The 144179-nt window shown below is 40.6% G+C and overlaps 1 protein-coding gene across 4 annotated transcripts; it reads left to right on the forward strand.

Moving 5' to 3' along the window:
• The first annotated feature begins 38109 nt into the window (after positions 1-38109).
• LOC308240400 (integrator complex subunit 6-like) lies at positions 38110-109590 on the forward strand. 4 transcript variants are annotated; one of them, XM_080653339.1, is made up of 18 exons: positions 38110-38600; positions 38742-38819; positions 65822-65971; positions 66778-66867; positions 67100-67283; positions 67541-67669; positions 69841-70004; positions 72566-72718; positions 77169-77301; positions 95225-95319; positions 96301-96411; positions 98623-98841; positions 99727-99850; positions 101671-101813; positions 102966-103200; positions 106689-107060; positions 108154-108247; positions 108613-109590. In XM_080653339.1, exons 1-18 carry the CDS (start codon positions 38490-38492, stop codon positions 108719-108721), a joined length of 2694 nt encoding a protein of 897 aa, XP_080509465.1. In that variant the 5' UTR covers positions 38110-38489; the 3' UTR covers positions 108722-109590. The 4 variants fall into 4 exon arrangements, with proteins under 4 accessions (XP_080509465.1, XP_080509466.1, XP_080509467.1 ...); XM_080653340.1 differs by lacking the exon at positions 96301-96411 and having other exon boundaries at positions 38113-38600; XM_080653341.1 differs by lacking the exon at positions 96301-96411 and having other exon boundaries at positions 38113-38600; positions 102966-103068.
• The last annotated feature ends 34589 nt before the right edge of the window (positions 109591-144179 follow it).

The following is a 144179-nucleotide window of genomic DNA, read 5'->3' on the forward strand; positions in this document are numbered from 1 at the left end:
GCAATGGATACAACAGGGAATGAGATAAACAGTTCTGCCCTCACAGAATTCACATTCTTGTAGAGCAAATGACTGTGAAGTATAATTTCAAGGCTGTGGTGATGCTCTAGAACTTGAGCTGTAGCAGTGGCTCTATCTACTCTATCTCCACCCCTACAATTAGAAGCCTAGCAAGTACCAAGATGTACCACCATGACCTGATCACATTGCTTCTCTCTGCCTTCTCACTATTTTGAACTAAATCCTGATCAGGCACTGCCCTTTTTATTTTTATTGTGTTTCCCAACCATGGCTTCACAATGGAACTACTTGGGGAGTTTTAAAAACTACTAATACACTAGACATCTGGGCACATGGATTTTTTTTTTAAGTTCCCAAGGTGATTCTATTTGTGTGACCAAGATTGAGATGCTGCATTAAAAAGAATACTTCCAGAGTCCAGCTGGCATGGAGCAATGGTTGAGCATTAACTTATGAACCAGGAGGTCACGGTTCAATTCCCAGTCAAGGGCACATGCCTGAGTTGTGGGCTCGATCCCCAATGTGGGGCATGCAGGAGCCAGCTGGTCAATGATTCTCTCTCATCACTGATATTTCTGTCTCTTTCTCTGTCTCCCTTCCTCGCTGAAATCAATAAAAAATATTTTTTTAAAAAACAGAAAGAATACTGCCAGACACACTAAAACTTGGACACCTGTGATTATTTACAAGTCCTTACCCTTTGCTGAATGTTTCAACCCCAAGCAGAGGTTCTCAATGTGTAGTCCTCTGAGTGCCTAAATCTGCTGAGGAGCTTGTTTAATGCAGACTTCTGGATTCCAAACCCAGAGTTTTTATATGAAGCCCATGGATCTGCACTGAAACAAGCATCCTCCATGGCTCTTAGAAATACTACATTCTGAGATCCATGGGTCCTAGAGATGGACCAATACCAACAAGTGAGGGTGCAAAGCCCTGTTCTAGGTGGATGCAGTGGGTTACAAAAAGAAAGAATAAATCAAGGAGCTCACAACCTAATTAGAGTGTTTGAATATCAGCAATTTCCTATTTTCCACCTAAATATATCTGCTGTGTCATCCCCCGTATTACATACATTAATGCTCAGCTATTCATGTTCAGCTTTCCTCTCTCCTACAAAACTGTAATGCAAAAAGAATAAAAAAAATGTAACCAAATAGAATCCAACAATATATAACAACTAGAGGCCCAGTGCATGAAATTTGTGTATGGGGTGGGGGGGAGGTGTCCCTCAGCCCGGCCTGCACCCTCTCCAATCTGGGACCCGTCAGGGGATGTCCGACTGCTGGTTTAGGCCTGATCCCGCAGACAGGAATCAGGCCTAAACCGGCAGTCAGACATCCCTCTCAGGATCTGGGACCGCTGGCTTCTAACCGCTCACATGCCTGTCTGCCTGATTGCCCCTAACCGCCTCTGCCTGCCTGCCTGATTGCCCCCTAACTGCTCCCCTGCTGGCCTGATGGCCCCCAACTATCCTCCCCTGCTGGCCAGATCACCCCTAACTGCCCTTCCCTGCCGGCCTGATCACCCCCTAACTGCTTCCCCATACAGGCCTGATCTCATCCCTAACTGCTTGCTCCCCCACTGGCCTGATCACCCCTAACTGCTTGCTCCCCTACCAGCCTGATCACCCCTAACTGCCTCTGCCTCAGCCCTTGCCACTGTGGCTTTGTCCGGAAGGAAGTTGGACATCTGAAAGATGCCCAGTCGATCCGGTCTAATTAGCATATTACCCTTTTATTAGTATAGATTCTAATATGTTTTAAGGAGTTTTATTCCAGAGATGCAAGGCTGAGCCAGTAGTTTTCAAAAAATGAATCAATAGAATCCACTATAATAATCTAAACTTATTTATAATTACTTCCTTGAGTATTTTTGCATCTAAGTTCATGAGAGATATTAGTCTATAGTTTTTGTTTTTGTAATGTCTTTGTCTCATTTTTGATATTAGAGTAAATCTGGCCTCATAAAATCAGTTGAAAAGTGTTCCCTTCAGCCGGCCTGTGTTGCTCAGTAGTTGAGCATCAACCCATGAAGTAGGAGGTCATGGTTTGATTCCCAGTCAGGGCACATGTCCAGATTTTGGGCTTGATCTGCAATGGCGGGGGGGGGGGTGGGTTGCAGGAGGCAGCTGATCAATGATTCTCTCTCATCATTGATGTTTCTCTCTCTCCCTTCCTCTCTCTGAAATCAATAAAAAATATGTTTTTTAAAAAGTGTTCCTCTCTTCTATTTTCTGGAAAATATGGTAGATTATTACTGTTAATTGTTCATTAAATGGTTGGTAAAATTCTTTAGTGGAATCATTGGGCCAAGGGATGTCTTTTTAGGGAGTTTTAAAGTTAAAATTTCAATTTCCCTAATTGTTCTAGTGCTAATCAAATTATTTATTTCATATTGGGTGAGTTTTGATAGTTTGTGCTTTTGAAAGAATTGGTTCATTTTATCTAGGTTCTCAAATTTATGGGTGTAGAGTTGTTTGTAATATTTTCTTATTATCCTTTTAATGGCTTCAGTCTGTAGTGACATCCTGTTTCATTCCTGATATTAGTCATTTGTCATTTCTCTTTTTACAGTCTGGCTAGAGGTTTCTTAATTTTATATACTTTTTCAAAGAACCAGGTTCTTGTTTCAATGATTTTCTGTAATTTTTTTCTCTTTTCAATTTAATTGATTTATCCTCTTTATCATTGCCATCCTTCTCCTTGCTTTGGGTTTATTTTGATCTTTTTTTTTTGGGGGGGGGAGGGTGGTTCTTAAAGTGAAAGTTTAGATTATTGATTTGATATTTTTATCCAAAAGAAACAAAAAGACTATTTTGAAAAGATTTATCACCTCTACCAATATGTACATTGCAACATTATTTACAATACTTTTCTTCTTTTCTAATGTAAGCATTTAGTGCCATAAATTTCCTCTTTAACGCTACTTTAGATGGGTCTCAAAAACATGATATATTGTATTTTCATATACATTCAGTTCAATGTATTTTTAATTTCCCTTGAGACTTCTTTTACGACCTATGGATTATTTAGAAGTGTGCTCTGTGGTTTCCAAGTGTTTAGAAAATTTCCTGTTATCTTTCTCTTATTAATTTCAAGTTTGATCCCATTGTGATCAGAGAACAAACTCTGTATGCTTTCAATTCTTTTAAATTAATTAAGGTTTACTTTCTGGCCCAAGGTATGGTCTATCTTGGGGTTATGTTCCATGACTGCTTGAAAATAATGTTCATTCTGCTGTCATTGGATGGAATATTCCATAAATGTTGATTAGATACTTTGGTTGACGGTATGCTTTGCTGATTTTCTGCCTGGTTGTTTTATAAATTGTTGGAAAAGGAGTATTGACATCTATAATAATAGAAGTGTAATATGCTAATTAGACCAGACAGCTGAATGACCTTCCAGACGTCCTTCCAGATGTCTTTCCAGACAACCTTCCAGATGAAGCTGCGCGGGCCAAGGCAGAGGTGGTTAGGGGTGATCAGGCAGGCAGACAGAGTGGTTAGGGGTGATCAGGCAGGCAGGTGAGTGGTTAGGGGTGATCAGGCAGGCAAGCGAGTAATAGGGGCATCAGGCAGGCAGGCAGCGTGGTTGGGGTGATCAGGCAGGCAAGCAAGCAGTTAGAGGTGATGATGCAGGCAGGCAGAGTGGTTAGGAGTGATCAGGCAGGCAGGCAGGTGAGCAGTTAGGAGCCAGCAGTCCTGGATTGTGAGAGGGATGACTGACTGCCCTCCCCTGCAGGCAGTCAGGCATCCCCTGAGGGGCCCCGGATTGTGAGAGGGTGCAGGCCAGGCTGAGGGCCCCCCCCCCACATGCACAAATTTCATGCACCAGGCCTCTAGTTTCAACTAGAAATGTGGATCTATTTTTCCTTTCAGTTCTGTCAGATTTTGCTTTACAAATTTCTCAGCTTTGCCATTTGGTGCATATACATTTCAGATTCTTAGCAAGTTAGCTCTTTTATCATTATGTAATGATCCTCTGACCCTGAAACTTTTCTCTGGTTTATTGTTTCTGTCTTCCTATAGATTTGAACATTTTTTTACAATTCTATTTTGAGTTATAGATAACTTACCTTTTGAGACAGCATGGATGGACCCAGAGAGTATGATGCTAAGTGAAATAAGCCAGTCAGAGAAAGACAAATGCCATATGATTTTACTTATATGTGAAATCTGAAGAACAAAATAAACCAACAAACAAAATAGAAACGAACTCATAGATACAAAGAACAAACTGACAGCTGTCAGAGGGGAGGGGGTAGAGGGGGTGGGTGAAAAAGGTGAAGGGATTAATTTTAACAAACCCTCATAAACAGAAAGACAACAGTATGGTGATTACCAGAGGAAAGAGGTATGAGGGGAGAGGTAGGAGAGGGTTAAGGAGGAATAAATGGTGATGGAAGAGACTTGACTTGGGGTAGTGAACACATAGTACAAAATAAAGATGATGTATTAGAGAATTGTACACCTTAAACCTATATAATTTTATTAACAAACTAGTTGCCAGTGCACGAAATTTTTGCACAGGGTGGGGGGTTCCCTCAGCCCAGCTTGCACCCTCTCCAATTGGGGATCCCTTAGGGGATGTCCGACTGCCAGTTTATCTGGGACCGCTGGCTCCTAACTGCTCACCTGCCTGCCTTCCTGATCACCCCTAATTGCCTCTGCCTGCCTGCTTGATTGCCCCTAACTGCCCTCCCCTACTGGCCTGATCTCACCCCCAACTGCCCTCCCCTGCAGGCCTGATCTCACCCCCAATGGCCCTCCCCTGCTGGCCTGTTCTTGCCCCCAACTGTCCTCTCTGCCTTGGCCCCCACCACGATGGCTTTGTCCGGAAGAAAGTCAGACGTCCCAAAGATGGTCAGTCGACCCAGTCTAATTAGCATATTACCTTTTTATTAGTATAGATAGATTATATAGGATAGGATTGCTTACATGGGGGGAGCCATTTTCAGCAGGAGGAGATGCTGTTGGTAGACAAAAATACATAATCCATATATCTGGACTGATAGCCAGCCATATGCACTATAGTGCCAAACTGGTCTTTAAAAAATTGAACTGCTTTCTTACACCTTACACCAAACAGCTGTTGCCCTTAAAATCCCTCCTCAGCCCCCATATTAGGTTCTGCCTTCGCAGTTCACCCAGATTAAGTTCTGATTGGTTGGTTTCTATGCCAGTCAGCATCTCCGGGCCTATCTTCAGGCCTGATCAGAGAGGCGGGGCTGATCAGCAGCCCCACAGAGGCCCAGAGAGAAAGAGAGGCACAGCTGCTGGCCAGGCCTGGAGAGAAAGAGAGAGGCAAGGGCTGATCAACAGCTGCCATGGAGGCTGCAGATCAGACCCTGCTTCTCTCTCCAGGTCTCTCTCCAGGCCTGATCCTCAGCCCTTTCGGCAGTCAGTACTCGGTCAGCCCGCCCGCAGCAGAGGCAGTCAGTGCTGGGTCGCCACAGCAACGCAGGACTGACTTTCGGTCGGTCGAGCCTTTGGTCATTACGGGCCCTGGGTTTTTATATATTAGGATGTTACCCCAACAAATTAAAATTTTAAAAGTGGGTTTTTAATAGTGTCTCTTCATACAACTTTTTAGTAGCTGCTCTAGTGTTACATTATGTATTTATACATAACTTATCATGGTCTACTAGTATCATCATTTTACCAGTTCAGGTGAGTTTAGAAACTTTATGTCCTTTTTGCATTCCACTACTTACCATATAATTGTCTTAAATAATTGACAACCAGGTAAAGGTACTGTTATAGTTTTTGCTTCAACCATCAAACAATTTAGAAAACACAAAAAGAGATTTAAAGTTTTATGTATATACCCATATTTTTGTTCATTCTCTTATTGCTCCTTCCAGATAACCTGATATAGTACTCCTTTTATTATTTCCTGCCTATTTACAGAAGTTCCTATAAACATTCTTTGCTGCTGGCATCTCTTTCACTTAATTTATCATCATCTGAGAATGTCTTTTTTTTTCCTTTTTTAACTTAAATCATCTTTTATTTTTCAATTACATTTGACATATAATATTATATTAGTTTCAGGTGTACACTCCAGGTATATAACTTACTAAGTGACCATCCTGACAAATCTCATACATAGTTATTAGAATATTATCTATAAGTAAAAGCCTGGGGCATAAAAATTCGTGCACTTGGGGGAGGGGGGCCCTCAACCAGGCCTGCACCCTCTTACAGTTCAGGACACCTCAGAGGATGTCCACCTGCCAGCTTAGGCCTGCTCCCCAGAGATCAGGCCTTAGCTGGCAGTCAGACATCCCTCTGGCAGCCCGGGAGCCCTCAGGGGATGTCAGATTGATGGCTTAGTGCTGCTGAGGAGGTGGGAGAGGTTCCTGCCACCACCGCTGCGCTCACAGCCGTCAGCCCAGCTTGTGGCTGAGCAGAGCTCTCCCTGGGGGAGCTCACTGACCACCAGGGGGCAGCTCCTGTGTTGAGCATCTGCCCCCTGGTTGTCAGTGCACATCATAGCTACCGGGTGTTCTCAGTCATTCAGCTGTTAGGGTCAATTTGCATATTACCCTTTTATTATATAAGATAATAAAAGCATAATATGCTAATTAGACGAGACAGCCAAATGATCTTCTGGACGACCTTCTGGATGAAGCTGGGGCTGTTAGGGCTGAGGCAAGCTGCCCTGGCTGCGAGGGCCGAACCCCTTGCATGAATTTTATGCATCGGCCTCTAGTTGACTATAAACCCTATGCTGTACATTACACCCCCATGACTATTCTATAACAACCAATTTGTATTTTTTAATACCTTCTCCTTTTTCACCCATCCTTCAACACCCCTCCCCTCTGGCAACTGTCAAAATGTTTTCTGTATTTATGAGCCTGTTTCTGTTCTGCTTGTTCCTTTATTTTGTTTTTAAGATTCTATTGTTGATAGATATGTATTTATTGCCATTTTATTGTTTATATTTTTTATCTTTTTTCTTCTTCCTAAAGAAGACCCTTTAACATTTCATGTAATAAGGTTCTGGAGTGATGAACTGCTTTAGCTGTTTTTTTCCTAAAAAGCTCTTTTTTAAAAAAAATTATCTTTATTGTTGAAAGTATTACAGAGATGTCCCTGTTTTTCCCCCATTGACCCTCTCCACCCCGCCCTTGCTGTCCCCCCCCCAAGTCCCAGGCCTTCACCAGACTATTGTCTGTGTCCATGGTTTATGCATATCCTATATAATAAAAGGGTAATATGCAAATCGACCAAATGGCAGAACAATCGGTCGCTAAGATGCATACTGAACAGGGGGCAGACGTTCAACGCAGGAGCTGCCCCCTGGTGGTCAGTGCACTCCCACAGGGGGAGCACCGCTCAGCCACAAGTCAGGCTCATGGTTGGCGAGCGCAGTGGCAGTGGCGGGAGCCTCTCCTGCCTCCGTGACAGTGCTAAGGATGTCCAACTGACGGCTTAGGCCCACAGGGAGCAGGCCTAAGCCATCAGTTGGACATCCCCTGAGGGCTTCCAGACTGTGAGAGGGCATAGGCCAGGCAGAGGGACCCCCCTCCCCAAGTGCACAAATTTTGTACACTGGGCCTCTAGTATGCATATAAGTTCTTTGGTTAATCTTCCCCCCCTCTCCCCCACTACCACCTACCCGCTGAGATTTGTCAGTGGCAAGCTTTTTACATGTCCTTTGATCCTAAATGATAGCTTTGCTGGGTATATTAATCTTGGCTGTAGATCATTGCTTTTCATCACTTTGAATATTTCTTGCTAATCCCTTCTGGCCTTCAAAGTTTCAGTTGATAAATCAGCTAACAGTCTTATGGGAGCTGCCTGGTAGGTAAGCAACTGCTTTTCTCTTGCTGCTTTTAAGATTCTCTTTTTATCTTTAAATTTTGGCATTATAATTATGATGTGTCTTGGTGTGGGCCTCTTTGGGTTCCTCTTGTTTGGGGCTCTCTCCACTTCTGGACTTGTATGTCTATTTCCTTCACCAGATAGGGGAAGTTGTCTGTCATTATCTCTTCAAAAAGGTTTTCAATTTCTTGCTCTCTCTCTTCTCCTTCCTTCACACCCATAATGCAAATGTTGGTATACTTGAAGTTGTCCTAGAGGCTCTTTACACTATCTTTATTTTTATTTTGGGGTTCCTTTTTTTTTTTTTTTTTGCTGTTCTGATTGGGTGTTCTTTGCTTCCTTATATTCCAAAACAAGGACTTGATTCTTAGCTTCATTTACTCTACTATTGATTACCTGTAAACTATTCTTCATTTCAGTTAATGCATCCTTCATTTTTGACTGGTTCTTTTTTTTATAAATATTTTATTTTATTTTAAAATTCTTTATTGATTAAGGTATTACATATGTGTCCTCATCCCTCCATTAACCCCCCTACCCACCCCCAACTCATGCCCTCACCCCCCTGGTGTTCGTGTCCATTGGTTAGGCTTATATTCATGCATACAAGTTTTTTGGTTGCTCTCTCCTCCTTTACCCCACCTGCCCCAATCTTCCCTCTGAAGTTTGATAGTCTGATCGATCCTTCTCTGTCTCTAGATATGTCCCTGTTCATCAGATTATGTTGTTCATTATATTCCACAAATGAGTGAGATCATGTGGTATTTATCATTCTCTGACTGGCTTATTTCACTTAGCATAATGCTCTCCAGTTCTATCCATGCTGTTGCAAATGGTAAAATTTCCTTCTTTTTTATACTAGCATAGTATTCCATTGTGTAGATGTACCACAGTTTTTTAATACACTCATCTGCTGATGGGCACTTAGGCTGTTTCCAAATCTTAGCTATGGTAAATTGTGCTGCTATGAACATAGGGGTGCATATATCCTTTCTGATTGGTGTTTCTGTTTTCTTGGGATATTCATTTATTAAGTCCTAGAAGTGGGATCACTGGGTCAAATGGAGTTCCATTTTTAGTTTTTTGAGGAAACTCCATACTGTTCTCCACAGTGGCTGCACCAGTCTGCATTCCCACCAGCAGTGCACCAGGGTTCCTTTTTCTCCGCATCCTCACCAGCACTTGTCCTTTGTTGATTTGTTGATGATAGCCATTCTGACAGGTGTGAGATGATACCACATTGTTGTTTTGATTTGCATATCTCAGGTAATTAGTGACTTTGAGCATGTTTTCATGTTTCTTGGCATTCCTTCTGTCCTCCTTCGAAAAGTGTCTATTTAGGTCCTTTTCCCATTTTTTGATCGGATTGATTATCTTCCATTTATTAAGTTGTATGAGTTCCCTGTAAATGTTGGAGATTAAACCCTTATCGGTGATGACATTGGCAAATATGTTCTCCCATGTAGTGTGCTTTCTTGTTGTTTTGTTGATGGTTTCTTTTGCTGTGCAAAAGCTTTTTATTTTGATGTAGTCCCATTTGTTTATTTTCTCTTTAGTTTCCATTGCCCTAGGAGCAGTATCAGTGAAGAAGTTCCTTCATCATATGTCTGAGATTTTGCTGCCTGTGGATTCCTCCAGTATTTTTATGGTTTCCCGTCTTATGTTTAAGTCCTTTATCCATTGTGAGTTTATTTTTGTGTATGGTGTAAGTTGGTGGTCTAGTTTCAATTTTTTGCATGTATCTGTCCAATTTTCCCAACACCATTTGTTGAAGAGACTTTCTTGACTCCATTTTATGTTCATGCTTCCTTTGTCAAATATTAATTGGGCATAGTGGTTTGGGTCGATTTCTAGGTTCTCTATTCTATTCCATTGGTCTATATGTCTGTTCTTGTGCCAGTACCAGGCTATTTTAAGAACAGTGGCTTTGTAATACAGCTTGATATCTGGTATTGAGATCCCACCTACTTCGTTCTTCTTTCTCAGGATTGCTGCAGCTATTCAGGGTCTTTTCTTTATTCCAGATGAATTTTTGGAAAGTTCGTTGTAGGTCTGTGAAATATGCCATTGGTATTTTAATGGGGAGTGCATTGAATCTGTAGATTGCTTTGGGTAGTATGGACATTTTAATGATGTTGATTCTACCAAACCATGAACACAGTATGTTTTTCCATCTGTTTATGTCTTCCTCTATCTCTTTTTTCAGTGTCCTATAGTTTTTCACATATAGGTCTTTTACCTCCTTAGTTAAATTTATTCCTAGGTATCTTAATTTTTTGGTGCAATGGTAAATGGGATTGCATTTTTAGTCTCTTTTTCTATAAGTTCACTATTGGTGTAAAGAAATTCCATAGATATCTTGGCATTAATTTTGTATCCTGCTACACTGCCAAATTCATTTATTAAGTCTAATAATTTTTTGATGGAGTCTTTAGGGTTATCTAGTACAGTATCATGTGATCTGCGAATAAGGACAGTTTTACGTCTTCTTTTCCAATTTGGATGCCTTTTATTTCTTCTTCTTGTCTAATCGCAATGGCTAGTACTTCCAGTACCATGTTGAACAGGAGTGGTGAGAGTAGGCATCCCTGTCTTGTTCCTGTTTTTAGGGGAAATGATTTTAGTTTTTGTCCATTGAGTATGATGTTGGCTGTGGGTTTGTCATATATGGCTTTTATTATGTTGAGGTATGATCCTTCTATTCCCACCTTGTTGAGAGATTTTATCAAGAAAGGGTGTTGGATTTTGTCAAATGCTTTTTCTGCATCAATTGATATGACTATGTGATTTTATCTCTCAATTTGTTTATGTGATGTATCACGTTTATTGATTGGCAGATATTGTATCATCCTTGCATTCCTGGGATAAACCCTACTTAGTCATGGTATATGATCTTTCTGATATACTGCTGGATCTGATTTGCTAGAATTTTGTGGAGGATTTTGGCATCTATGTTCATGAGGGATATTGGCCTGTAATTCTCTTTCATTGTGCTGTCTTCATCTGGTTTTGGTATTAGGGTGATCCTGGCTTCATAGAAGGAACTTGGAAGTGTTCCTTCCTCTTGAATTTTTTGGAATAGTCTGAGGAGGATAGGTTTTAGTTCTTCCTTGAATGTTGGGTAAAACTCCTCTGTGAAGCCTTTTGGCCCCAGGCTTTTGTTTGCCGGAAGCTTTTGGATGACTGCTTCAATTTCTTCCATAGTTATTGGCTAAACTGAGATGTTAGATTCTTCTTGATTGAGTTTTGGAAGGTTCTATTTTTCTAGCAATATGTCCATTTCCTTCAGGTCATCCAGTTTGTTGGAATAGAGTTGTTTGTAGTATTTTTTAACCATCCTTTGTATTTTGGTGGGGTCTGTTGTTATTTCAACTCTGTCATTTCTGATCTTGTTTATTTGGGTCCTCTCTCTTTGCTTCTTGGTGAGCCTGGCCAGGGGTTCATCAATCTAGTTTATCCTTTCAAAGAACCAGCTCTTGGTTTTGTTGATCTTTTGTATTGTGTTTTTGGTCTCTATGTTTTTTATCTCCGCTCTGATCTTTATTATTTCCTTCCTTCTGCTTACACTGGGCTTTTCTTGTTGCTCTTTTTCTAACTCTTTGAGTTGTAGGGTTAGGTAATTTATTACCATTGTTTCTTGTTTTTTGCAGTAGGCTTGTAGAGCTATGAACTTCCCACTCAAGACTGCTTTCACTGTGTCCCATGGATTTTGGATTGTAGTCTTTTCATTGTCATTTGTTGCCATGATGTATTTTATTACTTCCTTGATCTCTCTGGTGACCCAGTCATTGTTTAATAGCATGCTGTTTAGTCTCCATGTGTTTGATTTCTTTTGGTTGTTTTTATTGTAGTTGATTTCCAGTTTTATGCCACTGTGGTCTGAGAAGATGCTTGATATGATTTCTATCTTCTTGAATTTGAAGACACTTTGCCTATGTCCCAACATATGGTCTATCTTTGAAAATGACCCATGTGCACTTAAGAAGAATATATATTCTATGGCTTTGGGGTAAAATGTTCTGAAGCTGTCAATTAATTTCATCTGGTCTAGTGAGTCATTTAGGATTGATGTTTCTTTGCTGATTTTTTGTTTAGAGGATTTGTCCTATGGTTATAGTGGGGTATTAAAGTCTCCTACTATGATTGTATTGCTGTCAATCTCTCCCTTGATATCCTCCAGGAGTTTTTTTATGTATTTGGGTGCTCCTGTATTGGGTGCATATATGTTTAGCAGAGTTATTTCTTCTTGTTGGATAGGTCCCTTTAGTATTATGAAGTGGCCTTCCTTATCTCTTGTTATGTCCTTCACTTTGAGATCTAATTTGTCAGATATAAGTATTGCTACCCCAGCTTTTTTTTCAGTTCCATTTGCCTGGAAAACCTTTTTCCATCCCTTCACCCTCAGTCTGTGTGCATCTTTTTTTCTGAGGTGGATTTCTTGTAGACCGCAGATACATGGGTCTTGTTTTCGTATCCAATCCGTTACCCTATCTCTTTTGATTTGGGCATTTAATCCATTTACATTTAAAGTTATTATTGATAGGTACTTATTTGTCGCCATTTTTATTCTTTACCACTGTGTTCCTTCTTCACTTCCTATTTCTTTTTTTTTTTTTTTTTATTTACAGCAGACCCTTTAGCATTTCTTGCGTTGCTGGTTTGGTGGTAATAAATTCCCTTAGTCCTTTTTGTCTGTGAAGCTCCCGATTTCACCTTCAATTTTGATTGATAGCCTTGCTGGGTACAGTATTCTTGGATTCAGACCCTTCCTTTGCATGACTTTGTTTATTTCATTCCATTCCCTTCTGGCTTGATGAGTTTCTGTTGAGAAATCAGTTGCTAGTCTGATGGGGGTTCCTTTGTATGTAACTTTCTGTCTCTCTCTTGCCACTTTTAAGATTCTTACTTTGTCGTTGGTGTTTGCCAATTTAATTATAATGTGCCTTGGCGTCGGTCTTTTGGGGTTCATTTTGCTTGGGCCTCTGTGAGCTTCTTAGATTTGTGTGGGTTTTTTCTTCCCTATATCAGGGAAATTTTCTGTCATTATTTCCTCAAACAGGTTTTCTATTCCTTGCTCAGCTTCCTTTCCTTCTGGAACCCCTATTATGCGGATGTTGTTTTGTTTCGTGTTGTCCCAAAATTCCCTTAGGCTCTCCTCCTGCCTTTTAACTTTTTTTTCTAGAAGTTGCTCTACTTGGGTATTTTTCCCATCTTGTCTTCTAGCTCACTGATGCGGTCCTCTGCTTCTTCTAGTCTACTCTTGATGCTTTCTATTGAGTTCTTTACAGCAGCAATGTCATTTTTCATTTCTTCTTGGTTCTTCTTCATTTCCTCTTGGTTCTTGCTCATATTGTCGAATTTGTCTTCCATTCTTTTCAGCCACCTTATGACCGTTTCTCTGAATTCTTTCTCTGGAAGGTTGCTTGCCTCCATTTCATTTACTTCCTTTTCTGGTGATGCCTGCTTTTCTTTCATATGCGGGCTGTTTCTTTGTCTCCCCATGGTCTCTCTTCTCTGGATGTCTGGTTATGTAGTTCTCTCTCTCCTGCGTTGATTTAAAGGCACAAAATACAGCACTACCAGGTACAACACACAAGGCACTGAACAGAAATGTATTCACAATATTAATAACCTCCAATAAAGGTGACCACCAGAGAAAGGCAAATTAGGGGATAGGAGAGAAAGAAGAAGAGGAAAAAGAAAGAAAGGGGAAAAAAGGAGTGTCAAAATGAAATTGGGAAAAGGTAAAAAAAAGTAAGAGGCACAAGAAAGAGACTAAGAGAGAAAGGGGAACAAACTATATATATGGGGATAAAGCTCCAATAGAACAATCACTAATCCCAGCAAATGCCAGCAACAAGTACCTGGGGATTAATACAAACTACAACACCAACTGATATTGAGTGAGGCAAGGGAAAACAGAAGCACAAAACAAACAAAAAAATAAACAAACAAACAAAGAATAAGCAAAACAATCTCACAAAAAAGCATAAAAATTCGATATAATTAACATTCAAGCAAACAACAACAAAAGGACAGAGAGAAAAACAATTTTTTGGATAGTTAAGACAGCGAAGAGAGAGGTGTGTATGGACTTGGAGCAGGGGATTGGAGATTAGATATGTAAGTAGGGTGAAATTTTAACAGGGGGTAAACAGAAAGAATAGGGAAAATCTAAAGCAGGAAAGGGGTAAGATAAACAGGACACCGAAAAGGGGAAGGTTAGGAAGAGTGTGATGGCATAAAGGCAGAGTTGAGATATAGTAAAATGATGCTAAAGGAAAGATGAATATAGAATGTAGAACACTAATCCCAAAGTAAAATGAAGAGAAAATAAAATGACACTTAAAAAAAAAGATAAAATAGCAGTAGTAATAATACAGATTGAAAATAAAAATGTAATAACTAAAAAGGTAAAATCAAGTGAGGAAAAAAGAAAAAAATTAGTTTCTTGAGTAAAAGATGCAAAAAATGAAAGTAAAAAAATAAAAATAAAATGTGGAGTAGTGAAGGTCATTCACTTCCTCTGTTGTTCTGTTTAGTACGCCTGTTTCTCAGTCCGGACAGTATTGCAGTTCCCTGCGTTCCAGTACTCTTCAGTGTTGTAAGCCAGTCCTGATTTTAAGTAGGCAGTGTGTTTTAATTTGTCATATTCCTTTATTTTTGATTACACAAGAGTCAATTTGTGATTCAGCCCCTGGGTGGCAGTTTTTCTGGATTGATTTCCGGGTCTATATATGGCCTCTCTAGGCAGTGTTAGAGCCTTCTTTTCCTGTGGCACTCACTACCGGTTCGTGGGAGTGGGCTGCCTCAGGGCTGGCTCTCCGATGGTCACTCACTGCTCCGATCCCCAGGTTCCAGAAAAACAACTTTCCCCTGCAGTCTCCCAGGGTGTCCCCACCTGGGTGTGCCTATGTATTGGGCTTAGTAATCAGAAGCAAGGATTTGAAGAGGAAAAAGCCCAAGTGTGCGAACAACGGGTCTGTGCACAAATCTAAGCAGCCGGCACACCTTTGAAATTCTTAGGGTGTCCCTGCATGTCAGATCAAAATGGGTTGCTTTTTAGAGATCCCTTCTGTTAGCAGCTCTGAGGACTCCCTTCCACATTCACAGATCACGCCAGCCCCAACAACCACGGATTTTTCTAGGCACAGACTTCCCTGGTCCTCCAGCTCCAGCAAAACGCGCATTCCTCTCTCGCGCTGGGACCAGAGACCTCACCTTATCCCAGGCGAAATCTGACCTTTCCATGGTGGAGTGTAGAGCTCCTCTGAACCCGTGTGTTTGCGCCAATTGGGGAGCGTTGTTCTGGGGCTCGCAGCTGTTCCGTGGGTGTCGCAGTTGTGGATTTTCAGGCTTCCGATAAGCTCCACTTTCCGGTTCCAGATGGTGCAGACTCCGCGTCCAAGCCCGCAGCTCCGGGAGGGGACCCAGCCGCAGTGGGGGTTGCCCGGTCAGGGGAACCCAGTCTAGCAGTCCCCTACCTTCTTCTGGAGTTTTGCTGTCCCTTAACTTGCCAACAAACACTCCTCGTGCGACCCTCAGCTGTTCTTTTTTTCTGCTCCGGGACAAGGCTCGGAACACGTCTGTCTATTCCACCGCCATATTTCCTCCTCCTAGTCTGTATACTTTTAAAGTTATTACTGAAAGGTATGTGTTTGTAGTCATATCTATTTTTGTGTCTGTGTTCCTTATTACCTTTTTATTTCTTCTTTTTACAGTATTCCTTTTAGCATTTTTTGCATTGCTGCTTTGGTGGTGATAAACTCCCTTATCTTTTTTTTGTCTGCAAAGCTCCTCATTTCCCCTTGAATTTTGATTGATAGTCTTGCTGGATAGAGTATTCTTTGATTCAGTCCCTTGCTTTGCAACACTTTGTATTCCTCCTTCCGTTCCCTTCTAGCTTGGTGTTTTCCTGTTGAGAAATCATTTGATAATCTGATCGGGGATCCTTTGTAGGTAACCCTCTGTCTCTCTCTTGCTGCCTTTAAGATTCTCTCTCTTTGTTGTTAATATTTGCCATTAAAATTATGATGTGTCTTGGTGTGGGTCTTTTGGGATTGATCCTGCTTAGGACTCTCTGTACTTGTGTAACTTTTTTCTTGCCCATATCTGGGAAGTTTTCTGTCATTATTTCTTCACATAGATTTTCTAATCCTTGCTGCTCTTCTTGTCCTTCTGGCAGCCCTATTATACGTATGTTACTTCGTTTCATGTTGTGCCAAAGCTCCCTTAGGCTTTCCTCCTGCTTTTTAATTTTTTTCTCCAGTTGTTGTTCAGATTGGGCTTGTTTCTGTACCTGATCTTCTAACTCACTAATTCGGTCCTCTGCTTCTTCTAGTCTACTGTTGAAACTTTCCATGGTGTTTTTTATTGTAGCTATATCACTTTTCATTTCTTCCTGATTCTTGCATAGGTTGTTGATTTTCTCATCCATCCAATGTAGGAATTCCACGACCATTACTCTGAATTCTTTTTTAGTCATGCTGCATGCTTCAATTTCTCTAATTTCCTTTCTTGGCAACTCCTCATTTTCTTTCCTCTGGGATTGTGTCGTCTCCCCATTCCGACTATCACCAGAAGGTTCAAACTTTGAGTTGTGTGGACCTGGGCCGTGTGCCATGGGAGCTTCACACCACCCAAGTGTCACTGAAGTGCTCCAACATTAGGATGTGTGGCTGCCATGGGTTGGTGGGAACCAGGCTCGCCCAGGGTCAGTGTTACTAGTGTTCAGTGTGATCTCGTGTGCGCACCTAGAATCATGGACCCCGCCTGCACTGCGCTGTTGGCATGTGCCAAAAATGAGTGTCCTAGCATGTGCCAGGAGTCAGAGTTTCCCTGTGTCTTCACCAAGAATCGAGTATCAGAGTCTCTGTTGCCTCGTGCGGCTTCTTGCTGAGAATCAGGGTCCCCATGTGCACATAACACCAAGAATTGGAGTCATTGGCTTTTAGTGTGAATGCGCTGTGAGTCAGGGATCCCAGGCACACACGGTAAGAAACAGAGTCAAGTCCATGGTGCTCAGTGCTGCCTCTTGCTGGGAGAATCTGGGTCCCAGTCACCATGTGGGACTGGGTTGCACAGTAGCACTGTGGCATGCCTGCGCTGTGGAAAACAGACTTCTGTGTGTGCTGCAGAAAACAGACTTCCATGTGTGCTTGCCCAGAATCGAAGTCAAGTGGCACTGCTGCTCCGCGTGGGCTTCGGGTTTGGTCACCCGATTGCGTTGCAGATTCCAGTCTCTGTGCGTGCGCAGGCTCAAATTCCCATAGCAGCACTGCGGTCCATGCGCGCGCTCCTAAACTCAAATTCCTGTAGAGGCACTGTGGTCCCTGCGTGCGCTCCCAAACTCAAATTCCCATAGGGGCGCTGTGGCCCAAGCGAGGAGCAGGCATATCAGTTACTATGGCGCTATCCGTGATCCTGCAGGGAGGGGGATAGGCTCTTTGACTCACAGAAATCTGCGGCCAGGAAGTCTGGATTCTTGTTGTCTGTTGGTCTGAAGCTGTGGTCACAGTTCTCTGTCCCCACTGGCTGCAGGGTCCTGGTTTGCGTCTGAGACACGACTGGGTGGTGCTGAGGCCAGGATCCTTGTCTCAAGCATCTCTGTTTCTCAAGATGTCGTGGTCTCTGTGCCCACACTGGCCGCTCAGAAGTGTCCTCTTTGTGCGCGGGGCTCCACCATCTAAGACTGCCCAGTTTGGCAGCCCCTTGGGGGACCTGCAGAATCTAACGGTCCCTAGCTCATACACACACACACCACACACATCTACACTCTCCTCTATGGTTCTCTCACTCTCTCACACTCTCTCCCTCCCTACCTTCCAGCCAGTCATCATCTTCCCCCTATCTGTTGACTGGTTATTTTTAGTGGTGTTGAAGTTCTAAGTTCATTGACCACTCCTTTTTTAAAAATCTTTTCCTGAGAATATGTTTTATTGATTTGAGAGAGAAAAAAAAATTGATGTGACAGAGAAACATTGGAAACATTGATCAGTTGTCTTCAGTTAGCACCCCAACCATGGATTGAAACTAAAACCTAGGTATGCTCCCTGACCAGGAATCAAACCTGTAACCTTTTGGTGTATGGGATGATGCTCCAACCAACTAAGCCTTCTGGCGAGGGTTACTTGAGCATCCTTATATCCAGTGTTTTGACCTCTGCATCTAATAGTTTGTCTGTTTCCCGTTTCATTTATTTTTTTTTCCTTTTTTTTTATTGATTTCAGAGAGGAAAGTAGAGGGAGGGAGGGAGAGAGAGAAACATCAATGATGAGAGAGAATAATCGATCGACTGTCTCCTGCATGCCCCCCACTGGGGACTGAGCCTGCAACCCAGAAATGTGTTCTGACCAGGAATTGAACCATGACTTTCTGGTTCATAGATTAATGCTCAACCACTGAGCACAATAGCTGGGCTCATTTAGTTTGGGGTTTTTTTCCTGGAATTTTGTTCTGTTCTTTCATTCTGTTTCTTTGTCTCCTCATTATGGCAGCCTCCTTTTGTTTGTTTCTATGTATTAGGTAGAGTTGCTGCATCTCCCGGGCTTGGTAGAGTGATCTAATGTAGTATTTTGTAGTGTCCAGTGGCACAACCCCCTTGTTCACCTGATCAGGCCACTCTATGTGTGTCCTACCCCATGTAGACTGTGTACAATCTCCTGTTGTAGTTTAGCCTTGATTGATGTTGGCACATCAGTGAGAGGGATTTACCCCCAGGCCAATTGACTTTGAGGATTGGCTGCAACCACCAACCACCATGGAGAATCAACTTTGCAGTATCCCACCCCACAGACCAGGACTTAATGTCAGCAAGACTCAACATGAACAATTCCAAACCCAGCAGATACAGCAGCCATCTGCAGATTGCTTTGTAGCTCATGACAAGCGGCCCTGGGCAGAACATATGTGGTGGCTGACTTTGGTCTACACTTTCCAGGAAGTCCCAGAGCCAGTAAACCTGGTGCCTGCTGAGTCTGCTCCTTGAATGTATTGCTTGTGGAGGTGGTTTGGTTGTGCTTCCACATGGTCTGAAGCTGTCTACCAGATTTATATTTATTTATATAGATCACAAATTTAGTTTTCTAAATTTGTCTGAGTAGGAGAATTATCTGAGAACTTGTTAAAAATATGGAGTTCCAGACCCCTTTAGTGAGGATTTAGACTCTGGGTTATAATAAGATTCAGGTTTGGGGTGGTTTCTGAAAAATCTGTTCTTTTAAAAATACCTGGATTGATTTTGATGTTCAAGCAATTTTGGGAAACAGGTTTAAGTGATTGGGCGGGGTGGGGGGGTAGGGGTGGGACTCACTGAAGGTTATTTTCTCTCTTAATTGAAAATTATGTTATTTTCTAAAATGTCGCATTGTTTCAGTACTTATTAGAATAGAGTTAATCAGAATTTTAATTTGCCATACATGTTTGCCAAAGACAAATTAAGTGTTCTTATATTTGAGCTCCATTAAACAAAGAGAAATGGTTTATGTATTTGTAGTCCATATGATGTTAAGTCTAATTATGTCTCTTTAATCAATTTGCAGTTCACAGATGTGAATGGATGTCGACACTAGATTTCTAACTGCTTTCTCACTGTTTCCCCCATCTTGTTTCTCTTTTACTTTTATCCATGTGTAGCACATTTCTAACATTTACATCATTTATGCAATGTTTTCCAAAATGGAAAACCTCTTTTTTACTGATAGTATTTAAACATTTTTAACTATAAAGAAAAAAATTAGGAGGTCTCGGAAGATGGCTGCTGATGGGAAGGCAGACTGCAAGATAGTGTGTGAGTGAGAGAATGAAAGCAGAGTGTGTGGACGTATGGGGAGTGTATATTTGTGGGTGAGGGACAGCTATATTCCAAGGGACTGTTGGGGACTGCCAGACCGGGCTCCCCTGACCAGAAAGCCTCCACTGCTGCTGAAATCTCTCCCAGAGCCACCAGCTCTGCTGCAGAGACCATGCCATCTTGAAGGGGAGAGTGGCTGTTATCAACATCCAGGGACCAGCTGCGAACCCAGGAACAACAGATCTCAAGCAGCACAAATAGGTGGACTCGGATAAGCTCTGCACGTTCTCATGGAAAGGTCAGATTTCACCTAGAGGTCTGTAATACAGGCAGCAGAGAGAAACACGCACGAACGGGGTCTAGATATCCGGGGGAAGTCTGCACCCCACAAAATCCATTGGGTCTAGCGTGATCCACGAATGTGGAAGGGGATCTGCAGGGCTCCTGGCAGAAGGGAACTCTAAAAATCAACCCATAGCTGGACTGGGTACAAAAAGGCACCCTGAAATTTTACCAGTGTGCTGGCTGCTTAGTGCCAGGGGAAAAAAGACTGCACAAAGACGTTCAGAGAGTTGTGTGCAGTGCCCGAGGGTAAAAGTTGAGAGTTCGAGCACTTACTCTGGCTCTTTTTTTCTCTTTAAATCCTTGCTTTTGATTACTAAGCCCAGTACATAGGATCACCCAATTGGGGACACTCTAAGAGACTGCAGGGGAAAGTTGTTTCTGTGGAACCTGGGGATCAGAGCGGGGAGTAATGATCAGAGAACCAGCTCTGGGGCAGTCCATTCTCCCAAACCAGTATTAAGTGCGACAGGGAAAACAAAATCTAAATACTGGCTAGAGAGGACTTATAGCCCCAGAGGTCGATCCAGAAACACTGCCACCCAGGGGTTGAATCACAAATTGACTCTTGTGTAAACACAAATAAAGGAGTCTAAGAAACAAAGAAATACTGCCTGCTTGAAAATCAGCACTGTGGCTTACAACACAGAGGAGCAGTGGAAAGCAGGGAACTTCAATAATGTCCTGACTATCTGACAGGAAACAGGCATGCCAAACAGAACAGTAGAGGAAGTGAATGACCTTCACTACTGCACATTTTTATTTTTTCATCTTTTACTTAAGAAACTAAATTTTTTTCTTTTTTCCTCCCTTGATTTTACCTTTTTAATTATTATATTTTTATTTTTAATTAATATTATTACTACTACTATTTTACCTTTTTTAAGTGTCATTTTATTTTCTCTTTATTTTATTTTATTTTGTTTTGGGATTAGTGTTCTACATTCTATTTTCATTTTTCCTTTAGCATCGTTTTACTCTATCTCAACTTTATCTTTATGCCAACACTCTCTTCCTCACTTTCCCATTTTGTTGTCCTGTTTCTCTTACCCTATTCCTGCTTTAGATTTTCCCTATTTCTTCTTTTTGCCCCCTGTTAAAAATTCATCCTACTTATATATCTAATTTCTGATACCCTGATCTAAGTCCATACACACCTCTCTATACTCTTTCTTCACTATCCAATTTTTAATCTCTCTTCCCTTTTTTTGTTTGTTTTTGTTGTTGTTTTCTTGTTTTGTTCTAGGTTTTTTTATTTTGTTTTGTTTGTTTTGCTTTGATTTCTCTTTCTCCTATAGTTGTTGTTTGATTGATTGCTGATTAGATTGGTTTTTTTGTGCTTGGTTGTGAGATTCTCTTTTTTTGTGGGTTTTTTTTTGGGGGGGGGTTGTTTTTTTTATTCTGTTTTTCCTCTCCTCGCTTGTTATTAGTTGTTGTTTGTAGCTTGCATTCATCTCTGGGTGTTTGTTGTTTGCATTTTTTGGGATTAGTGGTTGTTCTATTGGAGTTTTCTCCTCATATAAATAGTTTTGTCCCCCCTTCTTTTTTACTCTCTTTCTTTTCTCTCTTACTTTTTTCCTTTTCTCAATATCATCTTTGCACTATTTTTTTTTTCCTCTTATCCCCTAATTCTCTTTTCTCTGGTGGTTACCTTTATTTGGGGTTATTAGTAATGTGAATACATTTGTGTTCAGTGCCTTGTGCGTTGTGCCTTGTTGTGTTGTATTTTGTGCCTTTAAATCAACGCAGGAAATAGAGAGCTACATAACCAGACACCCGGAGAAGAGAGATCATCTGGAGACAAGAAACAGCCCACATATGAAAAAATGAAGCATCGCCAGAAAAGGAAGTAAACGAAATTGATGCAAGCAATATGTCAGAGAAAAAATTCAGAGCAATGTTCATCAGGTTGCTGAAAAGAATGGAAGAAGAATTCAACAATATGTGTAAAAACCAAGAGGAAATGAGGAAGAACCAAGAAGAAATGAAAAATGACATTGCTGCAATAAAGAACTCAATAGAAAGCATCAACAGTAGACAAGAAGAAGCAGAGGGCTGCATCAGTGAGCTAGAAGACAAGGTAGGAAAAAAATACTCAAGCAGAGCAGCATCTAAAAAAAAACTTAAAAAACAGGAGGAGAGCATAAGTGAACTTTGGGACAACATGAAACAAAACAACATCTGCATAATAGGGGTGCCAGAAGGAGAGGAACTGACCAAGGATTAGAAAACCTGTTTGAAGAAATAATGACAGAAAACTTCCCTGATATAGGGGAGAAAAAACTCACACAAATCCAAGAAGCTCACAGAGTCCCAAACAAAATGAACCCCCAAAGACCAATGCCAAGACACATTATAAATAAATTGGCAAACACCAATGACAAAGTAAGAATGTTAAAAATGGCCAGAGAGAGACAGAAAGTCACCTACAAAGGATCCCCCATCAGGCTAGTGACTGACTTCTCAACAGAAACACATCAGGCCAGAAGGGAATGGAATGAAATATACAAAATCATGCAAAGCAAGGGTCTGAATCCTAGAATACTGTACCCAGCAAGGCTATCAATAAAAATTGAGGGTGAAATCAGGAGCTTCACAGACAAAAAAGGATTAAGGGAATTTATTACCACCAAACCAGCAATGCAAGAAATACTAAAGGGTCTGTTATAAAAAGAAGACATAGGAAGGGAAGAAGGAACACAGGCATAAAGAATAAAAATGGTGACAAACAAGTACCTATCAATAATAACTTTAAATGTAAATGGATTAAAAGCCCCAATCAAAAGACATAGGGTAGCTGAGTGGATAAGAAAACATGACCCATATATATGCTGTCTACAGGAATCCCACCTCAGAAAAAAAGGACTCACACACTGCTGGTGAAGGGATGGAAAAAGGTTTTTCAGGCAAATGGAAAAGAAAAAAAAAACTGGGGTAGAAATACTTATATCTGACAAATTAGATCTCAAAGTGAAGGACATAACAAGAGATAAGGAAGGCCACTTCATAATACTAAAGGGAGCAATCCAACAAGAACATGTAACTCTGGTAAACATATATGCACCCAATACAGGAGCACCCAAATACATAACAAAGCTTCTGGGGGATATCAAGGGAGAGATTGACAGCAATACAATCATAGTAGGAGACTTTAATACCCCACTATCACCATTGGACAAATCCTCTAAACAAAAAATCAGCAAAGAAACATCAAGCCTAAATGACCCACTAGATCAGATGGAATTAATTGACATTTTCAGAACACTTCAACCCAAAGCCACAGAATATATATTCTTCTCAAGTGCACAAGGGTCATTTTCAAAGATAAATGATACATTGGGTCACAGGCAAAGTTTCTTCAAATTCAAGAAGATAGAAATCATATCAAGCATCTTCTCAGATCACAATGGCATAAAACTAGAAATCAACTACAATAAAAACAATAAAAAATCAAATACCTGGAGGTTAAATAGCATGCTATTAAACAATGACTGGGTTACCAGAGAGATCAAAGAAGAAATAAAAAACATCATGGCAACAAATGACAATGAAAACACAACAATCCAAAATCTATGGGACACAGTGAAAGCAGTCTTGAGTGGGAAGTTCATAGCTCTACAAGCCTACCGCAAAAAACAAGAAACAATGGTAATAAATTACCTAACCCTACAACTCAAAGAGTTAGAAAAAGAGCAACAAGAAAAGCCCAGTGTAAGCAGAAGGAAGGAAATAATAAAGATCAAAGCGGAGGTAAACGACATAGAGACCAAAGAAACAATACAAAAGATCAACAAAACCAAGAGCTGGTTCTTTGAAAGGATAAACAAGATTGATGAACCTCTAGCCAGGCTCACCAAGAAGCAAAGAGAGAGGACCCAAATAAACAAAATCACAAATGAAAGAGGTGAAATAACAACCGATCCCATAGAAATACAAATGATTATGAAAAAATACTATAAACAACTCCATTCCAACAAAAAGAACAACCTAGATGAAATGGATGTATTCTTAGAAAAATACAAGCTCCCAAAACTCAACCAAGAAGAATCAAAAAACCTGAAAAAACTTATAACTACCAAAGAAATTGAAACAGCTATCAAAAATCTTCCAGCAAACAAAAGCCCTGGTACAGACAGCTTTCCAGGGTAGTTCTACCAAGCATTCAAAGAAGAACTAAAACCTATCCTCCTCAGACTATTCCAAAAAATGCAAGAGGAAGGCACACTTCCAAGCTTTTTTTATGAAGCCAGCATTACCCTAATCCCAAAACCGAATAAAGACAACACAAAGAAAGAGAACCACAGGTCAATATCCCTGATGAACATAGATGCTAAAATCCTCATCAAAATTCTAGCAAATCAAATTCAGCATTACATTTGAAAGATCATACACCATGACCAAGTGGGATTTATTCCAGGAATGCAAGGATGGTACAATATCTGCAAATCAATAAATGCGATACATCACATAAACAAGCTAAGAGATAAAAATCACATAATCATATCAATAGATGCAGAAAAAGCATTTGACAAAATCCAACACCCTTTCTTGATAAAAACTCTCAGCAAAGTAGGAATAGAGGGATCATACCTCAACATAATAAAAGCCCTATATTACAAACCTACAGCCAACATCATACTCAATGGGCAAAGACTAAACCCATTTCCTCTAAGAACAAGAGAAGAATGCCCACTTTCACCACTCCTGTTCAACATAGTACTAGAAGTATTGGCCATAGTGATCAGACAAGAAGAAGAAATAAAAGGCACCCAAATTGCAAAAGAAGAAGTAAAACTATTCTTATTTGTAGATGACAAGATACTATACATAGAAAATCCCAAAGACTCCATCAAAAAACTACTAGACCTAATAAATGAATTTGGCAATGTAGCAGGATACAAAATTAACACACAAAAATCTATGGCCTTTTTATAGACCAATAATGAACTCACAGAAAGAGAAATGGAAAAAAACAATCCCATTTACCATTGCACCAAAAAAAAAAAAAAAAAGATACCTAAGAATAAACTTAACCAAGGATGTAAAAGACCTGTACTTGGAAAACTACAGGACATTGAAAAAGAGATAGAGGAAGACATAAACAAATGGAAGAACATACCATGTTCATGGATTGGTAGAATCAACATCATTAAAATGTCTATACTACCTAATGCAATCTATAGATTCAATGCAATACCTATTAAAATACCAATGGCATATTTCAAAGATTTAGAACAAACTCTCCAAAAATTCATCTGGAATAAAAAAAAAAGACCCAGAATAGCCACAGCTATCCTGAGAAAGAAGAACAAAGTTGGAGGGATCACAATACCAGACATCAAACTATATTACCAAGCCACAGTTCTCAAAACTGCCTGGTACTGGCACAAGAACAGACATATAGACCAATGGAACAGAATAGAGAATCCAGAAATTGACCCAAGCCATTATACTCAATTAATATTTGACAAAGGAGGCAAGAGCATACACTGGAGTCAAAACAGCTTTTTTAATAAATGGTGCTGGGAAATTTGGTCAGATACATGTAAAAAAATGAAACTAGATCATCACCATACACAAAAACAAACTGAAAATCGCTAAAGAACTTGAAAGTAAGATGGGAAACCATAAAAATCCTACAAGACTCCATAGGAAGCAAAATTGCAGACATATGTCGTAGCAATATCTTTACAGACACAGATCCTAGGGCAAGAGAAACTAAGGAGAAAATAATCAAATGGGACTACATCAAAATAAAAAGCTTTTTCACAGCAAAAGAAACCATCCACAAAACAATAAGAAAGACCACTGCATGGGAGAACATATTTGCCAATGTTATCTCCGATAAGGGTTTAATCTCCAACATTTACAGGGAACTCATAAAACCTAACAAAAGGAAGATAAACAATCCAATCAAAAAATGGGCTAAGGTTCTAAATAGACACTTTAAGAAAGAGGACATTCAGAAAGCCAAGAGACATATGAAAACATGCTCAAAGTCATTAATTATCTGAGAGATGCAAATCAAAACAACAGTGAGGTACCACCTCACACCTGTCAGAATGGCTATCATCAACAAATCAACAAACAACAAGTGTTGGCGAGGATGTGGAGAAAAAGGAACCCTCGTGCACTGCTGGTGGGAATGCAGACTGGTGCAGCCACTGTGGAAAACAGTATGGAGTTTCCTCAAAAATTAAAAAATGGAACTGCCATTTGACCCAGTAATCCCACTTCTAGGACTATATCCCAAGAAAACAGAAACACCAATCAGAAAGGATATATGCACCCCTATGTTCATAGCAGCACAATTTACTATAGTTAAGATTTGGAAACAGCCTAAATGTCCCTCAGCAGATGAGTGGATTAGAAAACTGTGGTACATCTACACAATGGAGTACTATGCTGCTATAAAAAAGAAGGATTTCTTACCATTTTCAGCAGCATGGATGGAACTGGAGAACATTATGCTGAGTGAAGTAAGCCAGGCAATGAAAAGAAAAATACCACATGATCTCACTCATTTATGGAAAATAAAGAACATTATAACCTGATGAACAAAAAGATAGATACAGAGGCAGAGAAGCATCGAACAAACTGTCAAATTACAGTGGAAAGGCTGGGGAGTGTTGGGGAGGGGGATAAGAGATCAACCAAAGGACTTGTATGCATGCATTTAAGCATAACCAATGGACACAAGACACTGGGGGGTGGGGTAAGGGCATGTGTAAGGGGGTAGGGGAGGCTGGGGGAAGGTCAATGGGGAAAAAAAGGAGATATATGTACTACTATTTGTAATACTTTAAACAATAAAATTAAATTAAAAAAAATAAAACACAGGACGCCCAGTTACACTTGGGTTTCAGATAATCAATGAGTAAAACATTATTTGTTGAAATTCAAATAGAAAAAAAAGTAAAGAAAAATTTAGTTTTCCGTGGACTTACCTACTTTCCAGAAAAATCTTCTCTTAATGCTGCAGTATATATAATTCCAGACACTATGCCTTTATACAAAAATGGAATCACACTATGCCTTCTCCCTTTTTCATTTAGTATGGGGAACATATTTTCATGTCAGTGCTTTAAAGATCTACCATATGCGTTTTAATTACTGTATGCTATGTATGTATATACTATAATTTACTTAATCACTACCCTTTTGAGACACTTAACTTGTAATCCATTTTGTTGCTAATACGTTTTTTTCATTTGGAATATAGATTTACATTTTAAAAAATAAAACTTTAAATGTTCTAGGAGAAATGTAAACATTTTTTATAACCATGAATTAGGGAGAGCTTCTTAAATCATGACAAGAAACCCAGAAACCATTAAGAATATTTTGATCAAACTTGACAGCAGCAAAAAGTTACAACTTTAAAAAAAGTTTTTTAATTTTTCAATTACAGTTGACATTTAACATTATATTAGTTTCAGGTGTATAGCATGGTGGTGAGACAGATGATTCCCCTGACAAAACAAGTACCCACCTGACACTTTACATAGTTATTACAACATTATTGACTATATTCACTATGCTGTAATTTATATCTCCATGATTACTTTGTAGCTGCCAATGTACACTTCTCAATCCCTTCACCTTTTTCACCCAGCCCCCAACCCCTCTCCCACCTGGCAACCATCTGTATGTTCTCTGTATCTATGAGTTTGTTCCTGGGGTTTTGTTGTTTGTGATGGTGGTTTATTTTGTTTAGATTCCACATATAAGTGAAATTATATAGTATTTGTCTTGCTCTACCCATATTGCAAATGGTAAGATTTCATTCAGAAATACAGAACTTTCATTTTTTCTAATGGATCTTTTTCAATGTCTCTCACCATCTCATGCACCTCACTATTTCCTGTCTAGAACACTCTTCCTCCTTCCCCACATCATTCTTCACCCCCACCAGCCTTCCTTCACCAGGATACTTCCTACATTTCCTGTGTGTGATTGCTTCAAAGTTTTACCCTTCTGGGAAGTCTCTGAATGGCCCCCTGACCTCTCCACCCTCTCTATAATATATGCTCCTTCTGAGTGTTCCCATGTATTTCCTCTTTCGTAGCACTTATATCACATTGCATCTACTCTTGGTTATTTTCCCTATTTAATATAATTTATAAGAGCATGTATGATATCTATTCTTGCTTTTATTTAACAGTCATATAGAATTTACTCTGTGCTAAGCAATTCTATAGACTATTTATAAATATTAATTAATTTAAACTTCATAACAATCCTATGAGGAACTATTGTTATTAGCATTATACAGATCATGGAGTTGAGGCAGAGAGAGGTTAAGTAACTTGCCCAAGGTCACATAGCTTGTAAATGGCAGAGCTGGGATTTGAACCCCCAAATCCAAGCTCTTAAACACTACAATACACTGATATCCTTGTTTACCAATGTTCTTCTTATTTGCCTGAAATATAGAAGGTCTACCCAAGAAATTTTTTAATAAAAGAAAGAATGACTAAATGAATAAAGATAGTGGAAATAATAAAGGCCTTCTTGGGAGCAGTGAGAAGAAAAGATGTAGCCACAGATTAAAACAGAGATTAAGGTTAGGAGTCAGAGAAGTTGAAAGCAATAGTCTGAGGGGTAAGAAAGACACAGGAGAAGTGGCAGGTGATGAAAGGTAAGGTAGCAGGGGCGGGGGCAGCTCAGAAGGGCAAGTGACAAATAGCTCTGCAGTCAACAAAGGAAAAAATAGAATCAACCATTTGATTTGACCAGGAGCTGGCCTCTGGGGACCTCAGAGCAGTTTCCAAAGAGTGCTGAGGAGAAAAACCAGATTGCATTTGCTTCAGGAGGTTGTGGGTTAGATTTTACTCCCCTCTGAGCCATGAAAGGCAGGATTTGGGAAGGGGTATTCATTAGGTTAAGTAAGGTCTTTTTTTTGTAAAGATGTGGTGATTAGGGCTTGCTTGAAGGCAAGAGGTAACAAATCTTCGGAGAATAACTCAAGTCAAACCAGCTCTCACCAAAACAAAGAGTCCTGTATAGTGGAAGACCACACCATAAGTCAACTACATTAAATGTAAACATGACCAAAGTATGTTAATGTTTGTTGTGAAGGGAATGAAGGCCAGGAGAACAGTGGTTGGAAGGTATTTTTTCCTGAGAGATGTCTGGTAACCCTAGACATGAGTTAGAAAGGTCTGGTATGAGGGAGTATGGTGATTTGATTTAGAAGCTACTAATGAAATAAAAGCATATTAAGAGTGGAGACAAGAAGAGGAAAAAGGAAACTATTTTCAAGAGTTCAAAAAGCATGAGAAAGCCAGAAAGAAGACAGGATGGTTAGGAAAGGTCATGGAGCTGCAAAGAAAAAAGAATTCTGTTAACTGGCCAGAGGCCTGACAGTGAAAATGGGCCTGATATTTAGGATCAGTTGGAAAGAAGATTTGGCTAAGGGAGCCAAACAGTGAGTAATGGCCCAGAGAAGAGTCACTTCAGAAGGGCAAGTGCAGAGATTCTGGAGGGGGTTATCAGCTCAAGGGCTTGGCCAGAAAAGGCTTACTGAGGCCCAGATCCAAAAGGCCATGCATCCACATAGAAAGGGAGCTAGGCCTATTGCCTCTTGGGTAGGGGATAGCAGGCAGGGCCAAGAGACAGGGCTGGGCAGCCTGAGAAAAGGAGCACCTGTGAAGGCAATGAAAGAATGGTAGCCACAGCATATTCAGTGATTTCTTTCAACATCCATTTATTGAGCATGTACCTCATACCAGGTATTGGTTAGAGGCTCTGCCTGTTCTCCAGGAGTTTACATTCCAGTAAAAGAAAGCCAAAGCATAGATTACCCTATAACACAAAGGCACTGAAGTTCAGTGGCTGAGACAGATGTAGAAGGAGTTCTGGGGGTTTTAGTGTTGATGTGTGCCAAAGAAACACAATAAAATGTCTGTACATACTCTAGTTAATACAAGGTCTACTTTCCTCCAGTAAGTAAAGAAGAGAGGCTGAAGTCTTGGGGTTTGGATTAATCTGAATAAACCCATAAATCTACTAGATGGTTATTTTTGGTATGTTGTCCCATTTTCCATTTTATAATAAGACAGGTATTTTTCAGACATTATCTTTACACTAGAGGCCCGGTGCACAAAATACATGCACTCGGGAGGCGGGGGCCTTCAGCCAGGCCTGTGCCCTCTCACAGTCCGGGAGCCCCGCTATTGATTGCCCCACAGAGGGAGGCCCAGCCCACCACCGCCGGCCAGGTAGCCTGGGCCTCCCTCTTTGGGGTGATTGTGGGGTGATGACAGGGCCCCCTGACCAAACGCATTGCACCCCCCTTGGTGGCAGCAGTCAGTGCTGGGTCACCATGGTACCCACAACCCAGGAGGGACCGAGAGGTCAGCAGTTCAGCCTGCTCGCCAGTCCCCGCCCACCCGAGCCTGCTGTGTGTGCAGCCTGGCGTTCGATCATCTGGTCGTTTTGGATGTTACAGACCCTGGCTCTTTATATATTAAGATCATTTTAATCTCATTTGAGCATTTGCCAGAAAGGATCAATAACATGTCCTGTTAGAAAAAAAATAAATATGTTAAAAGGCATTCACCTGCCTGAGGAGCACATCCTAAGGTCCTATGGGGCCTGCATGCCCTCAACCTCTGGAGCACTGTTTGGCTAAAATCATTTATGTTTCCCTGATACTGATAAATCAGTTTTAAAAACTGTTTCAATAGTATTCACCTTGGAATGATTTTTAAAATATTTTGTATTTAAATTTCTAACATAACCTCTTTCTGATTATAAAAATAAGGTATACTCATTGTAGAAAAGTTGGGGGAAAGTATAAAGAAGATTTTTTTAACATTAATTTCTTCTTCTTTTCTTTTTTTAAAATAAATCTTTACTGTTCAGATTATTACAGTTGTTCCTCTTTTCTCCCCATAGCTCCCCTCCACCCAGTTCCCACCCCACCCCCTGACCTTACCCGCCCCCCGTCCTTGTCCATAGTTGTACGATTTTTGTCCAATCTCTTCCCACACCCCCACACCTCCTTCCCCCCAAGAATTGTCAGTCCACTCCCTTTTTATGCCCCTGATTCTATTATACTCACCAGTTTATTCTGTTCATCAGATTTTTTATTCATTTGATTTTTAGTTTTACTGGTTGATAGATATGTATTTGTTGTCACTTTGTTGACCATAATTTTTATTTTTACCTTTTTCTTCTTCCTCCTCTTCTTAAAGAATACCCTTCCACACTTCATATAATACTGGTTTGGCAGTGATGAACTCCTTTAGCTTTTTTTAAATCTGTGAATCTCTTTATCTGACCTTCAATTCTGAATGATAGCTTTGCTGGGTAGAGTAATCTTGGTTGTAGGTTCTTGCTATTCATCACTTTGAATATTTCTTGCCACTTCCTTCTGGCCTGCATAGCTTCTGTGAGAAATCAGCTGGAAGTCGTATGGGTACTCCTTTGTAGGTAACTAACTTTTTCTCTTGCTGCTTTTAATATTCTCTTCGTCTTTTGCCCTTGGCATTTTAATTGTGATGTGTCTTGGTGTGGTCCTCTTTGGATTCCTTTTGTTTGGGGTTCTCTGCGCTTCCTGGACTTGTAAGTCTATTTCTTTCACCATGTGGGGAAAGTTTTCTGTCATTATTTCTTCAAATAGTTTTTCAATATCTTGCTCTCTCTCTTCTGGTACCCCTATAATTTGGATATTGGTACGCTTGAAGTTGTCCCAGAAGCTCCTTGCCCTATCTTCATATTTTTGGAATCTTTTTTCTTTTCCAGTTGAGTGTTTTTTGCTTCTTTGTATTTCAAATCTTTGACTTGGTTCTTGGGATCCTCTAGTCTACTGTTGGATCTCTGTATATTATTCTTTATTTCAGTCAGTGTATGCTTAATTTCTAATTGGTCCTTTTTCATATCCTTGAGGGTCTCACTATATTTCTCAGAGGTTTCTAGAAGATTCTTGAGTAACCTTGTAACCATAGGTTTTGAACTCTATATCCAGTAGTTTGCTTTCCTCCATTTCTTTCATTTGTGACCTATTTCTTTGTCTCTGCATTTTGGTTGCTTCCCTGTGTTGATAGAGTTGCTTTGTGTGCTAGGTGTCCTATAGGGCTCAGTGGCTCAGCCTCCCTAATTACCTGAGGTGGACACTCTTGGTGCACCCCTTTGTGGGCTGTGTGCACAGTCTTGTTGTAGTTAAGCCTTGATTGCTGTTGGTATCACTGGGAGGAGTTGACTTCCAGGCCAATTGGTTGTGAGGACCAGTTGTGTCTACAATGGGAGAACTTCTGTGCTGGAGACACCCTTATGGGGCAGGACTTGCTTCAGTGGGGCTTTGGCACTCACTGAGTCTGCTCCCTGAGTGTGTCTCTTATGGATATGAAGAGTTGTAATCTGGATGGTCTCACTCTGACCACTGGGTACACTGGCTCTTGGATCTACAAGGAGGTGCAAAGTCAGCCACTGCCTGAAGCCACCCAGCAGGAGCTACAGAGTGATCTGCAGATTCCTCCTCTTTTTTGGGGGTTTGGAGGTGCCCAGATGACGCCCAACTGTGAAGTGATGAAAGCTGCTGTGGAGCCTTGGGCCTGCTTTTGGTGGCTCTGGGGCTCTCTGACCTAGCTGCAGTTTGTTAGGGTTAGATTGCAAAAGGCCAGGCCACTCATATGCAAAAGCCTCTGGGCACAGCTTGGGTGTAGTGGTAAATTGGGTGGGGCAGGGTCTCGGGGAATCACCAGGGTGGAGCAAACAGCAATGGCTGACCCTCAGCCCTGCCCCGAAGAGGCCCCGGGGCTCTGTGTCCCACGGCACCATGCAGGAACAATGATCGCTGCAAGCACCTCTGAGAGAAAGCCACCCTTGCATTCTGACCCGATGCCAGACAGTCCAGTTTCTCTCCGTATGAGTCTGGGTCCCCAGAGTCTCACCCAGAACTGGAGTTCAGAGCAGTCGGGAGCTTGTATCTCCCTCCCGATTGAAAAAGACAACAGCATACTGTTGCCAGCCCCTTTCACGCACGCTTCTGTACCTCCGCACTTCACTTCCGCACCTCCGCACCTCCTCCCAGTCTCAGTGTGCTTTTCTCTTTCCTTCTAGTTGTAGAATTTCCACTCAGCCAGCCTTCCCATGGTTCTGGATGATATTCATTTTGCCTTTTAGTTGTAGTTTTGATATGGTTGTGCTCGGCAGCAAGTTCAGATGTTTACCTATGCTGCCATCTTGGTTGTTTCGTTGTTTCTAAAGAAGATTTTTTAATGTAATCTTAAAATACTGTTTTGATGTGGGGAATATAAAAATATATATTATATATTATATATTATATATTATATATTATATATTATATATTATATATTATATATTATATATTATATATTATATATTATATATTATATATTATATATTATATATTATATATTATATATTATATATTATATATTATATATTATATATAAATATGTATTTGTTGATATGTAATATGTCACATTATAATTATAATCATCTATCTATATAAAAGCCAAGTGACTGGAATGACCAGAATGACCGGTTGCTATGATGTCCACTGCGGCCGGCCAACCAGCCTGATCGGGGTTGGGGCCAGCCAGCCAACCTCCCTGGCAGGCTGGCCAGACCCTACCTGTGCACGAATTCATGCACCAGGCCTCTAGTATATCTATAATCCTATATAATAAAAGGCCAGCGACCATAACGGCGTAACAATCAGAACGACCGATTGGCCAGTCACTATGAGGTGCATTGACCACCTCTCGGTCCCTCCCCCCAGCCCGCAGGCTCTGATTGCTGGATGGCCAACGGGGAACCACGTGGAACCAGAGTCGGTGGTGGTGGGTCGGGACTGGGGACTGGTGAGCAGGCAAAATGCAGACCTCTTGGTCCCTCCCCTCAGCCTGCAGGCTCTGATAGATTACCAGATGGCAAAGGGGAACTGGGGTGGGTGTTGGTGGTGGGGTGGGACCAAAGACTGGCAAACAGGCCGAAGATGGCCCTGATCGCAGGCTAGGCCTAGGGACCCTACCTGTGCACGATTTTGTGCTCTGGGCCTCTAGTAGATTATACTATCCTGTATAATAAAAGGCTAATATGCAAATCAACCGAATGGCAGAACGACTGGTTGCTATGATGAGCACTGACCACCAGGGGGCAGTTGCTCAATGCAGGAGCCGGGCTCATGGTTGCTGGGTGTAGAGGTGGTGGCAGGAGCCTCTCCTGCCTCTGGGGCAGTGCTAAGGATGTCCAACTGTTGGACATCCCCTGAGGGCCATGGACAGTGAGAGGGTGCAGGTCGGGCTGAGGGACCCCACTGAGTGCATGAATTTTGTGCACCAGGCCTCTAGTATATCAATAAATATATAATGTTATGTTACATATCAACGAATATATATTTGTTTATAAATAAATATGTTTGTTTATATAAAAATATACAAACAAGGACAGTGATATGCCCAATTTCACAAATGTTATTTTATATATATAACATACTAGAGGCCAGGTGCATGAAATTCGTGCATGGGGGTGTGTCCCTCAGCCCAGCCTGCACCTTCTCCAATCTGGGACCCCTCGAGGGATATCCGACTGCCCTCTCACAATCCAGGACTGCTGGCTCCCAACCACTTACCTGCCTTCCTTCCTGGTTGCCCCTAACCGCTTCTGCCTGCCAGCTTGATCACCCCCTAACCACTCCCCTGCCAGCCTGATCGACACCTAACTGCCCTCCCCTGCTGGCCTGATTGCCCCAAACTTCCCTCCCTTGCCAGCTTGGTCGCCCTTAACTGCCCTCCCCTGCTGGCCTGGTCACCCCTAACTGCCCTCCCCTACCGGCCTGGTTCCCCCCACCTGCCCTCCCCTGCAGGCCTGGGTCCCCCCCAACCACCTTCCCCATGCAGGCCTGGGTCCCCCCCAACTGCCCTCCCCTGCCAGCCCAGTCACCCCTAACTGCCCTCCCCTCCAGGCCTGATAGCCCCCAACTGCCCTCCCTTGCAGGCCTGGTCCCTCCCAACTGCTCTCCCCTGCAGGCCTGATCACCCACAACTGCCCTCCCCTGCCAGCCATCTTGTGGCAGCCATCTTGTGTCCACAAGGGGTCGGCCATCTTGTGTGTTGGAGTGATGGTCAATTTGCATATTACCTCTTTATTAAATAGGGTAAATTAATAGAAAATTTTGTACTTCTTCAACCAAAGGCTACTCTAAGCAACCAATCAACCCTATGCATTTATCTCATGGGCTGAAAGCGGCATAGTATTACTTGGAGTTGACTTTAACAAGAAAGTTTGTTTCCAGGTACTAATCCCACCCCCACTTAATGTTAGGCAAAATTATTAGACTGCCCCATGATCTCCACCTCATGGTGTTACATCCTGTATAATCCTCTCTCCTGAGTGTGGGTGAGACTGGTGGCTTGTTTCTAGTCAATAGAATATGGCAAGGGTAATGGCTGGCTTTCTTATGATTAAATCAAATTACATAAACTGGAGCAAGTGAGTATCCTGATGGCCCTGAAAAATCAAACAACCTTTCTATAAATAAACCTACAGAGAGAGCCACATGGCAGTAAACTGAAGCTGCAGAACTGAAGCTGCAGATATACTGGAAGGTGGCCCCAAGCCAGCAGGCAGCCATAAGAAAATGAATTCTGCCAAAACCCTGAATGGGCTTGGAAGCTGATTCTTTCCCAGTCAAACCTCCAGATGAAAACACAGCCTGTCAGACACCTGGATTGAAGTCTTGTACAACTGAGCAGAGAATCCAGCTACACCATGCCCAGATCCCTGACTCACAGCAACTGTAAGGTAATAAATGAGTATGTTGTTTTGAACTGCAGAATTTATGGTCCAGTTTTCTATTTACACAGAAATAGAAAACTGACACATCAACCCCCACCAGCCCTGTAATTTATAGCACCATGTAGGCACCACCCTTCTCCAATAATATTTGTATGAAAATGGAAATGGGGACTTCTAGTGTCTATTTCCCCATTAATTCCCACCAGGTGAATCCCACCAGATTTTCCTGAAATGCAGCATGCCTATTACTATCTCTGGCTGAACTTTTGTTTACACCATTCCTTCCAAACTATAATCCCTCTCTTTCCTCTTTATGCCTCATCCCTCTCATCCACAAAACCTTCTGAACTTCTAGACCACTGGACCATTGCTTTCATTGCACTTTTTGGTTTAATCACTTATTTGCCCCTGATTCATATACTGCCATGTGGCCTTTTCTGAAATCTTATTTTTCTGAAACTATTATTGAATGTGTGCACATATCTATAATATATAATACAAAGAACATAGAAAAGATTACATAAAGAAATGTATCAATAAAAGTATAAACTCATTGAAACTCAGAATTCCATATCATGCATAGCATCCTTCTAGGAATACACACCTCTGCATTTAAAAATTGTGTTACATGTTCGGTAGGTGTGGCTCAGTGATTGAGCATCAACCTATGAACCAGGAGGTCATGGTTCGATTCCCGGTCAGGGCACATGCCTGGGTTTCAGGCTCGATCCCCAGTGTGGGGCATGCAAGAGGCAGGCGATTGTTGATTCTCTCATTATTGATGTTTCTATCTGTCTCTCTCCTTCTCCCTTCCTCTCTAAAATCAATAAAAAATATTTTTAAATATTTTTATTGTTTAAAATATTACATATATTAGTACATATATCTCCTTTTTTTCCCCATTGACCTTCCCCCAGCCTCCCCTACCCACTGTCGCATGCCCTCATCCCACCCCCCTCCAGTGTCTTGTGTCCATTGGTGTGCTTATATGCATGCATACAAGTCCTTTGGTTGATCTATTTCCCTCCCTCCCCAACACTCACCAGCCTTCCCGCTGTAATTTGACAGTCAGTTCGGTGCTTTACTGCTTCTGTATCTATCTTTTTATTCATCAGGTTATAATGTTCTTTATTTTCCATAAATGAATGAGATCATGTGGTATTTTTCTTTCATTGCCTGGCTTATTTCACTTAACATAATTCTCTCCAGGTCCATCCATGCTGCTGCAAATGGTAAGAATTCCTTCCTTTTTATAAAAAATATTTTTTAAAAAATCATGTTACAGCCCTAGCCTATTTTGCTCAGTGGTTAGAGTGTTGGCCTGTGGGCCAAAGGGTCTCAGGTTTGATCCCCAGTCAAGGGCAGGTCAAGGGCATGTACTTTGGTTGCAGGTTCATCCCAGGTCAATATGTCTGTCTCACATCGATGTATTTGGGTTTTTTCTCCCTCTCTCCTCCTCCTCCCTCTCTTTTTCTCTCTCTCTAAAGATCAATGGAAAAAGTATCTTTGGATGAGGACTTTTTAAAAATCATGTTACCTAAAGTAGTCAGCCAAGGGTGATTGGCCACTTATTGAGCCTTTCCTTGGAGTCAGACCTGAGAACATCCCTCATCCCTTTACTGAAAAATGCCGTCTACTATAATCATTTCAAGGATTAAGTGAGGCTAACAGGCCTGGTACCTATAGGTGCTCAATAAATGTGAGTTGAATGAGAATCTTGGTTGGCTAACTTCCCATGTGCAAAGTCTGTGCAGATACAAGAGTGGGTGGATTTATCCCTGGCAGGCCAATACCTCAAAGAGATCAGTGAAATTGAAGACGCTTGTGCACACAAAAGACCAGTTTAGGTAACTGTGTTTAAGTTTTAGTTTCCTTTCAAAGTAGATATATGTGGAATGCAAGGCCAGCAACCAACTTATAAATACTGATCAAGAGTGGGGAGGGAGCTAAAGGAATGCGAGTAGGTCTTGCCAGGAATGAAGTTTGCTGTTTCTAAAATGTTTTGGTCTTAGCTAGTAGCAGGATTGATGGACTGAAGTTAGAAAAGTGTTTTCTGTGCAGCCAATCTAAGCATCTGCTTCTGTACTTCTGTACAACTGTTGCTGAAATTCGCTCTTCCTTTGGAATGAGACATCATCTTTGAAGAGCAAGAGAAAATCCATCCAACCCCCAAAATATCCTAACACCTCCTAAGGCTTTAAAGAAGGGTCCTTAACATTTCCCCTTATACCCTGCCTGGGTTCAAACTTCAACTCCCAGGGTTCGCCCGAATCCCTCCCTTTGCTGTCATCTAATGAATATGCAAATAAACATAATTGGCAGCCAATGGCGTAGGTTCTGGTCACATGGTGCCGGTGGTAGGTGAGCGAACAGAAGTTGTGTGTCGGTGAACACAGATAGCTCTCAGTCTGAGGCAAGCGCTTGAGTGAGCGTGGACGGATGCTTGGGCAGTAGTGTCTGTGGCAGCGGCGGCAGCAGTAGTGGTGGCAGAAGAGAGGAAGGGGGAGGGCCCCGAGGGCTACACTCGCTAACACTTTCAAGTTCCCTTGGAGGGAAAGGAGGTGGGGCTGCAGAAAGAGGAGGCCAGGGGCAGTTTCATCTGTCCAGTCTCATCTCCCTCTCTCCTCTGGCTCTCTGCGCCCTGGCTCTGCGAGAGTTGAGGGTTCGGGTGGCAGTACGCAGCAGTGAGGGCCAGGAGAGCAAGGAACAGAGCCAGGGGTGAGGAGGAAGATGCCCATCCTGCTGTTCCTTATAGACACGTCCGCCTCTATGAACCAGCGCACTGACTTGGGCACCTCCTATTTGGACATTGCCAAAGGTGCTGTGGAGTTATTTTTGAAGGTAAAGGGAAGGGAGGGGAGAGATGGGAAGATCTCCCGTGGGGGTGGGGGTGGGGTGGATTTAGGTGCTTCTGTAACGTTTGTGTTGCCCTTTCCTCCCTCCTTCCCTTCGCGGGCCCCCTCTGTCATCCCTCTCCCGCAGCTGCGCTCCCGGGACCCAGCCAGCCGCGGAGACAGGTACATGCTGGTCACCTACGACGAACCCCCGTACTGCATCAAGGTAAAGGGGCCATCAAGAGAGTGAGGCGACCAGGAATGGGAACCAGTGGGCTGGGGCAGCTTCCCTTCCTTGCCCCCGCCAGAGCAGTCCTGCGTCGCCGGAGGGACGTGGGGAGGGGCGGGAGGCGCAGAGGGCTGGCTGAGCGGTGCTGTCGGTGGTTTCAGAGCCTCTTTGGCGCCCGGGGTCAGGGGAGGGGCAGCCCTGGGGAGAAACCACAGGAGAGCCTGACCGGTGGCGGCGGCGACCGCAGTGGCCACGGAAGATGGCGGACATTTTGCTTTTGTATGAGCCAGAGAGGGAGACTGTGGGCGCTGCTGAGATGAAAAGGAGGGAGAGGAGGGAGGGGAAGAGACCCGCCCCTTCGGGGTGCACCCCGCGCGACTGTGGCCAAGGGGAAGGGCGAGCCTGCGACTCCGCCCCAGGTGCTCTGGCCCGCGCGGGCTTCCCTGAAGCCCTGGCTCCACCTCTGGCCCCTCCTTCCTCCCCACTCCTGCTCCCCGCAGCTTCCCCTCTTCCACCACCCCGCCTCCGCTGCTTCTTCTCTCTCCCCACTCCCTCCCACTTTCCCCCTGCTCCCTCCACCCCCTTCCTGCTGAGAGCGTGGCAGCGTCTGCCACTGGCCTTCAAAGATTAGAGTACTGCTTTTGCACTTTTGTGGTCTTTAACCCACCCCGCGCAATGGAAAATCTGTCCTCTGAGCAAGCCTCTCAACCCCCAGACCAGAGAAATTCTGTTCGTTTCTTCTTCCTAATTGTTTGGTTACCTTAGCTACTGTTAGTGTTCCATTTGAGACTAATGGCGATGGGGTGGGACAGGGAGATGCCCAGTCGGAACCCACAGGAGGCAGAGCTTTTTAGGGACCTAGCCTACCTATTTACATCATGTTAGGTTTGTGTTAGCCTTGTAGGGATTTGTCCAGTGAAAAAGAAAGGAAGGACTCGACTAAGCGCAGTTATAATAGTAAAATTGGATGATTTGATCCAAAGGATTCTGACCTACAGGAGAAACGTAGGGAGGACTTCACCTCCATGGGGTAGTTAATATATGTTACTAATGGAGAGGAGATAAAGAATCGCTTTGCCTGCAGTGACCCGATGAAATTGAATTCAGACTATTAAATCAACCTGGGTAAGAGTCCTGTTTGCATATTGAACCTTAAAAAAATACATTACCGTAATCCTTGAAGTCTTTTGCTAGACCCCCTCATTTTCTTAGAATTATCTTAATAGTGTTGGGGAGGTGCCATTTAGATGTGTTGTAATTCGTTTTAGTCAAGTATGGTATTTATAAGAACGGAAACTACCAAACTGAATAGTTGGTCAAGGAAAGTGTTCCTTCAGAAAGAAAACGAAAGGGGGAAACATAATAAACAAAAAAGGGAGGCTTTAACTTTGTAATTCTTAGTTTCCAATAACAGTTTGATTAGTAGGTTCCCTTTAAAAACTTCTAGTTTTGATACTTTCTTTTTTGGTTTTTGATTTATCTATTTAGAAAAATGGAGCAAGTAGACATCTTTCAAAATACCATAATCTTTTTAAAAATGTCTTTTCCAAAAGGGTGTGACCATTTCTTCCACTTAGAAGAGCAGATGTTTGTACATCCTAAGTCTACACCCCTTGAGTACTAATACAGATAATAACCCACCATTTACAGTGTGGCCACTTAAAGGATACACTACAAAGCAATGTGCCTTTTCTTTTCTTTAAAGGAACCACTTATTCAGCATTTTTATGAATGCCAAGACCCATAATTTAAAAAGGGGTTTGAACAAACATAAACAAACTATAGATACAGACACCAGGAATTTTTTAAAAGTAAAAATGGGTTTTGACCCATAAAACTTTCATGGCAATCTTTACAGAATCTTTGGAAAGGAAAAATAAAGTCCCACTACCACCCCCCTTAACAACCATCATCACATCTTTATACCTAGAATTGTAATCACAGTGTACATATTACTTTGTGTTCTGCTTTTTCTACCTATAATGTCCCATGAATTTTTCTGGGCTGCCACATAGTCTTCATACTTAAAATATTTAGTGGCTGTGTAATTTACCCATGGTATTTTAGAGGCTCGAGATAGTTCTGTGAACAGAGGGGGAAAGTTGAATATTGTTTTTAATGGAAATTTCATCTGATAGCTCTTTTTATCCTGCCATCTTACATGCTTCATTTTTTCCTAAAGTAAAAAACAACCTTCTTCCCATTTGAGTTTGATCTTTTTTCCTTATGTAGGCCAGGTATGGAAAGATACTTTCTGTAATACTTTTAATTACCAATCATAAATTATTTTCTTTTTAGTCTTTATGTTTTTCCAAGGTTATTCAGGTTTTTCTTTTTAATCTTACATGATAATTACATGTTCTAGGAAATGGTTAATGATCTTAATGATGCTCTTGTCATGTTGCTATCTATACCTGAATTACTAATGATATGCCATCGTTTGGGAGCATTTTCTTTTTCTGAGTCTCTTTTAGCCACTCCCTCCAGCTTACCCCCAACCCTCCCCGCAGCATGTGGTAACTGTTCTTTAGCTGTTAGGATCTAGCCATTTTGGAAGCTCTGAAATTTTAGAACAGCTGGGGAATTTTTCTTAAAATTTAGCCTAGTCTTTCATTTGCTCATAGCTAGGAGCCATAAATATCTGTTTTCTGTCACACTGATTATCAAATAGTTCTTCCTCTGATTGTTGGCAGACATCTTAGTTCCTCAGGTCCTTTCAGTAAAGTGATGTTAGGGTTTGATTTGTAGCTTATTTTTATGCAGAATAATGTGAAACGTATTTTTCAATTTCTCTGTGGTTGGAGGGCAATTGTTTTGATATCTTCTCAAAATACCTTTTAATTTTGGGGGTCTTGATTATATTCAACTGTAAACACTGCAAAATGGAAGGGTTTTTTTCCCTACTAGACAATTCAATTCTGTCAGTGTTGCTACAGGCATAAGTTGTGCATTTAGTTGGGAGGTTTTTCCCTAATAGGCATGGAACTATTCCCAGTATATCCACTTACAAGCTCTGACAATAAATCTTGTTGTGAAAAGTTACTGTGACTGGAACTTTTCACTAATGTATACTGTGGAGTATGTGAATATAGTATTTCACCTAGGACTTAGTAACTTCTTGCTGCACACCCCTTAGGACATGGATATGTGCTCTTTTAAAATTAGTCATACCTGTTACTTGCAGTCAGCTTTGGATGGATGGAATTAAGTTTGATTGGGGGGACCATATAAAAATCATATGACACTTAAGCATTTGTGCTACATCTGTTTCAAGTGCTGCTTTGTAGGCAAGTTTTATACGCACAGTGTCACAAATGTTAACACTACATTTATACAATGGTATCTTTAGTGTATGCTAGGATGAGACTAATATTTTAAAATTTCCAATGTATCCTCATAAGACTAAAACACGGTTTTTAAAAGTGGGGTTTTGGTATAATAGTTAATAGTTTTGTCAGTGGTTCTGCTGTCTTCTCGTATGTTTTGTTTTGCTATGAATCAAACTTTCTTTTTATTCATTGAATAGCAGAGGTAAACTTGTCACTACTACTGACTGAGTAAATTAAGGGCATCAAGAAGAAAGTGAGCCATCACCCCAATAAGTTCCATAAAAAATAAAAAGAATCAAAATAGTTTGATGTTTGCAGTTAGTTTCTTAAAATTAATTTTGATTGGAAGAAATGCTATTTAAACATAAAAGCAAGTCAATTTTCTAGAAATAGAAAAACACATGTATAAATAGTGGACAGAAGGATTTTTTTTTAATAGGAAGACTTGTTTCAAAGAAACATCCTAAGTCTGTAATCTGAAAACACAGAGCATTTGAAAAAGTGAAATTTTCCCTTAAGTGTTGCTTTTTCAAGTCCTTAAGCTTTGCTTACTGTTATCTGCATGCCTTTGTCAACATGTATCAATAAAAGGTAGCATTTTGGCTTATAGATTTAGGAAGTAAAGTTTTTTTATGATCTCGGCTCCTAACATTTATTGGTATTTTAACTAAAATATAACGTTTTCATATGCCCTTGAGTATATTTTATGGGTGTTATTTGGAAAAGGAGCTACTTTTAGGGGAGTCTCTAATTGTGGTTGGAAGCCAAGGAAGTGCTTTTGGGTGAAACAGTAGCAACATGGCTGTGAGAGCAGCCTGAGAGAATGGAAGGGGCATTTAAAACTTAAAATGCCACAAAGGCAGTGTATTGACTTTTATAATGAATTGTTTCTTTTGTGATCTTGCTTCCTTTTCACCTTCCTCATTGGCCATTTGAAGCATATGATGATAGTTATTTTGAAATAATAAAAGGGTGCATAAACCATCAACAAAATTAAAAGGCCATCTACTGAATGGGAGGAAATATTTACAAGTCACATATCTGATAAGGGATTAATATCCAAAATATACAAAGAGCTCATACAACTCAATCAATAGCAAAAAAACAATCGGATAAAATAAATGGGCAAAGGATCTGAATAGACATTTTTTAAAGAGGACATACAGATGCCCAACAGGTACATGAAAAGATGCTCAATATCACTAGTCATTAGAGGGTTGCAAATCAAAACCACAATGAGATATCACCTCACACCTGTTAGAATGGCTATCATAAAAAAGACAAATGTCTTGGCTAGGCTGTGAAGAAAAGGCACCCTTGTGCACTGTTGGTGGGAATGTAAATTGGTTCAGCCGCTATGGAAAAAAAATATGGAAGTTCCTTAGAAAATTAAAAATAGAACTACACACACACACACATACAAAATAGAACTACAATGCAACCCAGCAATTCTACTTCTGAGTATTTATCTGAAGAAAATGAAAACACAAACTTGAAAGATATATGTACCCCCTTGTTCACTACAGCATTAATTACAATAGTTAAGATATGGCAACAATCTAAGTGTCCACTGATGGATAAATGGATAAAGAAAATATGATTATACTGAAGTTCCTCCATGTTTATGCCACTAAATTGATAATTCTTAAATACAATAAAGTAAAATAGAAAGTCATTTCCCTACTAAAAATCTTTAAGTACCCTTCCATTACATTTCAAAATAGAAACCCAACTCCTTAACCTGGCCTCCAAGGCCTTCATAATCTTTTATCATACTTTTCCAATAGTGTCTCCCCACGTTCTTCTCTTCTGGACCTCAGGTGCGAACCATGATTAGAAATTAGGCCATCAACTCACTCTGCCTCTTCCTCCTGTGCCATTGCATGTGTTGTTCCCTCTGCCTGGGACACACTGGTTGGTCTGACGTGCCTTAATTCTTCATTCTACATTCTCAAAAGTCATCCTACTCTGCCCTATCCCTACTCCAAACAGTGTAAGAACTCCCATTGTGATTTCTTAACACTTTGTCCAGTCCTTAACTATAGCAGTTAGCATGTTATATAGTGATAGTGGTCATGTATCCCTAATATGAGCTCTTTAAGTGCACACATTTGCACTTCTCTATATTTGACCCCATGTACCTAAGGAGTATATAGATTTTAGTGGGTACTCAATAAATTGGGAGGGGGAGGAGTGATTTCACATAATACATGAGTGTGAAAGCTACCCAGTCCTCCCAACCCATTTTCACTACTCTTCTCCAGAGGGTGATCCCCATAACAATTTGATATGTTTAATATTTATTACAGCCAGCGTTTTCACTTAGGTTCACGTTTTATAATATAGTAGAATCTTATTTTTACAAGAACAGTGTATATGTGTCCCCTTTCTTTTGTTTACTGAAGTATAATTAATATACAGTAAAATACATCAATCTTAATGAGTTGATGCATTTTTATATCTTTGTACATTCATGTAACTAAGATGCAGAATATTTCCATCTATAATAAAAGCCTAAGCGACTGTTATAACGGAACGACCAGAACGACCATTCACTATGATGAGCACTGACCACCAGGGGGCAGATGCTCAATGCAGGAGCTGCCCCCTGGTGGTCAGTGTGCTCCCACAGGGGAAGTGCCGCTCAGCCAGAAGCCGGGATTACAGCTGGCAAGTGCAGCGGCAGTGGTGGGAACCTCTCCCACCTCCACGTCAGTGCTAAGGAGCAGCGAGCAGGCGGGTGGCAAGGAGCAAGGGGTCCCAGGCTACGAGAGGGTGCAGGCTGGGCTGAGGGACCCCCCCCCCCCAGTGCACGAATTTCATGCACCGGGCCTCTAGTCAATCTATAAAATGCCTCTTGCTTATTTGGGCAATCCCTTTCTACCCTACTGATAACTGTTGGTCTGACGTTTATCAACAATGTAGTTATATGATCAACATGCTGTTTCTGGTAGATAAGTCTGAGAGTGGTTGTACAGTATTCTAAGTACTCATTTACCATATGTTTATTGAGCACACTCTCTGGACCACGCTTTATTAGAGGGGCTTAAAATGATAACCAGAAAGACCTGGCCCAAGGGGAAATCAGAATAGTAAAATAGTCCTACTCATCAAGGGTCTTGAGAATAGTCATTGAAGAAAGGTGACCAGATGTGGATTAAGGTGGGGGATATTTCAAGAACAGTGGACTCTGAACCAACAGATTGAAGGTGGGGAGGGAGGATGGACAGGACCCACTGAGAATTCCATTTATCTAGTCAAGATTGTAACTGGTTGAGACTAGATCACAAAAGAGCTTTGAAACCTACAAGCTATAGTTTATACACTTCTCCCGGGATAAAGGGCTATGGATGGATTTAAGAGAAATAGGGCAAGGCTTGTTGTCTGTGTAATTGTTTGGTTATTACATAGAAGCAAATATTGAGGCAGGCTGGAGAGAGAGAAGAATTAAAGATGGGGGAAAACCCAAAAGATGTAGTTGGAATTGCCTAGTTTTGCATTAGTGCTGGCTACTTGACAGCTTTTGGCCTCGAGTTTGGGATTAGAGTGGGAGGGGTGGCAGAAGGGCAGGGCCACATGTAAGGAAAAGGCAAATATTGTACTTTTCAGTTTGCCTTTACTTCAGGAAGATAATTAGAATGACTCAGGAGACAGGTTTCTTCATTTCAGAGTGGGCCAACATTACAGCTGTTCCACATCTCAGGGAGAAATGTACTTTTCAGAGGAAGGCAGGTTTGAAGGACCCTTCCTATGGGGGGATGGCAAGGCTGGGGAGAGAAAGGGTTGAAGAAGGGAACCCACTAGTTTAGGTCCTTAAATGAAAAGCTCCTGGTGAACATGGCCTTCACTAAGAGTTTAAATGAGAGATCCAGGCAGTTTCTGTGTTTGCATATTGGACGTTTGGAATGTACTCTCTCCTGGATACAATGGTGATTAGGTTCCCAGGTCTTCCTCCCCAGGAAAGCTTTTTTTAAATCCTCACCTTAGGAGTGAGGATATTTTTTCCATTGATTTTTAGAGAGAGAGAGGGAGGTTAGGAGGGAGAGAGAGAGAGGAGATACTTCCATTGGTTGCCACCCATATGCACAGGAGTGGGGGTTGGGGGTGGTGGTGAGCTGTTTTTAACCCTTAATGTCACTTAGCCATATAACTATTGTGTTTGTTATTGTTTGGGTTTCCAAGGTGATTTGTTAATAACACATCCTTCCCCCTCTTCCTCAAAACTCTGGTGGACTAGTGGTCCCAGTGAGGGGATGGGGACATTATAAGGGCTCCATCAAAGAGGGTGAAGGGCTGAGGTGGCAGTGAGGGTGGGCAAGGCTCTTCTAATATACCAGTCATTCATACTTTAGATTAGGTTGTATTTTACACTGTTTGGTACAGCATCCACTAGCCTTGAGTGGTCACTGAGCACTCGAAAGGCAACTAGTCTGAATCAAGATTATGTTGTAAGTGTAAATTAAGCACTAGATTTTGAAGACTTAGTAAAAGCTACACTAATAAAAGATAAACATGCAAATTAACCATCACTCTGCTACACCCATAGCCAATCAGGAGCGAATATGCAAATTAACCCAACAAAGATGGCAGCGGCAACGGAGCTGGAGTGAGCAGGAGGCTTGGGTTGCCCCCAGCGATGGAGGAAGCCAAGCTTCCCGCCTGCCCTGGCCAGCCCTGGCCTCCACTCAAGTCTACAAAGTTTTAATTATAGAAGATAAAAAAATCCCAGATACCTGCTTCCAGCTGGCCCTGGCCTCTGATCAAGGAGGTGCTGAAAAAAAAAAAAAAGAAAGAAAAAAAGCCCCTTATCCAGGCTGGCCACACCCCCATAGGGTGAGGGTCCCCACTCAGGGGACTTGGCCAGCCTGCAAACAGCCATGAACCCCTCACTCAGGCTGGCCAGGCACCCCAGTGTGGACCCCCACCCTGAAGGGGGTGTGGCCAGCCTGAAAACGGCCCTCAGCTCCTCACCCAGGATGGCCACACCCCCATGGGGTGAGGGTCCCCGCTGGGAGGTGTGGCCAGCCTGCAAACAGCCATCAGCCCCTCACCCAGGCTGGCCAGGTACCCCAGCGGGGACCCCCACCCTGAAGGGGCTGTGGCCAGCTTGAAAACAGCCCTCAGCCCCTCACCCAGGCTGGCCACACGCCCCCCAGCAGGGACCTTCACCCCATGGGGGAGTGGCCAACCTGCAAACCACCACAGGCCCCTCTCCCAGGCCACCCCACACCCCAAGGGAACCCCCACCCTCATCCAGGACACCCTTCAGGGCAAACCAGCCGGCCCCCACCCGTGCACCAGGACTCTATCTATACTAATAAAAGGGTAATATGCTAATTAGACTGGGAAACCTTCCAGGAGACCTTCCGGACATTCTTCTGGACAAAGCCATGGTGGCGGGGCTGAGGTAGAGGCGGTTAGAGGCCAAGAGGGGAGGGCAGTTGTGGGCAACCAGACCAGGATGGGACGGCACTTGTGGGTGATCAGGCTGGTGGGGGGCAGCCATTGGGGGTGATCAGGCCGGTGGGGGGGCAGTTGGGGGTGAGCAGAACAGCAGGGGGGCCAGTTGGGGGCGAGCAGGCCGTCAGTGGGGTTCAGTTGGGGGTGATCAGGACAGCGGGGGGAGGGGCAGTTTGGAGTGAGCAGGCCAGCAGGGGGGCAGTTGGGGCGAGCAGGCCGGTAGGGGAGGCAGTTGGGGGAGAGCACACTGGCATGGGGGGCAGTTGGAGTGATCAGGCTGGCAGAGGGGCATTTGGGGGCAAGCAGGCCGGTGGCAGGGGGAAGTTGGGGGTGAGCAGGATGGCAGGCAGAGTGGTTAGGGGCAATCAGGCAGGCAGGCAGACAGGTGAGTGGTTAGGAGCCAGCAGTCCCAGATTTCGAAAGGGATGTCTGACTGCCAGTTTAAGCCCGATCCCTGTAAACTGGCAGTAGGACATCCTTCGAGGGGTCCCAGGTTGGAGAGGGTGCAGGCCGGGCTGAGGGACACCCCACCCCTTGCACAAATTTCGTGCACTGGGCCTCTAGTGTGTATATATATATATATATTTTAACAATTTCTAATTGATCACAAGTTTAAATAATATTTTTACATATTAGGTGAAGTAAAATATATTAATTTCACCTGTTCGTTTCTATTTTTAATGTGGCTATGTGAAAATATAAAATTACATATGTGGCTTGCATTATATTTCTATTAGATGTGTTGGTCTATATTCTTTCTTAAAAAATTTATGATGTTCATATCCTAGAAATTGCTTCTGAAGGAGGATCCTTTCTCTCACAGTTCTGTTCAAATGAACTGTGACATATTGGACTCATTTGTGCATAAAAGGTTATCATACAATTCAGAGTTGATGGGTTGATAACCCTTGGTCCTGGGGCAAAAATATGAAAGTATCCCATTCTCGGTTGTATTTAAAGCCAGTTTGGTTGCTTAGACCTTGGATATAGTTGGTGATCCAACTGGTTGGGTTAGAATTATTTTCCTGGGCTAAGTACAATAGAAGATACATGTGAGCTCCTAATGTAACTACAGTAATTCAGAATTCTGTTTGTAATATGTGCTCACCAGTTGCACTAAAAATGTCCCATGATTTCAGTGTTAATAGAAATATTTAGCATATCTCTTATTAGATTTACATAGCTAGTTGGCTCAAGAATTCCCAGGAGCAGTATTCATCAAGAAAAGTACACTAAAGGATAAATTATCCAGCTTGGCATAATGTAAAACCTATAAAACAAAGGGGAGTTTGTATCACTGCTCTTATTGAAGGTTTTCTTGATGAATACTGCTTATTATATAAGCAGTGCCCTTGTCTTATATAATGGGAAGTCATCAGTCGCATTAAAAGGATGGGAGAAGTCCAGATCCACACAACATGATTATTACTTTCTCTGAACTTAGTCCTCTTAATGGGGATTGCAGAAGTGACTGTGTGATTTTTTTTGTTACTGTAATGGCTCCAATTTAGGGAATAATATTGGTGTTTAATTCTGAGGCTGAGTGAAAGTAGAGATGTGCTGATGAATAGCATGTATAGGAGGTAGAACCATTTTATGCCCTAGTTTTGGGTCCTCCTAAAACCCATCTTATAGTCAAGGGTGTTATTTAGCTTTTACCAATATGATTTGACTTATATCTACTTCCTTGTAATAATGAACAATAATATAATAGCTTTCTAATGATGATAGTAGCTGACATTTATTGAGTAATACTTATGCACAGGGCAGTGTGCCAATGAATATAAAGTACATATTTCATTTATCTTCTCAACAATCCTACATTGTAGGTACTATTATTATCTCCATTTAGCAGACCTGGGTTACTATTCAGCTGTGTTACTTAACCTCTCTGGGAAACCGGGGCCCAGAGAGGTTAAGTAACACAGCTGAATAGTAACCCAGGTCTGTGTCTATTCCAGAGTCTTAAGTAATGAGCCACTATCAATCATGGTACAACATTCCTTTTAATAACTTCTCACTGGTATTTTCTCATTATGATATACTAGAGGCCCAGTGCACGAATTCGTGCACAGGTGGGGTCTGGCCAGCCCACCACAATCAGGGCCAATGGGGCCAGGTCGGTGAGGGCATGCGGGAGGTTGGCCGGCTGGCCCTGCCCCCCGATCGGGGGGGGGGGGCCTATTGGGGGTAGGACCGGCTGGGGGGAGGGGCCACAGATGGTTGGTTGGCTGGCCCTTCCCCGTGATTGAACTCCTGGTTGAACTCCTGGTAGAGGGGACAATTTGCATATTAGCCTTTTATTATATAGGATGCCCTGGAGGCATGTTTTTTTTTGTTTTTTTGTTTTTTTTTAAATAAATCTTTATTCATATTATTACAATTATTTCTCCTTTTTCCCCCCATAGCTCCCCTCCACCCATTTCCCACCCCACCTTCTGCCCTTACCTCCCCCCCACTGTCCTCATCCATAGGTGTATGATTTTTGTCCATTCTCTTCATGAACCCCCTATACCCCTTTCCCCCTGAGAATTATCAGTCCACTCCCTTTCTATGGAGGCATGTTTTTAAGAATTGTCTTGCTGTTTTTTATAGTTGCTTTTGATATAACAGTGTTTGGTATTATAGCAAACACTCAATGAATAAAGTTTATTACCCCAATGTTACCATTTTTATTATTTTTCTGACTACTTAGGTGAATATCATAGTGCATTTGTTAAACACTTTGGCCTTTGATGTCTCACAGTTATGCCCCTACTTAGGGACAGATGTGGAATTGTTGGAACTCTTAGCTGATGGAACTTGAGATAATATGTATATTTTGGGAGTGAAGTTTGAGGAGTGGGACCTAAAATGAATAGAACTATAGGAAGGATGGTCGGAAGCCTGAAAAAGCAACAGGATAATCCTTCGCTATCACAGTGGCCTCCAGAAACTGATTTGCCATCTTCACTTTATCAATCTCTTGATAAATATTTTTCTAGTAGGGAAAAGAAAGACATTCAATGTACTCCACAGTAACCATTTAGTTTATCTTAATCCACAATCTGTAGGGGAAGCAGAAGTGATTTTGTGAAAGCCCTGAATGCACTATACCTCCTTTGCGGAGTTTTATGTATCAGCCTGTGCCTCACCTAAAGGTGCAGTCTTCATTTCATCCAGATCTCCTATTCTCCTCAAGCCGCTCCCCTGCCATACCCAGATAGCTTTTTTTCCCTTTCTGCTTAATTAGGTTGGTAAGGGGTAGATTTCAAAGAAAGAATGGAGATGCTGCCAAATCAGCCACTGGGGGCTTAACCAGAAGACTTCTGTGCTGATGTGCCAGATGTTGTAGAAAAAGCAGAGTTCTGCATCTCAAACTATATTCACCTGATTAGATTATTCCTTAATGGCAGTTACTCTTTCATTATTTATATCCTGCCCTGAAGTTTGAGTAGTTCAGTAAACTTAGTACCAAGAGCCAAACTCTGGACTTGAATGCTACTGAACAAAAGACTTGAAGCATTTATGTGTGTGCAAGTAAGTAACAGTACTAGTGAGAAAAGTAAATATGGTTTATTAAGGTCTTTGGATTTATTATAGCTCATTGGGCCAATTTACTAATGTTTATTCTCTTTGCCCTTGACTACATTTGAAACTGTTAATACTCCTTCCTTCCTTCCAGAAACTTATCACCTCCTCTATTCTGTTTCTCCACCCCTCTCTCTGATAAATTTTTTCCCTATCTTCCTAATTCTTTCCCTTGTGGAATGTATCCTGCCTCATTCATGGTTTCAAATAGTCCTTCTACATCAAGCATGTAAAACTCGCGGCCCACAATGAATATTTTTGCTGCCCAGTCAATGTAACGGTATGTAAGAAACGTTTTAATAAAATTTTGTAACTTAGTTTTTACAATATCCTGTTATACATAATAATGACGAACTACAACGTTCGCTAATGATTGATTACTATAATCATGTTGCATTCATTTCCCTTACGCGCCTCATGCGCAGCCACACCATTTCTCTCCACTAATACTAACAGTGAATATTTTAGCAGCAGATTGCCACGTCATTAGTCTTGAACTGACTTGTTTGGTGTGTGCAACAGGAAATATTTCGCTTTCAGAGAACAAGAAAAATAGGTTTATTTGCGTTACGCTTATTATTCAGTGTCTGGTAAGTTAATAATGTTCAAGAAAAATACTATTTTTTTATTAAAATGTTCTGTTATTTTATGTTAATGATTACTCATTTATTTCAGCCTTTTGTATTCAGCATGTCTCTACTAGTATGGAAATAAACCTACGTTTCTATGAAAATTGAAGTTTTTGTTTTTTTTTGTGGCCCACATAAACTTAAACCTTGTTTATTTGGCTCATGTTAGCCTTTGAGTTTGACATGCTTGTTCTACACTGTTGCCTCTCCATCTTAAGTTTCTCACCCAGGCATCTCTAGCTGACTACAGAACATCTACATCTGACTATCTATCCTGCCATCAGCTCATACATAGTTAACACGTCAAGACCTCTTATCCCCGCTCCTATATTTCCCATCTTTTAGTCACCCATAGATCCTATCCTTGCATCTTGTTCTAAGGCCCATCTGTCATCTCTTTGAAATATCTCTTACATATATATGTTCCTTCAACTCAATTTCTGGGGCTATCACTTGAGTCTGGGTCCTGACCTTTTATGCTTTGACTACTATATCAGTCTTCTATGTGCCTCTCCCAAGTACCTCCCAAATTCCTACACTGTACCCACACCAACTGTTAACTTTCTTAAAACGCTAGTTTTATCAAATCACAAACCCCCTCCCAAGCCATTGAAGACTGCCTATACCTATGAATGCCATTCTGAGCTCTCTGGGATCTGCTCCATATCCTATATAATAAAAGCCTAATATGCAAATTGTCCCATCGACCGGGAGTTTGACCACTCACTATGATTGCGCTGACCACCAGAGGGTGGCACGGAACATGGCAGGCGTTGGCAACATGGCACTGGCAGTGGGTGGCAGTGGAGGCGCTGCTGGTGCCCGATGGGCCCCAATAGGAGCAGGACCAGGTGGGATGGTGGAGCAAGTGAGCAGGTGGCACCAGGCCAAGGCGGGTGTGAGTGGGGCCCCATCACCCTGCCGATTGCCCCGCAGATGGTGACCAGCAGCTGTAGCAGGGGCCGGGCTGCCACCTGGCTGGCTTCCCAGGCACTGAGGGAGCCAGGCGGGGGTCCTAACGACTCAGGCAGAGGGGGGTGTGCCTGGGGGCTCAGGTGCTGCCCAGGGCCCAGAGGTCAGCTTGGACCTGTCCTTCCATGCCAGACGCTCTGGCTTCAATCGCCAGTCAGGCCTAAGGCCCTGAATTTTGTGCACTGGGCCTCTAGTGTCTATATAAACTTATTTCCCATCGTTTTCTCAAAGGATCCCTGTGATTCAGCCAGACCTGTCTTTCCCACCCTGTGAATTTGTCTCTTCATTCCTGATGCCAGCCCTTAGAACACTGATTAATAAAAGGAAGAGGAAATACAAAGCCAGAAGAGCTGGAGGCCTGGGGGAGGAGAACTTGCAAACTGAAAGCATTCCATTAAGAGTGTGACTTGAGGGGGAGGTGCTATTTTAATGATGAGGAGTTGCTGAAGGAAGAGGGAGGGACCTGGTTATGACCTTTAGTGGTTGATTAGCCAGAACTAGACCAAGACATTTTGATTTAGATTGACCTGAAGTTGCCTGGAGGCACAGCTGTTTAATCAGAAACCCTAATCTCTCTTTACATTGTCTCTGCAGAAGGAAACGCACATAACTAGACAGTAGTAATAGAATTCCAGGGAGAATATCTAAACTTTAATACAGACATGGCATTAGAAAGTTGGGATTCCCTCTTTTTTGTTTTGTTTTGGTAGGAGTCCCTCTTTTTTATTTCTTGTAGGAGAATGTTAAAGATATGAGCAGCAAAGCTCTCCATTTTTCTTTTTAATCCTCACTTGAGGATATTTTTTCCATTGCTTTTCAAAGAGAGTGGAGGGAGGGGGAGAAAGAGAGAAACATAGATGTGAGAGAGACACATGGACTGGTTGCCTTCTGCACTTACCCCACAGGGTGCAGGGGCGGGGGAGCAAGGAGGGAACTGCAACCCAGGTACTAGCTCTTGATGAGAATCAAACTGCTCCCCTCCACCCTTCAGTGCTCAGGCTGAAGCTCTAACCCAAGCATGTCAAACTCAAAGGCTAACATGGGCCAAATAAACAAGGTTTAAGTTTATGTGGGCCACAAAAAAACAAAAACTTCAATTTTCATAGAAACGTAGGTTTATTTCCATACTAGTAGAGAAATGCTGAATACAAAGGGCTGAAATAAGTGAATAATCTTTAACATAAAATAACAGAACATTTTAATAAAAATTAATATTTTTCTTGAACATTAACTTATCAGACACTGAATTAATAAGCGTAACGCAAATAAACCTATTTTTCTTGTTCTCTGAAAACGAAATATTTCCTGTTGCACACACCAAACAAGTCAGTCCAAGACTAATGATGTGGCAGTCAGCTGCTAAAATATTCGCTGCTGGTATTAGTGGAGAGAAATAGTGTGGCTGCACATGAGGCGCGTAAGGGAAATGAATGCAACACGATTATAGTAATCAGTCATTAGCGAACGTTGTAGTTCATCATTAATAATTATGTATAACAGGATATTGTAAAAATTAAGTTACAAAATTTTATTAAAACGTTTCTTACATACGGTTATATTGGCTGGGCTGCAAAAATATTCGTTGTGGGCCACAGACCGTGGTCCGCAAGTTTGACATGCTTACTTTAACCACTTGCAACACCTGCCAGGGCCATTTTTCTTTTCTTTTTTAAATAGTGTGTGTTTACCACCCCAAGTCAAGTTTCTTTCCATTACCATTTATCCATTTTTTCTTAAAGATTACATATGTGTATAGACATTGTAAACTCCATTTCACGGTGATGCTTCTGAACTGTATGTTAGAAGTTCTGTTTAAGTCTAAGTATTTTTTAGAGAAATCAGATTTTTAAAAAGTGGTCATAGTACAGCCTATCTGGTAGATCACACTATCCACTATCATGTAAATCTGGCAAGTTCTATTGCTTTAGCAGCTCTGTAAAGAGTGCTGGGCTTGAGAGGCAAGAGACCAGGCAGGGTTTTTAGCCACAATCTGCTACTGATTAGATAGCTACATGACCCAGGGCAATTCACTTCACCTTATTTTAGATGACAGTTTTCTTATCTGTAAAATGAAGGGATTGGACTAGATTATTAACACTTCCTTCCAAAAAAGTACTAGAGAGAATTGTATAACTGAAAGGCAGGAAGTTGAATAATTGAAACATTGGCATTTAGGTTGATTTCAAAATTGCTTTAAATTTTAGAAAACAATTCCTACATGCTTAATGTACTGTATCTCACACTGGTTAAATCCGTAAATGTCACTCCATTTTGTTGTTCTTCATTTTTGCTGCTAACAGTTTAATATTCAGGACAGAGTATGGCAATGATTACCTCTGAATGGTAGAACTGAGAATTTGGTGAAGAGATAGACTAGCCTTGTATATCGGTTGGGATTTTTAACAATGATTCTGATATAAAAAACAGTTCATAAACTTTTTTTGAGAATTATTTTTTAAAAATTAGTCAGGAGGAAAGAGATGCTATATAATCCTTAGAAAGTAATGAATGGCCTTTCTGCTATCTCTTCTGTTTAGCTCTTTCTGCAATGTTTGAGTGATTAGTGTCACTCCTATCTTTGTGTATTTTTCCAAGATCACCTTTTAAAATTTTAATTTTGTGTATGTCTTCTAAAAATGTCTCATCAGAGTCCAAAATTCTGAATAATTGAACACATGATCTGCACAATAGCATTTTTTTCTGGTAACAAATAATTGGTCAGTAGCTACCACTGAAATGGTGTGAGAGTGAGAGAAGAAACTTGACATTTTTATCTGAACGAGTTTGGCAAATTCTTTGCAACCCTAAGGTATTTTTTTTTCAGTAACAGTGCAATTGATTCCAGAAGAAAGCAGAATAGTTTCTGAAATTCAGTTTCTACATGTTAGCATCCTCTGGTGAAGATCAAATTTCTTTTGATCTTGTCATGCTTTCAAGTAAACTCAGAGAGGTGTGTTATTTCATAATCTTATCCTAATTCCCCGTGGTAAGAATTGAAAATTCATAAATGCATTTTGCAGATATTTTAGACTAATCCTTATGATTTTTTTCCACATAAAAATCATACTAGGTATTTTAAAAAGACAGGTAACAAAATGGTAAACTTTGTGTCAGTAGAATCAAATTGAATTTTTTATTTGCACTGTTTATTTTTTAGATTTTATTTTTTAATTACAGTTGACATACAATATTATATTAGTTTCAGATTTCCCAGTTTATTTTAAAATATGTGGTCATGAAAGTCTTTAACCATCTGCTGAATAAAAATAATTCTGCAAGCCACAGAGTGTCAAATAAGTTTTTGCAATATAGTAGGGAGTAAATTTCTTAAGAACTTTTTTTTAAAAGTAGAAGATTCAAGTAAGCTAGAATTATTTCATGTAATTTTGACTGGAAGTATTTCCTGAAGCATGTTCAGGAAAATTGGTGGATTGAACCAAAAAATTATAGCAATCAAGAGTTCTCAGGGAGAGATTTGATGCAATCAAATAAAATGGACTTTGAGCATTTTTGAAAGTTCAGGACACTAAAAAGTGCACCTGGGAAAGTAATTTTGAAAAAAAGGAATCCAAGAGAACTGGATTTTTAAAAACGAGTAATTTTATAAGAAGCAGCTATATTAGTATGCATAAAACAATAATAGAATGCCTCCTTTGAACCTAGGAGTGTATCAGTACCTGAGTCAAGTGAGAAAACCACAAAAAAGTGAAATGAGACCAAATTACTGGAGTATTAAGGAAAAATTACATCAAGTAGGGTCAGCAAATATAATGTGAGAAAAGAGTTTGAAAAGGAGATACAAGAAGCAAGACAATTCCATTCTTTTAATGATATGGCATCTTCCTAAGGTGCATTTCACAATTTTAAAAACTTCCTTTATAGGTGTGCTAGCTGTAAACAATTTTAAAAGACTTTTGAACATTTTAAGGTGATTCAACTCTCACAGTGTTTTGTTTAACTAAGGGGACAAGTAAACCTTGCCTTATATCTATCAGAATTGGGGTCCGTTTGAATTGTCAAAAGGAAATTCTTCAAGTTCAAAAGTTTTAACTCACACAGATATTCCATATAAAGCCAAGGGAAAAGTTATTTGTGTCCTCGGGAGACAGAGTTGATTGGAAAAGCAGGGCTTCTTATTTTTCATCTCATTATGTTTCACTGGATGGTCTACCAACAAAAGAGCAGTCTGTGATGACAACGATGATACAGTGTTAAGTTGGAGAATATATTAAGTTGATTGAAAAATGCTGTTGAGGTTGATTTTTCAAATTGTCTGGGTTGTTGCAGAACATATTTCCCCCAACCTTGTAGAGAGCAGATGGAAAAAAAAAAGTAGTTTATCTTTCAACAAAAGAATTGCTGGCCCTACTAAATTTAGACTCTTTGGCTTTAACTTGGGACATCTGGGAAAATACTCAAATCCGTTAATCATCTAGTTTGTAAGCACCTAGAAGAAGAGCTCAAGGTCCAGGATGGCCCTCTGTATGGGATAACAAAGGGCAAATATTATCAGGCTGATTTCATTTCCTTTGGGTCTAACAGAAGGAGCAGCATGTATTGTCTCTAAGATTCCAGCAAGGCTTTTTATTCAGGGCTTGCTAACAAGCTAGGAAGACTTGGACTGAACTGAAACTACTGTCCAAATAGACATTTGGGTGTGTGTGCCCCAAATGGGTCAGTGCACTAGCTCTGCACCAAGTCCAAGGGACATAGTAAGTGGTGCCTTGCAGTGAGAGGTTCTCTCACTGCTGTGGAAGAGAGCCTGGCTTGTGACCATCTATATAGAAGGATTATTTTTGCTCTTTGAAAACATTCACTGCTGTTCTCTTTCAATAGCTATCATTCTAAAGAATTTTAATTATTCGATTAATTTCTGATTTACAAACAGCCAATTTAAAGAGGCATTTCTCTGGTGGAAAGTTAGACGCAGCTGCCCTAAATATGTTTTTCATTTACCTTGGATGGGGAAGTTAATAGCATGTTCATTAAATCTGCACTTTATACCAAGTCTGACCAGATCATTTGTGTTTTGAAAGAGGATTACAAGTGACCTTTAGAGAAAGAGCAGCAGTTTTAAGAACACCACTGGCCCTAACACCACTCCCACATCCCCTTCAAGGACAGTTGATTGGCTTTTATCTCTTTTACTTGTTTATACTTCCTGGCAAGTTTTTAGTGGAGGAAAGTGTTCTTCTATTTTTTAAAAAAAGAAATATAAATAAATTAATCAGAAAAATGATCTAGCCAAAATGGGATGAAGTTCAGGAAGGACAAGTAATGGGATGTTGAGGTTTGGGGGACCAACTAAATGACAATCCCGCCTTTCCCTCCTTCACTGAAACCAATGGGGAAATAAAACACAGGAGCCAGCCAGAGTTCCAAATAACAGTTTTATACCTGTTAAAAGCTAGACTGGAGGATATAGCCTAGATGTATGTTCTCAAAAGCTTTCAAATAGTTCACATATTGACAGACCTCCCCTATAGGTCTTTTGGAGGGACAGAGCCTACCCCTTAAGCACCATATGTCAGAGAGCAGACCAGAAAATTAGAAAAAGCTTCAGCAACAGGCCTAGAGGGAGCATGCCAGTTTCCTGTTGCCAAACCCACCCCTCTGATAAGTACCATATTTTTCCACATATAAGACGCCCCCCGTGTATATGCCCCCCCACACACTTTTCCAACCCCAAATTAAGAAATCAATATTTTAAACATTTTGCTGGTTTTCCTCTTAAGGCCATCTTCTTTTTTGGCATCTTAAGGAGTTGTAGGTCCTGTTTTCTCCACTGTCTGATCATACTAGTACACTCAGTGAAGGGAGGTCCAGATTGCCTCTCTGCAGCTCTATTTCCATGCTCTTTTGCATAGCTGATTATATTCAATTTGAATTTTGCAGAGTAAGACAATCGTTTACCGTTATTTATCTTTTTGTTTTTTGACATCTTTATGGGCTCAGAACGCTCTGGTCCATGTTGCATTTGCACACTCTCCACCTCCACCTCCAATTGTGGCATCAGCTGACGTCCATAGCAATAAGGCTCGTGATTGAAGGAAGCCTGTTTGACAAGATATGGGCAGCTACTCACTGTGCGGCTCCCTCCTCCCCTGACTTCCTTGTATAAAACACCCCTCGATTTTCAGTCTAATGATTTTAGAAAAAAATAGCATCTTATACATGGAAAAATAGTAGATGGAAATAAGGGTGAAGAAGGTCAGAAACAGCCCCAGTAAGGAGTAAACGACTTACTTGCTTTACTTGCTTTGATAGTTACAGCCAGGAATAGACTAGGGTTTTCCAAGTCCTGATCTACTGTTCCCATACCTAATTGGTCTGCATTTAGGCATCAGGAAAAGTAGGCTTATATTAAACAAATTTGGAAATTCTGTTAAAGTTACAAACTTTTAAGCTAATATAAGGAGACATGTCTATGACATGAATATGTAGAATACATAGTAGAATCTCTAGTACAGCGGTTTAAATTGGTGGGCTCTCAGGTTACCTGGGTTCAAATCCTAGCTGTACCATTTACTAGTTGTTTCACTTGGACAAGTTGCTTATCCTCTCTGAGCCTCAGTGTGCTCATCTATAAAATGGAAATAGTAATAGCACCTACTTGATTGGGGTGGTTATAAGGCGCAGATAAGAAGGATACATATAAAATGCCAATGCATGGCATAAATGAATTCCTGACACATAGGCACTGATAAATATTACCTATGGTTATTATTTATCATCACCATCATCATCATCATTTTACTTCTGGGAGACTTTTAAAACTTGAATACAATAAACTCCTCTTTAGGATTTCACCCATCCCAGGCTACTCCTTTGTCCTAAATCTTCATTCTTTAGGTTTTCCAGGCTAGAAGTTTTGTAATCATCTTTTACTCCCTCTCCTTTAGGCTTGTTGTCTGTCACCGAGTCCTATCTTATTTGTTTGAAATGTTTCTCAGTTACCCTCTTCCTCTTCATTCCCATTCTAACTCAGGCCCTGATTCCCTCTGGCCTGGATTACTGCTATTTAAGCCTCCTAGCCTCTTTTTCCTGATATAGCTTCTCCTTCTCCAGTCTATCTTATATGTCCCTGCCAGCCTGACCTTCCTGAGACGCTGCTTTGATCCTGTTTCCCTCTGCCTTGGAATCTGTAATGAGTCTATTGTCTGCCAAAGCAAGGCCAAGGTTTCCGAACTGACCCCCAAGTCCCTCTAGATTCTAGAGCATCTCTGGCCAATGGATATATGATACCAGCCATACACAAAATTGAAAATTTTCTAGTAGCACAATAAAAAGTAAAAAGAAACAGGTAAAACTTATAGTAATATATTTTATTTAACTGAAAATATTTAAAACATTGTCATTTCAAAGTACAATCAATATAAAAATAAAATATATTTTCATTCTCTTTTGTCCCAAGCCCTCAAAATCCCATGTGTATTTTACACTTATGTCATATCTCAAATCAGACTATTCATGTTTCAAGTGCTTAGTAGCCATATGTGGCTAAAGCAGCCGTGGGCAAACAAGGCCCGCGGGCCGGATCCGGCTGTTCTATCCGGTTCTCTTGCTCTCCCCTCCGCTCCTTTACTTTGAATTTATATTAGTTCACACAAACACTCCATCCATGCTTTTGTTCCGGCCCTCCGGTCCAGTTTAAGAACCCATTGTGGCCCTCGAGTCAAAAAGTTTGCCCACCCCTGGGCTAAAGGCTACTATGTTAGTGCATTTGTAGCATGTGACTCCCTACCACTGTCACCTCCATAAACAAGACATACCTAAATCTTACTTCTTCCTGGTTAAAACAAAATAGGGATGATAATACCATACCTCTTTTATTGGTTTGAGCCAAGCAAATGTGAAGTGTGGAAGTGCTTTGTAAGTTGCAAAGCTCCATGAGAATAAGAGGTTACTATCAGGAGTAAAGTTTTTACTGACATGAGAGTAAGATATCTTTGGAGTAAATTGAAAGAAAAACTATATTAAGAAGATAAATGGGCTGTCCTCAATTTATTTGTGGAAAAAAATCAACTTTAAGCAATGAAAGAAGAATATAAACATATGCTTCCTCCCACTAACTCTTCATAATGATCTTTTTGAAGACTTTTATATTTTTTATTTCATTCATTCTTTAATCCTCACCTGAAGATATTTTTCTATTGATTTTTAGAGAGAGTGGAAGAGAGAGGAACAGACAGAAAAAAAGCATTGATTGATTGCCTCCTGCAGGAGCCCCGACCCAGGTGGGGAGGAGCCTGCAACCAAGGAACGTGCCCTTGACCTAAGTCGAACCCAGGACCCTTCAGTCTGCAGGCTGATGCTCTATCCACTGAGCCAAACTGGCTAGGGCCATAATGATTTTTTTGGAAACAAATTTGTCACATTAATAAGGTTCCCTAAATATTTAAATTAACCTTTGGCCTCCCCCCTCCACCCTCCAACTTCAGTATTCTGAGGAATGGATTTAGGTCCACTTAGTTCTTCTCTTGCTACCAAAAAGTTTATTGCTTTGGGTAATAAATGTAGCCCATATGCCTTGTAGTACTGAGGTAGGAGAAGCTTTCTGATTTCATTCAAATTCATCCACTTCATTGCAAAGAACTGGAATTGACCTAAAAACAGAACACCAGTGATTTAAGTGGAGAAGTGATTTGTAAAATGTTTTCAATCTATTTTATAAGGGAAATTTTAAAGAGCAATTATTTTGACAGGTTAGTTAGTAAGACTACACAGAGAACACATTAGTTTAAACTAGAGGCCCGGTGCATGAATTCGTGCACCAGTGGGGTCCCTCGGCCTGGCCTGTGGGATCAGGCTGAAACTGGCTCTCTGACATCTCCTGAGGGGTCCCGGATTGTGAGAGGGTGCAGGCCAGGCTGAGGGACCCCACCGGTGCATGATCAGGGCAGGGGAGAGACGTGGGAGGGACAGTCTGCCCTCTGGTGGTCAGTGCACATCATAGCGAGCAGTTGAGCAGCCTTAGCATATCATTAGCATATTATGCTTTGATTGGTTAGGCTTTTATTATATAGGACTAGAGGCCCAGTGCACGAAATTCATGCACGGGGGTGTGTGTCCCTCAGCCCAGCCTGCACCCTCTCCAATCTGGGACCCCTCAAGGGATGTCCGACTGCCTGTTGGGATTGGGCCTAAACGGGAAGTTGGACATCCCTCTCACAATCCAGGACTGCTGGCTCCCAACTGCTCGCCTGCCTGCTTGCCTTCCTGATTGCCCCTAAACCACTTCTGCCTGCCAGCCTGATCACCCCCTAACCACTCCCCTGCCAGCCTAATTGATGCCCAGCTGCTCCCCTGCCAGCCTGTTTTCCCCTAACTGCCCTCCCCTGCAGACCTGGTCCCCCCTAACTGCCTTCCCCTGCAGGCCTGGTCACGCCTAACTGCCCTCTCCTGCAGGCCTGGTCACCCCTAACTGCTCTCCCCTGCAGGCCTGGTCACCCCTAACTGCCCTCCCCTGCAGGCTTGATTGCCCCCAACTGCCCTCCCTTGCAGGCCTGGTTCCTCCCAACTGCCCTCCCCTGCTGGCCATCTGTGGTGGCCATCTTGTGTCCACATGGGGGTAGCCATCTTTGACCACATGGGGGCAGCCATCTTGTGTGTTGGAGTGATGGTCAATTTGCATATTACTCTTTTATTAGATAAGGTAGAGACCTGGTGCATGGGTGGGGGCCAGCTGGTTTGCCCTGAAGGGTGTCCCGGATCAGGGTGGGGGTTCCCTTGGGGCGTGGGGTGGCCTGGGCGAGGGGCCTGTGGTGGTTTGCAGGCTGGACACGCCCCCCCGGCGACCCAAGCGGAGGCCCTGGTATCTGGGATTTATTTATCTTCTATAATTGAAACTTTGTAGCCTTGAGTGGAGCCAAGACTCCTGCTTGCTCCGTGGCCACAGCCATTTTTGTTGGGATTTATTTATCTTCTGTAATTGAAACTTTGTAGCCTTGAGTGGAGGCCTGGGCTGGCCAGGGTGTGCGGAAAGCTTGGCTTCCTCCATCGCCAGGGGCAACCCAAGCTTCCTGTTTGCTCTGTGGCTGCAGCCATCTTGGTTGGGTTAATTTGCATACTCGCTCCTGATTGGCTGGTGGAGGTGGCTTGTGAGTGTAGCAGAGTGATGGTTAATTTGCATATTACTCTTTTATTATATAGGATAGTGATGAGTTATAGGGTGCTTGCTTAAGTGGTATGCAAATCTTATCCCAGCCCTTTACCAAATCAAGTAGGTCACTAATTTTTCTTTAGTTGTGACTTGAACTATCTGTGGCTTATAGGAATTCAACACTTGTTATAGATATAACTCTTAGGTTTACAGTGTGGGAAGTAAAGTCAACTTTATAAAGTGACTTCTGGGTGAAGGACCCCACCATTTACAGGTTTGCCTAATTAGAAACCTCAACCTAATGTATGACCCTTTTTTCCCTCTATTTATATACTAAATCCTTGAATCCACCTCTGAAATACTTCTTTTATCTGCAACCTCCTCTCTATCCTCACTGCCCTCACTCAGGTTTTCATCAATTTTCTAATAAGCTATTGCAACAATCTTCAAACCAGTTTCCCTGCCTCAAGCTTCAGCCTCCCTTCCAGCCCACAATTTATTCTCCAACTCCCAGCAGAATGAACTTGCTAAAATTAGGGATCATGGCACTCCTCTAATGAAAAACCTCAAGTTATTCCCAGGGTCAAAAGATACGATCCAAACTACTGAGCACAATGTACAAAGTACTTATAGTCACTTACAGCCTGACGTATCACCCTTGCCTTCTTCCATGTGCCCAGAAAAATGATAATCAAATTACTTGTGGTTCCCCAGCAGTCCCTATCCTCTTATGAACTCTCTGTTCTCTTCCCTTGGCCTGCCCCCTCCACTCCTCACTTCAGTGTGGAGAGTCCCATGACCTTCATGCCATTAGGCTTCCTCAAATGCCCCATGTTCTGTGAGAAGCCTTCCCTAACTCTCTGATCTTTTAGACTCCATAGCTGCATTCCTTATTACTTTGTGGCATGAACTCCTAAAGGCCAATTCCTTTTTATATCCCTAGCACATAACATTCTTCCCAACATATCATAGTTGGGCCATAAACATTTGTTAAATAAATAAAGGAAAGAATTGATGCAATCCCTTTCAACTCAACACCTTTCTCTTCTACCCCAAAGAGGAAAGCTAATTTTTGAATTCAGTGTGATTTGCAATCACCTGCTGATATTTCTAGGTATTTGATGAGGACAATTAAAATCATAATCCTTCCTTTTAGGTCAAGTTTAGATGGTCCAGTGCAATAAGATTTTCCTTGGGCCATAGGTAATTATTCTCAAGCCCTACTTTCCCCTAGTTCTAAAAGCCATATATACAGTCTGGCCCAAAGAACATATGGGAAGGTTTTACCTTTAGATCCGTTTACCTACAGAATATTTTAGGAATATTTTAAAAACGAAGTACATTTTTAATTAGAATCCCAGACTAATGGACTGGGATGGATCTTAATTAGGACCACCTTTTACTGTGTGTGGTTATGCAGGTTGTGCACTGTTCAACCTTAGGGGGCACCATTTTCATTTACCATTACAGTGTAAATGACTCTCCTCCAGAGTTATCATGCACAGTCTTACATAGTGTGCCTGCTTACCTCATCCTCATAATTTTAAGATAATGAAATTTAGGTTCTAAGAGCCAATAGGTTTGCTCAAGGTCATGCAGATACTTCATGAGAAGGTGCAGTCAATAATCTGTCCCCTTTCCACCTCTCAGTCATTCTGATCCAAATTGCTTCAGGAAACTAAAACTAGAAAATATAGTATTTGAAAGATAGTATTTCCTATATTTGTATGGTTATGGGCAGTATGCTTTTAGCTAAGCATGAAATTTAAATAATTTTGTTTATCTCTGTATTACCTATTCTTTTTAAAAAATATATTTTTATTGATTTTAGAGAGAGGAAGGGAGAGGGAGAGAGAGATAGAAACATCAATGATGAGAGAGAATAATTGATCAGCTATCTCCTGCATGCCCCACACTGGGGATTGAGCCTGCAACCTGACCAGTAATTGAACCTTGTCCTCCTGGTTCATAGTTCAGCACTCAACCACTGAGCCATGCCAGCCTGGCTGTATTACCTGTTCTTGCTTTCCATCTCCAACTGTATTGGCCTGGTCACATGACTTCAGTATTTTTAATATCACTACTGCCCTCGGCTACTAAGACTCGGGTGGCTGCTTTGTCCCACCAAGCTGCCAAACTGTGCTGTTTTTTTTCTCTCCCTTGCTGCCCTACTCCTTTGTGACCTATATTAGCTTCCTTCTTCTTTTGGCTTTTCTTCTTGGCATTTTGTGTTGCTCTGTTTTTATAGCCATTGCTGACCCATCAACCATTACTCATAGCATGTTGGCTATTGACCTTGGGTCTTTGGTTCTTTTCTGCTGTGGTGTGCCTAGGGGATGCTGCTTCTTTGCTAAAACATTTTTCTTTTCTTTCTCCAATTATTCTAGATTTGGGGCTTTCTGAATGCTTGAAGATGCCAGAAGAGTTGTCTCAAAATAATTGTGGCTCTATTCCTATAACAATCCCCTACCTCCACTGCCTTTACTCTTGCTTGGGAGGAAGAATCTTGGTTAGAAAAGTTCATGTATATCACACACCCATAGCTGATTTTCTCTTTTACGGACAATGCATTTAAAAATTACTCCGTCCTCTATTCCTTATTCCATGCTCATTAATGTCAAACTAAGGTAAATACTGAGGTGTTTTGGTGGGTTTGTTTGAGCTGGAATAGAAAACTGGTTTTTTCAGCCAAAGCCCTCCAGCTACAATGGACAATGTACTGTTTGCATCTTTGTTCTTGATCATTAACGCTGGAAAATTTTTCTGAAACTGATTACTTGCCTTAGCTCCACTTGTTCAGTCCAGATATAGAATAGAATCAGATTAAGGAACTATTAATTTGTTAAAGGTTTTATGCTTGCTATTTAGTGGTTGTTTGCACATTATATATTATTCACTGTATAACTGGGAATTTCTTTGTTAATGTTTGGTTTTCAGGCTGGTTGGAAGGAAAATCATGCAACATTCATGAGTGAACTAAAAAATCTTCAGGCTTCTGGACTGACGACTCTTGGTCAGGCTCTAAGATCCTCATTTGATTTGTTAAATCTCAATAGATTGATATCTGGAATAGACAATTATGGACAGGTAAAAATATTTTTGAATGAGTACAGCTAATTTATTTTGGTGACTTGGGGTAAGAATTTAAGAGTGGGTATGGTTACCAAGTTTTCTGCTACTTTTCATAACTTCCAAAAAGAAATCCATATGTCTTTTAATTACATTTTTTTAAAAAAATTCTCTTTTGGGGAGGTCTGGTATGTGACTGGATCATAAAATAGTTAAAATTGCCTACCTGTCAGGTCATTAGATATCTGAGAATGGGATGAATAAATTGCTGAGAAATACTGGAGCAAGACAACTGAAGAGAAACTTTCAATCTCCTTAACTCCCTCATCCCTCCCAATTCAATGAAAAAGCTCTAGAATGAGAGAAAGGCAGAATAGCATTTGCTGCTGCTATCATTGTCCTTTTCTACTTGAAAAGCTCTGCTCACTATAACCAGTTACTCTCCAGGTTGCAGAGAGTAAGTCACTAATGTTCCTCCAGCTGTGCCAGGATTTTGACTCAGACAGATGGTGTGGATGATGCTGCCATTATAATCTCTTTAATAGCTTTATTTTATGATTACTTGGAAAACAGAGGGAGAGGAGTATTTGGATGTGATAGTTTGGGAGTTCCTTAATTATAAGAATTTCTCAGTTTATTTTGAATGCTACCTCTTCAATGATTGTTATTTTCATCCCCACCCACTCAGTCCCTAAACTTTTCCTTCTTATTTATCCAGGCAAATTTTATCACAGTCTTGGGAGATCACTGGCAAGGCAAATGTAAAAGTTTAAATACAATTTTATTACTTCACATGGCTCTAATACTTTTTAAATGTATTTTAGGGGAGAAATCCATTTTTTTTAGAACCATCTATTTTAATTACCATCACAGATGGAAATAAGTTAACAAGTACGGCTGGTATTCAAGAAGAGGTGAGATTTCTTTTTTTTAAATTTTCATTTAAATGGCAGAGAATGTGCAACTATTTCTGTGGGAGGCATACATTTCTAGTTAAAAATAAGTTTAATGAAATCTTCTATCTTGGTAATCCTTGAAAGATTGCTTCGTTTTATTGAGTACATGAAAGAAAAGTGGACCTCTTAATTCTTTAACTCTTCATGTATGGGTTGTTATGATGAAACTTTTCAAATTTTGCCTTCTCAGCTTCATCTTCCTTTGAATTCTCCCCTGCCTGGGAGTGAACTAACCAAAGAACCTTTTCGTTGGGATCAGAGGTTATTTGCCCTAGTGTTACGTTTGCCTGGATTGGCTTCTACTGAGCCAGAGCAACTAGGGAGTGTACCAACTGATGAATCTGCTATCACACAGATGTGTGAAGTCACCGGAGGTATTGGCAATATTTACTATTTCTAAAGGAAGAATTCAGGGCAGCAGAGTATAGTTTCTCTTAGATACCATATCTGGTCTTTACTTGTTTTCCTTCGGAATTTTAACGCTGCTGCTTAAGCTCATTAATAGTGTGATGTTTGCTGCCAATGTAGTTATGATTATTTCAAGTTATATTTTAGAATGTCAAATGCTTCTATTGTGAAATAGTATTTTATTTGATCAAACTTGTACTCTTTGTTTTTCCTTTTGATATAGGTCGTTCCTACTGTGTTAGAACACAAAGAATGTTGAATCAGTGTTTAGAATCTCTAGTTCAAAAAGTTCAGAGTGGTGTAGTTATTAACTTTGAAAAAACAGGACCAGATCCACTTCTCATTGGAGAAGGTACAGTATATAACTTTGTTTTTACCCTATCGTGTTATTGAGGAGAACCATTTATGATTGGAAAGACATTAATCATAATAGGCAGTCTTCACTCTACACACGCATTCAAATGGTTACAAACATCCATCCAAACAACTACCATTTACTCATTGCCTATATATACATGTCAGGTGGCTAAATTCTAGCAATTTTAATTCAATGTCAAATCTTCCTAAGAAAATTCTTCCTTTTCCCTACCGATTTCATATTCCCTGGTCCCCAGTCTTGGGATGACACTGAATTATTTATCTCTCTATTCACGAAATATCTGGAGATTCACTGCAGAGTGCCACTCAACTAGTTTGGTCTTGTGGGTGCCAAATGTACCAAGCTATCTTTATGGAATCTTGTGTTTGTTACCACACGTCAGCAAGTGATTGTGAATATTTATGCTGGTATTCTATAAGATCCTACACCAGTATTTTTCTGAACACTTTTTAACTGAAGAACATTTTTTCTTCAAATGAGATTTTACTGAAAGTTCAATATCTTAAAATACATGAAAGCAGAGCTATTTTTGTACAGAGGAAGGAATTTCTCCCTCAAATCATACCTGCATTACAAGGCTTCTCTTCACACATATACACACTTATTTGTACCTCATTACTAAAGTGCTTGTCTGATCTAATCCATACATTTTAATTGCCATGGCCACGATCAGTGGTAGCTAGCTGCCTAAAGAAAAAAAGGGCCAAGGGCATAGGGGCAGAAAGACATACATTTCTGTCTGAAGTAGTAGATCTTGTGGTTACTGACTTTTTTGCTGTTTAGTTCAGGAACCCCTTGAGAAACTGTTGGAAAAATAGAAATTCCTTCTCCCTAGGAAAATGGATAAAGGCCACAAACACACAATTTTGTATTTAATTTCAGGGGTTTCTTGGACTTCAGTTTAAGAACAACTGCCATAGAAGACTGAGGCATTACAGCCTATTTTAAATTAAGTTAATAATAAAGGAAGGACATGATATATTGCTAACAATTCACTGTTCAATCCACAATTTTGTGTTCATTTAACATGAACTTGGAACTTTCATACTGAAAACCTTTGGATTTGGTGTCATATAAATAGTTCAGATTTTCTTTGTAGCTCCATTTCCTCTTTGTCCAGAGTTGTTAACTCTTAAGATTCTGATGAAAGCTAAAAACTCTCTCCTCAGAAAAATACACATCCCCAGAATTGTGAGTTTAACTTAAAGGGGTGGGGGGTCTCTTGTTTCCCTGAAGTCATTACATGTATTCCCTAGAGCTCCATATACCTCAGTAAATCTCCTGGTCTAAAGTAGTTACTTGTTTAAAGTAACACTTAAATAACTAGATAAAATGACCTGTAATTGAGAAAAAATTGACACTCAAATAATTAAAACATATCTTTTACAAATATAATTTAGATTGATGAATGATCACATTAAGGGTTATGTAACTCTGCCTTGCCCTGTTTGGGGAGGTGACAAATGAAATATGCTAGTTTAAATAATTAAAATGCACTCAGGATATATTATGCAGCATTATATAATATCTATTTTCCTTGGAATTTTAATGATGATGGGGAACTTGATGCATTTGTTTTGTTTTCTCTCCCACAACTATGTACATAGATTATTTTGTCGGAGTTCTTTCTACTTTTAAGTGAATTGGATAGTTTTTATTTTGCCTTTGTGGTGATTGGGTCTAACTGCTTAGTAAAGAATACTTTTGTCATCTAATTGGGATTATAAAGAAAATCAAAATGGAATTTATGACCTATTTTGTCAGATTTGAAAAATGTAAAACTATACCAGGGAGTGAACAATTTCATTTGCCTAATTTGGAAAAAAGAACTGTAGTGGTTTGGTGTGTTTATGTGTCCAAATCTCAGAAAATTTAAAACTAATTTTATAATAGTTTTTCTTATTCTGCCTATTTTGGTCATAATTAAGGATGGGAGGGGGGTGGGATATTGGATTAGAAGGGATGGATTAGATGAAAAGAGTTGGTAAGGAGAACATTCAGAAATCCTAGTAGAATCACCTTTTTACTTCTATTTTTCATGAATCTCTGTTTTGTATTTTGCTTTTAGCTGACAATTTTATACAAGAAAATCATCAGCTATAAAAAGAAATCATGCCTTTGTCTGTCTTTTGTTTAATTTCTAGATGGACTTATGGATTCATCTAGGCCAAGCAATTTATTTGCTGCTCAACCATGGCATAGTTGTCATAAGCTCATTTATGTACGACCTAACTCTAAAACTGGTGTTCCTGTTGGACATTGGCCAATTCCAGAATCTTTTTGGCCAGATCAGAATTTACCTTCACTAGTAAGTATAAAATAAAAGGCAAACATCCTTCTGGATTTCCCATTTGTTGATTAATTTTAATTTTTTAAAATCCTCACCTGAAGAGTGAGGATATTTTTTCCCATTAATTTTTAGAGAGAGAGGAAGAGAAGAGGGAGGTATTGGAGAGAGAGAGAGAGAGATAGAAACATCGATGTGATGGAGACACATTGATTAGTTGCCTCCCACACATGCCCTGATGGCGGTGGGAATGAGACCTGCAACCCAGGTACATGCCCTTGACTGGGAAATCGACCGTGACCCTCTGGTGGGCAGGCCAATGCTCTAGCTGAACAATGCCGGTCAGGCTGCTGATTAATTTTAAACAGCTTTGATACTTTTAAGCCATACCTAGTCTATCTCTTGCTGGAAGTCTAGCTTGTACCTAAAAGCAAGAGAAGACTTTCTATCCTGGCATTCTTTCTTTCAGCTGCCTTTTCTATTTGAACTGCCCTCTTTAGAGGTTAAGGCATTGTTATTTTTTATGCTGTTGCAGTATGTGACTTGGTTTTTATTTCAGAGCAGCTGACTTGATTTACATAGCAAAAGCAATGGCTAAGAAGTGTTGGCATTGATTTTCATGTATATCCTCAGGAAATTAGGACTTAGTCTACACTTTGTATATGTTCTCAAAACATATTCAGATCATGTCTTGGGGTGGTGAGCACACAATATAATATGCAGATGATGTGTTATAGAATTGTACAACTGAAATGTATATAACTTTATTAACCAATGTCACCACAATAAATTCAATAAAAAATAAAATAAAGTTTAGAAACATATTCAAATCAGATGTCATTTTAATTCCTCCCAGGGAGTCATTAGATAACTAGGGGAACTTTGTAGACCTACTTTTCATCTTTTTGTAATCAATGGGCTTGTGTTCCTTGGCAATGTACCTTTACATTATGGGTAATTAAGGAATGTTTTAAAATGGTCTCTAAGCAAGAAATTGCCTTTTTGTTCACTGCACTTGGTAGACGAGGGTTTGATATTATAGTTGTTCTTAGTACCAGATGAATTGGCTTTGGGGATAGAGTTGATGTCTAGTAAAAAGGGAAATGATATGAATTTAATTATCCCTTTCATCTTCCTTTCTCCCCCTAGAAGGGAGAGTGAGGGGCATAAAAGGATCACTGTTCTTTCAGTTTTAGCACCTTTCTGCTTTAACTGATCTGTAGTGTAAGTTTTATAAATTTCTGACACGAACCGCATTTTTTCCTGTATTAGTGTTTTTTGGCTCCTGCATTTTTTTTCAGGAATGACCATGAAAGGCCTGAATGTACAGTTCAAGAACCATTTCAGCCCCTGCTGTGGCAGAGGGTGAATCTTTTCCTCCTTCCCTCAGGGTTCCAAGGTGGCACACTGGTCAAATTTCAATACCCAGTTATCTCTTGCCCCTTCAAACCCCAAAGAGAATGTTTTAGTTATGAAGTTACTTCATTATTACCAGTGACAGGTCTTCACTCATGTCTTTATTGATTTCTTATAAATCAATAAACCAAAAATATGTCTCAAGTTTAATTCAAATTAAAACCAGGAAAATCTGGAATAAAGAAATTCTAAGTAATTCAAACATAGTTCATGTTACTATGCCTTTAGCTTTTTCTCAGCTCCCAAAACATCTTGTAGGTTTGTGGGTCAGAAAAGCAAGTGAGCAGGGTTTTTTTTTTTTTCCTTTTTATGAAGGAAACAGAGATGCTTTGTTATTTGTATTAGCCTTACAGTTCTCAGCAAGAATAGGTAGAACCATGTATCACCCTTGTCCCTGGGACTTGTCCTAACTCCTTTTCTCTCTCCATATTGTCCTTGCTGCCACCATTTCTCTCTCTGGTGCTCTTCATTCCCACAAGCTATACTTGTTATTAAAATGGCTGCTCCATCAATCTGCTCTGACACCCCAGGCACACAAGCCTTTGCAGCACAGCCAAAAGCACCCCCAGCTCTAGCTGTTCAAGGCAAGTGTGTGGATATGAGAAATGCTGTAAAAATTCAACTGGAAAAAATTTTACTAGGCCCTGGAGTTTTGACTGACTCCTTTTCAGTCTCTATTTTGCCCTTGCTATGCATTTACAATTTTTCATCTTGTTTGTTAGTGGCTCTAGCTGTCATTACCTCCTTAGAAAGCTTCATGGATTTATTCTTTCCTAGCAGTGTTTGGACTATCTGTAACCTCATGGTATAAAGGAAGGAAGAGCAGGTAATTTTTGGAGGTCGCAAAGTAGATCTGAAATCCAGGGTTCGTCCTGTTGATCATAAATGACTCCTGAAACATATTCAAAGCAGTTTTATTTTTATTTCACTGCAATTGTAGTTATGAGCATTATAATTTATGCCTCCCTTCCCCATTGCCAAGTAGATGGTATAGATAAAGAGTGCCCTCCCCACACTGAAGCCATTGGTGATGCCTGGAGATCAGCAGCCCTGTTACTCAAAACACTAGTCTGTATCTCAGTGATGGTTTATAAAAGGGATTGCAGAATTGTCAGAAATGTAAGCTCACTTGTAACAGACTATATTTCCCCCCTCTTGTTTTTTAGCCTCCACGAACGTCTCATCCTGTTGTGAGATTCTCCTGTGTAGATTGTGAGCCAATGGTAATAGACAAACTTCCCTTTGACAAATATGAACTTGAACCTTCACCTTTAACTCAGTACATCCTGGAACGAAAATCTCCCCATACTTGCTGGCAGGTAACTTATCCTTACCTGTTGGACAAATATCTATAACCACTGTTGGATCTGGGAATTGTTTTAAGAAATTTCAAAGGTTAATCTGGGAATAATTAGGCTGAATCTGTTAATAATGTTTCTCAAAAATGCTATCAAATAAACAATAGGGCCAAGCAAAACTTTCACTCTGATATGAATCATTAGCCTACTATACCTTGCCATTTAAGGCAGTCAAATCTGATGAAATTTGTGTATTTGAGGATTTGGAAGCCTATCCAAGGACCTTAGGTTTATAATTCATCGCGTGGGGGATGTAACTCTATTCAGCTATGACTTCTGCAGGTGAAGCACAACAGATTGGAAGTACAGATTTCTTTTCTTTTTAAATGTTTTTTAAAAAATATGTTTCTACTAATTTTTTTTAGAGAGAGAGAGAACATCTACAGCTTCCTCCTGCATGACCCCCACTGGGGATCGAGCCCAAAACTTGGGCATGTGCCCAGACTGGGAATTGAACCAGTTCATGAGTAGGCAGTCAACCACTGAGCCACAATGGTTGGGCTAAAATATGTTTCTTTTTAGAGAGGAAGGGAGAGGGATGGGGGAGGGAAAAAAGGAGGGAGGAAAAGGGAGGAAGAGAGAGAGAAACATTGATGAGAGAGAAGCATCAATGAGCTGCTTCCTGCACGCCCCCTACTGGAGATGGAACCCAAAACATGGGCATGTTCCCTGACCAGGAATCTAACCAAGACCTCTAGATGCATGGGAGGATGCTCAATTAACTGAGCCACACCAGCCAGGACACAATATATTTTTGACAAAAAGCCATAAGCCCTGAAACTACTTTCTGTATTAGTGTAATGTAATCAAACTCTTTGTGGTACCAACATTGGTGTGAGTAGTTTCGATTTTACTTGAACAAAGCAAATGCATATCATTGGCTCTTCCAAGTGTGATTCTTCAGCCAGAAGGGCTTCCTTATTTGATACTAGATTAACCTTTGGATTTTGATTTATAAAAATCCAGACATGGCAGTCAGCCTTTTTATTTAGATTAATAAGGAAGTGCTACACTGTAAGGTTGTTTGTTCTATTTCTAAACTATAGTACCATGTAGAAATCAGTAATTGTTAGTCTATTTATACAAGGAACACTTTCAGACTGCCATCTGTTTCATCCTAAAATCTGTTTCATGCTAAATTGCCCCTAGTTGTCTTTAAGCTACTTAAATTCTCCAAAGATGCTAAAACTGGGTAGAAAAAAAGGGAACAAGCTTAACGCAAGAATATAAAAGGGCAAGAAACAGAACAATCTCGTAAATATAATATTGAATGAAAGAAGGCAGACATAAAAGATCACATATTAGCTGTGGCTGGTATGGCTTGGTTGGTTGGAATGTCATTCTGTCTACCAGAAGGTTGAGGGTTCCCTGACTAACTCTGTTAGAAGTCAGGATAGTGGTTTCTCTCGGGGGTGCAGAGTAGTGACCAGAAAAGGACATGAGGGGGTTTCTGGTCATGTTCTATTTCTTGATCTGGGTGCTAATTACACATGTACATTCACTTTGTGAACATCCATTGAGCTATATACTTATAATTCATGCACTTTTTAAAATGTATGCTTATATTTCAATAAATACAACCAAAATGTACTAGAAAAAGATACAGGTAATAGAATGCTAATTGAAAGTCAAAATAGGACATTTAAATTTATGGGTTAAAAAAAGGTGGCAAAAAAGCAAATACAATTATAAATTATACCTTTTCCCTAAAACAAACCCTCTTTTTTTGTGTAGCACATTCCTTGTAAATGTTCTCCAGAGAAACTTAAATCCTGCCCTCCCTCCTGACATCACCCCTCAAATATGCCATGTGCCTTTTTTCCTGACCTTAAGTTACTTTGGTTTAGAGTAGTTTTAATGTGATTAATTAGTGGGTCTGAAAAAGAATAAGATGAACCAGGAACCAGGAAATTTGGCAAAATCATAATGGAAATTTGGATTTTAAATCTAGCTCTGCCACCAACTATGTGGTTTTGAACCCAACACTTACTTTTTCTAGACTAGATGGTCTCTAATGATCTCTTTGAACCCCTAAATTTTATGAATCTGTAAGTGATAAGGAAAAACTCAAGGGGCTTATAGGAAATTAGGGAAGATAGGAAGAGACAGAGGGGACAGAGGGAAAAGAAGTGAGAGAGGAACAAAAAATAGTGCTTTTCTTTTCTCAGGAATCATGGGTCTGACTTTTGCTGGTTGTGTGCAAGCTTTTTTTCCTTTATTAGGGGCCCAGTGCACGAATTTGTGCACCTTGAAAGGAACTGTGGTCCACAAGGCTGTGGTGGGCACAGGGGCAAGTCTTGGCCCATCCTCCATGCCCCCACCCAACCTCTCCCACCACGGCCCCTGAACCCCTGTCTGCCAGCAACCCTGCTCCTGCTGCCACCGCTCCCATGTGCTGACGGCACCGGCCCCCCTAGCACCCGCTGAAAGGCGCCAAGCGATCGAGACCAACGCCAGGCACGGGCAGTGGGTGTGAGCAGCAGCTCTGGTACCAGCTGCAGGTGTGAGCAGGGCCAGTGCCGGCAGTGGTTGTGAGTGGTGGCTGCCAGCCCCAATCATCCCTCAGGAGCAGGGGGAGGTGGAGAAGCCCTAAGGGGTGATCAGGGCTGCAGCCACAGCTCGCACCCACTGATGGCACCAAGTGATCAGGGCCGGCGTGGGGCCCGGCAGCAGGTGCAAGTGGCAGCTCCAACACCCTCAGTGGGTGGGAGTGGGGCCGGCACTGGCAGCAGGTGAGAGCGCCAGGTGAGACTGTGGCTCATGCAGGAGCAAAAAATTTTCAATAACCACCAGAGGCTCACCCCAATGACAGCAACTGATGCCCTGCCTTGGTCTGGCACCCCTGCTCACCTGCTCCACCATCCCTCTGTGGCCGATGCCCACCATGTTCTGTGCGAGCCCCCTGGTGGTCGGTGCACTTTATAGTAACCGGTTGTTCAGTTGTTAGGTTGTTCCGCTGTTTGGTCTATTTGCATAGTAGCCTTTTATTATATAGGATGATGACTTCCCCCTCTTCTATTGTACACAATTAGGAAATAGGGGGAAATCCAACATGTTTTATTACAGTTTTCTGTTTCTATTGTTTCAAATTAAGACAGAATCTAGTAGATGAGTCATGTTTTAGCAATTGTTTTGTGAAGTCATAAATTACATAGGAAGGATTTATTCTTAGCTATGACTAAATATAACAAGAAATTAGTGAACTGGTAGATGATATTGCTGGTACCAAGAATTAGCAAGGTAAATGGATCCTGTTTACCATTAGGGCTTGACTTTTGTATTAACCCTGTTGAAGAACTCAAGAAATGCAGAGAAAACATGGTTGCTAGAGGACTCTAGCCCAGCATATCAAGTGTATGGGACCTGACAATATAATATATATCAAATCAAGAATATCAATAAGAAATAAGATGATAGTCATATGTAATAAAGCTTAATGTTTTGATAATTATTGAATATTTGTTCTACCAGCATAATTTACAAGATAAATGACTTCCAGAATGAACCAAAGCATTTTCTTCCTGCCTCAAAATAATTGCCACCAGTGCCTGACTATTCAGTATATACTTATTGGATCAAAAATGAATAGTAGGTAGGGAAATGGGGCATCAAAGGGAAGTAGAGCAAGATTTAATAATAGTTCACACAAAAAGTGTTAGCATAATCCTTTAAAAGGGCTGTGTTTTTATAATTGCCTGCTTTATGCATGGATCCATCTTCCATTTTCCTAAAAGTCTTTACTCTGGTCACCACTTCTTTTGAGAAGTCAATTTGTTTTAATGGCTGGTATCACTTAGTGGTATTGCAGCCTTATTTTCCACTGTGCTAACCAAGTAAATATTTGGGTACTATTGATGTAGACTGCAAACTCTGAATAGTTATTGTATATACAGTTTCATTTCTTAATATAAGTTATAAAAAAATTGTGATCTGAACATTATTATTTAGTATGATATACACTGAGTGGCCAGATTATTATGATCTCTGAACGCATAGTAATCTGGCCTCTCAGTGTGTGTGTGTGTGTGTGTGTGTGTGTGTGTGTGTGTGTGTGTGTGTATTAGAGGCCCGGTGCATGAATTCGTGCATGGGTGGGGTCTGGCCAGGGGGAGGGGACATGGGCAGTTGGCTGGCCTGCCTGCTGGTTGAACTCCTGGTCGAGGGGACAATTTGCACATTAGCCTTTTATTATATAGGATATACACTGAGTGGCCAGATTATTATGTGTTCAGAGATCATAATAATCTGGCCACTCAGTGTATTTGACATAACCATAGGCTAAAAGCACTATTTCCATTTTTAAATTACAATTAAATTATGCCATAGATGTGGCTATGGAATATTGCTATGAGTTTGCTTTTACATAAAATCCATATTGTCATAACTGTATATTACTTCATGTTATTCTCAGGTATTTGTTACTAGCAGTGGAAAATACAATGAACTTGGATATCCATTTGGTTATTTAAAAGCCAGTACAACTTTAACTTGTGTAAACCTCTTTGTGATGCCCTACAACTACCCAGTTTTACTCCCTCTTTTAGGTAAGTAAAGTATGTCCTATTTAATCATCTTTAAAATACAACAAAAAAAAATACATGATGGGCTAAGCACTTTAAATGTAGTCAAAGAGTAATTGATATCTGGATATATAAAAAATCTAGACATTTATTTGAAAGGATAGAATTTGTGTACTGTTTTCTGTTTTGCTTTCTTTTTGTTGCGTTTAGATCAAACAGAAGAGACAATTAACCTTCTGTGTGTGATTCTTATGCTTTTCTTCAGGTTGCAAGGTTCAGTGCTGTCACCCCTCCCTCCTGACCTCCATTTAAAAAATATATATTTTTACTGATTTCAGAGAGAAAGGGAGAGATAGAAACATCAATGATAAGAGAGAATCATTGATCAGCCACCTCCTGCACACCCCACACTGGAAATCAAGCCTGCAACTGGGGCAAGTGCCCTGGCTGGGAATAGAACTGTAACCTCTGGACTCATAGGTCGATGCTCAGTGTTCACTGAGCCATGCTGGCTGGGCCCAACCCCCAGTTTTAAGTGCACTTGCCTTTTTCATAGACTAGTTTGAGCCAAAAAAATACCATTGATTGGGATTAATGCTCCAAAAATCTGATCGTTTTCTTCAGAAAATAGGGCTTCTATGGGAATATTGGCTCACACTAATCCTATATAATAAAACCCTAATATGAAAATCGACCAAACGGAGGAATGACCCATCGCTATGATGCGCACTTACCACCAGGGGGCAGAAGCTCAATACAGGAGCTGCCCCCTGGTGGTCAGTGCGCTCCCACAGGGGGAGCGCTGCTCAGCCAGAAGCCGGGCTTATGGCTGGCGAGTGCAGGGGCAGTGGCGGGAGCCTCTCCCACCTCTGTGGCGCGCTAAGGAGCAGGGAGCCAAGCAGTAAGGAGCAGCAAGCAGGCGGGCAGTAAGGAGCGAGGGGTCCCCTACTGCAAGAGGGATTCTGGACTGTGAGAGGGCGAAGTCCGGGCTGAGGGACCCTCCCCGCCAATGCATGAATTTCATGCACTGGGCCTCTAGTTCCTTCATAAAAGAATATTCAGTGCTCTTGAGGCATCTGGTTTAGGCACAGTAGCAAGTTTTAGCAATAAGTACAACAATAAATTCTGCAATAACTGTAGTTATAGACACTGTAGTTTCCATGGCAATATTCTAAAATGAACAACTCCAGGAGAAGTTACTCAGATATCACCGAAAACATGTGTAGAGATTTTTTTCTTATTTAAAAAGCCACATTTGTTTAGAGCAATAATACCACATGGTATCCTTCTAGTTGTAAAGTTGTGAACATTTTTATTTGGTGGAGTTTCTTAATTTTTTTCCAAAAGAACCAAACCTTATTGAGTTTTAGTCATTAAAAGCATAATATTTTTTATTATGGTAAGTGAAATAAGTCAGAGATAGACAAATACCATATGATGTCACATATATGTGGAATCTAAAAAACAAAATAAATGAATAAAACAGAAGCAAACTCCCCCAGCCAGAGTGGCTCAGTTGTTGAGCGTCGACCTATAAACCAGTAGGTCATGGTTCTATTCCTGGTCAGGGCATATGCCCAGGTTGCTGGCTTGATCCCCAGTGGGGGGCATGCAAGAGGCAGCCAATCAATGATTCTCTCTCATAATTGATGTTTCTATCTCTCCCTCTCCCTTTCTGAAATCTATAAAAATATATTTTTAAAAAACAGAAGCAAACTCATAGATACAGAGAACTTTATTTATTTATTTTTCATTTTTATGGTTCCCAGATAGGAGGGGGTTAGAGAGTTGGGTGAAAAAGAGGAAGGGATTAAGTTGTGCAAATTGCCAGTTATAAAAACTGTCATGAGAAAGTAAAGTATAGCAGAAGGAGTATATTGTAATAGCTATGTATGGTGTTAGATGGGTATTAGACCTATGGGGTGATCACCTTGTAAGTTATATAAATGTCTAATTACTATGTAGTACACCTGAAACTAATATAATATGGTATGCCAACTGTAATTGAAAAATAAAAATTATTGGAAAAAGCATAAGATTTTTAGTGCTCTATGTACTATATGTATTAAATGTACTGAAAAAGAAATTATTTTAAATGTTGCGAATTAAGGTTAAGAACAGGTCATCATAAGGGTGGGTGTGGGGTCGAAGGGGTCAATGGGAAAAAAGTGGACATCTGTAATACTTTCAACAATAAAGATACATTTTTTAAAAGAATGGGTCATCATAAATACATTAGCATATTGTTCTGTATAGCCTGTCTACTTTATTTATTATTCTAATCTAAAAGTATCCTGTAAAAGGTGATTGCCACTGCTATAAATATAGGTTATGTCTCTGAGATTAATAAGACTACCAACAAAAACTACCTGTATTTTGTGGATTTATTTACCCCTTTTTCTTAAATATACCTTTATAAACCCAGTTTTCACAATTATACAATGAAGGATTAGACTAGATAATTTTGTTGTTGTTGTTAATCCTCACCCAAGGATATTTTTACATTGATTTTTAAAGGGAGTGGAAGGGAGGGAGAGAGAGACAGAGAGAAACATCGATGTGAGAGAGACATATTGATTGCTTGCGTCCCTCACATGCCCCAACTGGGGCCGGGGATCAAGCGTGCAACCGAGGTAAGTGCCCTTGACCAGAATCGAACCCGGGACCCTTCAGTCCCCAATCCAACACTCTATTAGACTAGATAATTTTTACTTAGACTGTAAATAGTATTATTTTTCTACTTTTAAGTACACTTTTTATTTTGAGATATTTGTAGATTCACCTGCAGTTGTAAGAAATAAAAATAGACATGACACCAAAAGCACAGGAAACAGAAGCAAAAATAAACACACCCCTCCATTCTGCTTTTGATCCCACCCATTGAACTTTTTACTTTGTTTATTGCATTTTTTAATTCTAAGATTTCCACTTGGTTCTTCTTTATAGCTTCTACTCCTCACTTTTTGTTTCTTTTTTAATGTGTTTTCTTTTGACGAGAGAGAGAGAGAGAGAGAGAGAGAGAGAGAGAGAGAGAGAGAGAGAGATCAGCTGCCTACTGTACATACCTCAACTAGGGATGGAACTGGAGAGCTTTCAGTGCATGGGATGATGCTCAACCAACTGAACCACACTGGCCGGGGCTCATTTTCTATTTCTTTGCTGAGGCTTTCTATTTTTTCATTTGTTTCAAATGTGTCTAATTGGTTGTTGAAATACCTTTTATTATGGTGGGTTTTAAAACCTTTATTGAATATGTTTAACATCTCTGTCATTTTGTTGTTAGTGTCTCTTGATTGTCATTTTGAATTTGCTTTGAGATCTTCCTGGTTCTTGATATGGTGAATAATTTTCAGTTGAAATCTGAACATTTTCAATATTGTGACTTTGTGGATCTTATTTAAACCTTCTGTTTTAGCTTTCTTCCTCTCACATTCCTCTGACTGCGATTTTAAGGTACTTTCTCATTAGTGCCAGAGTGGCAGAAGTCCAGGTTCCCCACTTGGCCTCCCCTGTTGACACCCAAAAGGAAGAGGCTCCTTATTATTGCTGTGTAGGGATAGGAGTTCTGAATCCTCACTACAATGATAGCTCTCTGACTGGGAGAAGTAGCAGTTTCTCCTTACTCTTCTCCACATGGTCTCTACTGACACCATAAGGGTGGAGGTGTCCTCATTACCACAGGACAATGGAAAAGTTCTTTAAAACTATTATGGGCTGAATTTCAGTATTTCATCTTTGGTCTAAACCAGTGGTTGGCAAACCGCAGCTTGCGAGCCACATGCGGCTCTTTGGCCCCTTGAGTGTGGCTCTTCCACAAAATACCACGGCCTGGGCGAGTCTATTTTGAAGAAGTGGCGTTAGAAGAAGTTTAAGTTTAAAAAATTTGGCTCTCAAAAGAAATTTCAATCATTGTACTTTTGATATTTGGCTCTGTTGACTAATGAGTTTGCCGACCACTGGTCTAAACTTAATCTGCTTTCCAAATTATTACATGAAAATGCCCCTAACTAGACTAGCTGGTCTTCCATCAGAAATTAAGATATATAGCACTTTACAAAAGCAAGACCCACCCTCTAAAATTGGTCTTTGCTGGTCTTACAGGTAACAGAGGTCAACTATGGACATGGCATAATGGTTAAGAGGAAGCATTCAGTTCTTCCTTTGCCTCAAACTGTCTGTGCCTAAGTTGCCACATTCCCAGACTCCCTAGCACTATGTAAAGTCAAATCCTGACACTGTCTTTCTGGTTACCTCTTATTCTGTATCACTCTGGTCCCCAAATGCCATGTTATCCTTCTCTCAGAAATGTCTTCTAACACCAGAGAGACATATGTGGCATTTGTTCTTGGTCCTTCTTAACCTGCAATACTGAGAATCCAACCCTGCCTAGAGAATCATGATTCCTTGGCAAACATCCCAAACCAGAAACCTCAGAGGCATCTTTGATTCCGCCCCCTTCCCTAACACCACATATTTATTTCAGGGCCATCCCATCCTTGACTCAGTTCCCATTCTTCCCTTTTGCTTCAAATATCCATTTCCAGGATTTTCCATAATCTGTGTCTTCTAAGAAGCATAGAGTTTTTCACACTCTTTGAGGTTGAAGGTCTCAAACTTGGGTTTCATGCTGAGGTTCTGAAATAGACACTCCTTACATTTCCACCATTACTTCACTTTCTGGGTTGTGTAGCGCCCATAGTGTTTAAGAGTATGGACTGTAGGGTGTAGCTACTCTGCTATGAATCCTGGCTCTGCTGTTTGCTAGCTTTGTGCCTCAGTTATTTCATCTGTAAAGTGAGAATGATAGTACCTACCTCAAAGGGATTTAGTTTGGATTAAATGAATACAGTTAACTGTACAGAACTCACATGGCAAATAGTTAAGTGTTCAATAATGCTATTGGCATTATTATTATTACTATTGTCATTATTAATAACTATGCTCTCTTAGTAGCCCTTGAAGGCACTGTTTCATATTAAAGATACAATATAAAGCTACAGGATGGTTTTGCACTTTTAGTGGGCAGGGCATTAAGTAAAAAGGCAAGTTAAGTCACATATACTTCATAATGCCCAAAAATATCACTGTATTACTACATAGTACCATAACTTTCCAAAAAGGTGACCTCTATTTCTTTATCAATTCAAGGTTTCCAGCTAAATTAATTATTTAAGCACTAAACTTATCTAGGGATAGAGAAGTGAGGCTTAATTGGATCAATGAACTATCATAACAATCATGTTAGTAGGGTAGTAACCAGATTATCATAATTGGCAAGAAGACTATCTCTCAGGAAATTAGGATTTTTTGTTGTTGTTGAGGACCAATAACTACAGAGTTTAAGGCATTAATGGCAACTTTTTTTAAATACCTGTGTTCCAAAAAATGTATACACACTTTAACAGCTGATTCTATTACATTTTGAAAATGAAATGTATTTTAATAAACACTGCTTTAATAATGATTCAAAGTATATGTACATTTTTTTGAACACCCTGTGTACCACATTCAATTCATCTGTGTGTGTTTTTTTTTAAGAACTAGGGACTTGTGTAAAAAATAAACTTTAGATCCACATTGAGACCAGGAGGAGCAAAAGAGAATAAATTATTATACTTTTATGTGTATTAATCACTATATATTCAGTGCTTTACAGCTTACACCATTTTTCATTGTATGTGGTGTTTTCATGTACATAATCTAGTTCTCCAAACAATCTTGGGTGGTAAGGCAGTTACTAAATCTATTTTATAGATGGAATGGAGACACAAAAAGGTGAAGTAATTTTTCAAAGCTCACTCAGCTAAGAATGTGGATGAGTTTGGACACAAACCCCCATCTTCCTCCTCTTCCAAGTGTGAAATGGGGAGAAAGGAACTGGAATAGAATGGAAGTCAGTAGTTTTGGGGGTATTGGCAGTATCATTTTAATCTCTTTCTACACTCACTTTCTTGTCTTTCAAATGTTGATTAGCTAATTGTTTATGATATCTTTACTGTAACCTCTTAGAGACTACATGTGAATGGAATTTAATACCTTGGAAATCATTTTCTGAGCTATAGAGATAGTGACTAAAGCACTGTCACCCTAATAGATCTCTACCCTTAATTTAGACTGTGGAAGATTTTCTTTCTTCCTCCCACTCCTGTTTCAAGGAATCCGACAAGAAATAATTAGACTAAATTGGCTCCTGGGTAGAATCATTGCAATCAGCATTGTTAGAAATATTACGACTATCAGTGACTCTCATTATCCAATCTATTTATATCTAAATGTCTCTCCAGTCTTGTGGTATTTAAATTTGTCAGTTAGTTTCCAAAATCTGCCTAATTCCCATCAAACTTCACATAAAGACACAGTATAACATGATATCTCGTTCCTCTCTGTCAATATATGAATGGTCTCTAAAAGACTTGCATGCTACAATGAGCTAGCAGTCTCTTCAGATCTTTTTTCTTTGTTCTTTCTACCCTGTTCCAAAAGAACAAAAAACCCATATTTTATGACTTTGTAACTCCATTTAAATTAGTTTCAACAGGAGTGAATCATTTATTATAGCAGTAAAAGGAAGAAAATACATAGTTGCTTTTCTTAACTAAAATAATTCAGAATTTCAAAGAACAGCCCATTTGTAGAAAAATTATGCATATGGCATAGGAATGGTCTTGTCATTGGAACTAAAAGCATTTGTTTTTGGATAGGAGCCAATAAAACCCAAAGAAACAAAATAAAGGTTGAATATATAATATTTTTGGTATTTATAATAAGTGTGGCAGGTTCATGTTGATGTCTGGGAATATCAATTTAGAATTATTATATTAGGAAAAAAATATATTTCCTTACCCTCAGAAGGAAATAGAGAGCTGTTTTGGAAATTTTCGTGTGGTGTATATAATGCATTTACATTATTAAAATAATTAAATTTAAATGTGAAAAGATGGGGTATCTGCTTATATAAAGAAAATACCTTTAGTTGTTGTAATGCACATGGTAGTCAAGAAACATATTTAGTTGTGCAGAATTTAAACTTCAATTTAGCATCTCTACTTGCTTTTACTAGTGCCATCAATTTTTTTCTTTAATTCTTTACTGCTTAAAGCAGTGGTCGGCAAACTGCGGCTCGCGAGCCGCAGTTTGCCGCTCTGTTGACTAATGAGTTTGCCGACCACTGACCTAGACTCTTGATTCCAATAATTACAGGGTGTTGTTGTTCCTTGTGATTAAGCCCCTATCTATCCCAGTGGTCGGCAAACTCATTAGTCAACAGAGTGGCAAACCGCGGCTCACGAGCCGCATGTGGCTCGCGAGCCGCAGTTTGCCGACCACTGGTTTAAAGTATTACATATGTCTCCTTTTTCCCCCATTGACCTCTCCCTGGCAGCTCCCACATCCCAGCACATGCCCTCACACCCCTACTATCTGTGTCCATTGGTTATGCTCATATGCATGCATACAAGTCCTTTGGTTGAGCTCTTACACACACACACCCACCCTCCCCTGCCTTCCCTCTGAAGTTTGACGGTCTGTTCAATACTTCTCTGTCTTTGGATCTATTTTTGTTTATCAGTTTATGTTGTTCATTATATTCCACAAATTAATGAGATAATGTGATATTTATCTTTCTCTGACTGGCTTATTTCACTTAGCATAATGCTCTCCAGATCCACCCATACTGTTGTGAATGGAAAGAGTTCTTTCTTTTTTCCCCTTTATTGATTAAGGTATTACATATGTGTCCTTATCCCCCCCATTGCCCCCACCCCCACCCCCGCACTCATGCCCTCACCCTCCTGGTGTCTGTGTCCATGGGTTATGCTTATATGCATGCATACAAGTCCTTTGGTTGATCTCTCCCCCTTACCTCCGCCCTCCCCCACCTTCCCTCTGAGGTTTGATGGTCTGATCAATGTTTCTCTGTCTCGGGATCTGTTTTTGTTCATCAACTTATGTTGTTCATTATATTTCACAAATGAGTGAGATCATGTGATATTTATCTTTCTCTGACTGGCTTATTTCACTTAGCATAATGACCTCCAGTTCGATCCATGCTGTTGCAAATGGTAAGAACTCCTTTTTTTTACAGCAGCGAAGTATTCCATTGTGTAGATCAGGGGTGGGCAAACTTTTTGACTCGAGGGCCACAATGGGTTCTTAAACTGGACTGGAGGGCCGGAACAAAAGCATGGGTGGAGTGTTTGTGTGAACTAATATAAATTCAAAGTAAAGGAGCAGAGGGGAGAGCAAGAGAACCCTCCGCTCTTTCAGCACCGCGGGCAGAATAGAACAGCCGAACTGGCCGGATCCGGCCCGCGGGCTGTAGTTTGCCCACGGCTGGTGTAGATGTACCACAGTTTTCTAATCCACTCATCTGCTGAAGGGCACTTAGGCTGTTTCCAAATCTTAGCTATGGTAAATTGTGCTGCTATGAACATAGGGGTGCATATATCCTTTCTAATTTGTGTTTCTAGTTTCTTGGGATATATTCCTAGAAGTGGGATCACTGGGTCAAATGGCAGTTCCATTTTTAGTTTTTTGAGGAAACTCCATACTGTTCTTCACAGTGGCTGCACCAGTCTGCATTCCCACCAGCAGTACAAGAGGGTTCCTTTTTCTCCACATCCTCGCCAACACTTGTTGATTTGTTGATGATAGCCATTCTGACAGGTGTGAGATGGTACCGCATTGTGATTATGATTTGCATCTCTCAGATGATTAGTGACTTTGAGCATGTTTTCATATGTCTCTTGGCCTTCTTTAGGTCCTCTTTCGAAAAGTACCTATTTAGGTCTGTTGCCCATTTTTGATTGCGTCATTCATCTTCCTTTCGTTAAGCGGTATGAGTTCCCTGTAAATGTTGGAGATTAAACCCTTATTGGTGATAACATTGGCAAATATGTTCTCCCATGCAGTGGGCTTTCTTGGTGTTTTGTTCATGGTTTCTTTTGCTGTACAGAAGCTTTTTAATTTGATGTAGTCCCATTTGTTTATTTTCTCTTTAGTTTCCATTGCCCTAGGAGCTGTATCAGTGAAGATATTGCTTCGGCACATGTCTGAGATTTTGCTGCCTGTGGATTCCTCTAATATTTTTATGGTTTCCTGTCTTATGTTTAAGTCCTTTATCCATTTTGAGTTTATTTTCTGTATGGTGTAAGTTGGTGGTCTCGTTTCATTTTTTTGCATGTATCTGTCCAATTTTTCCAACACCATTTATTGAAAAGACTGTCTTGACTCCATTGTAAGTTCTTGCCTCCTTTGTCAAAGATTAATTGAGCATAGTTGTTTGGGCCGATTTCTGGGTTCTCTGTTCTGTTCTATTGGTCTATATGTCTGTTCTTGTGCAAGTACTAGGCAGTTTTGAGAACAGTGGTTTTGTAATACAGCTTGATATCTGGTATTGAGATCCCTCCTACTTTGTTCTTCTTTCTCAGGATTGGTACAGCTCTTCGGGGTCTTTTTTTATTCCACATGAATTTTTGGAGAGTTTGTTCTAGGTCTGTGAAATACGCCATTGGTGTTTTAATGGAGATTGCATTGTATCTGTAAATTACTTTGGGTAGTATGGACATTTTAATGATGTTGATTCAACCAATCCATGAACATGGTATGTTCTTCCATCTGTTTATGTCTTCCTCTATCTCTTTTTTCAGTGTCCTGTATTTTTCCGAGTACAGGTTCTTTACCTCTTTAGTTAAGTTTATTGCTAGGTATCTTAATTTTTTTGGTGCGATGGTAAATGGGATTGCTTTTTTAGTCTCTCTGTAAGTTCACTATTGGTGTATAGAAATGCCATAGATTTCTTGGCATTAATTTTGTATCCTGCTACCTTACCGAATTCATTAAGTCTAATAATTTTTGATGGAGTCTTTAGGGTTTTCTATGTACAGTATCATGTCATCTGCCAGTAAGGACAGTTTTACATCTTCCCTTACAATTTAGATACCTTTTATTTCTTCTTCTTATCTTATTGCTATGGCTAGCACTTCCAGAACTATGTCGAACAGGAGTGATGAAAGTGGGTATCTCTGTCTCATTCCTGTTCTTAGGTGAAATGGTTTTAGTTTTTGCCCATTGAGTATGATGTTGGCTGTAGTTTTGTCATATAAGGCTTTTATTATGTTGAGGTATGATCCCTCTATTCCCATTTTGCTGAAGGTTTTTATCAAGAAATGGTGTTGGATTTTGTCAAATGCTTTTTCTGCATCAATTGATATGACTATGTGATTTTTATCTCTCAATTTGTTTGTGTGATGTATCACGTTTATTGATTTGTGGATATTGTACCATCCTTGCATCCCCAGGATAAATCCTACTGGGTCATGGTGTATGATCTTTCTGATGTAGTGCTGGATCCAATTTGCTAGAATTTTGTTGAGGATTTTGGCATCTATGTTTATGAGGGATATTGGCCTGTAATTCTCTTTCATTGTGTTGTCTTTATCTGGTTTTGGTATTAGGGTGATGCTGGCTTCATAGAATGAGCTTGGAAGTGTTCCTTCCTCTTGAATTTTTTGGAATAGTCTGAGGAGGATAGGTTTTAGTTCTTCCTTGAATGTTTGGTAAAACTCCCCTGTGAAGACGTCTGGCCCTGGGCTTTTGTTTGATGAAAGCTTTTGGATGACTGCTTCAATATCCTCCATAGTTATCAGCCTATTGAGATTTTTAGATTCTTCTTGATTGAGTTTTGGGAGCTCGTATTTTTCTAGGAATATATCCATTTCCTCTGGTTGTTTAGTTCGTTGGAATAGAGTTGTTCATAGTATTTTTTTTAAACAATCCTTTTTATTTCTGTGGAGTCTGTTGTTATTTCACCTCTTTCATTTGTGATTTTGTTTATTTGGGTCCTTCTTTGCTTCTTGGTGAGCCTGGCTAGCAGTTCATCAATCTTGTTAATCCTTTCAAAGAACCAGCTGTTGGTTTCATTGGTCTTTTGTATTGTTTTGTTTTGTTTTGGTCTCTATGTCATTTATTTCTGCTCTGATCTTTATCTCCTTCCTTCTGCTCACTCTGGGCTTTTCTTGTTGCTCTCTTTCTAATTCTTTAAGTTGTAGAGTTAGAAGACTTAATACCATTTTTTCTTGTTTTTTGAGGTAGGCCTATAGAGCTGTACTAGTAAACTTCCCTCTCAGGACTGTTTTCATTGTGTCCCATAGATTTTGGATTGTTTTGTTTTCATTGTCTTTTGTTTTCAGGATGTTTTTAATTTCTTCTTGATCTCTTTGGTAACCCAATCATTGTTTAATAACATGCTATTCAGCTTCCAAGTGTTTGAATTTTTTATTGTTTTTATTGTAGTTTATTTCTAATATTATGCCATTGTGGTCTGAGAAGATGCGTGATGTGATTTCAATCTTCTTGAATTTAGAGAGATTTTGCCTGTGACCCAATATGTGGTCTATTTTTGAAAATGTCCTATGTGCACTTGACAAGAATGTATATTCCAGGGCTTTGGGGTGGAATGTTCTGAAGATGTCAATTAAGTCCATCTGATCTAGTGAGTCAGTTAGGATTGCTGTTTCTTTGCTGATTTTTTTGTCCAGAGGATTTATCCAGTGATGTCAGTGGGGTATTAAAGTCCCCTACTCTGATTGTATTGTTGCCAATCTCTCCCTTGATATCTTCTAGGAGGTTTTTTTTTATGTATTTGGGTGCTCCTGCATTGGGTACATATGTTTACCAGGGTTATATCCTCTTGTTGTATTGATCCCTTTAGTATTATGAAGTAGCCTTCCTTATCTCTTGTTATGGCCTTCACTTTGAGGTCTATTTTGTCAGATATAAATATTGCTACCCCAGTTTTTTTTTTTTTCATTTTCATTTGCCTGGTAAATATTTTTCCATCCCTTCACTTTCAGTCTCTGTGAGTCCCTTGTTTTGAGGTGGGTCTCTTGTAGACAGCGTATATATATGGGTCATGTTTTTTATCCATTCAGCCACTTGATGTCTTTTGATTGGAGCATTTAGTCCATTTACATTTAAAGTTATTATTGATAGGTACTTCTTTGTAGCCATTTTTATTTCTTGTGCCTGTGTTTCTTCTTACCTTTTTATTTCTTCTGTTTATTCCAGTCCCTTGAGCATTTCTTGCATTACTGGCTTGGTAGTGATAAACTCCCTTAGCCTTTTTTTGTCTGTGAATCTCCTTATTTCCCCTTCAATTTTGAATGATATCCTTGCTGGATAGAGTATTCTTGGATTCAGGCCCTTGCTTTGCATCACTTTGGAAATTTCTTTCCATTCTATTCTGGCCTGATGTGTTTCTGTTGAGAAATCATTTGATAATCTAATGGGAGATCCCTTGTAGGTAATTTTGTGTCTCTCTCTTGCAGCCTTTAAGATTCTTTCTTTGTCCTGAACATTTGCCATCATAATTATGACATGTCTTGTTGTGGGTCTTTTCTGGTTCATCTTGTTTGGGACTCTCTGTGCTTGTGTGACTTTTTTCTTCCCCACATCAGGGAAGTTTTCTGACATTATTTCTTCAAATAGGTTTTCTAAACCTTGTTACTATTCCTGTCATTCTGTATCCCCTATTATTCATATGTTGCTTTGTTTCATGTTTTCCCATAGCTCCCTTAGGCTCTCCTCCTGTCTTTTAATTTTTTTCTCCAATTGCAATTCAGTTTGAGTGTGTTTTTTTGCTTCCCTGTCTTCCAAATCGCTAATTTGGTCCTCCACGTCTCCTAGTCTACTGTTGAAACTTTTCATGGTGTTTTTTATTGCAGCTATATCACCCTTTATATCTTCTTGATTCTTACATAAGTTCTTGATTTTTTCATCCATCCAGTTTATGAACTGTATGACCCTTATTGTGAATTCTTTTTCTGACATATTGCATGCCTCCATTTCACTTAGCTGCTTTTCTGGTGATTCCTCCTTTCCTTTCCTTTGAGGGTTTCTTTGTCTCCCCATTGTTGCTCTCACCGAAGGATCTACACCATGTCAAGTCGTCCATGGGCTGCTCTTCGGGCGGCAGTGGCTCCTCGGGTGGTCGTGGCAGCAGTTGCTCCTCAGTTCATGAGGGCTCCTCTGGCTGGCAGAGGCAGGCTGCTCATGCAGTTTCTACTCCTCAGACAGTGGCAGGCTGCTCTGAAGGCTACTGCTTCTTGGATGAGGGCAGGCTGTGTGCAGCTGCTGCTCCTTGGATGGGGGTGGGCTGCTCATGGCAGCTGCTGCTCCTCGGATGTGGGCAGACTCTCCGTGGCTGCTGCTCTTTGGACGGGGGCAGGCTGCTTGCACAGCTGTTGTTCCTCAGAAGTAGGCAGGCTGCTCTTGGGGTTGCTGCTCCTTGGGTGGGGGTTGACTGTGCGGGGCTGTTGCTCCTCGGATGTGAGAGAGCCGCGTGAGGCTGCTGCTCCTTGGACTGGGGCAGGCTGATCATGGGGCTTCTGCTTCTCGGACAGGGGCAGCTGTGTGAGGCTGCCCCTCCTCCAACTGGGGTGGGCTACTTGTGTGGCTGCTGCTCCTTGGGCGGAAGTGGGCTGTGTGGGGCTGCCGCTCCTCAGATGTGGGTGGGCCTCTCGCAGGGCTGCCACTCCTCAGAAGGGGTCAGGCCACGTGACGCTGCTACTCCTTGGACTGGGGAGGGCTGCTCATGGGGCTGCTGCTCCTCAGATGGGGGCAGGCCGTGTGAGGCTGCCACTCCTCGGATGGGGATGGGCTGCTCACAGGGCTGCTGCTCCTCGGACAGGGGCGTGTTGCTCACACGGCTGCTGCTCCTGGGATGGGGCAGGCTGCTTGCGAGGCTGCTGCTCCTCAGATAGGGGCAGGTTGCTCTCAGGGCTGCTGCTCCTCATATGGGGGTGGGCTGATTGCATGGTTACTGCTCCTTGTACAGTGGTGGGCTGCTCGTGAGGCTACTGTTCCTGAAATGGGGGTGGGCTGGTCATGCGGCTGCTGCTCCTCAGACTGGGGCAGGTTGATCAGCTGTTCACGTGGATTCTGCTCCTCAGATTGGGGTGGGCTGCTTGCGAAGCTGCTGCTCCTCGGACAGGGGTGGGCTGCTCATGCAGCTGCTGCTCCTTGGAGGGGTGCAGGCTGCTCGTGCGACTGCTGCTCCTCAGACGGTGGCAGGCTGTGTGAGGCTGCTGCTCCTCAGACTGCGGTGGGCTGCTCGCAGAGCTGCTGCTCCTCAGACAGTGCCAGGATGTGTGAGGCTGCTGCTCCTCGGACAGGGGTGAGGTGCTCACATGGCTGCTGCTCACATAGTTATGGTGCCCTGGGATAAAGTGTTGGGCCAGCCAGAGGGGAGCATGCTTTGGAACTCACAGGAGCCCGCATCCAGGGTGTCTAGAGTCTCAGTGACCGTGGGACCGCAGCCAAGGCATCAGGTCCCTGGTGGGGGTGGCTATAGAGTCTCGGGTGTTTTCTGAGGGCACCCTAGGTAGAGGTGAGTCTGGGCTCCCAATCACAGAAGCTCTCCCCTTCAAAAAAGGTGCAGCCTCTGAAGAAGAGCCGGCTGCTCCTGGACTGTTTGCAATGGTAGCAGAGGCAGCCTGGTTAGGCAAGCCTGGTCAGCCTGCCCCTGAAGGTCCTGCAGGATCTAACTGTGCCACACACACACACACACACACACACACACACACACACACGCCACGACCACACACTCCTCTTTTTCTCCCTCCCTAACTCACACTCCCTCACTGCTGCCTTCTTCCTGCCTCTGTAGTTGGGTCTGGAGTGTTATTGACCATTTGTGGATGGAGTCTCCTCTCTGGGTGTCTGGTTATGTGACTCGGTCTCTACCACATTGGCTGGACAGGATAAAATTCACCTCAACAAGACACGACACAAAGGGAACAAAACATGAATGTACTCATGACACCAATAACCCCAATATAAGTGATCACCAGAGAAAAGAGAATTAGGGGAGAGAAAAGAGGGTACAAATGATATTGAAGAGAGGAAAAAATGGTATGAAAGAAAAGGAAAAGAAGAAAAAGGAAGAAAAAGGAAGAAAAAGGAAATATATATATATATATATATATATATATATATATATATATATGGAGAAAACACCAGAGAACAAACAGATAAACCAAAACATACAAACCCCAAATACCCAGTAAAGAGGGTGGGGGCAGAATCTTATATACAGAAAAGAAGGTTAAGGCATTGGATGAATATGGGGAGGACCTCAGTTCAGTATAGAGAAAGTGAAAAGAGGATGAGTGGATAAGAAGAAAGAGAAGAAAAAATAATAATAAAATTAAAAAATTAATTTAAAAATGTAGGATAAAATAAAAAATTGGAATGATGAAAAAATAATGTGAAAAGAAATAGAAAATAAAGAAAAAAATGATAAAAAAGGAAAATAAAGAAAAAAGAGATAACAAAATAATAATAAAATAAAATAAAAATGAAAAAGTGACATGTCATTCCTTTGGCTGGTTTAAGATCCCACTCTTCTGTACTGTCTGCAACTTCTCAGTTTCCTGTTGCTGGGACTGAAGGCCTCTCTTTAGGCCAGTCCCTGTGGGCTCTTAGGGACTATTCAGATTTTTTTTGTGTGTGTCCTTTGTAACACTCAGGGTGTATTCTGGGTGTGGCTGTATTGGTTGTTTGGAGACTGCAGGGAGGGGCTATCCCTTCAAGAGAAAATGGTTGCTTAGGTCCGAAGTGTCAGTTATTTCCCAGTGCCAGACTCTGGGCCACCTCTCCCTTACCTGCTCTTCTCCCCAGCCTTTCCCCAGACTCCACAAGTCCACACCTTCACCTGCACCTCAGCCATGGGTGTGTGTCTGTATTTGAAAGGTCCTATGAACTAGGTTCAGTGAACAAAATCAAAGACCAAAAAGAGGAGAAAGAGCTGCACCTCTGTGAGCCCCTCTCCCCCTGGCATGGTGTGGCTTGGCAGCCATCCAGGCTGTCCCCGCTGGGCTCAGTCTTCCATGGCTGAGGACCCAGATCTAGAATCACCTGCTGACAGCAGTCCTCTGGACCTCCTTTCCACAATCAGACACTATGCCTGTCCCAAGGGATGCAGCCTCGGTACCGTGAGGTTTCCCTCTGACCCTCTGGGTCAGAGGTCTCACAGTTCTCCCCAGCCCAGATCCCTGATTTTACCATTCTCCAGGTGTCCTCTGCCCTTACCGGCTGCAATTTATCTCACCAGCTGTGTCTATTTTGCCAATTCGGGATGGATATTATTCAATTTAGTTGCTCGTTCTATCTGCTCTGGGACAAGGCTTGGGACATGTCTGTCTATTCCGCTGCCATTTTTTCCTCTCGAGGTCTTTCTTTTTTACGGTAGCATAGTATTCCATTGTGTGGATGTACCACAGTTTTTTAATCTACTCATCTGTTGATGGGCACTTAGTCATCAATTTTTAAAAAATAATTATTTATTTTTCAATTACAGTTGCATATAATATTAGTTTCAAGTGTACAACCCAGTCATTAGACATTATATAACTTACTAAATGATCATCCCAATAAATCTAATTAATACCCATCTGATATCACACATAGTTATTAGAATACTAGAGACCCGATGCACGGATTCGTACACTGGTGGGGTCCCTCTGGCTGGCCTGTGGGGATTGGGCTGAAACTAGCTCTCTGACATCCCCCAAGTGGTCCCAGATTGCAAGAGGACACAGGCCAGGCCGAGTGACCCCACCAGTACACAATTGGGGCTGGGGAGAGACCGCGGAAGAGCTCCAGGGCATGTCTGGCCCATCTCTCCCAGTCCTGATCGGCCAGACCCCAGCAGCAAGCTAACCTACCAGTCAGAACGTCTGTCCCCTAGTGGTCAGTGCATGTCATGGCAACTGGTTGAACAGTTGGACACTTAGCATATTAGTCTTTTATTATATAGAATTATTGACTATTTTCCCTATGCTTTACATCCCTGTGACTATTCTGTAACTACTAATGTGTACTTCCTATTCTCTTCACCTTTTTCATCCACTTCCTCAACCCTCCTCCTATCTGGAACCCAACTGTTAAGTAATATTTGAGAGACTCAAAGTTTGGCTTAAAATGCCTGACCACTGAAATCAGAGAAATGAAGAGAGGGGAAATCTGACTAACATAGTATAAGCTGATTGTGGAGAATTTAAAACATAATTTAGAACTTGTCATCATTACCTAGAAATTAGAGGCTTAGCTTTTGTACTCATATACTTTGTAAAGTCTATTACCTTGGCCTTTCAGCAAAAAGTATAACACTATTTATTTATTTATGAAATATAATTGATATATAACATTATATTAGTTTCAGGCATACAACATAATGATTCAATATTTGTATATATTGTGAAATGGTTACAGTAAGTCTAGTTAACATTCATTACCATACATAGTTACAATTTTTTTCTTACAATGAGAACTTTTAAGATCTACTCTCTTAGCAACTTTCAAATATGCATTATAATATTATTAACTATAGTCACTGTGCTCTACTTAACATTTGCATGATTTATTTATGACCAGAAAGTTGTATTATTTGACCACCTTCAGTCATTTCTCCCACCATCACCTCTGGCAACCCTCAATCGGTTCTCTGTATCTATGAGTTCAGTTTGTTGTTTTTCACATTCTCTATTTGAATAAAGGGAATATGCCACTAACCAGTGACCATGGATTCCCTGTCAAGTGGAAATTACTACAGTAGAGTTACCAATATGTAAAAGGTCAAAAACAATTTCACGTGGATCAGTTAGTGTTGTAATATTATATTTTATGTAGCTTCACAGACAAAAGAGAAATATGTAACTTGGAAATTTATTTCATTTGGAATACTAGAAAATACTAGAAAAATACTATATATAATTTTGGTAAATAGTGCCCAAAAAAGACAATCAAATAAACTCCAGTGAAAAGTTCATCTAATGTAATCAAAATTTGAGATTTCTGAGAAATGATATAATACATGTGGATTGCTTGATTTAGATCTTGATGATTGGGACTAGTATAATGTATTATTGTATTTTATTTTCTCTTACAGATGACTTGTTTAAAGTTCACAAGCTTAAGCCAAATCTGAAGTGGCGTCAGGCTTTTGATGGCTACTTAAAAACTCTGCCTCCATATTACCTATTAGTATGTATTTTTGTGTACATATGTATTAACTCTATCAGTGGTGATTCTTGTCACAAGAAATGTCAATTAACCAAAAACTTTACCCCTGAAATGAGATAGTTTTTAAATTTATAAATATTTGTGTCCCATTATTTTCTCAAATTATGTGTAAGAGCTTGGAGATGTCATAGTGGCACAAAAAGAACTGTTTTGTTTATTTTATTTCCTTTAACTGCCATGGTTATTTTCATAAAGTACATCTGTATTTCTCTTATTAAAAATTAACCTTATGAAGTTGTAATTTTGGAATTTAAGAATAGGTCTGGATTCATGTGTTATATCAACTTCCCTTTTTAACTCTAGAAATTATCTATATGGAGTTTCCCTCTGAAATTTTTTTCTGAAGACATATTTACTTACTGCATCAAGTAGAGACACTGGTGCAGAGGCGGGGTTGGGGGGAATCCAAAAAGAGTAAAAAATTTACTTGGCCTCATTTGGATTTTTACAGTTTGGGAAACATATTCATGATGATTTTGAACTGGCCACATACTCTAAATCAAGAGTTATCCAAATCATTTCAGAGGTAGATGTGGAAAACTTTAAGTCAAGTTTCTAGAGGTGAAAAGGCAGAACCTTGGTGTCTGGTGTCACTGGGAGGAGAAATTGGGGTATATTATTATTTACCATGGCAGGAATGGGGTGCACAATAAATTGGAATATGAAATAATTTTATGACTTGGGAATTAAGACTAAAAGCAATTTACCTATTTGAATTTGTTACTTGCTCTTCTTATCCCACTCTCTTCTAATTTTTTTTTACTTTCTTCTCCTTACTTCTCTGCTATTTTCATTGCCACTTTTTAATGTTCCATGTTTGGTTTTATGTGCAGCACCTTGACTTCTAAGAAATGAATCATGTCCCTTTGCCCCTTATAACTGAACTTTGAGTATTTTAAGATTTATTCTATTCTTACTGTTGTGTATTTTGTTTCCTTATAGCCATTAAAGAAAGCACTAAGGATGATGGGAGCTCCAAATCTGATATCAGATAATTTAGATTGTGGACTTAGTTACAGTGTTATCTCTTACCTTAAAAAACTCAGCCAACAGGTAGTATTGGTAAAAACAAACAAACAAAAATCCTTTGCCCTCAGAAGTGCATTTCCTTATTCTCTAGTGTAATTGTAATTTTTCAAATTAAATGTGTATATATTTCTACACTTTATGGATTAGTACTAATGTGATTCTCTATGGCTTCTAGCTTCACCATTAAACTGCAATGAAAGGTCTGTCAGTATCATCTGATGCTGTGCCAGTTCTCCTTTTGCTTGCCAGCTTGTTCTATCCACAAGCTGGTTGATATTTTGTGGCCTAAGAGGGGCAGAGGTTTAATAGAATTATTTCATGGTTCACATTTTGCCTATTCTCAACTTAGTTTCTCCTCAAATCACATTGGGGTAGAGCATCCCTGTTTTTAGGTCAGCACATTGAGGTATGGTGTAATTAAATGACTTGCCAGAAATTAGTTTTTAGGCAGTAAATATCCATATGCTTTTTCTTGGAGAGGGGGAGATGAGACCAGTGTTCCTCATACTAGAGGGTGATAGGCCCCAAGGGGACCTGAAGAGTGGAGTTCAATCTCCTCTCTTCTTGCCCTCCATCTGTTACTTTACACCCACACCTCATTTATCATTATTCACCTTGTCCCTTACCTACCCCTCTCTATTAGTACCTCATCCTCCACTCACCCCTACTTATCATACTTCTCCTCTACCTAGCCCATTCTTGCAGGGTGGAAATGTTTGAGAACTACTGAGTTAGAGCTTTACTGCCATACAAATGTGTTATGTTCTATGACAAATTTATGGAGCAGCTTTATTTTCTTATGCACAAATGTATTCCCAGGTAGGGAACAGTAGTAGCATTTGCAGTGACTACAATGCTTCAAGTTCAATATGTTTGGAAGTTAGACCTTTAAAAAACAGAAAGTAGTAAGCAAAAAAGTAGAAGATTTCACTAAAGACCCAAAATGCCTCCACAATTTGGGATGCTGACACACCTTGTAGGAACTGGCAAAAAACTTTATGTTCTGGAGTTTCCCAGCTCTCACCAGTCCAGTGTGCTCATAAATACAAAGGAAGGAAAGGCAAACCCAGATTTCTGGTCTATAAGTGTGCCCTTAACCCTTTTTCTCTCTGCTGATATTTTGTTGTTGTTAATGTTTTCTTTTTTAAAGTTATTTATTTATTTATTTATTTATTTATTTATTTATTTATTTATTGCTCTATTGATTTGTATATTTTTATTTGATATTTACCTTAGGCCTTTAAGGCTGTGTCAGCAGGATGTGGCCACTAGGAAGAATAGTGAACAGAGCTGAAACTCATGCAAGTTCTGGGGCCTTCTGGAAAATATTATTTGTGTAGTTTTATACATGAGCTTTCAGGATCATTTATGGAAACAGACCCCTCCTTTACTCTTATCCCTTATTTAATGACTTAATTTTTTTAAATAATCATACTTAATTCTAATAATTATGGAAAATTAATGAATATCTCTAACCAAACCACAAAAAATTCAAAATTATTTTGAGCTTACTGGACATTGGTGGAATTCTATCTTTTAAAGAAAAAGAAAAGATCATTACTAATTTAAAATAGCTCCAATTACTAATTTAATAACTGTCACGTGTTTCTTGAACTATCTCAAATATATCACAAAATATGCCCATATATTGTTATAATACACTTTCAAGCACTATTTATCAATATGGTATAATAGTGTTTAGTAATAATATTCTTTTGTTGTAAGTTAGTAAGAAACATTTAGCACATATTACAAAATAATTACTTGGTAATATTTGTTAAATTAAGCATTAATTTTTTGCATGGTTCAATATTAAAATTAAATTGTGGGTTTTTTTCAAATACCAATCTATGTAATCTGAATTTTAGCACTAGTTTACATTTATAAATACAGAGTCCAAGATGAATATGTAGACTAGATTTTACAATAACAAAATGTGATTTAAAATGTCTATGAATGTAATTCTTATCCATGGTTTCCATTCCCTCCATGATTTAATAATAGTTTTGAAATAAGACAAGATGAAAAAATGTATTAAGTTGTCTTTCTAGCCCCCCCTCTCTGTTTGCAGTGGTAGTACAGAGAAGCACAGGAAAATGTTTAATTATTCGTTTTTCTGTGATTTGCAATTAAAAATTATTCTGTGGGGTTCTTAAAGTATCGTCTTTCTTAAGTAGTAAAAATGGCAGTGATGATACAGATCTTTTTATAACATACTATGTACTTTCATTTTAGACCAAACTAGAGTCAGAAAGAATTCTAGCATCAGTGGGGAAGAAACCTCCCCAGGAAATTGGAATCAAAGTGAAAAATCATTCTGGAGGTGGTATGTCCTTGACTCACAATAAAAATTTCCGAAAACTATTGAAAGAAATCATAGGGGAAACTTCGTCAAGACTGACTGAATTGAATACCAAAGAATTTGCTGGCTTTCAAGTAGGGCTTTTAAACAAGGTAAATTATGGCATAAATAGTTTGTTTTTGTTTGAACTTGTCTGACACATTTATGTCTCTCACATTACTTCAGTTTTGAAATAATTACAATGCTGTTTTGGATCTTATATTTATTGATGGACCAGTTTAGGAATTATCCTGCCAGCAGACACCGATATGGAATTAAATGTACAAGATATGTTTAGGGGGTAATGTCTGTGAAAGGTAAAGAGGAGAGGGAACAGTAGTAAGCACAGAGATCCTTCAGATTATACTGCTGACCTAGAACCTGTGAGAAGATGGGGGCAAGGAAGGGAGAAATGGTTATGAAGAGCCTCAGACATTCGGTGTAGTTGGGAGAAAGTCTTGACCAGCTCAACAGGAACATCTGACACCAAGATTTCCCATAAAGGAGGTCCACATTGGGCAGAACTGGCCAATGCCAAATATCCCCCATAATTCTCAGTCATTGGCAGGGGACAGCGTGGGAAGAGCATGGCCTCAGATCAAATGCTGCAGCAGAGCCCTAGCCCCACTAACAGCACTCTTCTCAGCAGCCATTGCTTCCTGGGGGGAGATCCTAACAACTCACCTCCATGGTGCCAGAGGAACACATCTAGATTTTAAGCAGTGGGCCTACAAGGCTGCCACAGGAATAAATCTCAGGATTTGATGTTTTAAATGACACACTTGAAAAAGAATATTCTCAGTGGTTTTGAATACTTTGCGGGTGTATTAGAATTCAGAACAAGGCCAGCAAGTATAAATTTTCCACTGGGAAAATTCTACTGTAGTCAATTTTAGTGAATGTAGAGTCCTTTACTAAGATTTTAAGAGGGTTAAGTATTGTATTTCTATATTAAAAGTCTCAGGAATAACTAAAATTATTTGTTTCATTTCAAATAGGATTTGAAACCTCAGACATATAGAAATGCTTATGATATTTCACGTAGAGATCTTTTAGACCAGTTAACCAGAATGAGATCCAATCTGCTGAAAACACACAATTTTATTGTTGGACAAGATGAAGGTAAATGAACACAAAAGTCATTTTTGTTGATTAAGAAAATGTCAAGACTGATGTAAATGAAGGTGTTTATTATATAACTAGTGGCCCGGTGCAAGAAATTTGTACACGGGGGGAGGGGGGGGTTGTCCCTCAGCCCAGCCTGCACCCTCTCCAATCTGGGACCCCTTGGGGGATGTCTGACTGCTGGTTTAGGTCCCTCTCACAATCCAGGACCACTGACTCCTAACCGCTCATCTGCCTGCCTGCCTGATTGTCCCTAACCACTCTGCCTGCTGGCCTGCTCACCCCCAACTGCTCCCCCCACTGGCCTTCTCAACCCCAACTGCCCCCCTTTGCTAGCCTGATCGCCCCCAACTGCCCCCCTGCCAGCCTGCTCACCCCCAACTGGCCCCTCCTGCCAGCCTGATCACCCCCAACTGCCCTCCCCTCCTGGCCTGATCACCCCTAACCGCCTCTGCCTCGGCCCCGCCACCATGGCTTTGCTCAGAAGGACGTCCGGAAGGTCTCCCGGTCTAATTAGCATATTATCCTTTTATTAGTATAGACTAGAGGCCCAGTGCATGACATTCATGCACCTCAACCCGGCCTGTGCCTTCTTGCATTCCGGGACCCCTGCCTGATTGCTGACAGTCAGACATCCCCTGGGGGGTATTTAGCACTGCCATGGAGGCGTGGAGGCAGGAGAGGCTCCTGCCACCACCACTGCACTCGCCAGCCGTGAGCCCGGCTTCTGGCTTAGCAGCACTCCCCCCGGGGGAATGACTGACCACCAGAGAGCAGCTCCTGTGTTGAGCATCTGCCCCCTTTTGGTCAGTGCACATCATAGTGACTGGTCATTTGGTCAATTTGCATATTAGGGTTTTATTATATAGGATTAGGAGGTTATTTTTGCAATATTTTAATGTTTAGAATGCCTATTTTCACTAAATCCTTTATCTAGCCAAACACAAGTTTACTGTTCTCAGGTTTAAGGAAAAGTGTACATTAATCAGTGCATATATTACATTCTATGCTTTAGCTCCTACAAGCCTCAAAATAACCCCATGAAAGAGACCATAATTTATGCCTATTTTATAGATATGCAAACTGCAAGTGAGTATTTTAGTAGTTTGCCCAGGGTTAGTGAGTTGGAAAGTGGTAGAACCTCATTCTGTCAGATCTCAGAAATTGCATGCCCCAGTACTATGTCACCCACTACTGTGATGAATTCAATCCATAATTCCTCAGTTACATGAAGAGAATGAACCAGATAGTGTCCATGTTAATTGGTGACGATGTACAATTCTCTTATACTCCATTTTATTCATTTCAAACAGAGTCACTTTTCCATTTAAATGTACAAATCTTAGCCTGGCCAACCTCTGGAAATTATACACCAAGTTTTTTGGGGAGGGAAGGACTTTTCTATGAAGAGAGCCTGCAATTGTAATCAAATTATCCAAGAGCGTGAGACCCACTAACAAAGGTTCTCTGGATGATAAAAGAAAACCATGGAGCCTAGGGTCTTGGAAACACAGAGCAAATATGGTGTTTTGAGTTGAAATGGCGGTATAAGAGATGTCAGCACATTGTTAAACCTGGTTTGAAAGGTAAGGGAGTTGTTCTCGAACTAGTGATTTGAGATTTTAGGCAGTAATGATGGCAGAGTAGTAATGAATGGAATGAACAGAGATTATTTTAGGTCCTAGAATGCTAGATTCAAGCTTTTAGATTATCAGATCCAACATACATATTGCTAAGCAGACTATGAACATGTCCTCTCAGAAGGACCATACACTTAAGTTACATAGCATCTTGTTTCTTTTATGGTGATTTTGCAGATTCTCTTCATAGTGTTCCAGTCGCACAAATGGGAAACTATCAGGAATATCTAAAGACATTGGCTTCTCCACTTCGAGAGATTGATCCAGATCAACCCAAAAGACTGCATACTTTTGGCAATCCATTTAAACAAGATAAAAAGGTAGAATACCTATTTCTTTATCTGCCTAAACATGCTATTCTCACTATAATTCATTTCTTCTTACAAGATGAATTATAAAACAGAAATTCTCCTGTTAATTTAAAAGATAAAATATGACTCCAAGGCTCTCTGTGAATGGAAAGTAGGAACCTCCTGATGCAAGATTGTTTAGGTTGAAGACAACAATAGCTGACATTTATTGAGTACCTGGTAGGAGCTGGTGTTTGAAATGATCACATTTAATGTTCACATCTGTTCTGCAGATGAGTATTACTATCTGTCCTTTAACAAGAAGAAATCAGAGTTCATAGTGGTAAAATGGTTTACCCTAACCATTTTAAGTGACACAGCTAGTAAGAGGCAGGATTTAAACCCATATCTTTCCAGTTCCAGAGTCTGTATTTTTTCCCACCTCCACACACTAATTCATTTAATATTGAGATTATCATTTATTTCCTCTGTTTCCATAATTCAGAAGTCTAGTGCTCTATCTAGATAGTGGTAAATTACTCCTCTTGAAACATGAAGTACAGGGTGATGTTGCTTTATTTGGATTGTCCTACTAGAAATCTAAATATGAGGGGGAGGGTGTATGTCAGAGAGAGAGATATATTGACCATAAAGGTCACTGTGTGTTTATTCCCATTTTGATTGCTGAGAATTGTGCATTCTTCAAGCTTTCTGGTTAACTGTGATTGTATTTTGCTTGATTTTGGGGCAACACTATAAACATTTTTTTTACTGATTTTAGAAAGAGGAAGGGAGAGGGGGAGAGAGAGAGATAGAAACATAGGTGAGAGAGAAATATTGATGGCTGCCTCCTGCATGACCCCCACTGGGGATTGATCCCACAACCCGAGCATGTTCCCTGACCTGGAATCGAACTAGCGAACCTCCTGGTGCATGGGACAACTCTCATCCAACTGAGCTACACCAGCTGGGGAACACCTTATATTTCAGTCTCCTTCTTGTTTCACTTAGACTGGATTAAAATTGAGTAGCATCTTCTAAGAACAGAGCCTGTGTGGGGCATGATAAATCTTTGGCCTATGATTAAGACTTATATTGATGATGTAATACATGATTGTATATGCATATGAAGAGTGCTTCCAATGTTGTTGTTAATGGGATATGTTCATTGATGTTTTTTAGGGAATGATGATTGATGAAGCAGATGAGTTTGTAACAGGGCCACAAAACAAAGTGAAACGTCCTGGAGAACCCAACAGCCCTCTGTCATCTAAGAGAAGGCGGAGTATGTCCCAGCTGTTGAGGAAACCACAAACACCACCTACTGTAACTAACCATGTGGGCGGAAAGGGACCACCTTCAGCCTCGTGGTTCCCATCTTATCCAAACCTCATAAAACCCACTCTTGTACATACAGGTATAGAGTAGTGGCTGTGATTTCCTTATGTCTCCTACAGGACTAAGACACTAAATAATTTTATTTTTCTTTGTATTCATTTCTTTTGTATTCAGTTTTGTTCATTAAGTAAACCAATATGAAATAATCAATGTGGTAGGTACACAGGGCCCAGGAAGCAGAGATCCTATTTCAAGGATCTCAATTTCTATCAGGGGGAAAAAAGCCATACTTACATAGTAATTAACTATATAAATTAGAATGGAGAGATGTGAGCATGTTTGTCTTGCCAACGCAAGGTATAATGAGGTGCAAATATTTGGAGTTGCTGTTCCAGTCAGAGTGATAGAGCAGGTTCCTGAGGCACTAGGAGCAAATGGGCTCATAAGAACATGGATCTGCACTTGCTCTCTATGTCCTCATCTCCTCTTTTTGCTTTAATCTGGTGCACTCTGGCTCTGTCTCCTCCACTCCACTAAAACAGGCCTCATCAAGGGCCCCGGTGTCTGCCACACATTGCCATTATTTCTGACATCATTTGACACAGTTGTTCACTCCCTCTTCCATGGAAACTTTTTGGGTTCCCAGACACCACCAACTGGGTCTTTCCTCATTGCACAACACCTGCTTTTTATACTCTTTTCTGATTTCTCCCCTTCTTTGTGAGGTCACTGAACCAGATCAGAAAGAGGGGCGCCTTTAAATAGTGTAGGGACCCAAAGCTCAATTATTTTTTTAAAATTCTTTATTGTTGCAAGTTTTACATATCTCTCCTTTTCACCCCATTGACCTCTTCCCACCCTCTCCCGCCCCCCAGCATATGCCCCTACCCCCCTATTGTCTGTGTCCATTGGTCATGCTCATATTCCAAAGCTAAATACTGGACCCTCTCTCTTCACTGCTCTCTCCCTAGATAATTCTATGCAGTCTTGGGGCTTTAAATAAGATTTACATTTCATCAACTCAGATATCTATACCTCTAGACTACAACTTCCTCCAAACTCCAGACTTAAATTTAACTGAGGACACACTATCTCCACTTAGGTGACTAATGGACATATAAAACTCGGTAGATTTCATTTGTTTCAACTGAACTCCTGCCTGACCTTCCCTCTCTCTGAAACAGCTCTACCTGCAGCCATCCCCAATGCAGTTAAAGACACCATCCAGCAGTGTGTTTATAAAGCTTTGACAGCCAGCTCTCCATGGGTGAAGGGGTTGGGAGGATGGAGAAGCCCTGGATCACAGTGTTTACAGATTTCCACAGTATAAATAATGCTAACATTATCGATTTCAAGCTATCAATGTGAGGTCACTGAACCAGATCAAGAAGAGGTGCACATAATCCACTTTCTTGAGCAGTTGTGCACCAGCATCTGCACACCCCTGACACTATTTACTCAGTGGTTCAGGTGAAAAACCAGAGTCACCATGATTTCTCTTTTATTCTTCTCTCACTACCATCTGTGAGCAGGTCTAGGCAACTTGATGACCAGTATAATTATTGCATCCCACACTTCTCTGTCCCTCAGTTATGATACCATCTCTGTCAGTCACCAAGCTACTACAATAGCTTCTTATTTGATTACCAGGCTGCTCACCTCCTCCTCATCTGACCTATTTCTGCCGTGCAACCAGAGTGATCATGTCAACATGGAAATCAGACAATGCTATGTCCATCCTGAAAACTCATTATCAGCTTTCCTATGCACTTACAACAGATTCTCAACTCCCAACTCTAGTCTACAAGATCTTCACAACCTGGCCCTGCCATCTTCTTTTTTAAATTTATTGGGGTGACATTGGTTAATAGAATTATATAGATTTCTACAATTCTATAATACATCATCTATAATAATAAAAGTGTAATATGCTAATTAGATTGGACTGCCAAACGACCTTCCAGAAGTCATTCCGGACATCCTTCCGGACTAAGCTGTGATGGCAGGGACCAAGGCAGAGGTGGTTAGGGGTAATCAGGCAGGCAGAGTGGTTAGGGGTGATCAGGCAGGCAAGCAGTTAGGGGCAATCAGGCAGGCAGGCAAGCAGTTAGGGGCAATCAGGCAGGCAGGCAAGTGGTTAGGGGTGATCAGGCAGGTAGGTGAGTGGTTAGGGGTGATCAAGTAGGCAGGCGAGGTGTTAGGGGTGATCAGGCAGGCAGGCAGAGTGGTTAGGGGCAATTAGGCAGGCAGGTGAGTGGTGAGGGGTGATCAGGCAGTGGTCCCAGATTGCGAGAGGGTGTAGGCCGGGCTGAGGAACCCCCCCCCTCCATGCACAAATATAGTGCACCGGGCCTCTAGTCTATAATAATAAAAGCGTAATATGCTAATTAGACCAGACGTCCTTCCAGACAAAGCCAGGGCTGCGAGGGAAGCCTGGGTTCTGGGTGCCAGAGGGAAGCCGGTGCTGACAGCCAGGGGAAGGAAGGCCTCCTCTTGCATGAATTTTGTGCATCGGGCCTCTAGTATATTATATTGTGTGTTCACCACCCAACATCAAGTCTCCTTCCATCATCATTTATCCTCCCTTTACCCTCTTCCTGCCATCCTCTGTTAACATATGTCCTATCTGTCTCCTTGTTCTCTCTGCCTCTGTCCTTTACTCTATAGTCGTGGATTGAACCCTCCTAGAGGTCCTGCACTTGCCCTACTGCAGCCTGGAACTTCCTCTGCATGTGCACAGGGCAGGCTGTTTTTCCTCCTCCAGGCTCTGCTCGAAAGGCCTTGCCCGACCACCCCATCCATTGAGGAACCCCCCTTCTGCTGTCTGTCACATCCCTGCTTTCTTCTCCCTAACACAAATTCAAACTGTCATTTCATTTGCTCATTATGCCTTTACTATCTGACTTTCCTATCAGAATGTAACTTCCATAAGGGTAGCTATTGTTTCTGTCTGTCTTAACTGCTGATCCCCATATCTTGGCATGATGCCTGGCACAGGGGAGGATGAGAAAATGAAGTAGGTGTGTCAGATTTGGACTAAAAAGAAATTCACTTTTCTGAGACAGAGAAGATAAGTGAGGAAGATCATATGCTGACTGGGATTTTGGTTATGGAGTACATTGAGAGGCCTCATAACTCTGTTTTCTTAGGTCTTTTGAGATGAAGAGGAGGGAGGATGAAAGGGACCCACATAGTTTGGTGTCAAGCTTAGTAAAGCATGACATTTTATAGGTAAATTACAGAAATCATGACATCAAGTGAGACTTGCTGATTTTCAGCTTGTAAAGCATAAGCTGCCACTAAACCACGAGTGCCAGGGATCTGAGAATATTAGTTGTACTATCTTACTTAGTTTCCATATGTAATCATAGTGCCATGAAGAAAAGAAAGTGGATTAGCTGTATTATCTTCCTGAGTTCAATTTGAAGGGTCTCAGACTCCATCTGGTAACATCTTCTTGCTTTATGAAACAACTAATTTCCTCAAAACTGAGGAGCACTGGGGTCTACCTGCGGAGCTGATATAATACACCTACCTCACAGCTCAGCTTCTTAATTTTGTTTCCAGATGCTACTGTCACTCACGATGTCCATGAGGAGAAGATGGAAAATGGTCAAATCCTACCTGATGGCTTCTTGTCAAAATCTGCTGCACCAGAGCTTATGAATATGACAGAAGATGGTATTCCACCCAACCGATTGGATTCTCTGTCTGATGACTTTACTAGTCTAAGGAAAGATGTACTGATTAACAAACCTGGTAGTAATGCACTTGTTGGAGGAAACAAAAACTGCCGTGTCCCCGCAGATGATCAGAAAGTCTCAGTAACAACTTTCAGAACTGTGCCAAATACATTGCAGATAACTCCTGCTATGGCACAAGGAATCAATGCTGATATAAAACATCAGTTAATGAAAGAAGTTCGAAAATTTGGACGAAGTAAGTAGTGAAAGAACATCTATGAATCGTATAATGGGAGGTCCCCCTCATTGTAAAATTCAGAGTAGATTCAAGCTCTCTTGCGGTGCATTTTGGGGAAGCATTGGGTTTTCACATAATTTAAAGTGATTCCTCGCCCTAATCGGTTTGGCTCAATGGATAGAGCGTCGGCCTGGGGACTGAAGGGTCCCGGGTTTGATTCTGGTCAAGGGCATGTACCTTGGTTGCGGGCACATCCCCAGTGGGAAGTGTGCAGGAGGCAGCTGATCGATGTTTCTCTCTCATCGATGTTTCTGGCTCTCTATCCCTCTCCCTTCCTCTCTGTAAAAAAATCAATAAAATATATTTAAAAAAAATAAAGTGATTCCTCTTGCTTTAACTTTAAAGATGCAATACACCTTTTTCTCCCCCCCCCCTTACTTAATTGTAATAGTTTCCTTTTGCTGCTATAACAAGTTACCACAGACTTTGTGGCTTAAAACTATATTACTTTACAGTTGTAGAAGTCAGAATTCTGAAATGATTTTCACTGGGCTAACATGAAGGTGTTGGAAGGCCAGCATTCCTTCTGGAGAATCTGAAAAGAATCTGTTTCCTTATCTTTTCCAGTTTCTATAGGCTGCCTGTGTTCCTTAAATCATGGCTCCTTCCTCCACCTTCAAACCTCTATCCTCTGCTACCATCCTTACATCTTTTCTCTCTGACTCTAACTCTACTGCCTTCCTTTTAGAAGGATGTCTGTAATTATTTGGGCCTATATGCACAAACCTGGGTAATCTCCTCATCTCAATATCCATCACTTAATTACATCTTCAAAATAAAGTCCCTTTTACCATATAAGGTAACATATTCAGAAGTTTGGGGATTAGGACATGGGCAGTGTTGGGCACCATTAGTCAGCCTACCACATTTGATTAGTGTTTATAAGTGTTTCCTTAGTAGATATGTACAGATGGTTTGATTTGAATGCTTAAAAAACAAATTATAACTAACTTCCACCCATGAAGAATGATTGCTTAAGGATGTGTAAAGATTGAATTTTATTTCCCATTCACATTTTTTAAATACTAAAGTTTTTTTTAAATATCTTCAGAGTATGAAAGAATTTTCATTTTGCTCGAAGGAGTGCAAGGACCTCTTGTAGTCAAGAAACAATTTGTTGAATTTACCATCAAGGAAGCTGCAAGGTGGGTGTAAAGAGGAGCTTGTTCTTTTTTAAGCACTAGGGCCCAATACAGGACTGGGGGAGGAATAGGCTCTGCCATGCTTTGCTCAAACCCTGCCCTCACTCATGGTTGAATCTCTTCAGAGGCATTTAGATATCTGAGTCCAACTCATTCATCCTATTCTGTGGAGCCTTATAGGCTCACCACAATCTGAAGTGGGCTTAGGCCCTAAGTGGCACTGTTGGCACTTGCTAAACCCTACCTTTACATGAGGAGACATTTCTATTCTATGTCCATTGTCAGTTCCAATTGTATCCAGCATAGTGCCTTGCATATCATAGTGCTTTAAGTATCTATTGGTTAATAACATTTATCTTTATTTTTAGGTTTAAAAGACGAGTCTTAATCCAGTACCTTGAGAAGGCACTAGAAAAAATGGATTCCCACCACCTTCTTAACAATGTTAATCACATCAACAGCAGATCTTCATGTTAATGCAAAGACCAAGGAGAAAATAAAGGACAAGTTTTCTGTGCTGTAGGATGGAACAGGATATTGTTGAAGCTTCCTAGAATGCTTTAGTCAAGGGAATTGCCTTCCACAAGCTAAGAAAAAGCTGTGTAAATTTTTATATTTTATGAATTTCCAGCAGTAAAAGCTGGCTTTTGCCCTAAGAATTTTCTCTGAAAGCATTAATTTGTGTTGTTTCTTTTCCCAATTGAATTAGGTAATGCTATTAATGCAGCAGGTTAAATTCAGTAAACACTGTCGCCCCTACCCCAGGTGATAAAGGTTCACTCATCTGGGCATTTCCAGAGTGACTAGGGCCCACATGTAAATAGAGCACTACTTGGTGCTCTTACTATGTCCTTTAGAAAGAATAGATGTTCAGAGTCCAACTGATAATCTTATGTCTGCTGAACAATGTTTTCAACAATTTCCAGCTGTGCCTTTTAAACAGTGACATATTCAGGACAGTTTGAATCAAAGAGTAAAAAAGCTGCTATTCGGGTAATTTATTTCTCTGTGGGAGGGGGGGCAGGGAGAGTCAACAAACAATCTACCTCCAACTCTCTTCTATTTTGTCTAGAGACATTACAAAGTGCACCTGAGGCTGCCCCAACCCCTGACATTTGTTCTTGCATGTGATGACAGTAAGTCTTCAGGTGGACTTGTGCATTTTGTGCTTTGAAAGCACTAAAGAAAAAAGTATGTATTATTTCCTTTAATATTTATATAAAGGTTTATATGGAGCAGTATTGTTATGTTTGTATTAATTTGAAAAAAATATGCATACAAAGAGATTTTGACTTTGAATATATGAAATAAATCCTTTTATTGATTTTCACAAGTTTATTAATGCTAGAGAAATTTCTAGTTTTGTCTTTCTTGTGATTTGTTATTCCTTTCAGAAAAAAAGTACAGTTCAATTAAGGTGTTAACATAAGGATTTAAACTTCAAATGTCACTCATAGAACTGAATGATGTTGGTGCAAATGGTGTAGAGTACTCTGGAGGTCAATCACTCTCCAGAAACACTAAAAACACTGGGGAGCGGCGGGGGGCGAGGAGACTGTCAGAATCAATTTTATTGGAATTCTGGAAGATAGTCAAAAGTTCATAGCAACCAACCAAATTCTGAATCAGGATAAAGGCCATTGAAACATGATAGGAGAGTCTTGTGGCATTTTCACTTGTTCTTTCCCCATTCCTTTCCCTGGCATAGCAGTGGTCTTGAAGACGGCAGCCTGCATTCCTAGTGTGGGTCCCTGGTTCTTCAGGGAGGAGAGTGGACCTTATTCCCAAGGAATTATGTTTATCTGTTTGAAGCTATCTCGGTGGCTCCCTGAAGGTTTGATAAAGGGGGATTGATTGCTTGTTTCATCTAACTCCAAACTCTCTTAAGGTGGAACATCAACTATGTGGAGAATGGTCCTCAAAAATATTGAAAGGCAAGTGAACAAGCTGCTGCTGTTTATAAAAAAACAGTAGACATGCCAAAATCCTGGGAGAAAAAATTGGGTAGTGAGATACTTTGGAGAATAAGGGCTTTGAAATACTCCCATGTATACCTGGGTTACTAGAAAACCATGTGCATACCCTGGGCAAGACTCAGAGTCAGAAGAGACCTGAGAAGACTGTAAGATTTCACCTCTGCCTCATCTTTAGGCTCAGCACAGTGACAGATAGAACAACTAGTCAGAACATCAATAAGAAAATAGAGGACTTGAATGACACTATAAACCAATTACATCTAAGACATCTTCAGAATATCCCATCCCAAAACATCAGAGTACATTCTTTTCAAGTGCTCATAGTATTCTCAAAAATTGACCATATATTAAGCCACAAAATAAATCTTAACAAATTTTCAAAGATTGAATCCATGCAAAGTAACTTCTTTGCTATAATAGAGTCAAACTAGAAATCAATAACAGAAATTGGACCCTCGACTCATACCATATACAAAAAATAAAAATGAACAAACACCTAAATATATATGAGCTAAAATCATAAAAATCTTAGAAGGAAACTTTGTAGTGAACCTTCATGACCTTGGATTTGGCAGTAGTTTTTAAAATATTACACAAAAATCATAAGCAAAAAAAGAAAAATACAAGTAATTAGACTTCATCAAAATTAAAAGTTTTTGTACATCAAAGACTCTATCAGAGAATGAAAATTCAACCCATAGGATAGGAGAATATTTGCAAAGCATGCATCTGATAAGAGTCTAGTATCCATAATATAAAACATTTGAAAAGATATATCATCAAAGAACATATAGAACTGGCATACAAGCACGTGAAAAGATGCTCACTATCATTAGTCATTAGGGACATGCAACTCAAAACCACAATAAGATACCATTTCACACCTACTAGGATGATAATAAAAGAAAAAGGAAAATAACTAGTGTTTAGGATGTAGAGAAACTGAGACCTTCATACATTGCTGGGAATGAAGTACTGATACATGCTATGACATGGATGAACATCAAAAGCATTATGCTAAGTGAAAGAAGCCAGACAAAACAGGCCACATAGTGTAAGATTCCATTTATATGAAATATCAGGAACTGGCAAATCCATAGACAGAAAGTAGATAACTATTTGCAAGGGGCTGGAGAGAGGTGGAAAATGGGGAATGACTGTTAATGGAGTTTCCTTTTAAGATAGTGACAAAGTTCTCGAACCAGATAGTTTTATGGTGATTGCACATTATGAATGTATTTTAGGTTATTGAATTGCACATTTTTGAAAGGCAAATTTTATGTGTTATTTACACAACAAAATGCTCTAGAGTAGTCCAGCTTCCATCTGAAGCCACTTTATGCTATATGGAGCAGAATGATTGCCCATCTCAGCCTTGCTCAAATTCCTGACATACCAAATTATGAGATGTAATAATCGTTTTTTTAAATCACTAACTTATGGTTTCCAGACCCACATGCAAGGAGCTCAGAAGTCTACACTCCAACTCAATAACAAGTAAAAGGCTGAACAGACTGGAAAATCAACTCTTCTTAGATCTGTAAGAGAAGAGAGAGCAGGGTAAAACATTGTCCCCAATATTGGAAAGACAAACAGACAAATAACAGGGAGTTATGACTTACTGGAGCAGATCCTCATGACCAGAAACCACCATGGGAACCAGTGCCAGGGTAGCAAAATCTGAACTATAATGTACAAACTGCTGGATGCTCAGTGTGGACAAACTGAGAGAAAAACCAACTTTTGGTTATCAAGATGTCAATTCTTCCCAACTTGATCCATAGATTCAATGCAATTCTAGTCAAAATTCCACAAGTTGTCTTGTGGATATCAATAAATTAATTCTAAAGTTTATACAGAGAAGCAAAAGATCTAGAATAGCCAACACAATATTGAAGGAAAAGAACAAATTTGGAGGCTGACACTACCCAACTTCAAGACTTATTATAAAACTATAGTAATCAAGACAGTGTGGTATTGGCAAAAGAATAAACAAATAGAGAAATGGAACAGAATAGAGAACTCAGAAATAGACCCACATAAAATAGTCAACTGATCTTTGACAAAAATCAAAGGAAATGCAACGAAGCAAAAATAGACTCTACAGCAAATGATGCTGGAACAACTGGACATCCACATGCAAACAAAAAAAAATGTAGACACAGACCTACACCCTTCACAAAAATTAACACAAAATTGGTCATAGACCTAAATGTAAAATGCAAAAGTATAAACCTTCTAAAAGATAACATAGGAGAAAACCTAAATAATCTTGGGTATGATGATGACTTTTTAGATATGATACTGTAAGCACAACCCAAAGTCCATGAAAGAAAAATTGACAAGCTGGACCTCATTAAAATTAAAAACATATACTCTGCAAAAGACAATGTCAAGTGAATGGGAAGTCAAGCCACAGACTGGGAAAATAATATTTGCAAAAGACATATGCAATAAATGACAACTCTCTAAAATATTCAAAGTATTCTTAAAACTCAACAATAAGAAAGCAAATAACCTGACTAAAATAATGGGCCAAAGATAACATATCTCATCAAAGATGATACACAGAAAGCAAATAAGTATAAGATGTTCCACATCATATGTCATCAAGGCAAATGAAAACAAAATGAGATACCACTACACTACTAACAGAATGGACAAAATCCAGAACACTGATAACAAATGCTGGTGAAAATGTAGAACAACAGAAACTCTTATTCATTGCTGTGTGAACAGCCAACAAGAAATCAAAGACTTCAGTCCCACATGGCAAGAAACTGAATTCTGCCAATAATCTGAATGAATTTGGAAGCACATTCCATCCTACATCTTTCAGATGAGAACACAGGTTGGCTAAAATTGTGATTTTGGCCTTTTAAGACCTGACGCAGAGAACCAACTCAAAACTGTTCAGACTTCTGAGCCACAGAACTGTGAACTAAGAAATGGGTGTTATTTTAAGCCACTAAGTTTGGGGTAAATTTTTAAGCCACTAAATTTGGGTAATGTGTTACACAAAATAAAAACTAATACACACAACACACACACACACAAACTAATACACTCTCTGAATCCGCACTCATATCCTCATATTGAATTCACTAAAACCAGTTGGCTTAAGAAGCAACATGTAAGGCTTTTCTTTAGGTATTTCATTATAGTATGCAGCTACTGCCTATGTTAGTTTTCTTCAGAACAAAAAGAGAAGTTGTATAAGTAATTTACAGTCTATTTCATCGGATGTATAGTTAATTTAAAATGTAGTATATATGAAGAAGCAATTCTGGATTGGTGGAGCAAGGACCCGTGAAAATCCATTCTGGCATGAAAGCAATGGGAACACTGGCAAATATTGTCAAGAACTCTTGGAATTAACAAAATGTTTGCAACAACCTGAAGAGTGTTTATTCAAGGAAAATGGCTAGATAACAATACAAACAGTGAATGCTGGGATGTTGTAACTTGCACTATTCCTACCCTCCCCTTCTCAGCTCTGTGGTAGCCTTGAAACCAATGACCTCTATTCTAGAGTAGTTCTGATCGCCAGCAACCTATCAGCTACCGGAGAGGACAAAACTGATTGGAGCTTCCCAGCACCTCTATTCTCAGACAATTGTCACTACTTGATGTGCCTGGTGACTCCCTGAAAAGCACTGTTCTTGGGATTTGTTAATAATTCAATAGTCTGAGATCTCACTCTGTGGATAGCCCTATTCATTACCTGAAGGTACAAGGTAGGAATTCTTGTAATGCAGTGTTGAATAGAAGGGATAACAGTGGACATCCTTGTCTTGTGGATTTTTTTTAATCGTATAGGAAACATTTCCAATTTTTCACCCAGGAATACTGCATGCTATAGATTTCTGGTATATACCTTTCTTAATAAATGCTTTTAGATTTTTCTTCATAAATAGTTATTGCACTTTATCCCATGTGTTTTCTGCACTCATTGCAATGATCGCATGACTTTCCTCTTTTAATCTATTAATAAAGTGTGCTAGTTGTATTGCCTGTAAGCTCCAAATTCATACTTTTTTCCTGCTTTGTGAAAATGTTCTGGGTCCTCCCTTTAAATTTTTCTCATGTGGCAGTAGTTAATGAGGATTGTTCACTAGAGGGCGGCAGAGACAGGGAAAGGGAAAAGTTTTGCTTCCTAGTTCAGGTATGCTGGCACTGCTGACTCCTGCTGAGCACCAGGCTTCTCCACCACTGGGCTTGTCATCTCACTTGGCTTCTCCAGAGCCTGGCTAGTGCCGGTCATGGTGGCCAGGATCACTCCATGGCCAGCAGCTTCCCTTACACCTTCCTTTGGCAATAATATATCCGAGTGCTTCTGGTGAGACATTTACTTCCCTGTGTACAACATTACTAGACACTTTAGAGGCAGATTTCCAGCAACTTCCAGAGGGCAGATTTCTAGAACATTCCACAGGTGTGGCACAATGACAACCTTATTGACATTCTGTGAGTTTCTGCCAGGCTCCTCCAGCAAAGTGAGAATTTCGACCCTGGGGGTGAGGATACTTTTCCTTGAGTGCTCTATCTCATGTTTGGGTTACTTGTGTCCCTTATTTCAGCCTTGTGATGAGGTGCTCTTTCCAGTGCACTCTATCTCAGTCATGTTTTGGAAGGGACTTTTCCTTGGGTGAACTCTCTCAGCCCTGGGCAAAGGCATTCTTCCTTGCATGATATATCTCTAATTCCAGACAGTGGATTTCCAGCTAGTTCCACTGGTGTGGCACCTCAAAAACTCTATGCCATCTATTGAATCACACCTGGGCCACTCCAGCCAGATCTAGATTTCAACCTTTGTGTGTGTGTGTTGGGGGGGGGGTCCCTTGTATGCTTGCTCTAAGCAGAACTTCCATTGGTCATCAAGCTCAATATGAATGTGGTAACTCTTTCTGGGAGAGGGCTCTCACATGGGTGCACTACCTTAACCCTGCGGTGGGTGGTTCCTCAGGGGCTCTGTGGGGAGTGGGGCTATTGCTGAGGTGCTCTATCTCAGCCCTGGAAAGGAAGTTGGTCTCTTTCAGTCCTAAGGGAGGACACTATCTTGGTCACCTGATCTAAGTCGTGCAGAGGGATCTTTTTCTTGGGTGCACAATTTCAGCCCTGGAAGGAAGCCTAACTCAGATGTTCTTTTTTTAAAAAAAAATATTTTTCAATTACAGTTGATATTCAACATTATATTAGATTTAGGTGTATAGCATAGTGATTAGACATTTATAAAACTTACAAAGTGATCCCCAGTAAGTCTACTACCCACCTGACACCACCAATATTATACACTATATTTACTATGCTATATTTACAACCCCATGCCTATTTTTAAACTGCTAATTTATACTTCTTAATCCCTTCACCTTTTTCATCCAGTCCGCCAACACCACCCCCTTTTTGTATCTATGAATTTGTTTCCATTTTGTTTATTTATTTTGTTTTAGGTTTCACATGTAAGTGAAATCATATGGTATTTGTCTTTCTCTGTCTGCCTAATTTCATTTAGCATAATACCCTCTAGGTCCATCCATGTTGTTGCAAAAGTTAAGATTTCCTTCTTTTTATGGCTAATATTGCATTGTATATTATTTGGGGTTTTCATAAATAATATATTTATTTAAAAAGTTTTTTAAGAAGAACTTGCCTGGGTTTCTAGCAGACATCCATCTCTCCCTGGCAGACAGAATCCCACTGATTTTAACAGCCAGATGTTATGTGGACTTCTCTTCCTGCCTCTGGTGCCCTGGGCAGCCTGGTGTGGGGTTGAAATCCCTCACTCCTCAGGAAAAATTTTAGATTTTCAGAAGGAACCTTTGCAGCTGAGATATCCCTCCGGATTCTTAGCCCCCACCCCCATTTGGCTGCTGAGCCAGCCCTTTTCACAGCTCTGCCCTTCCTACCATCTCCATATGGCTTCTTCTGTAAATTCTTGGTTATAAGACTTCTCTTCAGCTAGTTTTCAATTGGTTATTAAAATTGATTGTTCTATATTTTAGTTTTAAGTCCAGTTTTGTTCTGGGAGGTGGTGAGTGTAACTTCCACCTACTCTGCCACCATCATGGGTCTACCCAAATGAATAAATTCTCTCAACCAACTTAGGAGGTCAATGCTGTCAAGACCCTCAGTTTACAAAAAGGTGTGCAAACCTAAGCCCCAGGTCACAAGCAAATTGAGGTTACATCTGAAGCAACTACTTAGAGCTAGGTCTATCTTACTAGTAAATTCCAGGTTCTTTTCATTCCTTCAGTGTTGTCCCCAGACTCCACAGCCTTAGGCTAACTCAGACTCAGTCCCCCATTGGTTCCTATTTGCCACATGACCCTAAATCCAGAATGTTTTCCACTCACTCTTCCTCCTTGAGAGTAGTTCCCAGGGGAGTGATGGACTAATTTTCATCTGCCTCTGCCTCAGACTGTCAGCTCTGAGGACTCCCAGGTAATACTATCCTGTCAAAATGTGCAATCAATGGACATAGACACCAGGGGGGTGAGGTCATGAATGGGAGTGAGGGGGGGTGCAATGGGGTGATAAGGACACATATGTAATACCTTAATCAATTTTTTAAAAGTCTAAAAAAAGTGCTGAAACTCTCTCAGCTAATCTGTGCCCCCTGGTGTGTGTGTGGGAGGGGGTCTGCTCTCTATGTATTCTCCAAAGTAGATCACTGACAAGAAGTGAATGACTCACATTGAACTTCTCTCTACACCAGAGCTTATCCATCTCCTAGGTACTTGGCCATGCATTCAGCACCAATCCTGAGGAGTACATTGACTGAGCATGTAAAATGGGCCAAGATTGGCTATGGCTTCTTACTCCATTCTTATTTCAGTCCCAAAATTACCTCATGAGGCTAGGATTTCCAGTTAATGCCTGAGAAAACTGAGCCTCCAGAAGTCATGTTATTGCCAAAAGTAAGACTACTGGTTCACAGCTAAAATCAGACTTAAATCCAGGTGTCCTTTATTCCACTACCCATGCTCTTAAGAGCTATACACTAGTATGACTATACTCCACAAAAGGAAAACTGGATTCCTTATGGAATCAGTCTCTCTGCTTAGGGTCTTACAATGCCAAAGTAAAGGTCATTAAGTGGAGACTCAGAGAGAAAACTGTTTTTGAGCTCTTTCAGGTTTTTGGCAGGTCTAGTTTCTTAAGGCTGTAGGAATAAGTTCCCCATTTTCTTGTTCCAACTGAAGCCTCTCTGAGCTCCTAAGATCATGCCCATACCTCCTTAGCAATCTGGTTCTTGTTTCTCATGAATCATTTTGATAACAGGATTAGATGTTTGTGGTGTACTTATCTTTGTTTCGAAAAAGGTCAGAATGTATTTTTTTCTAGTAACTTCTCAAGGCACTGAATTAAGTGTCTTCTTCTAAATCTAAAAGTAAAGAGACAAGTCATTAGCCAAAAGATGTGCAAAGAACCTGTGATGTAGGAGGCATTGTAGGGAATGGAAAGAGGAGCTTAGAATTTACATGGGAATAGAAAATGTATTTTCAGGGTAAGTAACAATATAGCAAATACATAGTGTGTCAATTCAGGGTCAATGCCCATCTCAAACTCTGGTGTGAATAGAAATCTTAAGTTTGGAAGAATGAAACAGACTCAGATACTATCAACCTTAATAACTGTGGTGACAGCCTTAACTCTGAGTAAGGACCAGGGTTTGAGAAAAGCAAGTCAGGGCCTGTACCCAGGATTCACCTCAGCTGTTAAAAAGTTGGAGAGCTCCTCTTTTGCACCCACCTTGTTGCTTCCTTGATGGAAAATTCAACCAATTGTTTTCTCTAGAGGTCTTTGTACTCCTTCAAGCAATTTAAAGAGTTTTTCATATTCTGAAGATATATTTTAAAATAAACCTTCAGTATTTCTCAAATATGAAGAGGAGATAAAACTCAGTCTTGGTGTATGCACTATCTCATAATCACTCAAGGGCTAGAATGTTACACAGCGTATGACTTTTACAAGTTTAAATCAAGAGCCCTAGCCAGTGTGGCTCAGTTGGTTGGGCATCATCCCATGCACCAAAAGGTTGCTGGTTCAATTCCCAGGGCACATGCCAGGGTTGCAAATTCAATACCAGATTCCTAGTAAGGGGCATGCAGGAGGCAGCCAATTGATGCTTCACTTTCACATCGATGTTTCTCTCCCTTCCTCTATCTAAAAATCAATAAAAATATTTTTAAAAGTTTAAATCAAGACACCTAAACATATTTACCAATGGAACTCTTATAAGCAATAACTAAGTAAGAAAAAAAGATGATAAGTGTACATTGTGACATTTTAGTCCAAGAGGAACCACCCTAAATTATGTGAAAACCTGTTTCTGGCAACAGATGAGCCTCAAGAGGTAGGGAAGTTGAATATATTCTAAATCATTAAATGAGAGATACTTCCCATGATTTAATTAATAAAAATTGCTATACTACTTACTTCATCCAAACTTTTGAATTTCCTTCCTTAATTGATGTTTTATATCAGCAGTGATTTCCTCTGGACTTAATAGCAATTTATGCGACATCACATTCACATCAGACATTGCTTTATCTTTTGGGTCCTCTGCAAAAAGATAGCAGGCAATGATTCCTCCTCCAAGTATATTACTACCAGGTTTATGAATCAGTCCACTTTGCTGAGACTGGTTAAGTCATGACACAGAAAATCTAATTGGTTGGGTGGAATACTATTTTCTGCCATATTCATAAGTTCCAGTGGAATAGATTTTTATAAGAAGCCGTTAGGTGGGGTTTAACCACTTTCTCTCACCTCCTCATAAATATTGTGATGATGAGAGCATCTGGAAACTAATTTAGAGTTTAAGCTGCAATTTGTATTATATCAACCCCACATCAACATGCATGTGCTCCTCAGTGTCAGATTTTTCATAGTAGGAGGATAGGCCAGAGAGAAATCTCAGACTTGACAAATTCTCATGGGAAAGTCAGATGGTAAGTGCAAAATAAAAACAAAAAATTACAATTTAAATTCATGTTAGGGAAGAAGTAAGCAAGGATGTAACAGAGATGGGAAGGGGAAGCCTCAATAGGTAGAGTGGTAAAGCAAGACCTTCTGAGGAGGTGTCCTTTGGGCAGAGGCAGCAACAAAGAGCCTGACCTGTGCATATGCAGAGGGAGTTCCAGGCTGCAATAGGGCATGTGAAGGACCCCTATGAGGGCTCAAGCCAGGACCATAAAGGACAGAAGCAGAGAAAACAAGGAGACAAATAGGACGTGTGTTAGGAAAGGACAGCAGGGTCAGGTCATGCAGAGCTTGTATACTAGAGTTGGGAGTTTAGATTTTATTGTGAGTGCATAGGAAAGTTCATGGTGGGTTTTCAGGATGGGCAAGGCATGACATGGTAACTATGGCTGCATTTCAGATGATGAGTTAGAGAGGGACAAGTTTGAAGGAAAGGATATTAACTAAAAAAAAAACTATTATAATTTGGTGAACTACCTTAGTGTGCACTAGAGGGATAGAGTAATGGTGGGATTTAGGAATGATTACAATATTTAGAGGAGAGGGGAAAAAAAACAGAAAAAAAGGAATGAAATGTCACCCATAAGGAGTAGAAAACTAGTAGATTGTGGAGTATGGAAATCCAAGAAAGTTCCCATGAAGGAGAGAGTGAACAACTGTGTCAAATGTGGCTGAGAAATTAATGGCAGCATCAGCCAAAATTAGTGACTTTGATGAGAACAGCTCCAGTGTAGTGGAGGATGTAGAGGCCAGACTGTAACTGGGTAAGATCAGGAGGCAAGGACAGGCATCCTTACCTTCTTCCATAGACATGGCTGAGACCCTAAAATGGGTTTCTCCCTCTTCCTCTCTCATTGACAGCAGGGTCATATTCTGGCTTATTGTGGTCGGCAAACTGCGGCTCGCGAGCCACATGTGGCTCTTTGGCCTCTTGAGTGTGGCTCTTCCACAAAATACCACAGCCTGGGCGAGTCTATTTTGAAGAAGTGGCGTTAGAAGAAGTTTAAGTTTAAAAAATTTGGCTCTCAAAAGAAATTTCAATCTTTGTACTGTTGATATTTGGCTCTGTTGACTAATGAGTTTGCCGACCACTGTCTTAGATGAAGATGGACTGTTGTGTTCTCTCTGACATTTCATTTTGCTTTCAAGCCCTACAGCAAATTCCTCTTTTTCATCAGTCATTTATTGAGAAACATCAATAAACAAACTATATTAATGACAGAATACAACCATTACAAAATTACATTCTACATATGTATGTACAGCATGCATTTACACCATTAATGTGAGTTTTAATCATCAAAGTTTACCATGCCCCAACAAACACTATTCTCAGAAAGAATAACACCTAATTTTAATCCAGTAGAAGTGAAAAAAGGAGAAAGGTAACATATAAGTGTAGTCCAAAGCCATATATAGTACATGATTTAGTGAACTGGTGAATCTCATCAGCCAAAAATGAATAAACACATTAATTACCTCTTTGAGGAAGTATAAACCATTCTGTGCCAATCCTTATCAAGAGAAATAACTCCTTTTCTTGGGATTATTTAATTTAAACTCACCATTAACAAATATTGACTGATACTTCACAGAATGTTACTTGTATATGGTGAAGGACAGAGTATTTAGAAATCTTTAATCATCTGCTTCCAATCACACAGAGATTCAATTATTTCACTCTAGGAGCCATGCAATGGCCACTGTTCAGTGTTGATGGTAGATGAAAATGAGATGTATTAGTATGAAAGACTAGCTTAAAGTTTTTATCATCCAAGGATAATCCAAGAATCTACTCTACCATTACTTGAATAAAATGGTATTAAACATCTTTCTGAATAATTTGCATTTCCCACTAAAGAGAAGTGCAAAGGGAGCAAATTATTTTCATGGAGCATTTAATACCAGCCAGGTCTTCTAAAGCAGTGGTTCTCAACCTTCCTAATGCTGCGACCCTTTAATACAGTTCCTCATGTTGTGGTGACCCCCAACCATAAAATTATTTTCGTTGCTACTTCATAACTGTAATTTTGCTACTGTTATGAATCGTAATGTAAGTATCTGTGTTTTCCGATGGTCTTAGGCTCTACAGCAGAGGTTCTCAACCTGTGGGAAGAGATCAGTTATCTCCCACATGGGCCTCGACTGGGGATCAAGCCCACAACCTGGGTATATGCTCTGCCCGGGAATCGAACCCACTACCTTTTGATTTACAGGCCAATGCTCCAACCAGCCACCCACAGGTTGAGAACCACTGATGTAGAGCCTAGGACCATCAGAAAACACAAATATCTACATTACGATTCATAACAGTAGCAAAATTACAGTTATGAAGTAGCAACGAAAATAATTTTGTGGTTGGGGGTCACCACAACATGAGGAACTGTATTAAAGGGTCACAGCATTAGGAAGGTTGAGAACCACTGTTCTAAAGGCTTTACATGTTCTAACACTTAATTTTCCAGGAAGCCATAATACTGGTAAAAAAAAAAAAAAAAAAAAAAAAAAAAAAAAAAAAAAAAAAAAAAAAAAAAAAAAAAAAAACTCAGGGACAAGTTTGGGAAGAAAATATTTGGGACTAAGAGAAATCAGTGTTTGCAAAGATTCCCATAATCAGTAGGATGCCTTGGCAGTAGCAGTGTCTTCTGCCAGGTAAAAAACAGTCAGCCTTGCCTAGCCGGCGTGGCTCAGTGGTTGAACATCAACCTATGAACCAGGAGGTCAGGGTTCGATTCCAGGTCAGGGAATATGCCCGAGTTGCAGGATCAATCCCCAGTAGGGGGCATGTAGGAGGCAACCAATCAATGATTCTCTCTCATCACTGATGTTTCTCTCTCTCTCTCCCTCTCCCTTCCTCTCTGAAATCAATAAAAATATATTTTTTAAAAATATTCAGCCTTAAATATAATCTGTTAATCACAATCTCTTTACTTGGAAGAGTCACATCTTATGAAAGCCTAGAGATGTGTAAAGTAAGTGGTCATCATTAAGACTAGCCAGAAGGAAAAAGTAACAGAAATCTATAGGATGAGGCCCCATGTACTGTCTTCAACAATGTTTAAACAAAATCTAGGAAATCTTCAAATGTCAGAGTGGAATTGAAGTGTGCTTCCTCTCTTTCACCTAGTCCCTCCATCTCTAGCTTTGAGTTTATAAAATTAAGAACCCCTGTTTGACCAAGGACCCCTGTCTGATGGGGTTGAGAGAAGTAGAGAGACCTCCTCTGGTAGGTGAGGGAGGAAATGGGGCTTCCTCCTGTGGCAGTTAACTCCATGTGTGCGAGCTGTTCGCTCCGTAGTTATGTGCTTGGCATAGAGTAGACATTCAATAGATATTTGTTGAATAAAGTTTTTCACTGATTTGTGATAGCTTTAATATTTTTTCACAAATTATTTGTCTTAGATCTAATGATAGTCAACCCACAAATTAGATAGTTCATGGTATATAATTAAGAGTTGGTTATGCATACCAAAAAAAAACAAAAAACTGAGAAACAAAATACATACTATCCAGAAGGGAAAAAAATTCAAAGCAAAGGAAGTAATATATCAAAGGGGTAACTATGGGTGAGCTTGAATGATGGGACTTTTCTGGAGTTCCTAAATTTTTAACCAACATTCACTAATTATTAAAAAACAACTTTTAATAAGTAGAAAATAAATAAAAGGAATCGAGGAAAACAAATGAATAGTGAAAAGGCATTTCAGTTTGTTTAGCCCTACATTTCTCACCACAAAATCGATACATTGGTTAATCAGTTAATTTCTTATGAGGTTTCTTAGTGTGAAGTCAACCTTATGAAAATTAGCATTCCCTAGGAAACTACTCAAATTGCACTTCGTTTTTTTATTTTTTTAATTTCTTTTATTGATTAAGGTATTACATATGTGTCCTTCCCCCCCATTGCCCCCCACCCCACACTCACCCCCCCCTGTTGTCTGTGTCCATTGGTTAGGCTTATATGCATGCATAAAAGTCCTTTGATTGATCAATTCCCCTTACCCCCACCCTCCCATACCTTCCCACTGAGGTTTGCCGGTCTAATCAATGCTTCCCTGTCTCTGGATCTGTTTTTGTTCATCAGTTTATGTTGTTCATTATATTCCATAAATGAGTGAGATCATGTGATATTTATCTTTCTCTGAATGGCTTATTTCACATAGCATAATGCTCTGCAGTTCCATCCATGCTGTTGCAAATGGTAAAAATTCCTTCTTTTTTACAGCACCATAGTATTCCATTGTGTAGATGTACCACAGTTTTTTAATCCACTTATCAGCTGATGGGCATTTAGGCTGTTTCGAAATCTTAGCTATGGTCAATTGTGCCTCTGTGAACATAGGGGTGCATATACCCTTTCCGATTGGTGTTTCTAGTTTCTTGCGATATATTCAAATATTAATTGAGCATAGTGGTTTGGGTCGATTTCTGGGTTCGTTATTCTATTCCATTGATCTATATGTCTGTTCTTGTGCCAATACCAGGCTGTTTTGAAAACAGTGGTTTTGTAATACAGCTTGATATCTGGTATTGAAATCCCACCTACTTTGTTCTTCTTTCTCAGGATTGCTGCGGCTATTCAGGGTCTTTTTTTTATTCCAAATGAATTTTGCAAAGTTCGTTCTAGGTCTGTGAAATATGCCATTGGTATTTTAATGGGGAGTGCATTGAATCTATAGATTGCTTTGGGTAGTATGGACATTTTAATGATGTTGATTCTACCAATCCATGAACACGGTATGTTCTTCCATCTGTTTCTGTCTTCCTCTATCTCTTTTTTTCAGTGTCCTGTAGTTTTCTGCGTATAGGTCTTTTACCTCCTGAGTCAAGTTTATTCCTAGGTATCTTAATTTTTTTGGTGCGATGGTAAATGGGATTGCTTTTTTAGTCTCTCTTTCTGTAAGTTCACTATTGGTGTATAGAAATGCCATAGATTTCCTGGCGTTAATTTTGTATCCTGCTACATTGCCAAATTCATTTATTAAGTCTAATAATTTTTTGATGGAGTCTTTAGGGTTTTCTATGTACAGTGTCATGTCATCTGCAAATAAGGACAGCTTTACTTCTTCTTTTCCAATTTGGATGCCTTTTATTTCTCTTCTTATCTAATCACAATGGCTAGTATCTTCCAATACTATGTCGATCAGGAATGGTGAGAGTGGGCATCCCTGTCTTGTTCCTGTTCTTAGGGGAAATGGTTTTTTAGCTTTTGTCCATTGAGTATGATGTTGGCTGTGGGTTTGTCATATATGGCTTTTATTATGTTGAGGTATGATCCTTCTATTCCCACCTTGCTGAGAGTTTTTTATCAAGAAAGGGTGTTGGATTTTGTCAAATGCTTTTTCTGCATCAATTGATATGACTATGTGATTTTTATCTCTCAATTTGTTTATGTGATGTATCACGTTTATTGATTTGTGGATATTGTACCATCCTTGCATCCCCGGGATAAATCCTACTTGGTCATGCTGTATGATCTGATTTGTTAGAATTTTGTTTAGGATTTTGGCATCTATGTTCATGAGAAATAATGGCCTTTAATTATCTTTCATTGTATTGTCTTTATCTGTTTTGTTATTAGGGTCATGCTGGCTTCATAGAATGAGCTTGGAAGTGTTCCTTCCACTTGAATTTTTTGGAATAGTCTGAGAAGGATAGGTTTTAGTTCTTCCTTGAATGTTTGGTAAAACCCTGTGAAGCTGTCAGGCCCCAAGCTTTTGTTTGCTGGAAGCTTTATGATGACTGCTTCAATTTCTTCCATAGTTATCGGCCTATTGAGATTTTTAGATTCTTCCTGATTGGGTTTTGGGAGGTTGTATTTTTCTAGGAATATGTCTATTTCCTCCATGTTGTCTAGTTTTTTGGAATAGAGTTGTTCATAGTATTTTTTAACAATCCTTTGTATTTCGGTGGGGTCTGTTGTTATTTTGCCTTTCATTTCTGATTTTGTTTATTTGAGTCCTCTCTCTTTGCTTCTTGGTGAGCCTGGCTAGCAATTCATCAATCTTGTTTATTCTTTCAAAGAACCAGCTCTTGGTTTTGTTGATTTTTTGTATTGTTTCTTTGGTCTCTATGTTTTTTATCTCCACTCTTATCTTTATTATCTCCTTCCTTCTGCTCACTCTGGGCTTTTCTTGTTGCTCTCTTTCTAATTCTTTAAGTTGTAGAGTTAGATGATTTACTACCATTTTTTCTTTCTTTCTTTCTTTCTTTTTGAGGTAGGCCTGTAGAGCTATAAATTTCCCTCTCAGGACTGCTTTTATTGTGTCCCATAGATTTTGGATTGTTGTGTTTTTATTGTCATTAATTTCCAGGGTGTTTTTAATTTCTTCTTTGATCTCTTTGGTAACCCAATCATTTTTTTAATAGCATGCTATTCAGCTTCCAAGTGTTTGCATTTTTTTATTGTTTTTCTTGTAGTTTATTTCTAATATTATGCCATTGTGGTCTGAGAAGATGCGTGATGTGATTTCAATCTTCTTGAATTTGGGGAGACTTTACTTGTGACCCAATATGTGGTCTATTTTTGAAAATGTCCCATGTGCACTCAAGAGGAACATATATTCCATGGCTTTGAGGTGAAATGTTCCGAAGATGTCAATTAAGTTCATCTTATCTAGTGAGTCATTTAGGATTGCTGTTTTTTGCTGATTTTTTGTCCAGAGGATTTATCCAGTGATGTCAGTGGCATATTAAAGTTGTATTGTTGCCGATCTCTCCCTTGATATCTTCCGGGAGTTTTTTTTATGTATTTGGGTGCTCCTGCATTGGGTGCATATGTTTACCAGGGTTATATCCTCTTGTTGTATTGATCCCTTTAGTATTATGAAGTGGCCTTACTTATCTCTTTTTATGGCCTTCACTTTGAGGTCTATTTTGTCAGATATAAGTATTGCTACCCCAGCTTTTTTTTTTTTTATTTCCATTTGCCTGGAAAATATTTTTCCATCCCTTCACTTTCAGTCTCTGTGAGTCCCTTTTCTGAGGTGGGTCTCTTGTAGACAGCATATATATTGTTCATGGTTGTTTTTTTTTTATCCATTCAGCCACTTGATGTCTTTTGATTGGAGCATTTAGTCCAATTTTAGTTTATGTTTAAAGTTATTATTGCTAGGTACTTGTTTGTAGCCATTTTTATTTTTTGTGCCTGTGTTCTTTCTTACCTTTTTATTTCTTCTGTTTACACCAGTCCCTTTAGCATTTCTTGCATTGCTGGCTTGGTAGTGATAAACTCCCTTAGCCTTTTTGTCTGTGAAACTCCTATTTCCCCTTCAATTTTGAATGATAGCCTTGCTGGATAGAGTATTCTTGAATTCAGTCCCTTGCTTTGCATCACTTTGTAAATTTCCTTACATTCTGTTCTGGCCTGATGTGTTTCTGTTGAGAAATCATTTGGTAATCTAATGGGAGACCCCTTGTAGGTAACTCTCTGTCTCTCTCTTGCAGCCTTTAAGATTCTTTCTATGTCCTGAACATTTGCCATTGTAATTATGATGTTTTTTGGTGTGAGTCTTTTTGCATTCATCTTGTTTGGGACTCTCTGCTTGTGTGACTTTTTTCTTCCCCACATCAGGGAAGTTTTCTGACATTATTTCTTCAAATAGGTGTTCTAACCCTTGTTTCTCTTCCTGTTGTTCTGGCACCCCTATTATTCGTATGTTGCTTCGTTTCATGTTGTCCCATAGCTCCCTTAGGCTCTCCTCCTGTCTTTTAATTTTTTTCTCCAATTGCAATTCAGTTTGGGTGTGTTTTGCTTCCTTGTCTTCCAAATCGCTAATTTGGTCCTCTGCTTCTCCTAGTTTACTGTTGAAACTTTCCATGGTGTTTTTTATTGCAGTTATATCACTCTTCATTTCTTCTTTATTCTTACATAAGTTCTTGATTTTTTCACCTATCTGGTTATGAAGTGTATGACCCTTATTGTGAATTCTTTTTCTGACATATTGCATTCCTCTATTTCACCTAGCTGCTTTTCTGGCAATAACTCCTTTTCTTTCCTTTGGGGGTTTCTTTGTCTACCCATTTTTTATCTCACCAAAGGATCTAGATTCTAGTCGTGCAGGGGGGCTGCTCCTCAGTTGTCAGTGGCTCCTCTTGTGGGTGCTGTTCACAGCAGTGGTGGCTCCTCTGTCTGGTGGGGGGAGGCTGCTCACACAGCTGCTGCTCCTTAGATGGGGGTGGGCTGCTCATGAGGCTGCTGCTCTTCAGATGGGGGCAGGCTGTGCCTGGCTGCTGCTCCTCAGATGGGTGCAGGGTTCAGGCTGTGTGCAGCTGCAGCTCCTCAGACGGGGGCGGGCTGCGTGGGGCTGCCATTCTTCAGTTGTGGATAGGCTGCTTATGAGGCTGCTGCTCTCAGATGGGGGAGCAGGCTGCTCACACAGCTGCTGCTCCTTGGACATGGGTAGGCCACGTGAGGCTGCTGCTCTTCGGCCTGAGGTGGACTGCTTGCCACGATGCTGCTCCTTGGACAGGAGCAGGTTGCTCACGTGTCTGCTGCATGCTTGGTTGCAGTGCCCTGGGCTGAAGCGTTGGGCCGGTCAGAGGGGATTGCACTTCAGAACTCACAGGATCCTGCACCCAAGGTGGCTGGAGACTCAGTGACACTGGGACCACAGCCACCAAAGTAGCAGGTCCCTGGCAGGGGTGGCTGTAGAGTCCCAGGTGTTATCTGAGGACACCCTGGGTGGAGGTGAGGCTGGGCTCCCAGTTACAGCAGCTCTCCCCTTCAAAAAGACGAGGCCTCTGAAGAAGATCCAGCCTCCCCGTACTGTTTGCAGTGGTAGCAGAGGCTGCCTAGCTAGGCGAGCCCAGTTAGCCTGCTCCCAAAGGTCCTGCGGGATCTAACTGTGACACACACACACACACACACACACACACACACCACACAACCACACACTTTTCTTTCACTTCCTCACTCAATGCCACCTTCTTCCTGCCTCTGTACTTGGGTCTGGGGTGGTATTGACCTGTTCGTGGATGGAGTTTCCTCTCCAAGTGTCTGGTTATGTGGCTCGCTCTCTAGCACATTGGCCAGACACACCTTGATAAGACACGACAAAAAGGGAACAAAACACGTATGTACTCACGACACCGATAACCCCAATATAAGTGACCACCTGAGAAAAGAGAATTAGAGGAGAGAAAAGAAAGCACAAATGATATCAAAGAGAGAACAAAAAGATAAGAGAGAAAAGAAAAAGGAGAATATATATATATGGAGAAAACACCACAGAACAAACAGATAAACAAAAAAAAAAAAAATGCAAAGACCAAACACCCAGCAAAGAGGGTTGGGGCAGAATCTGTAGACGCTGAGCTTATATACAGAAAATAAGGTTAAGAATTGGATGAATATGGGGAGGACCTCAGTTCAGTATAGAGGAAGTAGAAAGGGGATGAGTGGATAAGAAGAAAGAGAACGAGAAGAAAATAATAATAATAATAATAATAATAATAATAATAATAGGAGAGAAACCAAGATGGCAGCATAGGTAAGCACCTAAACTACTGCCTCGCACAACAATTTCAAAACTACAACTAAAAGACAGAATGGACACCATCCAGAACCACAGGAAAGCTGGCTGAGTGAAAATTCTACAACTAGAAGGAAAGAGAAAAGCTCACAGAGAACTGGAGGTACGGCAAAGGGTCTTTGTGCGCGCAGAGAGGAAGGGCGGCTGAGAGCCTGGCTGAATTTCTCTGGCGGAAGGGGGAAGGAAGCCCCCGACTGCACTGAACCCCAGTTCTGACTGCACTGAACACCAGTTCCGGTTGAGCCCCTGGGGACCCACGGTCTTGTGGGGGAAGTCTGGACTCTCGGGCGGAGACTCAGGAGCCAGGGAAGGCAGAGGTTTGAAGGCTCGTGTGTGCCAGTGCGCACAAAGGCAGCGGAGGTTGCCACAGGCTTTCCCTAGTGGAAGGGAGTCAGAGGCTCCTGACTGCACTGGGCCCCAGTTCTTTTTTTTTTTTTTTTAATATATTTTATTGATATTTCACAGAGAGGAAGGGAGAGGGATAGAGAGCTAGAAACATCGATGAGAGAGAAACATCGATCAGCTGCCTCCTGCACACCTCCCACTGAGGATGTGCTTGCAACCAAGGTACATGCCCTTGACCGGAATCGAACCCGGGACCTTTCAGTCCGCAGGCCGACGCTCTATCCACTGAGCCAAACCGGTTTCGGCTGGGCCCCAGTTCTGACTGCACTGAACCCCGGTTCCAGGCGAGCCCCTGGGGACCCACGCTCTTGTGGGGGGAGTCTGGACTCTCGGGCGGAGACTCGGGAGCCGGGAAGGCAGAGGTCTGAAGGCGCGCAAGTGCGCGCAAAGGCAAGGCTGACAGGAAGCCAAGACTGAGACTCCACCCCATCCAAGCTGAGCACAGAGGCTATTGCAATTTGGCAAGTCTAATCCTATAAGGCTGTCTCCAGCACCGAACTTCTCCCAGCATAGACACAGCTGATCCTTACAGCCAACTGGCCTGGAGGTCAATTCTTCTCAGTGATACCAACAACAATAAAGACTTAATTACAACATGGCTGTACACACAGTCCACAAAGGGGTGCACCAAGAGTGTCCACCTCAGGTTAACTGGGGAGGCAGACCCACTGGGCCATATTGGAAACCTAGCACACAAATCTACCTTACCAACTCAGGGAAGCAGTGAAAATGCGGCGTCAAAGAATCAGATCACAAACGAAAGAAATGGAGGAAAACAAACGACTGGATATAGAATTCAAAACCACGGTTATAAGGCTTTTTAAGAATATCCTAGAAAAGGCCGATAAATATAACGAGACCCTCGAAGATATGAAAAAGGACCAACTAGAAATTAAACATACACTGACTGAAATAAAAAATATTATACAGAGACCCAAAAACAGACAAGAAGAACAAAAAAATCAAGTCAAAGAATTGAAATACAAAGAAGCAAAAAACACTCAACTGAAAAAGCAAAAAGCAAAAAAAAAAAAATCCAAAAAGTTGAAGATAGTGTAAGAAGACTCTGGGACAACTTCAAGTGTACCAACATCAGAATGATGGGGGTGCCAGAAGAAGAGAGAGAGCAAGATACTGAAAACCTATTTGAAGAAATAATGACTGAAAACTTCCCCCACCTGGTGAAAGAAATAGACTTACAAGTCCAGGAAGCACACAGAACCCCAAACAAAAGGAATCCAAAGAGGACCACACCAAGACACATCATAATTAAAATGCCAAGAGCAAAAGACAAAGAGAGAATATTAAAAGCAGCAAGAGAAAAACAGTTAATTACCTACAAGGGAGCACCCATACGACTGTCAGCTGATTTCTCACAGAAACTATGCAGGCCAGATGGGAGTGGCAAGAAATTTTCAATGTGATGAATAGCAAGAACCTACAACCAAGATTACTCTACCCAGCAAAGCTATCATTCAGAATTGAAGGTCAGATAAAGAGCTTCACAGATAAGAAAAAGCTGAAGGAGTTCATCACCACCAAACTAGTATTATATGAAATGCTGAAAGGTATTCTTAAAGAAGAGAAAGAAGAAAAAAGTAAAGAGAAAAATTATGAACAACCAATACATATCTCTCAACAAGTGAACCTAAAAATCAAGTGAATTAAAAACCTGAGGAACAGAATAATCTGGTGAATATAATAGAATCAGGGGCATAGAAAGGGAGTGGACTGATAATTCTCAGGGGGAAAGGGGTATGGAGGGTTCATGAAGAGACTGGATAAAAATCATACACCTATGGATGAGGACAGTGGGGGGGAGGTAAGGGCAGAAGGTAGGGTGGGAACTGGGTGGAGGGGAGCTATGGGGGGAAAAAGGAGAAACAATTGTAATAATCTGAATAAAGAATTATTACAATTAATAATAATAATAATAAATTTATAAAATATTGATTTTAAAAATGATATAAAAATAAAAAATAGCAAATAAAATAAAATAGAATGATGGAAAAATAATGTGAAAAGAAATAGAAAATAAAGCAACAAACAAAAAAAGGAAAATAAAGAAAAAAGAGATAACAAAATAATAATAAAATAAAATAAAAATGAAAACGTGAAGTGTCATTCCTTTGGCTGGCTTAAGATCCCAGTCTTCTGTACTGTCTGCAGTTTCTCAGGTTCCTGTTGCTGGGACTGAAGGCCTCTCTTTAAGCCAGTCCCTTTGGACTCTCAGTGACTATTCAGATTTTTTTTAATCCTTTGTACCATTCAGGGTGTAGTCTGGGTGTGGCTGTATTGGTTGCCTGGAGACTGGAGGGAGGGGCTATCCCTTCAGGAGAAAATGGCTGCCCAGGTCCCTAGCTCAGGTATGACTCAGCGCCAGTCTCTCTGCCACTTCTTCTGGACCCCCTCCTCTCCCCATCCTCTCCAAAGACTCCACAAGTCCGCACCTTCTCCCTCACCTCAGCCATGGGTGAATGTCTGTATCCGAAAGGTCCTATGAACTAGGTTCAGTGAAGAAAAGCACAGGCCACAGAGAGGGGAAAGACTGCGCCTCTGTGAGCTCCTCTCCTGCTGGTACTGCGCGGTCTGATCAGCCCTTCAGGCTGCCCCTCTGGGCTCAGTCTTTCATGACGTGGACCCAGATCTAAAATCCCCTGCCATCCAGCAGTCCTGTGGACCTCCTTTCCACAGTCAGATGCTATGCCTGTCACAAGGGACGCAGCCTCGGTGCTGTGCTGTTTCCCTCTGACCCTCTGGGCTCAGAGGTCTGGCAGACTCTCCTGCCCAGATCCTTGATTTTACCTTTCTCCAGGGGGCCTCTGCCCTTTCCAGCTGCAAATTGTCTCACCAGCTGAGTCTCCTTCACCAATTTGGGGTGGATGTTATTCATTTCAGCTGCTCATTCTATCTGCTCCAGGGCAAGTTTTGGGACCCATCCATCTATTCCACTGCCATTTTGTACTCCCCTCAAATTGCATTTTGAACCCAAAATGTTGAAGATCGGGGCCTGGACAAACGTGACCATTTGAAGGTTGAGCAGCACAGGAAGCTTAACCATACTCAGACATGACTCCAGCACAACAGAGGAATCCATCACCCCTCTGTTTTTTTAGTGTTCCGCCTACCTCACCCCACTTTGGATCTATCTATTGGAACTCTTCTCCCACAGAGAGCTACATTCCAGTCTCTGGATTACTAAAAAGTGGAATTAGAATAAAAATTTTTGTTAGGATAAAAATTCTTTTTAAGCATACTTGTATTGCAGAAGGGAACTCTTCTCCCTCAGAGAGGTACACTCCAGTCTCTGGATTACTAACAAGTGAAGTTTTGTCACAGTAGGGGAACTTTGATAGACAGAATTTCTTCACACTAAGATAAAACTATAAAACAATTGTCTCCAGGTTTTTGTAATACTAAATGTGAAAAGTGGTTTTTCTGAGTGGTAAAATGACTGGTGATTTTCAAATGTACCGTGTGTTTTTTTTCTTTTATTTTCTGCAATGAACACTGTTTTGCATAGGGTGCTTTCAATTGTAGGAACAGGAAACTCCACTCATTTTGGCTAAATGCTACAAGAAGTCAACACACAACTGAAAATTAGCTTTTGGTGAGACTTAATCCAGTGGAGCAATAATATTACCAAGAGCCTAGTCTTTTTTTTTTTTTATTCTCTTCTGCTTTCTTTTATGCCACTTTCATTCCAGTATTGGCTCCTCCTCATGATTTCATGATGGCTGTCAGAGCTCCTAAATTACAAGCTACTTCAGTTATATTTAGCAAGAAAAAGTGGTTATATCTTTGTCCTAGCATTTCTAGAAGTCCTAAGATTTACTGTAACCCAACCTTTAGTTTACATTCTCATACTTGAACCAGTCATTGTGGTAAAAGGGTCATTAGAATGTCCTGATTTGTTTAGCTAGGTCAAAAACAGTAAATGCATATATTGAAAGTTACAATAAATAAGCTTGATTTATGGCCATAAATAGAAACCTGTATCCAATTTTTATTCTGATTAGAATAGAAATTCTTCTTAAGCATACTTGCAAAAATGGCCACATTCTAAAAAAATTGAAATGTTTACTTTCATGTCAATGATCTTCTCTAAATAAAATGAAATTAAACTAGAAGTCAATAGCAACAAGGAAAAGCAATCCAAATTTTTAAACATGTTACAGAAAACCGGAGAAGAACCAAGCAATACTTAGAGAGATGGAGTTACATTTATTACGTGCCAGTCCAGAGGAAAATGTCTCTCGAATTCTGGGCCCCAACATGGAGAAATTTTCCCTATTTATATGTTTTTACCTTCTTTGTCTCCCAAATATGGGGTGTTTCTGGCCCCCTTTGCAAGTTCTTAAAGAGCCCCTAGTTGCTGGGGCCTTGAGACCTCAACCAAAGGCTTGGCCTGATGCCAGCACTGATAACTTCATCTGGGGAAGGTTTAATGGCCTCTCTGAAGTGGGAGTAGTCTTATTTTTCTTATTATTTAAGCAAGCAAACATTTACAGAAGCCAAATAGCAGGGTTAAAATTTCAAACAGCAGTTTTTATATAAGATGGATGCTTCATTCCCCACTGGTTTTATGTACATGAGTCAAATCATTGACTCTTAGTCATTGTCAGGGAGGGAGTTATATTTACCCCTGAGGACTATAATCTTAATTTTCTGCCTAATAAAGTTAGTGGGCCTGCTTATAAGGGCCCTGAATGAGGGCCACGAGTAATCTTTAGAGAGTCCGAAGAGCCCTGGACTCTCTATTTTGCCTGGGCTGTCTTAAATCGGGTGTGATGAAGCCACGTTGGGATTCCGTCGACCTTGACTGCTGTGGAGGTGGTCCTTTCCAGATAGGAGTCAGTCCTTTGGTGGCAAATTTCTTTACCCAAACAGAGTCACCAGGGTGGAAGGGATGAACTGGATCAGAATTTGGTGCAGGCAGAGCGTCTGGGACATGCTTCTGGATTGCTTCCTGGGTAGACTGTAAAGCCTGTAAGAACTTGAGTAAAGACTGGTTATGGATTTCAGCTTTTCTAGATTGGGTAGGTCAGGGTTTGGAAGAGTCACTAGAATCTGTAGAGGCCCCACTGGTTTTAGGGCAGCCTCCCGGGCAGCTTCATCTGTGGCCTGGTTCCCTCTTGCTTCTGTGGAGACTGCTTACCTTGTAAATAGCACTATATATGTGAGCCATTGTAAATGCGTACCTGCTATCAGTATAAATTGTTACTGATTTTTCTTTTGTCCACCAGAGAGCCTGAAACTGGGTGACTCGAGTGTTTGACATCCAGCACTCTCGTGTGTTCAGGAGTAAAGCCTCGACCTCATGTGGGGCAGTTAGGATTAGTTCCTGCCCTAGGGTTAACTTATTTGCTTTTTCTTTCTTTTTTTTTTTTTTAATATATTTTATTGATTTTTTACAGAGAGGAAGGGAGAGGGATAGAGAGTTAGAAACATCGATGAGAGAGAAACATCGATCAGCTGCCTCCTGCACACCTCCCACTGGAGATGTGCCCGCAACCAAGGTACATGCCCTTGACCGGAATCGAACCTGGGACCTTTCAGTCCGCAGGCTGACGCTCTATCCACCGAGCCAAACCAGTTTCGGCTTGCTTTTTCGATAAGCATAACTGTGGCTGCTACTGCCTGGAGGCAAGTAGGTCACCCAAATGCAAAGGGGTCAAGTCTTTTGGACAGATAGGCTACTGGCCTTTTCTAGGGGCTGAAACTTTGAGTGAGTACCTCTTTGGCTATGCCCCTTGTCTTAAATACTTAGTTACATCTGGTATCGCTAGTTGGTCTATTGTCCTTGCTCTGCTCATGTCTGTCTAACTGCCTAATATATTACCTCAAGGATCCTGGCTCTGAATTCTTTTAGGGAAAATGGACGTTGAATTTCTTCTGTAGCTGCTTGGTGCTGAGGAGGGACAGAGTTTTCTCTCAGAGCCAAGAGATCCTTGCTGTCTGTCAGAGGGATGATGAGGCCTGGGCACAGAAGGAGGTGGGCTTGTGACCTGGCAGAGACAAACTGTAACAAATGGTCCAATGGAAGGGAAAGAAAACATTTCAGTTTTAATAACCACTATTGAAATAGAATTTTTCTTCTCAAAATTACCTCTATGTTTATCAAAAGAGCCAGATCAAGACCAATTTATCTATTGTATTCAATTTGGCCTGATTGTTTGCATAAACACAACAAGAATGGTAACTGACTACCTTTGCTGGAATGTCATGATTGAATCTTAGTGTGCCCCATAGGGCCAGGAAGCCAAGCCATCCAGCTGCCGTCAGGCCTGCCTGTAGTATCTGCTGAGTTAGGTGAATCCCTCATCTGCAGCGACTCCACCTGGACTCCACCTGGGTTTTAAGGCCCATCTCAGTAGCCCTCCTACTCATTGCGGCTTAAGGTGCTTGGGGGTTCCCCAGGGACGCAGAGGCACCCTTATTGCTCCCCTTCTACTCTGACCAACCGCCAGTGATGGTAGGGCATGGGCCTGATGCTCCAGCACCAGCCATTTTCAGGGCTCCCAAGCAGGATACCAGGCTTTTCCTTGGCACTCTTATTGGCTTCAAGTCTTCAGAGTCCAGACAGAGCTCTTTAAAACATGATACTCCAGTCAAAGTTTTCAGTTATTAAAACCACTATTAGAAACCGGTCTTATTGAATTTATGCAAACAAATATATTGCCATGATTTATTTAGCATTGCCAAATTTCGGAGGAATTATATAAGGAGAAAAATATACTGACCTGCTTTAAGATCTTCTGATTTTCCTTGTCAGTCCTTTCTATGGATTCTTCAGAGTAATATAACTATCTTCAAATGGCAAGAAGAAATTCAAAATGTGTCTATATTCAAATAGACAGTTACAGCTGACCCTGTAGTAGGGTTCCCCCTACTTGACTTGTCCTTAAAATTTCATATGGTCTCGGGGGGGGGGGGTTGACACGCCCTCTCAGAAAGGACTGAGGGAGCTTTATTCCTTTACAGGGTCTCACATGTCACAGGACCTCACGGGGTCTGTAATTCCTGTAACAGAGGGCTGGTAGTCACCACTTCCCTCTGTTCCACACAGGCCTTCCCCAGTTTCCTAAAGTTGAGGTTTATGCCACCCCTGACATGGGCATGGTCACACAGGTCTGCAAGACAGTAACATTGGCACTGCAGCCACTTCTGACAGCTAAATCTTCTGCTACTAAACATGACACATGGTAGGGCTATACAAATATCTTAGGGAGGTGACTAAAGTCTATTTTTGACCTTCCCACACAAAGCAAAATTGTCCTTGTCTTTCTGGAGTCATGTCCATGAAGACGCAGGCATCATCTAAGTCTATTATAGTTTTCTGCAGGCCACTGTCAGGGCTGTGCATGGAGGCCAGTTCTTTCTAGCCACAAACACAGCCTGTCTAATTTCCCTAAAATTTATTCTGGCACGGGAGAAAGTTGTTTTGCTGTAAACAGGCAGCTTAACCCCTACATAACTGGGCTTGGACATCTGCCTAGAAAGCTGTAATTTATAAGTTTAACATGTAGCCTTAGGTCCTTCCAACCCAGCAGGGTCTCTGCCATCCCTCAGTCAGACTCCTCCTCTCTTGGAGAATCTCAAAGTCTTGAAGGCTCCCCAGTCCAGGGCGAGTGCCTTTCCTTTGCCCTTTGACTTTAAGCTGCCAGTCCAAAACAGCCAGAGTTGCAGTTAGAAACAGCTTTGCATATTGCAAAGTGCTTCTGTGGCAGTGGCTTGGATATTAGGCCCCTTGTCTTCCCGCCAGTCCCCTTTGTGGCAGAGCAGTGACCAGGCCTCTCCCAAGGGAGTGCACTGGAAGGGGGTCTCAGCCCCTCCTCTTCTAGCAGCAACAGGTACTGAAACCTTTCAGCACATTTGCAAACAGGGAGCTTTCACTAGCTCTATCTGCTGCTTTCACAGATCCCGGGCCTGCTGGTCTATTCCTGAGGCTGCAGGAAGGCTAGTAGCAGTCACTGGCTTCTGGTTTAACTGCTTTAGCCAGTAAGCCAAAGGCCTAAGTCTTGTATTGCCTGTTGTAAAACACTCATTACTCACTGGGCAGCAGCGGGGCAGCTCTAGTGTCAGGTAAATGTCTGCTGTCCCCCGCTTTTCTCGCTGCTGCGGCTTCTTCCAGGGCCACTGCAGGCAGCTCGGGCATCCAGTCCCCCTCACCCCCTTCTTTCATCTGGCTCTCGGGGGCTGAGTCTGCCTAGCAACCAGTTTTAAATCACCAGGGCAGCTGCAGACTTTCTCCTCCACTTGGCTCTTGGGAGTTTAGTATTTTTAATATATTAGAATTCTTTATTCTTAGAAACCTTAATCCTTTAATGATTACCAAAAGTGAACAGTCAGCATTTTTAGATTAATATTTATGAACACATTTAAAATGTACTTTTACTTTCAAGAAAATATATCTAGACCTTCTGTGATAAAACTAAGAGCAGGTATCTAGTAAAAACTGCTATATTCTTCCTTAAGTAATTTCAAGTATATTGTATCAGTCTAATTTAGTATTGGAAGGGTTAAAAAGAATAGACCGGCAGAGAAGATTAATTATGCTTGCAGAAAACTTGCGACCTTGAATCTAGTGAAGTTCTGATAAGACACCTGGACCAGACCCCTACGCCAGCAGAGTGGTCTGCAGCCAGTAAAAATCAACAAAAACCTATCCCTCCCTGCTTCATAATTAACTGCCGACACCCCCTCCCCCTTTCTGCATTAACCATTTACTCTGTCCTGAAACAAGGCAAATGGTCTGAGATCCTGTATATTTAGGCTTTTTATATTTAAGGATGCTTTTTTTCTTTCTGTAACCGTTGTTTTCCCTCATAGATTTTTCCTCTTTACTCTAAGCCCTTAGAATCTTAAATCCTCCTCCTTTACCACTCTTGATTTCTCCAACCATCCCCATCCACCCGCCCCCCCGCCCCCGGTCCAGTTGCTTGTCTCCCTTTCCTATTGTGAGTCAGAGGAAGATAATTCCTACAGAGGGCAGAAATAGAAACAGTGGGAGTTTCCGAGAAAACTACAGACTACCCCTGTAGTAGTCCTCTCTCCCGGAGGCTGAGATCTGACCTGTGGAGAAAAATGACTCTTAGTCGGCCTGGAAAGATAGCAGATGAGGATAAGGGTGTGTAGGGAGATTTCTTGTGGACTGAAAGCCTGGAGGGCCTCCTGAAAGAAAAGATCTTTAATCCAGTTACAGATGCTATCAGAATCAAGATGAGGGAGGAAGGGAAAGACCAGGTTATGTCCTCTATGAGGATCCTAATAAATAACTGAAAACAGCAAGTCAAACAAAACACACAACCACGAAGACAACAGACCACACAAGACACACAACCAGGGTTAACGGGGTCCATAGACAGTTAATAATAACTTCAGCCTTAGTTCCACCACAGGTGGCTCACATTGTACTATGATGTCACAGGCAGGGACAGGGCTTGTAAATCTCTCCACCCTGCAGAGCTGTAAGCCCTGCCCCTGGAAGTCTCCCACCACCAAAAGAGATAAGAAAGCCATAAATAAAAGTTCTTTGAAATGTCACAAATTTATACCTTTAAATTAACCCTAGGACTTTAAAATTTTAATTTAATATAGCAAATTCACAAATCAGAGCAAACTGAAACCCTTACTTATACAAACAAAGAGAGAAATTTTTATTAGCTAAGTGGGCTGATGCCCTCTCTGACAGAGAGCAAAAGACTCTGAGAAAAAGAAATCTCGCAGCTGCTGGAGACTTTTGCATTCTGTCACAGCGGGTCTGCCCTATCTTTAAACAAATTAAACAATAGAAAGATATAACAAATATCCTTCTCCTAACCCAATGGGGTCTCAGCTATCCCCGAGGAAGTCCTTGACTTCCATGGAGGTGATCAAGCTCCCCCTTCCACTCACTTGGAGTGGGCCTAACCAACTGGGGCCCCTACCTTGCCGGTTCTGTTGACGGGTCCAAAAGTGTCCGTCCACTCTCTCCAGATGCTGGCCGGGTCCTGGACTGAGGTCCGGGAGCGCCCGGAGTCCCCTGGTTCAATTCTGCTAAATCAGCAGAGCGGCACCTCCCAGAGGCCTATCCGGCTCCCCCAGGCTCCAAACCTGGCCCATTCACTGGAGGCCAAAAGGCCAAGCACAGTTGTTTCCCAGTCAGGGAACCATTAATGTTATAGAAAACTGGAGAAGAACCAAGCAATACTTAGAGAGATGGAGTTATATTTATTACGTGCAAGTCCAGAGGAAAATTTCTCTCAAATTCTGGGCCCCAACATGGAGGAATTTTCCCTATTTATATGTTTTTACCTTCTTTTTCTCCCAAATATGGGGTGTTTCTGGCCCCCTTTGCAAATTCTTAAAGAGCCCCTAGTTGCTGGGGCCTTGAGACCTCAACCAAAGGCTTGGCCTGGTGCCAGCACTGATAACTTCGTCTGGGGAAGGTTTAATGGCCTCTCTGAAGTGGGAGCAATCTTATTTTCCTTATTATTTAAGCAAGCAAGCATTTACAGAAGCCAAATAGCAGGGTTAAAATTTCAAACAGCAGTTTTTATATAAGATGGATGCTTCAAACACACTTCTAAATAAATATTTACAAGTGAGCCATGAGGAAAATATTGAATAGCAAAACCTGTGGGATGCAGTTCAAGTGGCACATAGATGGAGAGACATAGTTTTGTATGCTTTTATTAGATAATAAAAAAGTCTGAAAATTGATTATCTATGTCAACTTAGGAAGAAGAATACAACAAATACAAATAAAGTCAAAAGAAAGAGCTTTATTTTAAAGTAAAGCAACACTAATAAAAGAAAAAGAAAATGGCAATAGGGTTGATCAACAAAGGCAGAAGTGGGTCATTTGAAAACACTAACAACAACAGAGACAAATCTTGGGTGCAATTGCTCAAGATAAAGTGTATCCACAAATAAACAATATAAAGAATGAAAAGGCCCAGCCAGTGTGGCTCTGTGCTTGATCATCGACCTATGAACTAGGCAGTCATGGTTTAAGATTTGATTCCTGGTCAGAGCACATGCCTGGGTTGCAGGATCAATCCCTAGTGTGGAGTGTGCAGGAGGCAGCCAATCAATGATTCTCACTCATCATTAATGTTTCTAGCTCTCCCTTTCTCTTCCTCTCTGAAATCAATAAAAGCATATTTTAAAAAATAAGTAAATATACTCAAACAATTAAAAGAAGGCATAAACATAGATCCAGAAGAGGTTATAAAAATGGAGGGAATACTATGAAAGACATTATTTCTGATATGAAAATTGAGAGGAAATAGAGACTCTTAATAGAAAAAAATAAAACTTACCTATATTTATCAAAGAAGAAACAGAAAATCTGAGTATTCCTGTATCTGGTAAAACAAATAACAAAATATTAATAACCTTCCTGTCCAGAAGGCTTTCCTGATGAGTCCTCCAAACACTAAAGACGAAATAACATATACTACTATCTTCATAGTATTTATTATAATCTGTAGTCATTTTGTTTATATATATGTTATCTGCCATTGGAATATAAGATCCCTGACAACAAGGACTTGAACTGTACCACCCCCTACAGGGGAAGATCTCAAGAGAATATTCAGCAGCCTTCTTGGTGTGTCTAGGTCTCCATTGATTGATTGGTCAGCACCAGATCAGTGGTCATTATTCAATGCAGCCAGTCCCGAGGTCAGTGTTGGTGTCATTGGTGAAAGGGTTAAAGAGAATAAAAAGGGGCAGAGAAAAAATTATTGTGCTTAGCAGATATCTTGCAGAAAGCTTGCAGCCTTGAACACCGCATAGTTCAGATAACCAGAAGACACCTGGCAGTGGGAGGAACAAAGGACCAGACCCTTACATCAGCAGAGCGGCTTACAGTCAGCAAAAATTAATAAAAACCTATCTCTCCCTGCTCTCTTCGCTCATGTCTTTCTTGGTCTCAGTCCACCTGCACCCAGGTGCCTGGAATAAAATCTGTTTGGATACATTATGGCCTCATGTCATAGGTGTGCAACCTCGGCCCACTCCAAACCTTTCAATTGATGGTATCACTTGTCTGGTTTTGCTGCTTTTCTGGGCCTGGAGCTGAAACATACTAGTAACTGAGGCCTAGATGTTATCTCTAGGAAAGGTCAGAGGGTCCAAACCACATGACAGCCATATGCTAAGGGAGGAAAGGTCACCTTGGGGGCAAGGTTTCACCCTACAATTGTCCTTTGCTAGGCACCTGGAGATATTCTGCCCTGGTGACCTTCTGTACCTGGCCCATCATCCTTGCTCTGCTCCTGTCTATCTAACTGCCTACCACAAAAGGGAGAATGTGTTCAGGGTCACAAAGCTGATGAGAGAGGAAAAAAGCAAGTCTGTAAATATTTTTGACATTTTAAGCCAGACAGCTATAAAAGGTAAGGCAGGGCCTTTGCCTAGCAACCATAGACTTTTGAGTCTTAATCATAGTTCCCAAGAAATAGTCCTGCTGCTAGAACTCAGAACATCCTGTCCTGCCTGTCCCTGGGAAAGACCAGGGGAGCAAAGCTGCGGTTTACCAAGTGCTGCTGAAAGTAGTGGGGTGTTGGCCTCCTGCTGGCTCAGAGACTCCTGTAGAATTGCCTCCAGAACCTTCCTCAGCCCTAGATGCCAAGGGTGCCACCCCTCCTTACAGCCCCTGTTTCTCTAGCTATGCTCCTCCCCTCGCCTCCCCCCCTCCCACCTGCATTCCTGTGTCCCATGGAAAGGCAAAGCATCTGGATCTGGCCGGAGGGCTTCGCAGTCCCTCTGGAAGCATGGAGCTGTTAAGAGCACAGGCTTTTGAGTCAACATACCTGAATGCTAGAGAAGCCATTTAACCTCTCTGTGCCTCAGTTTCCTCATTTGAAATGGGATAAGTAGTAGTACCTATCTCATAGGGTATTATTCAGGAATAAGTGAGAAAATATTTGAAAGGTACTTAGCACAGTTCCTAGTCCACAGAAAGAGGTAACTAGTAATGAAAGTTCAGTACTTGAACCGCTTTTACCAGTGTACCTCCAGGACCTAAAACAGTGCTTGCCATTTCAAAAAGTCCTTCATAATTAAATAAACATATTAAATTACTCTTAAAGAAAAAAAGAAATAACACAAACTCTTTCAGAAAATAAAAAATAGGGGAGTAGTTCCCAATTCATTTTATGAGGTCAATGTAAACCTGTGCCAATACCTAGCAAGCACAGTAAAAGATAAAACTATAAGATCTCTTTTCTAAAAATAAACACAAAAATCCTTAACAAAAGATTAGAAACCGAAAATATATTTTATTAAACCGAAAATATATATATCATGTCACAGTGTAGTATACTTCAGGAAAGCAAGATTGATTTAAATTTAAAAATTCGTCAATCTTAACCATACTTTAAAAAAGAAGAAGAAGAAGAAAAAATACATGACCATTTCCTAGATGGGCCTAAGTTCAACACCATTCATGATAAAAGTTATCAGTAACTTATAATAGAAGGCAATTTTCTTAACCTAATAGAGAATATCTACCCCAAAAAAATTCCTATCGCAAATGTCATACTTAATGGTGATATATCAAACAATTTCTCCCTGAGTTTGTAAACAAGACAAGGATGTCCACTATGTATCAAAAATATATGGAGGCCCGGCCGGTGTGGTTCAGTGGTTGAATGTTGACCTATGAACCAGGTCATGGTTCGATTCCCAGTCAGAGCACAGGCCCATGGTTGCAGGTTTGATCCCCAGTGGGGGTCCTGCAGAAGGCAGCCAATTGATGATTCGCTCTCATCATTGATATTTCTATCTCTCTCCCCCTCTCCCTCTCCCTTGCTCTCTGAAATCAATCAAAGTATATATTTTTAAAAAATGTATGGAGGTCCCTCCAGAAAAATAAAATAGGTATAAAGTTTGGAAAGAAAGAAGTAAAATTGTTATTATTCACAGATGACAGTTCTCTGTACATAGAATATTTTAAAAGATATAAAATAATTACAATTCATAAATAAATGTAATCAAGTTACTTAATATAGAGGCAATAATAAAAAACTACTTGTATTTCTGTATAATAACAGAAATAATTAGAAAAAGACATATTAAACACAATTGAAAATAGTATCAAGAATTTCAAATACCCAGAAATAAATCTAATGAAAGATGTGTTAGAGCACTACATGTTAAACCATAAAACATCACTGAGAGACATTAAAGACCTCTGTAAATGGAGATAAATACTTTTTGCATAAATTGGAAATCTCATTATTAAGTCATTATTGTTATTTATCCCCAGAATGATTATAGAAATCATATTTAAATTTCACCATGTTAATTTGGGGGAAAATTTCAAGCTGATAATATAAAAGTAAATGGGGCCCTGGCCAGTTTTGCTCAGTGGATAGAACATTGGCCCACAGACTGAAGGGTCTCAGGTTCGATTCAGGGCAAGAGCATATATATACCGCATACCAGTTACAGGCTCGATCCCCGCCCTGTTCAGGGCATGTGCAGGAGGCCACCAGTTGATGTGTCTTTCTCACATTGATGTCTCTCTCTCTGTTTCCTTCCATTCTCTCCCTTCCTTCCACTCTCTCTAAAAATCAATGGCAAAATATCCTCGAATAGGAATTAACAAGACAAACAAAAAAAGTATATGTGTATCAAAAGGCTTAAAATAATCAAGAGAAACTATAAGAAGAAAAAAATAATCAAAGTTGGAAGAAACACACTACCAGATATAAGACCTACTGTAAAGGTAAAATAATGAAAAATTTGTGGCATTGGAGAAAAGGCAAGTAAATACACCTTGGAAGAGGATAGAGAATCTAGAAATCAATCTGGAAATATACAAATGCTAGACTTATAACAGGGCCTGTAAATCATTATGGAAAAAAATGATAGTCCTTTTAATAAATCCACTCTACAGGGGAAAAATAAATCTAAATTCTTATTTCAATCTGTTTTATAAAAAAAAATTATGGGAGAATAATAGGAGATCTAAAAGAAAACCTAGAATATTATTTTCACTAGAGGCCTGGTGCACAAAATTTGTGCACGGGGGTGGGGGTG

Source organism: Plecotus auritus (genome assembly GCF_963455305.1).
Source record: "Plecotus auritus genome assembly, chromosome: X".
NCBI classification, from domain to species: Eukaryota; Metazoa; Chordata; class Mammalia; order Chiroptera; family Vespertilionidae; genus Plecotus; species Plecotus auritus.

What these genes read in the sequence shown, in the direction of transcription:
- LOC308240400 (XM_080653338.1), top strand. Translation starts at nt 38,490, where the DNA reads ATGCCCATCCTGCTGTTCCTTATAGACACGTCCGCCTCTATGAACCAG. An exon ending in CGGCTGGTATTCAAGAAGAG is followed by an intron (nt 66,868 to 67,099) that starts GTGAGATTTCTT and finishes TTGCCTTCTCAG; the next exon opens with CTTCATCTTCCTTTGAATTC. An exon ending in CATTTAAACAAGATAAAAAG is followed by an intron (nt 101,814 to 102,965) that starts GTAGAATACCTA and finishes GATGTTTTTTAG; the next exon opens with GGAATGATGATTGATGAAGC.